Raw genomic sequence first — 144,179 nt, 5'->3', positions numbered from 1 at the left:
GGAAGGTAAACAGATGCAATTTAAACATATTTTATGAACCATGTTAAATAATAATTTGAATTAGAAGTGTGTTGTTTGTTCTCCACACTCGGCAGCAGGATGCTCAAAGAGAATTGCTGAGGTTTACCACATTTCTACTTTTAGTATGGTGAAATGGGAAATAAAGCATCAAATACTCTGACACCTTTCCTGCACTTCTTTTCATCTTTTGAAGATATGACGAGTTCTCAAAGAGTTGTGCTAAAAAAAACAACCCTGTAGATAATTGACAATGATGTCGTCTCCAGACAGGGACTCTCCACGGCAGCTGGAACAACGTCTACAATATTGAGGATAAAGTGGTACTTAAGCTCTCCAACAAAAACACTCAAAGCTGCCAAAATGGAAAAATCTTGTTCTATCTCCCAGAAGTTGACTAGTTGGTTGATAGCTGCAGCCAAGAAAAGCTGTGCCATGTCTCCCTGTCAAGATCATCTGGTCCACCAGTTCAGACAAACTCAGCATAAGAATGTGTAATTTTCAAAGAAGTGAATCCTGCTGCAATTACACCCAAGTTTTGTTTTTTACACACCATGGGAAAGAAAGTGAAAACGTACGACGTTCAGCCGCGGCTAAGCTTCTCTGTGAGGTATAAAGCGTATATTTGCAGCAGACTAATTACACTTGATCCGTAGGTCTTTATTACAAAAGGTGTGACAGCTGGTTATTGGTTTCAAAGCATCACGGGGGCCAGATGGTTAGAGTGTTTGTGTTTATTCAGTTTAGGGGAATCTAACACTCCTCGATGTATTGAATATGTGGGTCAGACACGTGATACAGGATGATTACTTTTTCAATCAGTGTCCTGGTAACTTCTGCTAATGTAATGGCAGTTAGCTGCACCCTCACCTGCACACGTACAGTATTTAAAGACTTGAAAGTTTCTCAGAGAGAATCGTATTATCACCTCGTACAAAACCGAGCCTCACATCTGTCGTTTTCTAGGTGTTACCACGCATTTCAATTTATCAATATGTGGCTGCTTTTGACAACAGGGACTAATTGACGGGGTTAGAAAGTGCATCCTTCCTGTGCCAAGTTGCTGCCGAGTGTGTTATTAGTAACGGAAGATGGGCGGGTAGTTCATGTTTACACATGATGACAGAACGAAATTGGAAGTGCAACGGTTATAAAATTGACAGTTTAATTTTCTTGTCGCACAGAGTTAAGTTTGTCCAGCGTGCGTGAGCCATTACTGCCAGCTGATGTTTATTAATTAAACTCTTATCTTGTCTCTTCATTGCCTCTGACAATCAATTAGCCTTGTGTCTATATACTGGACAGGTGTGCTGTCACATTAACCTGTTCTTCAACAGTTAGCTATTCACAGGTTGACATGTGTTGTAGTTTACATGTAAGTTTACTTTTCACTGCAGGTTTTTCCTCAGTTGAACCACAACTCATCATCTCTGCCTGAAATGACTTCAGAAAATACGGTCGACAGGGTTGAGGATATGTTTTTCTTCTGTATGTACAAAATAAATCTCGTTTAAGCAGCGATATGAACAGCTGACACAGCGTGAATGCCAGTAGTGCCACACCCAGGGAGCATGACAATGACGACAGCAATCGTGGTCACAAAGTCAGGACAACAAGAGGGGGAAGTCTGCCCCAAGGAGGAGGGGAAGACAGGGCCACTTACAAGGCCGGTTAGAGATGGGAGAAAGCAAAGAATGTGTGCTGACAAGATAAATAGCGAGCCAAAAGTACTGGTGTGCCAGGACAGCACAGAGCGAGGACAGATTGAATCTATCACTAGCCGAGGTGACCAGGAAGGGAAGAGGCTGAGGACACACTGACTGTGTGCATTATAAACCCTGAACACTGACAGTCTCAAGTTTTCTTCTTCACTCAGCGGTGCAGACCCCGAGTTGACGTGCATCAGCTGTCCAAAAGAATGAACAACACATCTGGGAAACATGGGAGTCGGGACACCAGACATTTAGTGTCCTCTCAACTGCACTGTCCTTGGGTTGGATATTCTGTACAAATATTAAGGTTCCTGGAGGATACCGACTCTACTGCTCCTCTGACACCATGACGTCCACATTTGAGTGAAATATTTCAGCAACTATTGGCTGGATTGCAATGATTTGGGTTTTAACAATCATGTCCCCATAAGGATGAGTTGTAATAACGTTGGCCTATAACCTAGCGCCATCATCCGATTTATTTTGTCCAGTACTTTGGTTTATGACCTCATACCTGTAAAACTAAACACATTCCACTCAGCTATACTTTGTGTGTTGTGCAAATGTTACCACGCTAACACAGTAAACTAACATGGTGACCAGGGAATACTTGCTAAACATTAGCATGTTAGCATGCTGTCTTTAGCATGTGAGCATGTTAGCATGGCTGTAGACTCGTTTAGGTATTTGAGTACTTCTAAAACAAATGAATTAACCATTTAATTAACCATTGCATCTTATTTCTTTTAGAGATGTTATTTTATTGTTTTTATTAATTTTCTGTTTTTGCAGTGACAACTGTTTATAATGAAGACAAGAGAACAATTAAGAATATTTTCAGGTTTGTTTTGATTACCTAATGTATAAATCCATCCTTGCTCGTTTTGAACAATCAGCCCATCTGTCACTTGTCTCTGAAACCAGACAGACAATGGGGAAGCTTACGTGAACAACAAAACAACCCAAATTGCTCTTATTGGTTTATTGATGTGAAGACGGGCAGTAAACATTGCTTGATGAGACAGAGAAAAAGGACAATGTACCTCAACAGAACAGGAGCACTGCGATCAAAATGCATCGAGTCGACTACAAAGGATCGTCGGGCGTGTTTACTGCACCCTTTCTTCACAATTGACCTCTGTGATTTAATTAGAGCAAAGACAATACATGTTGTCCGGGCTGCCTTGTAATTACAAGGGCTTATGATCCTGCAAGCTTTCCAGAGAGAGGATGTGTCAGCTTATACGGGTTAAGAATACAGCAGTCAATAACTCATCGGCAATGACAGAGCACAAATACAAACAGGCAGTCATCTGTGAACAGCTGCACAGCTGCACATCCTTTCACAGTGACACACACCTGACCTCCAATTGCACACCGTCTCACACACACTAACCTGGGTACACATGGCCACATATACAGCGTACAATCCTCAAACTGTAGCAAACGTAGAGACGGGAGTGAGATGTGAAATCCCAGAATTCAGCAAATGTTTGACAGCACATAACAGAAGCGCCAAAACAACCATCGGCCACATGATCCAAGAAAACCGACTGATCCTCGAAGGAGTTATTTCAAACACTGCCTGTAAAGTTTACCTGGAGTTCAGAACTGTCTTAGCAAGCATCCCACTATACATACTGAAAGAGTGACTACGGCAACAGAATGCATACAATGCTACTCATAAATGTACTAAATATATCCCCCGAATCTAAAAAACACGCATACTCCAAACCAAACAGTTGGAAACAAAGGCATCTTTAAAGATCATTAAAGAAGTCTGACTATAAATATAAGAGCGTCTCACTCCAGTGGTGGATTACAGGTTAAATGTGTTACATTTGTAGAAAGAAAGATGTGACATTTCCTAACTTTCGGTGATCTTCTCTCACACGTTCACGCCTCCTTTATCACCTTTACGGTTGTTTTTTTTATCAAGATCACATTTCACACAAACGCTGTCGCTTCCTGTTTCAAAGACAGCGCCTCACATCCTGTAGGTCCCTTCGAGTTTGTTTTGAAAAACGAAAGGAAGGATAATTTAAATCATTTCGCCGTGTATCTTTGAGGACTGTTAGTCAGACACAACTAATTATTTAAAGACGTCACCGCGGGCTCGGAGCAATTGTGCATTTTCCACTATTTTCTGACATTTGATAATTGATTCATGGTATTAATAATCATCAATCCTTAGTTGCAGCCCTGGTTAACACTTCTTGTCCTGTTTGACAAGAGAATTGGCAGGAAGGCACACAGTCGGCCCCGCGTAGCTTCTCTTGCGTGCAGAACACAGTGACAGTGTCCTACACTGCAGGGCTGATGTGGGTAAAAGCTTCTCTTATGGAGCAATAACAGAATGAAATCAAATTCTAATGGAGCAAAACCCACCAAACTGAAACAGGTTACAGAACAAAGTGTTACCGGTTCTCATAACTTGGGGCAGTATTTCTTTGAGCTCTTACGTTGCATTTTTCATACGCGAGTTACATATTTATGAGAGGAAGGAACAAAGCACAACCCGGATTATTATTTAAGGATCTTATGGAAATGTGTCCTCTTTAGTGTGGCTGCCTGTCAGCATCTGCTAATATGTCTTGTATTGATTTGTCTTTCGTCATCATTACAGTGTTCAGAGGTTTTCACAGCCTGTGCCAGTACATAATGATGCACATTTACATTTAACACAGCAAACAATCAATTGACAGGTCACATATAATGTCCTTTTCCTTTTATAGGTAAAATCCTTTCCAGCAGGGCGTCCCGGTAGCACAGGCGACCCATATACAAAGGCTGAGTCCTTGCCACAGTGGCTCGTGGTTGGCGTCCGTGGCCATTGGCTGTATGTCGTTCCCCTTCTCTCTCTCTCTCTCTCGCCCTTTCACGATCTACACTTCTCTCTCTGTCACTAAAGGCATAAAAAGCCCAAAAATATAACTTTCCAGCAGCTGGACACTGTAGTTTTTAGCAAACAGGAGTCAATACTGTATTTGTCGGGGATTAACACACATCTGGTGTCATAGAATTTATGGCAGCAGGATGATGCATGTGTGAAAAATAAATGACATTGTCCCTGATGTGTTAGGTGTGTTTCTAAATGTGGTCAACAATGGAGGAATAGATTCATGACCTTTAAACCAAGATCATCACTTTGCTATAAACCACTGTGTTTTTCTCAGCTACAAGGTAATACATCATCTCACAGCATGACAACAACTCACTCAATTTCTACTCATTTGGTATCTTCCAATCCAAACAGCCAGAAAATCATTCCATAAAACACATTCTCGCAACAAAGAATAAATACAGATGTCATCTGCCTCGTCTGGGGATTGAGTAATGATTGCAATTTTGTCCCCGTTATCCTATTTCCCTCCTCTGGTGGCTTCTTTGGGCCTTTAACAGGTTTTACTGAATGATGCATGTTGAGACTCCATCACAACAATGTTTGCCAAATTGCAATAACTAATAATGCAATTTAGTCATCAAAGGCAAAGATGAGGAGCAAGAAACACTTCACCACATGTCAGAGATGATGTAAATATTGTTAAACACACAAACAGAGACAGAGATGGATGTCACCGTGTCCATGCAAGTGTATTGTGTTCACACGTGCATATTGTTGGATATTGTTTACTAAAAAATGTTGTGTTCCTGTTCAAGGGGAGACATGCCGGCTTTTTCCAGCCGCAAAGCACAAAACGACACACATTAATAGTTTATCTAGTGATCATGTAGAGCCCATAAATTACTTGATACTTTAATTTCCATTTCCACTTGGTGACATGCGAAGTCTCTCTGGGGAGAAGGTGATTGGTTGCAAACTTGCACTGACTATTTTTGCACATTTCTGCTACTATTAATTAAGATATACTGTACATACTGTTTACTACATTCTGTACATTCTTTTCTCTATATTTATATTTCTTGTACACAAGTTTCAAATAGTGATTCTCAGTAACACATGTTGAAAAGATGTAAATAAACCGATCTCTCCAGAGATATATTTATTGTTTTAGTCTCACTTTAAAAAAAAATCACAATTTGTCAGAATGTGTCAAAAATGATTGTGGTTTAATTGCATGTTGACAAATCAATCAAAAGACTTAAAAACTACTGATAAGATATGGACTGTGTGAGAGCCTGAAGGTGTGTGATTTTCCTTGATAATGAAATCTAACAATAACAACAGCAACACATATGCACAAACATAATGATATGAATCACATACCCATAACACATCAATAACACATACGAGTTATAGATGCAACATGTCATCATGTACATAAATATAGATACATAGTCACATCGTAAAGCTGACTTCTGTTTCCTCTGTAGAGACCTTACTAATTACGTCATCCTAACAATAGCTAACAGCTAGATAATAAATGCCACATTTCTTGAATAATGCAAACAAGCCAAGAGTCAAGACAAAGTAAAAAGTGCATTTCAGTAAAAGTACACGACTGATTGATTGGGATGTCCCCCCCCCCCCCCCTCCCCTCCCATCACATCCTGTGTTTGGCCTTGAGGGCAGATCTTTTGGATTAACACATCGGGGGTTTAAGAAACTGTCTTCCTTATTGTTATCAATGGCATCCTCACAAGCTCGACCTTAATTGGCACGCTGCTGTAACAGACAGAACTTCCACTGAGTGTTTGGATTGGTATCTAAATTTATACGCAGGTCTCTTGAGGCGGGCGAGGCACAGAGCTACTTCCTCCGTGCATTTTAAGTAGGTGTTGTGAGCAAAACCCAAATCTGAGCACATTTTCTGGGTCGATTTATTTTCTAAATAAAGGCGTCTGTTGAAATCTGTCAGCAGCGGCATGATTGAGAGGTCTGCGAGGGACCGTCCGTGGTCTGTGTCCAAATCCCCTGCACTTCCCCAAAACTCAAAATCCCTCATTCCTCCAAATGAGCCAAGCAAGCTGACAGGTTTCCCTCTTCCTCTGTCACTGTATGTCTCTCCATCCTCCCCTCACTTTCACTATTTTCATTCAGTTTCTCTTTGTTTCGGACCTTTTGTCAGATTTTTCTATCAGTGTGCCACATGAGCCATCTTTCACGTGTTTTTGTCCTCATTCTCTTAAGGTGGCGTCGCTGTATGAGAGCAGAAATCTGGAGAGGGTGACGGGAAAGAAAGGAGGGGGATCGCAACTCACAGGCAGACAGCATGCCTCACTTGGTGCCAGGGTCTTACTGTGTTGCCAGGCTCTTTGTGTCTGGTGTGTGTGTGTGTGTGTGTACGCCAAGTCTGCCTCTATGCAGACCTCTGCATGGGTCTCTTTAGTGGTTGCCAACCTTTTTTTTTTGGCAGGTGAGTTCATGACTGATGACTAGAAATGACCACATTGCTTAAATACTAATAATAAGACTGTACTTTAATACTATGTGGGGAAATGTTATATTTCTGTTGAGTTATATTCTATTATAAAAGTGCACATATACATTCAGCACATATACAAAGTGGCTTACATCACACAAGAGTGACCACATTACAAATTAAAATAACTTATAAGACTAATAAGAAAAATAAGAAGTAAAAACTACAACAAAATGCTTTCATAGAAAAGTCTTATTGGAATAGTTGTGAGAAGCAGCGGGAACATTTCCTCAACAAGAAAATGAGAAACCTTATATATAATACGTTTGATAAGATGAGTTGCTTGACAACATACTGATGACTAATCACAATCCTAGAATCGAAGCCATATTTAGATCCAAACAGGCAGCGCAGGGTTGATGGAGTCAGCAACACTATTGCTGTTGCTTTGCTATCAAAAGTCAAAGTGATGGACGAGATAGACCTGTTACAGTGAAGAACATACACAGACTGTTTATCACATAAAGCCACCTGAAGTGTCAAACACCAGCCATTAGACTCGTCTGTGTAACAACACGAGCAGGAAACAATACTTTCTAATTGTTCCGTGTAGATCAGGGGTGTCAAACATAAGGCCCGCGGGCCAAAACCGGCCTGCCAGAGGTTCCAATCCGGCCCGTGGGGTAACTCTGGCAAAGTGTAAAAATGACAGATTAATGTCATTAACTGCAATTTTTCAAGCTATTTCAAATGTGTCCACTAAATGTTTTGTAAGTTGTAATGCACATGTGTAAACGACAGACAACACGGATACACAATGTTGACAATGAGGGAGGTCTACGGCTGGACGAACATCTTTATCACGATATATTTGTATATATTGATCGATGTTGATAATTATCACAATATATATTTATTATTAATAATAAAATGTAATAATGCTCAATTTACAGTCTTTTTGTCACCACATTTCTGGTTGTTTACCCTTTTTCCCCATTTTGCATTTATGTTGGTCGAGGCATTACATTTAAAAGACATTGCATAACACAACTACATCTTTTCACTTAGGTAATCATATATGCATTATAAATGCACATACATTTACAGTCACGCGATGAAATACAAAAATAAAAGGTGTGGTTTGGAGTTTTAGAAATGTTCTCTTTAGGACAGAACTCTAAAGAAACCAGAAGGTTAATTATGGTTTATAATAGACAACTATTTATTATCTGTGCGCTACTTTTAAGCATGCGCACCTAAGACTTCCCTTTTTCAGGTTCTGAATCTACTGAATCTCATTTGAAGCTTAAAGAGCAAGACTTGCAGAACACAGTACAACAAGCTGACTGGCAGAGAGTCAGTCAAACTACGGCGAGCGCAAATGAAACAGCAGAGCTGGAAGCACGGCCTGCCGGTTCAGCAACAACAGCAGCAGAGTTGTGTGTAAGACGAGGATGGTGTGTCGACATAGCTTCAAGTTGCCAGGGGAAAAGTGCTACCTCAGTACCCAACAAGAGGATTGTGTCTGTCTTTGACTCCTGCACTGTCTGTCTGTTCAAAACAAATGAAAAGAAACGTCTTCTTATGCATTTGGGTTTTTTCCGCTGTACAAAATGACTCCTAAACCGGAGCGTGAACCAAACCATGACTTCTGTGAAGATCCAGGCTTAGACTGCAGTTTAATAATATGTTCTTTTGTAGTTTTGTAGTTTTTCTTGGTTGATAGGGATGGGATGACTCTGAATAGTCGACTTCTCTACAGTAATTATCTGACAGTGCTATAATATAACAAATAACAATAACAACATACATATACTTCAAAATCAAAGAACACTTTTATAAATCAGAGAGAACAAAGCACCATCTCTCTCTATCTTTCACTGATGTTTCCCTTCCGTCTGTGGATTACTACAATGGGGGGAATGGAATTAGGGCTGAAAGTTGTATTTTCCACCACGAAAAGTAACAAACCATGTTCAGTCTGTCAATCAATAATCAAGCTCCATGTCAGTACTACGGAGAGCTGTTCACCTCCACAAAACTAAAACATGATTAGACGATAGGGAACACTTGAACAATCAGATTCTATGTACATTCTTCGTGGGGACAAGCCGAGGTAAGAGCTACATCTGTTCAAAAGTAGTCTATTGGATCAGCGAGCAGTTTGTTTCAAAGTGAGAGAAATCTCCAACAATGGAGAACCAAAGCAGTAACACTCAATAGATTTTTGGTTTATGAGTGAGGCTGTTTAGCTGCATATCTGCTATGTTACACTCTACTTCTCCACTCTTTTACAGTTGTAGTTACCCCCTCATTACTTCTCCACTCTGCTCTCTCTCTCTCGCTCACACACTCATCCACGAGTACAAACATACTCCACAGGAGCCAAGGTCAATACACACTCACAGATGTGTCTGTAGATGGTGGGTGATGTGAAAACCAAATGATTTCAGGTTACTGGAACAGAAATCAACAAAGCTGCAGTGGTTAATCTTTGCTTTGATCTTACACAGAGCTCCTTCTCCTTCTTTTTTTTGGGGGGGGGGGGGGGGGCTAGATGCTTATTATAGAAAAGATTGCAGTCTGTGAGATTAGAGCTAACGGAATTGAGAAAATTGAATGAAATCTCTGCGGGCTTCAAAAGTTGATATGCCTTCCCTACTGTGCGTGAAAACATTTCACAAGCAAATCAGTTGTTCCAGAGTGTCGCAGGTGATCGTCAAAATGCAATTACTTACTGATTACTGATGGATATTACTGCATATTGTTTGAAGACATTTCTTTCATCTGTAATAGAAATGTAATCTATGAGATCCTGCAATACAGCTAACAGAGCACGACTTTAATGTCTATCTATCTGAACCAAAATAATAAATATTATCATGTCTGATAATGTAAAAATGTTTTCTGAGCACTTGCATATTCACTCAATTTGACATGAGTTCGTATGAGCTAACACAATAAATGCAACAGATCTGTTTTCTTTCTTATAGTGGGATATTACAAGTAATATTGAGCACTGCCATATCAAAATGCTCCTAAACTATAACACAAACAGACCTGCAGCAAGGCTCATTACTCTTTGTATAGCAGAGTCTTCCTGCAGCCAGTCAACAAACACATGATCTATCTGTGGCCTTTTAAGAGGAAATGTCAAATCAGCATGTAGGATAAGGTCAGAGCGAGAGCAGTTGATGAGGCATCACTTGAAAAACTAAAAACAAGTGCACCTGCCAGTTCACTACACCGTACACAATTGTCCATCGTCAGTCACTTAGCTGGTATTGATTCTTGTAATAGTTTTTTGAGTCAAGATATGATATGCTGGAAACATTATAAATCACTCTGCTAGTATTAAGAAACTGTCTCAGAGGAAGTTGTGGAAAACGTAATGACTGCACGAGGAAAAAGTGAAATGATTTGATGTCACTGGGCCGGATGTTGTGCATATAAAAATAAGACGAATGATCAAACAATTATGACTTTTTAAATTGCGTACTAATGTTGACAAGTAAAATCAATTATGAAATGAGCAATATTAATAATTTTTCGCTGACAATACAAACTGTCTATTAACAGCTTTAGTAATTGGTTTTTAAAAACAAATCAGTAATTTGAATAATAGAATACATTGCATCTGAACTGTAAAACCTGATGTTACGGCCATCGGGTACGACCATCCTGGGCCTCATCACGGACAAAGAGGAGACGGCCTGGAGAGAGGAGGTGAAGACATTGAACAGCTGATGGCAGGACAACAACCTCTCTCTTAAAGTCAGCAAAACATCAGAGATGATTGTGGAGGCAGCAGAGCGGTGGACACCTCCCCATCCATAGTGGTGATGCTGAGCTTTAAAGGGTCAGCAGCTTCAGTTCCGCAGTGTGTACATCACCAAGGACCTCTTCTGGACACAGTGACCAGCACCAGACTTGAGGACAGTTTTTATCAGGCTTCTCAACTCAAACATTTATATCACCTACCTGCACTTTCAACATCCTAAAGGCAGTTATACAAAGCATTTGTTTCTTTCCAGCAAGCCCACATAGTGTTGTGTTCATTCCACATTAAAGTATAAGTGTCTTGCCAGTGTTAGCTTACTCTCTTTCAGAGCTCAAGTTGTGATAATTGGTAAATGGACTGCTTTTATATAGCGCTTTTCCAATCTTTACGATCACTCAAAGTGCTTTACAACACATGTCAGCATTCAACCATTCACACACATGCTACCAAACAAGGTGTACATCAGCCCGTCAGTAGTGATAACCATTCACACACACACACACACTCACACACCATTGGCCATCGGGAGCAATTTGGGGTTCATTACTTGCCCAAGGACACTTCGACATGCTGCCTGCAGGACTGGTGGACGACCACTCTACCTCCTGAGCCACAGCCGCCCTGATGATGGCAAAAGATCATGCTGTCATAATCCACAGCAACAGGTAGTCCTGTAACTCTTACATAGCCATTTGAATCATGACACCGAGTATGTATAGAGTTGTGAGGTAATGTAAGTGCTCAAAAAAACAGATGGGATTAAGCAACAGCTAACAATGAAGTGATGTAACGCACTTGTAAAAGCCATAAAACACCATAGACTGTATAAAATATGGATATAGTCTCTGTGACATCACTAAATTGAAGCTTAATATGGGTGGCCCCAGATGATGCCATCTTGGCAGTGCTGACCCCTCCTCCCGCCTGGGTGACGCAGCAGAACATGCGGCTAGCAAACTGCGACTTAAGCCTTAATATAATTTAAACGGATGAGTTATATTTACAGATTCACTCCCCGTACACTTGTCATGAACGAGAGAATTAAAGCAATCAAAACCATTTTTTCCCCCTATCTATAAAGATGTATATTTCTACTGTATATTTGGGCATTTTAACATGGGGGTCTGTGGGGATGGACTCAGTTTTGGAGCCAATTACAGTATTGACATTTTCAGAACCAAACATTAACAACACCCGTGAGGAAACTAATGCAGGCAAGGCTGTTACTACATCAATGCTGTTACTAAGTAAACATCAAGGATATCAAATACAAGTATAAACTTGCACATCACTTTCAGAAATGTTGTGCTAGATAGGATTACTATAGCACTATTATATCAAGACTTTTCAGGATGCTTTGCATGTCTACACCAAACCCCACAGCATTGTGTTTCCATTTATTCTTTTATGGTGACCTGAATAAAGCCTCACACTTCAGTCTGAAAGAGAGAAAAAGGAATAAGCAACAGCCCTTCTTCAACAGCCTTTCATTTATCATAAGAAGCCTTCAAGGGAAATATATATAACAGACAGAGAGGGAAAGGAAGCTGCCGTTGGTCCAACAGCCAAGCTAAACCTCATTCAATCATACAAATGCTTGTGTTTGTTTTTTCTTCTCTCATTCACTTACACCGCCTCTCTCTCTTTATCTTCCTGCCTGCATATCTTATTTCTTTCCCACTAACTCCATCCCAGTCCGTCTCTCCCTTTCTGTATGACTGCCCTTTCAGATATATCCAAATTACATAAAGAAAATAAAAAGAAGCTTGGTGAGGTCCAACAGCCTGGAGTTGTGGGGCTTTCTCCTGAATTATGCTATTTGTTTTTTTCCATCTTAAAGGCCTGGTGGGTTCGCTTTCAACATTTCCACACATGTCCTGCAAAGGGAAGAAGAGAGGCAGATAAAACAAGAAGGAGCGTGTGATGCAGTGAAGGGAAGAGAGTGCATCGTGTATGTTATTGTGTTTCTAGACTTATCAGGACCAAATGTGCTCACAAAATGGGAACAATGAGTTAAATACTTCAAAGAGGAAGACCAGCTCTCACTTTAAAAAGGACATCCGGATAAAATAACTGGGAGTCACGTGTACTTTAGGCTTATAACGGCCCTCAAGCATCGCTCAGCATTGAAGCACAATCCCAATGTTGCAGCAACACATTTCAAAGTTTGGAGGGAAACAACCACAGCATTGATTTCGCTAACTATCACTACTGAAGCTTCACTTGGGCCCAAATACAGAGACCAGGGATTATTTACAACATTACATTGAGTGTTTTATTATGAAAGAATTGGAAGATATCATTTAAGGTAGTGTGTTGTAGGGTTGGGTATCACCTTACTGCCCTCTTTTTACTCCACAAATTTGAGAACGAGGTGTTTTGTTTGACAGACTTGCAGCCAGGCAGTGAGCCAGGAAAGGGTAAAGGGTATGACAACAAATTACAAAAATACAAATACATAATTTACAAGAATTATTTATTCACCAACATCAGCAGACAAACCAGCTCCACAAGTGCATCCAAACCTCGCTACAAGTTCATGTCACAACTACTGCCAATGTGTGTCTGTCATCACTGTCCTTCTAACCTTGGTTTGACATTAATTGAACAAAGGTGCTTTGTTTTTAATAAATCTACTGAAACTAAAAGTTGCTGATAAATAGAGAAGAGATATAAACAGTAAATGCTTTTTTTAAATGCTGCATGTGTCGTCAAGTTAATGGAGGTGTTTCTTCATTTGCTTGTGTTGTGTTTATGCATGTGTTTTATTACTATACTGTATATAAGAAGTGGACGTAGTCACAGTGACATCACTCGTTGGTTTGTGGACTACGGTTTTAGATCCTCAAGTTTGGCCTTTTGGCTTTCGCCATCTTGGTTTTGGTTCATCTTGGTCTTTTGGAACCAGCAGTGACAGGAGAGAGCGGAGCAACCGAAGTAAAAACGAACACTGAACAAGACATTTTTAGGGCACCGAAATGTTAAAATTAACTTTTTAAGAACTGAAAAATCGTAAGAAACCACCAAAGTCTGTAGGATTCCCAGTCCGGGGACCAAACACATCTGTAAAATGTATCATCGAAATGTATCTAATACTTATTGAGACCATAATAAATCAATCAATAAAAAAACATTGCATCTGCTTTTATGAGATATGTGTTTTTGTGAATAGATAACCATGTCACAATACAGCAAAAAAGTAATACAAGATACAACGAGCATTATCGTATGTAAATGTACTTGTGTGTATGCCTGGGCGTTTTCTAGTGCGTTGAATGCTTGGTGTGTGTGTGTGTGTGTGTGTGTGTGTGTGTGTGTGTGTGTGTGTGTTATAGTCCCCACTCCTCATGCAGCGCTGCCACCCTGACTCACAGCCAGACACATATTTCATGGCTTGATGGTTTCTCTGTGTGATGCCGGCTCCTGATCGCTTATCTATGGAATCCTCCTCTCTTGCCTGGAGTTTAGTTCAATAAAATGCAGGAAAGAACAGCCATTGACAAAGAAACCCCAGCGAGGGGAGAAGATCAGATACAAGGGCCTGATACACTGCTCGGGATGGGTGGCTTGGGTCAAAGCAGGACAGAAAAAAGGCAAGTGAGCTATAACCATGGCAGCTGCCATCATGTACTTGGTATAGACATCATACATCTACTTTCTGCTTGCACAAAACAGGTAATATGTTACTGCTAGCATTGCAATATATTAAGGCTGAGGGTACCGAAAAAAGGATTATATTTAAGGAATATATTTGGTCACGTTTCAGTCTCCATCTCTAGCTACAGTTAGAGTACTCCATGTATTTACTTCTGACCAAGAAACCACCCAACATTGACATTCTCCAGCTGAACACCAGTTACACGATGTGCAATGTTAAAAAGCAAACAACAGAGCAGCAGGAAAGTAAACAGCAGCCAGCAGTTTCAGTGAAGTTCTTCGCAGAGTTTGTGTGAACAAACACAATCAGTCAATTTGTTGAGCTCACATTGAGCAGATGTCTCTGTTTAAGTGATATTTGACAGATGGACCCCGATTCCAAACAATGGCCATCAGGTTGGACGTGCACTTCTTGCATTTTCAATGGTAAAGTATGTTTTTATATACAGGTGTTGAACGTAAAAGAGTGGCCTAACCCTAAACTTGACAAACCATCTTGATCTGTACAAGCTATAGCGTCACAGAAACCTTTTTAGGCCAATCCCAGGAAAAGCAGAGAAGTGAGGGAGAAACAAGGTATGATTGCAGATGAGTGTGTGTGGGTGTGAGTGAGAGAGTGAGTGAGTGAGTGAGTGAGTGAGTGAGTGAGTGAGTGAGTGAGTGAGAGAGTGAGTGAGTGAGTGAGTGAGAGAGTGAGTGAGTGAGTGAGTGAGTGAGTGAGTGAGTGAGTGAGTGAGTGAGTGAGCGAGCGAGTGAGTGAGTGAGAGAGAGAGAGAGTGGTGAAGTGTTGGTAAATAAAGGTGGTAAATTTATCATAATGCTGCTCGTAGCGGTCGGGTCAGCAAACACACACACACACACACACACACAACACACACACACACACACACACACACACACAGTGTTCCCAGCTCTGATTAATTCCTTACAGGCCCTGTATACTGTACAGTACGTGTGTATATATTATCTGTAGGGATCAGAGGACAAAGACAGAAACAGAAGGAAGGGAGAGACACAGAGAGAGAGAGAGAGAGAGAGAGAGAGAGAGAGAGAGAGAGAGAGAGAGAGGAGAGAGAGAGAGAGAGAGAGACAAGACCAGAGACAAGAAAGAAAGTGAGTGAGGACAGGAGAGAGAGAGACAGAGAGAGAGAGAGAGAGAGACGAGGAGGAGAGAGAGAGAGAGACGAGAGAGAGAGAGAGAGAAAGAGACAGAAGAACAGAAGAAGGAAAGAAGAAAGTGAGTGTGAGAAAGAGAGAGAGAGACGAGAGCAGAGAGAGAGAGAGACGAGAGAAGAAGAGGAGAGGAGACGAGGAGAGTAGAGGACAGAGGAGAGAGAGAGAGAGGTAGAGAAAGAGAGAGAGAGAGGAGAGAGAGAGAGAGGAGAGAGAGAGAGAAGAGAGTGGAAAAGAGGAGAGAGACAGTAGAGTGAGAAAGAGAGAGAGAAGAGAGGAGAGAGAGAGAGAGAGGTAAGAGACAGACGTGAGAGAGAGAGAGAGTACGAGACAGAGAGAGAGAGAAGAGAGAGAGGAGAGAGAGAGAGAGAGAGAGAGACACACAGAGAGAGAGACAGAGAGTGAGACAGAGAGAGAGACAGAGAGGGCATGTTGAGTTGGGATTATCAGTGCTCCCTGGTGGTCAGCTGGTGGATTAATTCACATGATTTACTGCACTGTTCCTGCTCTGGGATGTTGTGTTTGTTCAGACTCACATTGCTCTCATATTGTATTTATCTTGTGTGACTTTGAAATTGCCGCTGCCATCGACTTTGAGCCTCTTAAGCAGGCTTGACATATACTTCTACTCCTCACCACACCCACAACCTCTAACCCCCCCCCCCCACACACACACACACACACACGCCCACCACCGGCTCTCCTCAAGCCAACCCACACATATAAACGACCTAACAATGAATTCTAAGAGGCAGACTAATAAAGGCAATTGTGTTGATGTATGTAGCTCTTAGGAAGGGTTACTGTGTGCCAATGGACAATGTTTTGCTGACTTCTGTCCCCATTGTTCCATCTGAAACAGAGTTAGGAAAATACCCCATTTATCGTCCGTCAAACAACAGCCTCATGTTTCCATATAAATGTTAATGCTCTCTTCCCGAGCACAGAGTTTAGTCCATGGGGGGTTCTCTGAATACGAGGAAGAAGGAGCCGCAGCCAATGGAATCAAAACTACAAGGCCGTTTAGAAACAAGAAAATAATCCAGCTTTTCACTAAAATCCTTTTTGTCAAAATGTCATATTGGAATAATAAAGGCCTAACATGGTCATTTTCTGGTTTTATTTTGTCCAGTCGAGGAAACAAGGGGGCGAATGAGAGGATTGCCAAAGTAGCTGTGCACAGTTTCTTAAAGAAAAAGTTTATATCTAAAATAAATAGTAAGTAGCTTTGGGATTTGGACTGTTGGTTGGATGAAAGATGACGTCATCTTCTGCTTTAGAGTTTTGTGATTTTCACTCTTTTCTGATGTTTATTTTGTTGGTCTCAACTCCGTGTTGGCTTAAAAGTTGAGATTTAAAGTTCAAAGTCCACTCAGTAGCTATTTTGATGCCTTCGATCAAATCACACACCTGGTGAGATTGTTTTTTCAACGATGGTTATTGAAGTCAAGAATGTCAACATGGATTATAAATCGAGTCTAAAGGGTTACACAGACTTGACTCAAAGCGCCCATGCTAATTGTTTTGTATGCGACCCTGTAAACCAGCAACGTCATCGTGAGTTGACGTGATGTTAACACAATCCATGTCCAGCATTGACGTTCCTGAACTCGCAGCAACGTTATCACAATGATCAGTTTGTTCTGGCTTCTGTACCTCACACTCCTTCTGTCTGTATGATGCGTTCAGTGCGATACGATAACTCACACAATGCAGCCAATGCGTGATTCATCTATAGTCCCTTTCACACATGCACTGTGTCCTTAACATTATGTAGACATCGGCCGGAGGAGCTGTGTGTGAGGACGCAAATCATCATGCGAATTATTGGGACAGGACATCAGACAGACTTTGCCCTGCCCGCTCCCTAGTGCTAAGTCTGTGTAATGTACGAATGAGCCCAAGTGTAAATATAGGTCCGGGGCATTCAAGGCAAACAAGTGGGTGTGTTGATGATGCGTCCATTCGGCTGGCACACAACTGGAAGACGGTCATTTATACAAAAAACGTCTGAATGGAGAGACAACGAGATTCGGGTCTACAACACATTAACTTTCTGATCATTTATTTAGTACGTGTTGCAGTTTGTGACAGTACGACTACTAATAACTTCCACCTAGCAAACAACTACCTACGTATACACTGATCTTATATTTAGCAATTAATAACAAACGCTGCAGTACATAAAAACAGTCCACCTGTCACGTGCAAATAAAAACTTCGAAATAACCTCAAAAATCGGGAGCTGCAAACAGACTTCGGCGAGAACACAACCAGGGAATGTTTCTGCCCCTAACGAGTACACTCAAGATCAAGACGAACTTGAAGTGAAAACAAGCAGCCGGTCCACTGGGAGACCTCTCCATCTGAATGTCTTTCTCTCTCCTCAGTTCCCTCACTCCTCTGCTCATCCTGTGATCTATTCCCTTCATCCCTCCCTCCATCCCTTTCCCCCCTCTTTGCTTCTGAAAAGGCATGCAGGTAAAACTTTTCTCCTCAGCACCTTGGAGACAGACAGGCTTGCTAGAATAAACATTTCATAATGGAACTATTGATTTGCCTTGGGTGTTTTTTTATTATTATTATTGCAGGTAGAAGTATTCTCAAGGTGATGGAGATGATTATATGAAGGGTTTATTTATTTGTTTATTTATTTCATTCAATCAATGAAAGCTGGGAGAGAGGTGAGAAAAGATGCAGCAGAGATTCATTGAGAAGAATACAAACAAAAAACACATTTCATATTAAAGGATTGGGGACTGTATGAAATTTCAAATACTGTATGAAATATTTGTATTATATTATAATATATATATTATACAGCTGAACCAGAGAGGACATAACATGGTTTTAAATCAGTGTTGTTGACCTGTGCTGTTCATTTTTGATGTATCCTAACTTTTTTTTCTTCTCATGCCAACAGATGAAAAAACTTAAGGAAAGTGATTTTATGAATTAACTGAACAGATGCAATGTGTTTATTTTTCTACGCTTTTACATTAGCGTAGAAAGGGGGTACACGAGGGCACTACAGCTCCTCCTGCTGGTCGTAGTGAGACAGAGGAAATAATAACAGCTTAGCCTTTAAATCATCTGATTAAAAACATTGTGGATGCTTGTGGATGCATTATGTTGGGGTTCAAGCATGTAAACAAAAAAAAAGTTAAATTTGATAGCTGAATGTGCATATGTGTGACATTCTTCCAAAAACAACAAAAATAGTGAAGTGGAAAAAAGGACATGGCATGAGAGTGCGACCGAATCTGTGAGCTGTACATCCCATGCAGAATCTACACTGGTGTGTGCACTGCACTAGGTTTACCAGTTCTCCTCATGTTGATGCAGAGCAACAACTAACTATCTGTCGACTTGTGCAGGGAGTTATTAGACAGACAGGATGGGCATTTGGCATTATAGAAACATTTCATCAATAATAACATGCTGAATAAAACACCTTAAAAGTAAGAAATAATCAGCCATTTTTGTGCAATTTAAGATTGTGAGCATTTGTTAGTCTTTTCTACGGTTAGGTTCACAATCAGCGCCATGTAATGTATGCACCTGATCAAAACCTGATTCAAATAGTCTGTAATAAATAAATAAATAACATTTTATGTCATTTTAATCCATTATAGCCTCAGCGACACACCGTAGTGACACATGTCAGGAAGGTACAGTCTGTGTTGACTCCATGACTGTCGACATGTCAGCCTGAATCACCATGTTTGCTGCCATTGCACTGAACAGTCAAGAGATCCAGAGATCACAAGTGGCTCGAGAGGCTACTTTAAAGTCTGGAGTGGAAGAAGAATTCTCGTCATTTCTGTCTCACTCTTACTCACCGAGTCCTGAGATTTTTCTCAGGACGATCCCATGTCTTTCACACATGCCTCTCACTGTTGCACTCTTTCTCCCTCTATCTCAAACTCCCATATTCTCTTTCTTACTTTCCTCATTTCTCCAACTTTGTACTTTGATTTTTCCCTCTGCCCTGCCTCCCTCTATTACTGTGTGTGTGTGTAGTTTCACAGGCTCTCAGGGTGCTTTGTATCCCCCAGACACAATGCCATCCATTCATATTACATCAAGAGACACTGACACCAATTATTTGAAGGGTACATAAGGCTGCACAACCCCATGATCCAGAGGATGAAGGGGGAATTGAGATAAATGGACAGAGATCTGGGAGAAAGATGGAAAGAGAGACAGATGATGGAGGTTTAAGCTTGGTTTTGGGTGAAAATGTATGTGGAAGGTCCTGCGAAGTTGGATAAACTTTACTGGATTGGGACCAGCAGTTGAGAGTGGCAGCCTGGTAAATCTAATTAGTGTCTTACTGCTTTTATGTTTGAGGCAAAAACCCAAGAAACTCTAAACAGCTTTACCTAACCTGAAGCTTTGCTTTACAAAATGACTCACTTCGCTGCGCTGTAGTTGTTCCCACCCATCTTTAGCTTTTGTAGCACACATTTGCATAGAAACAGTGAAAGCTGCTGATTGCTATCCATATTTGGTTTGGTACAACAACAAGGGGTGATTGGTGTTCTCTCAGGATTTGCAGAGTCATCTACTACCAGCATTCTTTTTTCTCCACCAGCCTATCGTACATGATAAACTCCTGAAGCGGATAAGACTTAAAAACTATAGTGGTACATGGCTCTCAGTTAGAGGAATTGGAGAAATCCTCTCATTTGCAACCGCTACCTTGTGACAAACAGTGTAGCCTCCACCTTATCTGACTCGACACACACGCTATAAAAAGGATGATAATGGATAACAAATAAAAACTCTACGATGACCACACCTTTCACTGAGTTTAAGTGCTGTTTCTGCTGTAGGTTTCTTTAATTTCAAGAGCTTCAGACATTACAAACTACCGAAACAGTAAGAAAAAAGATTTCACTCTTCTCACATTGCATCATCTCGAAGAGCACTCCCCCCCCCCACACACCTCGCCTCCATCCATTCATGGCACACTCATCTCTCAAAATTAGTTCTCCCTCTCTTGACTTGCTGCTCCATTTCTCTCGTTTTGTGTGGGCACTAAGTCCTGCTCTGAGGCAACTGTCATTGTTTTCCACTTGGGACAATGCGAGGCTCTTCAGGCATCTCCAGGCGGGAGAGTGACAGAGAACCAGGGCCGAGGCCGGGGGACCAATGATGTACCATGATGCTTCGCTCTGCAGTTCTGGGAGTGAGTTCAATCTCCCGCTTCATAATTTCGTTACACACATTCAAGCTCAGATGTGCACTCAGCCACTATAGAGGTCCTACTTTTTTATCGCATGTGCCCTTAAAGTACCGCCACACCTGCACTCCCTCAATCTCAACTGTTGAAAAATGATTATTGTGCCGCATTCTGTTTTGCAAAGACAGTCTTGTTTTGTGCAACAGATAATTGCATTTAACTTTAAAATGTAGGATAAAAATATATATTTCTGAATGCATGATGTTTCCAAAGTCAAAGAGTAATCGTGATAAATAATCGCATTCTCCAAAAATCCAGATTATGATTTTTGCCATAATCAAACAGCCCTAATGTGTTTGCATAGGGCTCATTATTCAGTTTATATTTGTTGGAAAGAAAAGAAAAGAAAAAGTGCTTATGTTTTTCTATTATAATAAATGGGTGAATATTGGTATTTCCATACCATGCACAACACAGTAGTTTGTAATTTCATGTTGTGTTAATTGGCAGAACTTTGGTGTACAGCGACTTGTTTGTGTTTTCTCCCGATTATATATTTTTATTATTATTATCTTTCTACTAAGAAGAGGTTTTGGGTGCATGAGGACATTAAATCCCGGTGGAAATGGTTTTTTAACTTACCTGCTTCCAGGTATAAAATGCCTAAATCTATCAATCTAAAAGATTCCCATCAATAGCTGCCAGAACCTAAGATGTACATCTTCAATTTGTTCTTTTTGTCAGAGAGTGCAACACAGAAAAAATATCCAATTTACAACGATATATAAAACAGAAAACAGCAAAGAGGGAGAATTCTGATTATCACACCACAGGTCATTTAGCGTACGCTCTTATTCAGAGCAACTTACAGTGAACTAACTACAGGGACAGTCCCCCTGGACCAACTCAGGGTTAATGGTGGCAGCCTTGGTAATGAACTCACGACCTGTCTGGAAGGCGTACCACCAGACCACTAGGCTATCCCCACCCTCCTTATCCAGTTAGTTGTCTAAACACTCAAAAAGATCCTTGCGTATAAACTTGCTCAGGCATGGACACGAATGACACGCGTACACAAATAGTATATGAAAGAACACATCCACGTCCATGCAAAAAACATGTTACTAGTTATTATAGGCTGCTAAAGCACCTCTGTTACTACTGTAGGTGACAGGTAGCGTATGGTGTGAATTGTTACATCACACACACATGACAGTGTGGGACTTTGTAGCACAGTACTGCTGCTGCTTACAGCACCGCCACACAGCATAATTATAGAGCAGACTGGCTGAGAGCTCTTCCATCTCGTTTCTCATTTACATCCATGAAAAGTTTAAAGGCTGCCGGAAACAGACGCATGACAGATTCTGGAGTTTTGTTTTACAAAGTGGTTTATTTTCTGCTTACCAGAAGTTCATTGACATCCAAAAAGTGTACAGTACGAGCAGTTCTAATACAGAGTCTCCAACTGTTTTGGGTCAAGTTTCTTTTAACCCAGCTAGTTTTGAATACACTCTCCCACTCAGCAGACACAACAGATCAAAATGATAGATCAAAAACAGATGGTATGCCCCCTGCAAACACACTCCTTAGAAAACCTAATAACAGCCTATTTAATGGGTCAACCCTATGATTGGGTTTATGATGTATTGGGCAATCTTCTGCTCACACCCCGCAGCGCTCCAGCCTTTGTCTTCCCTTCGCAACATTCATAAGGACCAGCTCGACCTGAGATACAACAGTATGGAGGGAGTCGATACAAAGATGGAGATATGAGAGGGAGAAAGAAGGGAGGGAAGGATGGAAAAAGTGAATGAAAGGGAGGGAGAAAGATCTGAAACAGCTTTAGTGAAACACCATATTACACAGGTGGTAGCATGTGTCTCTTCTCACTCTCTCAGTAATGATGTAACCAAAACTTCAATTCTTGGAGACCACTAATTCTGACCCCATCCTCAGTTGTTTTTTGTTAAGAAAGGAACATTATGTAATATGTAACGTTGATTGCCGTCCAAAAAAACCCCCACAGCTGTTCCATTCTTTGAAAAAGTATCTTCTCAGTGTTGTTTATCAAAAATACCATCAGCCCCTGCAGACGAAGGTTTGACAGGAGTGAGGTGGTTATTCGGTGCTATGAGAAAGCAGAAATCTGTATCTATTGCCCCTTAAGTGAAACTAAAATCCTTACAAAGTCTGATAAAAGCCCAACTCTGGTGTTTACTAGTAATATCCAAACTCAGGGTATCTGAGGATACAGAAACCAAGTCTGATACCAGCGCGATGTTTTTACAGCACTTTAACTGCATACTGTATAACGCTGGAACCTTGCTGTAACTGCGACTCACAACTGCTCGACTATGAGTGGAGACACTGACACATCTTCATTGTATGTGTGTATATATATTTATATATATTTAAACAATGATGATGTGTCAGATACAGACCTTGCAAACAGGGCTGAACTGGTTAATAATGCAAACAGTGCTCAGAGGCAACGCTGCACTGTCCTCTGCTTTTCCTCAATAACCATAACGGGCATTACACGGTTACTACAAGGTTTCTGAGCCGCTCAAGCTTTGTTACACATGCAAGTAACTCTATCGTCACATCCAAGGTTTCAAAATAGCTTCCAGTGAAAAAGGGCAAAAATAACAATCTAAATTGTTTGCATTGGTAGCATTAACTAAACGCAAACGGTATTCGTCAGCGCTTCCATTTTCACAGTTAACACCTACAACTTCACAATGTTCAGCACATGCAGTTAGTAATGAGTAACAGCTGAGCTCCCAGCAACAGATGAATTAAACACATTAAAAGTGTTCAAAGTGGATCCGTCACGTCCGGCCACTTTAAAGGTGGGTATCAGGGTTGATTCCCGATCTGAGAAATAGTGAATCCCTACCATTTACACAAACAGAGTTGCAGATTTTGAAATTAATCTATACTAGAGGCCATCTTCCGATGGGATCGCACCAGTTGCAATGGAAAGTGGGGCGGAAAGTGGGGCGGAAATGGCCCCTTCCCCACTTCCTACTTGTAGCGCCCTTCATTGGACAACACCCATCTTCCAACTCAGCCTTCATTTGTATCTCACCTACGCAAAGCATGTCCTGATTCACTGCTAGTGTTGAACCTCCCACACTGACCAAATGAGTGGAATGAGAATGTGTGTTGTTGGTGTGTACGGTCAGTTTAAGTGGGAGTAGAGGGACACACGCTGACACACACACAGAAAAGTCACACATGCACTCTGCAGCAGTTACCACATATTGCCTCATGGTCCCTTTGGAGTTCTTCATGTTTAAAACACACCATCTCCATCCTAAAGCACTAATAGATCATTAATTTAAAACCTTTTAATTTTTAAAAACAGTACTGGATTTTCAACAATTCTGTCTCGTCCAATTCAACTTCTATATACAGCTCAAACAGTCTCAGTGAAGATGACGCAAAGACAGAAATAATAGATAATATTTTACTTTTTTTTCGGGGGTATTTCTTTCTCTGCAAATAGGACATAATTACAAACGTTTTGTTTTTTTAAATCATACATTAAATCCAAATGAACTGACTTCAAAAATCAAATACTGTGTCACAACGACAGCAGTAGAAGAACACACACACACATAGTGACACACACCCTAAAGCACACAGACCGTATAGACACACAATTACAACCTGACGTACACTTTCCTGCTCACACAAGTAGAATCTCAGTGTCAGCAGTTCCTGTACAGTGATCATACAGATATCTACACACACTAACTTCCACTCAGACACACACCAACACAGCTTCCTGCCGGTGTTTGCTCAGATACTGAGCACTCGGTGAAGTATGTTAGGTCAGTGGACTAAACATGTTCTCACTGTGTGCTGCAGGCTTGCAGAGGTCTGCTTGGTCAGCACACAACTGCTCACCCTTATCAACAGATTGGGAATACCTGCAGCACTTCCTCCGTTCGAAAGTTGTGAAGAGTGTGTGTGTATGTACTTTGAGTTTGTCCTGGAGGCACAGGCACACACACTCTGAGAGTATGAGTGTGTGGGCTTGTGTGTATCGGAGGATTATACAAAACAAATTTTCTCATGACGGTCTGCAGATTGTTTTGTTACACGGTCAAAACAACTTCCCAGGGAAGCATATGTTTCGACGATGGTTATTTAAAAAGGTTTAATTAAATTCTCGTTACATTGTCAAAAAGCATATCATATAGAAAATCCCAGAATCAGTGGTTATTGAAGCATCGATATCAGACACCATCTGGATCAACACTAAACACCTTTGAAAGCTTTGATTAGACAGAAACGCAACATATTCATAGGTAGGAATATGGACATGCTCTGTCTTTGCGTCACTCACATGTCACATGACAAACATCTTCTTAGTACTCTGTAAAGCAAGAAGAAAATGAACATATGCACAATTAAAACACGAGGTAGCTTGCTGGGAAATTTCCAATAATTCCCTGTTCGGCTGCACAGCATGAACACATTGTTTATATTCAACAAGGGGGTAACATTAAGTCACTCTTGTTCAATTGTTAGAAGCCTCAAAGGAGCCCTGCGGTGGAGCACATTGCCTGTAAAGATTTCCAATATTTATATTCAAAAGGTGTCCATCTCCATTATTAAATCTTAAGACCCATTATATAAATGAGTCTTTAAAGATGACTACATTCAGAACTTTGCTTTTGTTTTTTAAATGTACTCTATAGATCAACTGACTGGACATTATATTGAACGCTTTAAAGCACAAGGGCACGGTCACACACGCGTGAAATTAACATTAGCCTCCCGTTCACTTCCATTCTATGCGAGCGAAGGAGCGACCACATAGTGGCAACCACATGTGCATCTTCACTTAACGCTGAATTCAACTTTGGTGAATTTTCAGGCCGATATCGCTTCGGGAGGTCAAATCCAAAGGTTCGTCTCTCAATCCTGTCTCTGTTCCTGCCATGTCTGTGCTCATCCTCAAGCCCATTGGTTCCCACTTAAGATGTAAATCTTTAAAAAATGGGCCACAAATACATAATGTATTTTATTTTTACAAAAGGCTAACTCATTTCCCAAAAGACATGGCCACTGCAATTGAATGTTTAGTAAACATTACTCAAGCATGTGTTGAGGAGATTTAAGCGGTGGATTAATACACAGTTGGGGCTGTATGTGGGATTGACTTAAAGAAATACTACAGTGACCACATGTTCATGGTAATAAAGGAACATGTCACCCATTTGTTATAGTTTTTGGAAAGTTAAGAAGCTCTTAAGCACAACAAAATAAGATATATTAGACTGACACAGGCAATACTTGTTAGTAGGATGAATTCAATTAGTTGTTCCACAGGATTCATTGACAGCAAGAAAACTAAAGAATAATTCTAATCCTTTAAAACGACGTAAAACAAAGCGGTAAATCCGCTCTGATGATGTGTCATAAGAGAACAGTGGAGGAGCCGAGCTGTAAGACGGATCATTTATCCGTCACAGCCCTGTAGAGAAACGCTCGTCAGCTTGACTTTGCAATGGTTGAGACACATTAACATGTAAAAAGGTCCGCATGGCCGTCATTATCAAAGGCCAACAAAAAAAGTCAACATTTGTCTTCAAAATGATATAGTTTGAAAGGGAACACGTGGGCGATGTACTGCACAACTTTGCTCTGCCTATTAGCTGTGCCCTTTTGTATGCTTGTATCCTACACCACAACATGTCTCCGTCCTCCCACTGAAGTTGCCATTTACTGGCTTGAAGATATAATTTACATGACAGAAAATAAGGTCTGTCAAGGTTACGGCTGTGTGAGCAATTACTTCCATGTGGTTTCACTGCGATTAGATGGCCTGGTCTGTCTCGTAATACTTTGTGAAACAATGAGAATGGTCTTAAAATGCAAATACTATGCATAAACTGAACTGTGGGAGAGAATTCATCCACCAGCACAAAAACATGTTTTGAATAGACATCTAGAAAAATGTTGAAGTTTGATAAAGTTTCCAATACCGCAGTGAAAGTAATGATGTAGAGGATGGGATGGTAGATGATGAGTGTTTTCAAGTCTAACCCCCTGGTAGAAAAAAGGTTGCACATTTGTGATTTATATTTAGTCATTTATTATAGCTCTCATGGGCAGTCAACTATATCATGTGGACATAAAATTATTCGCACCATCACCATCATATTAATCACCTAATTTAAAACATAGAGGCGAAAGGGGGGCCATGAGATGACAGGAGCTATGTGTGAAGGTTAAAATCATCTTGGGTGAAGTGGTGCAAAGATGGCAGGAAGGGGCGAGCGAGCAGGACTCATTATCCAGTCGCACCTCTGCTGGCTGTTTGTGTATATGTTGACAACAGTGCCGAGTGGGAGGTCGAGAGGAGAGCGAGAGAAAAAAGCTAATTATGAAAGAATGGTAGGGTGGGTGGGAGAGCAGCACAGAGACAAAAGAGAAATTATGAAGATACAAACTTGAAGAAGTGTACTTTTTGGTGAAGATTTGGAGACATATGCTACATTTTCTCCTATATTTCTTCAAATGTGAGGAGATATGCAGTCCCAAGACAACCCGTTCCCATTCCATTGTCATGGTGGGACATGAGAGGATGAGGAAGGAAGGGATAAGCTAGTAGCTCGTAGCTTTAATAAGGCATAATGTTAGTAGTCAGCGCTAAACTAGGTGACAAATACTTTTTTCCTGTTCACACTAAAAGTCAGTTTAATTATTTTAATGTGAAGCAGAAACTTGGAGGGAATATTGGGTTGGCATTAGCAACAACTTACTACAGGTGTGATGTACAGACAGTGAACACAAAGCATGAGGATCATTGAGATGAAATGACCGTAAACTGTAAAACTAGATGACATCATTTCCTGTGAAGTTAGTCTGACGCCAACATTCAGGCAAAATCTATATATATATCAGAGAGTTACATATGTTGTATACATTTCTATGTTTTGCATTTTTATTTGATCTCATTCTGCAGCTACAGCGTAGTCACTTCGAAGACTTGAAGCCCCCCCCCCCCAAACTGCAGTCAGTGCCAGACATCTAAATTGATTGTTTCCAGTCACCGAGTGAGAGGTTGTATAGCACAACACAAGAATAAATTGTCCTTTTCTAAAAGAAATAATGCATAACTTCATTTTAGTCCCACTTTTCAAACACTGAATGTCACCTTGGTTTTACTCAGCAAAATTCAGATTCGCCCATTATCAAGGCATATTATCATAGCCCTCATCTTTGTCCTCACTGTACAGAACACAATTTAAAAAGAAGTAATACCAGGAGGAAGGAGAGGACGGCAGCAGCATCTTCCTTGCAACAACAGGAGAACAGGATGTAGTGGAGGTACCTTTGAAGGCAAAAGGAGGGAGATGAAGCAGGGGAAAGAATGGAAGAGGTGAGGTGAGAAGGAAACAAGATATGTGGTGCAAAGAAAGAGAAGTCCAAGGCTTTTCTCCGTCCACTGCACATGATGGAGGAGTTTGATTATCCTCCATCAGACCACATCATACAGGCTCTACTTGAGTAGGACCCTTTACTGCTCTTCTTCTTAAAACGTAAAGATTATTACCTCAACAAGTCACAGGACACAAATCACTGTAAGGTCTTATTCATATCTGTTGTTTCAATAAAGTGTGTATATATTAAGCATCTTGATTAGGGGGAACATTTGGTACCGAACGAAACCTAGAAAGGGAAAATGAACCACTTTCTGTAGGCTGGATGAAAACAAAAAATAACAAGTTTGCTATTTAGAACAGCAACTGTGAAAAACCCTTGAAGAGCTGGCGATAGGTTCAAACACCACAGTGTTTTATCAATAGGTGACAGAGGGGAGCAAAACAGGAATTAATTTATGGGAAAATGTCACATATTGTTACTCTAAGTTACTCAAACCTCAAAACAATGCAGCCGTCAAAGTGTGCGTGTGCCGCCAAGTGACAGATTGTTGCACAAACCCAATTATATGCTGACACCAACAAAACACAGCTCCTGCAGCGCTGTGAAATCAGCCTCCAGTCCCCAGAGAAACCGCAGACTGTGTACAGAGCTGTAGTCAAGATCAGTTTGGTCAAGTTCACGTCAACTCCAAGATTGGAGCTGAAAGTCTGATAGGGTCAAAATGCGGTCGAAATAAGCCAAGATCAAAACCAAAGACTGCACAAGAAGTTAACCTGTGTTCAATTGATGGATCTTTTTTGAACTTCATATTTTTGCAACGCAGTTAATACAATTAAATGATTTAATGTGTGATACGACAGAGAAATCACCTTTTTATAATCTGAAGCAGTCAATACTGCACATGCTGGGTCGAGCTAACACATGAGAAATCACAGGAAGGTATACATAGGAATACAACAACAGGGAGAACAGGATGTAGTGGAGGTACCTTTGAAGGCAAAAGGAGGGAGATGAAGCAGGGGAAAGAATGCTTATATATATATATATATATATATATATATATATATATATATTAGGGCTGTCAAGCAATTAAAAAAAATCTAATTACAAACTTTGTGATTAATTAATCTAAATTAATCTATATATATATCAATATTTGCTGTGAGAAGCATTTCAAAATATTCAAATGGATTTTGGAAGATGAGTGAATCAATGAGTAGCATTATAAACGGGTCAACAGGTCTTTTATTTCAATACTCTTTCTCCAATATCTTGTGTTCCACAATTATCTTAGACAACACAGACCAACAGTTTGACATAAAGTGCAATTTAAAATCTGGCATAACATCTTTCATTGCATAACAAACAATATGTTTAAAAGTTGTGTCTTTGACGCCACGTGTGAAGCCTCCGTTAGCCCCCCTGTCCTCCACCACCTGCAGTCCATTGCAATACATTTGGTGATGGAGTTGTTAATGTGTCTCAGGTAGACCGACTCATGCTGCGCCTGATCGAGAGATGACGAGACGGGTCTCTCACTTTAGCATCAGCGGCGGCGCTAGCTAGCTCCGAGCTAGCTGCTAAGTGCTTTGCGTTGAGGTGATATTTCAGCTTGAAGTTCTCCGATGGTTGAAACATTCTTTGCTGCAGGAATCTCACAGAACGGAGCATCAACAGTCACATCTGGGAGTTTATTAATGTAAACTTTCCAATCACTGGACCAAGTAACGTTTCCTCATCCGCCTTCATCATGATGACGAGGCTGCTGCGGCCGCGCCGCGTCGGTGACGTAAAGAATTACTTCACTGGGTGACATAACTTTTAACAGCAAGGGGCATTAGAGAATAAATGTTAAAGTTGCTCATGTCACACTTTAATTTATGTATCAAAATGACCTCAGATGTCTAAAGTACTGTAGGCCCATAATCAGACCCAATATTCAGGGAAATAATTAAATTAGAGTGTATTTAAGGAAAGTACAAGGAAGAGTTGTGTAGACTAATCAACAGTACATTACATTACAGGTCATTTAGCAGACGCTCTTATCCAGAGTGACTTACAGTGAACTAACTACAGGGACAAGTGCCTTGCTCAGGAGCACAATGGTGGCAGGTCCTGGTATTGAACTCACAACCTTCTGGTATTAGAAACCATCACGTTAGAAAATATTGGAAAGAAACGCTGGTAAGGTGGTCACAAACTCTTGTCAACAAAGTGTCATTGACATGGAGTTAATAGTGAGAATTAACATTGTGCAAGTACTGGATTGAAATAGATTATGGCTGCAGTGATGACTATCGATTTCTTATTGATTAAATCTATTGATTTTTTTTAATTGATTTTTTGCAGAAGACTCAATCGATTGTTTAACCTATTAAATGTCAGACGAAGGTAAATTCCAATTACAAGTTCGGAAAGGTCAAAGGGTCATATTCATTACATTACAGTTCATTTAGCGGACGCTTCTGTCCAAAGTGACTTACAAAAACTTACAAGTACGGTTTTCTCTTCCTCTCCGTGGCTGACAAAGCTATCTGCCATCTCCAATAGCAGTTGACATACCTGGAAACTGGAAACTACTCAAGCTAAACATAAGGTGTTTACATTTCAGGCATTTAGCTGTCAGTCTTATCGAGGACGACTTGCAATGAGTGCAGCAGGGGAATAAATTATCTGGGATCAGCAGCCTTCCAAACAACCGATACTGGCTAGACAGATTATTTCTAAGTGAAAGGTAAAATAAGTGCAAAATTGAAAGGGGAGAAGGGTTTTTCTTTCAAGTTGAATATTAGAATGAGTCGAGTAGGAAGATATGGGAGGTTATGACTACTTTCTGACAGTGGCAGTTCAGAGATTTCCAAATGGAGCCGTTACTGCAGTTAAAACTGAATTTAAAAGTCAAAGAACAAAGAAATCTTCTGGTGAATTCAGAGTGTCGCTCATCCAGAAGTTGAAGGAATGTAGTTCTTTACTGTCTCTGTTGCTTGTGAAGTTTTCAGACACAAAGCATTCCTTCCTGAGGACTGTTCACTCATCAGGGTGCAGGCATGAAAGCTGCCGGTTCAACTCTGGAGCAGACGAGACAACCGGACCAAGAACTGCCTGAACATGTGGGTGTCGGAGTGCAGTCGGCTGGGAGATTTCTCTGTTAACACTGGATGGAAGGCTTATTTTCTTTTCTTCATTGCCGTCTGTGTGCTGTAAGTATAAAAGCAACATTTACAACTCTGGTTTCTGTTGCAAACCAATACAATGCAACAAAGAGCCTCTGGACTCTGGTGCGGTTTGTTGTATTGTGGAAGTAAAACGGATTAGCGCATGATTTAAATAGCAAATACAGATTGTGAACTAGAAATGTTTAGGTGATCCTAGAGTTGTGATACTCTGAGCTACAGGTGTGAAGGGTGAATGTTTGAGTGTAAAAAAAAAAGAAAAAAGCATCCAGGTCAGAAGGTCCATCACTGGAACTGAGAAAGACATCGTCCAGCAGCCATCACATCACACATGAGGAAGACACCTTAAAAATCCAACATTCAGTAGGTTCAAGGTTGGTCCTCCCAATCACAAGTCTGTGTTGATTTTAAACACTTTCTGGGGAATGCATCGGTCATCTCCGGCTCACACGTGTGTTGTGGGACACAGCTGCGGAGGAAGTTATTCCCAATTAAGGCCCAACCATGGCCATCATCATTATTAAGAGTGATGGGAGCTCATTTGCACAATCCATCTGTTTTCTGGCTGCAGCAGCATCCTGAGACCGGGAAATCTGGTGAACTAGGGAAACTATTTGGAGTGAGGTTTGTGTACCCTGTTAATGTTTGGAAACAGATAACAGCAAGTGTAATGCACATCAGCTTACATGCTGTGCATGATTATATATACGTGTGTGTGTGTATGAAGGCATTTTGCTTGTGCATTTGTCTGTTGCGGGGTTGGGATGAGGCCGTGGCTCAGTCAACAGTAGGCGGAGCCGAGCAGAGCAGGCGAAGCAGAGCGGGGCAGCAGTTTTGGGAGGACATGAACTCCTGAACTTTAGATCCAGAAACATCTCTGCCACTGGGAGGAGGAGAGTGTCCTTGAAATGGCTTTGGCACGCTGGCTGCACAGCACGACATCCACGCACTCAATGTCTCCTTCGATCTCCATGTGTCATCTTGCTCGCTATCACTTTATATTTATCCATCTCCCCTTTTTTATCTGTCTCTAATAGCCCATCTGTCTCTTTCTGCCCTTCCCTCTATCTATCGTCTTCCTGCTCTCTCTGTCTATTAGTCAAGTAACTCCACTAACTGACCTCCACACACCACTCACCAGCTCTCTCTGTGCTGCATGTGTGTTTATGTGTGTGTGAAGACATTAGTCACACACACACACACAAACATAATTATCAGACACTCACATATGCAAACACACACTTATATTAAGCCTTGAATACACATGGCGCATGCAATCATACACTCAATTGGACACTTACATGCATTAGCACACTATGGATGATATTATGCCCAGGCACGCACACAAGCACATACAAATATATAATGTTAACACACAGACACACATTAATTGACTCATACACAGACACTACCACGGCAGAGGAACTCAGTGCCTCTCTCAGCAGTCTATCATTTCATTGATATGAGCAGAAAGGAACAGAAGGTAAAACTACTTAACATGCTCCACAAAGAACTGTGTGTACCAGTAGGACACGTTGTATGTGGAGACGTGCTGTAGTAGCACACACACACACACACACACACACACAGTCAGTCATACTAACAAGCATATGTATCTGCCACCAACATGGAAAGTACTCCTTATTAACAAAGCTGATGTGACCATGGCATCTACCGATACACATTAGCTCATATCTTATACGTCGAGTGACAAACTTAAAAGGAGAATAGCCATTAATTAATAATAGTCACCATTAATTAATAGGTCCATTAATCAGCATTTATATCAATAGCCTATATTGTACACACACTAGGTCCGAAATTCTTTACCTATGAAAGGTTTTACTTAACTTTGCAAGCCACTGTATGTGCAACTGCGAGGGCTGTTGTGAAAAATATGTTGCAAGTAAATAAATAAATTACTTTGGAGAGATTATCAACTATCACTACAACATATACAGAGAGGAAAACAGATATTGTATGCTACTACTTTTTATCAGCCAAGATTTATTTCCACACAATATGTTCCCATCAGCTCCGCCAAGTGCTTTCTCTGCCTTAATACGGCACACTTTTTGCCCCATAGATCTGCATTCCTTTGACCTCAAAGACATTACTCTCCATCTCCTCCCCTTTATAACATTTAAGCGCCGCTGCACCCGTGGGAGCAGGCTTCGCATTCCTATGGGAACTCTGCGCTCTTCGTCTTGGCAAGAGGACTTCTTTTTTTCTTCTACACATGACAAGGCCATGAAATATGACATTGACACTCAGAAGCTGGTGCTTGTACAGATAGGCAGAATACAGAACAAAGTTTATAAGCAAAACCGTTCTGACGGGGAAGGATATATACTGCTGGCCGTCACAGCTGCTGGTGAGATGTGAGGTAAGGGTGTCATTTCTGTCACGCCACACTGTATGTAAATGACAGCCCACGTCAGTCAAGTACGGAGAGTTAAAGAGATAGAAAGTGAAAAGTGGGGGTATAGAGAGGGGGAGCACTGACACACTGGTCAGTGCATTTTAATGTCAATTAAAAAGCAGCACCATGACAGGAAACTCTCCATAAAGCCAGGGAGCTGTGACGGAGTGACTAATAACAAGGACAGAGCACCGCCTCCCCTTCTTTCCTCGTCGCTCCATCTTGTGTTTATGCCCTTCTCCCTCTCATTTTTCTTCCAACTCTCATTCATTCCCTCATTTTCCCTGCATCTCAATTTCGACTCCTTGATCTCTTTATGCTCTCTAATTTCTCTGCGCACCCTGAAGGCCAAAGATGTGAAGAATATGGATATGGATGTGGCCTTCATATGAGTCACGATAATGGCGGTTCCTCCTCTTGACCCCCCTCACGTCACCTTTCAGGTCCACTGAGAAGAACCAAATGCCAACTCTAATTTGCATTCAGCCTTTAGCTTTCCTCCACTAACTCAAAAAAAAAGGGTGAGAGAGGATCTGAATCACCTTATTAGGCACAGAGGAATTGGGAATTTGTTTCCACCACATTTTTAGATGGGCTTCACACTGTTTGTAGGAAGTGAAAGACCTCTCAGGCTCAGATTAACACTCAACTTTGCTATTTTTATAGTATGTAACACATGTAATGTGAGCTTAGATATTACTAAGTTAATTAACACCCACGTCATAGCATTTCAATTTACCATCCATGCTCCAATTGTTGTCATTTATTAAGGCTTTATCAGTTTCCTAAAAAGGTTGAATGAGTTTTCCTCTGACATTGCACCAGCCATGTCTGAAATGCAAAACAAGCCTGTAAAGTAGAGTTAGGCTAATGCGTTTTCCTCAAGGAAATGTCAGCCGGGGCGGACACACACAGGACCGTCACTCTCCATAGTCACCAGGTAATTGGTAGTTGTTGATCGATGTTGTCCTGGTGCTTTCAATGATGCTTTATGAGCCCTGAAACATAAATATTCTCCTCTCTCCTCTTTGTCAACGTTGCAGTTTGACAGCAAAATCTTAACTCTATGTAGCCCCGTTTGTTACATTAAACACGGCAAATCAATCTGGTTTTATGCTGAAAGCTTCGTATCTGCGACGATAAAAAGGACCGATTAACTCCAGAGCCGGTTGCTTTTGATTTATCCGTGAATGTTTCATGGATGTATGAAGACTTTCAATGTTGTGCAGTTTGTTTGATAAGATGTTGCGATGTGGTTGAGTTTCATAAGTGTGACAGTTAATTGCGTTATCGTCTCTTTTATGCCCCGAGCTTTGATACTCACAATAATTGTTCAGGGCAGGAAATTGTAACTTTTGCATCCTCAGCACCTACTGCTTCACTAAAATCACATTAAAATGTCAGTAACTTCTTTATCTTAAAATGCTTTATATTGAGGAATGTTTAAACGTATAACTTAACAACACTTTTATGAAGACATCCTAGTGTAGTAACATAAGCATACACACCTACAAGGGACACACAGAGGCTTTTAATTCAGCATAAAGGGAAAGTATCAGGTACACGATGTGACCGCCATTGTAACCATGCAGCACAGAACAACACACACCATTTGCATTTAAGACAACGTATGTATTGTACTGTGTACAATAACGACATGTATGAAACAAGTTGTGGAGCAGAGTTAGACATTCTCTGTGTGAGTACTGTGAAAAGCAAATATTGGGCTTCCAGTCGGCACCACAGAAGCAGATGATTGTGAGACTAAGCTTGTGCGGGGCAGCTCTGATAGATTCTTGGGAGGGCTTGTTGAGTCAGGTTGACAGCTCTGGGGAAGAAGCTGTTATGTGATGTTAAAGTGATGTCTCAGAAGAAACAGGAAAATCTGACAATGCACATCAAGAGCAAGAAACTGCGTATTTGCTTAGTAATCATGTCTTGTATTGTGCATCTGGCTCTTACTGGTCCCAAGAAGAAACAAACCAGGATGTACTGTGATACCTCTAATGATTATATTAATTACCAGCTGCTCTAAGAACTCCCAATATCCCTTCATTCAAAAAATGTTTTAATTAAAGATAAGGGGGGAAGCATGAAAACAGATTTCCTTTTTGAAAGATTTGACCCTTCTTCGTGTCCTTCCATTTCTCTTTGGTGTACTCCACCCACACCAGGCCTCTCAGCATGTCCATCAAAAATGACTCTCTGGCACTGTCTGGTATAGTGCTCATCCATGTGAGAGGAAATTGAATAAAATACAGGCTTTTAGAACTGTAAAAAAAAACACACAAAAAAACAGCAGGGACAACATTTTATCCATTAAATGTTTTTCAGTCAAGATGCACACTGTAGAGCAGATCAGCTCGGTGCGTCTCTATCATTTGCTCAATTGACAATTGACTGGAAAGAAAGGCACGCATATACAGTTTAGTACAGTTTATGTGGGTATATTCTTGTATTTAACTGGCAGACAAGTGTAATCTGGTTTCTCTTTAAGCTCGTTAGCGTAAATAAAGTGAGGTTGAATACCCAACATTAAAATGGAAAACCAAGATCACACTTAGCAGAAATCAATTAAATTATAATTACATTGGTGTGTGTAGTGCAAAGGTGGCATTGATGCTTTGGAGGTGAGAGAGTCCACATTGCAGTCAGACTTCCTCTTCCGACAGACTCAGTCTTAATACAACTGGAAGCTAAAGTTACACGCTAGTACAAGCATGAAGGACACAGGAAATCAAAGGACTGTGTTTAAAAATGCATATCTGTGTGTTTACAACACCACACACCAGCCAAAGACTCAGCCTTGACCAGATCAAACTAAATCATCATGTCATAGAGGAGTGGGGCCATTTTATACGGATGTGTCAGATAAGCGGAAGAATACAACAACAGCAAACAAAGAAGTCAGTGTTGCTGTTACACTAGGAAACTGTTTGGCCACTTCAGAAGGCATGACAGCAAAATAAAGAGACACAATCTTGTAGAGATAATCAGAATAAGAGCCCGAAGTGTTTCACATCCTCAAACAAATACAGGCACACAAGTGGTGATCAGAGCTGGGGATCTATCAGGCCGGGGCAGAACATATTTTATGTCTGTATCTCTCTGGAAGATATGACAACAGGTCAGCGTGTAGGGAGCGCAAACAAGATGGCACCCGCTGCCTTCCAGCTACTGAAAGCAGAGCGAATAAAAAGATGATTGGTTTCTCTGAACAGTCTGAAGATAGCTCTGTCTGGTGTTCAGGTGAATATTAGATTACTATTGAGCATTCTCAATAGACCTGTGTGAAATGTAGGCACATGTAGACAGTGCATTCGTAACAGAGTGAGATCATTTTCCTAAAGTCTTGCAGTTGGAAGGCACATAAAGGGACATGCAAGAGAAATCTATTCATTTTCAGACAAATTGTGAGCAAACATGTAACCCATAAACAGAAGTTTTCAACTGCCAGACAATCGCTGGGCACAGTTTTTACATTGGTTGCACTGATGTGTCTAACTTTCATTATTAGGTGCACTCAACATTTCCAATCAAAAGTTCTCTTCATGTTGAATTTCCTGCATGTTTCAGGTTGTGATGTCGCTCAAAGAGGAGTACAGGTCACTGTTTCACACATGCCTAATGTGTTTCTCCACCTGCATTCAGCAAAGAACAATATCAGGGTCACAGCCAATCAGAGGCAGTGTAGGGAGCGGGTCTTTGCAGAATGTCGGTGGGGGGAAAACGATACACACACATATACACACTGAGACAGACCTGCTTAAATGTAGGTGCATTGGTGCGACCAATAAAAACGTTTAGTTTGCACTTGACAGATTTTTGATTGCAAAAATGCGACGTCGGCATTATTTTCTTAATGCAAAGCCATTCATCTATCAATCACATTGAAACTGCTGCACTCATTTTAAAGAAAGGCCGGCTTTAAGTGTGCAATGTGCAGAAGTATTTTATAGGGGGGAAAGTAAACCTGGAATTACTCAATATTAAAAGGACTCATTTGGTTATTGGGGACAAAAATAAAACGAGCTTGGGACATCCATATGGTACTTGGTGGTCTTCAATGAAAAGGTAGGTAATTATTCTAAAAATTCCCAATCTGAAAGATTGACCAGAACATTTGGTTGGCATCAATGCTTATTGTTTTTTCAGTCAAAATGTCACATGGTGACTCTTTAATGACGGGTTACTATGTAAACACAAACAGTGTCTTTCGTACCAGATGGTTAGTCAGCATGGACAGCTGAAAGAGGGTCCTGTGGACCAATCTGTCACTTGGCAACCAATATTACTAGCGTTCAATCACTTCCACGTGCAGTGACAAGAAGAGTGTAGAGAAGGTCGCCGACGGCTCTAGGTAGCGATTTGTCTGAGATTGGGCTTCCCGTTCTGTTGCAGCACACATCAAAGCAAAGCTTTATTGTTTCAGTTCTGTTAACAACATAATTACTAGAGGATTTATGCTACTACTGCCCCCCCCCAGCTTTGCCTTGAGTGCAGAGCTTCCACATAGTTTGGTGTCCTTGCAGAAGTGCATGCTGCCCACACACCTGGCACAGCAGGGGAAACAGATTAGATGTCATAGGCAGCAGTTAGTGGACGGCCTCTGCAAAAGTTTGTCTTGAGATGGGCCGTGAAACAGAGAAGTAAAGCAGTCACACACTATTTTACAAACACTTTGCTCAAACGGCACACACCATGATATGGAGGTTGTTGACACAGAGTTATGATAATGTATTTAAAGTTCATACCAACACCTACTGTGCTGTTGAATACGATGATAACATGCAGAAGCCTGCGTCCAAGTTTGACTCCTAAATTTGAGAGAAGAAATTTCTGATTTTATTTTTCTTTCCCTTTTGGAGATATGCAGAGTTAAAAATGTAAAAAAATGTAAGGTGTACAATTATTATCACAGGGGCAAGAGCCAAGCCATGCTCAAGTATTTGCAATTATAGCATTAACCCAGCACTTCGTAGCCCAATATTTTAAGTAGAAAGGTGTGCAGGTGTGCAAGGCCAATAACAAAGACTGTAGATACTTGCTCACCAATTTAACTTCATCACAATAACCTGCCACCCAAAGCACTCTTTTTCTTCCCTCTGTCACGTAGTCGAAGCGTGCCAAGTGTTGCAGTTAGTTCAGTTGGTGTAACGACTACACATAATAGCTGCCAAGAGCATTCAAACCGGGAGCTCCATGTTAATAGAGAGAGCAGAGTACTTAGAGATACGGAGGTTTGCCAGAAGATGATGTCAAGATCGTAAGACTGTGAGACAAAGAAAAGAAAATGGCATGAAGATTGTAGTATTAAATATCATTATACTGATGGAAAAAGAAATTCATGTCATAAAACAGACTAACAAAATAGTTTTTCATTATGATTACATTTTTACCAGTGGGAAAACCACAAACTCTTGTCATGAATTACAAAGTCTACATGTCTACATATAGATAGTTCAGAGAAAGGTTATCTCTTTACCTCTTATTCCTATATTTCATCTACCGTTCCTAACAATTAACTTGTCTTTCAATGTCGATAATTGATCTGCGATAAACATCATCCTTGTTTCCGATGGACTGTTCAGATCTGAAACATTATCTAACCAAACAGCCACTGGCACAGTACAGTAGGTTGAGGTATGGACTTTGAATGTTACCCAAACATCACCCACTTCTAACCATGGCCCTCGGCTGTGTGTTCCTATCTGGGTAATTTACTTATATAAAAGACAAAGACATAGAATGTATGGTGACACATACATGGTGAAAATGTGGCCAAATTGCCTTCAGCCATGCCATATCACAGCCATCTGAACCACTTAACTGCCACATGTGGCCCATGAATACATGTTATATGTCCTCATCAAGAGTAATAGCCTCTTTCTTAAGCTGCCTTATGGGTCTGACCTTTTCCACTATACTGAATGTTTAAATTATTCCTGATTTTGTAACCCGTGAGATTTTTCGCTTTCCTTTTTTCCCTCCCACAGAAAAGAAAATGTGCTGCAACACACCAAAGCCCCAGTCAATTCCACGGCTGCAGAGTCATACATCATATTTTGAGTGTATGGATTTCTAATATCTCGCAACAGCAGTCAAGATGATGTAACAGATATGGACACTGAGCACATATCAAATAGATTCCTTGAGGATATTCAATATGGCTGCCAAGAGACATTTAATAAGATTATTAAAATAGATAACCTCATATACCTTGAATTATACTGTGAAATATCAAAAGTACTACTGGGGGTAATTAGGGGTGGGATGGCATCCATTAATGACCATTTCAAAGAAGGAAGAAACAGGAATAAGGTGTTCCTCCTGTTCAATGGAATGTTCCCACTGCTGCCATTTTGCATCCCCAGTTGAATTGAACACTGAGCCAACAGTCATAAACATAGTGAATGGCTTCCTCAGAACACAAATGTGGTATGCGTTATACCCTAAAGGAATATCCCAGTGTAAATATAAGCTCTGGCTGGAAGTACTTTGTTCAGGATGTTACCTGCATTATACTTTATTTTCCACAAGATGAAATGAGATGTTGTAACCACCAATGACACATAACACAATACTATTTCCCCCCCAAGAGACTCTGCTTAAGTGTGAAGCTAAGAAACCCTATACTATTACATTGTCTACACCTGGACCCTGTCTGGTCCTTACACACAAACAATTAGCTCTGTTTGACACCGCAACAGCCAATGACCAATGTCATAAACTGAGGGATTATGTTCCAGGTAAATGTTCTGGGCCCCCACACGTATCCTTGCAGGTGGTGGGTCCACACTGTAAAAGCCTGGCTGAGTCCATCCAGGCCCTGCCACCCACTAGCTCCCTTTCCCACGCATGGCTCCAGGGGGGGGGGGGGATTCAGTTTCCCCAGTTCTGGGAGAGATGGATCTTTCCCGTAATGGTCCCCCATAATCCCTCTAGGCCGTTACATGGGACCAATTTGCACCAGGAGCTATTTCCCCCGACAACACAGCTCCCAAAGTCCAAGGACATGCAGACCCCTCCTCCACATTAAGGTGGACATCCAAAGAGGGGATAATGCACCACAGACATGGAATTCATCAAAATGCTGAATCTTTTTAGAGAATACACCGGTGCATTGATCACCACTGTGTATTGTATAACCCACCAGACAACAATGCAATGCAGTAGCTGAATAATGTCATCGGTAGACAAAAGGGCCTAACCATGGTTTGCATTTTCTTATATTTAATACATTTGATCTGTTTAGTTTTGGTTTTACATGCAATTATATATGAGTGCACTAAAGAACTATGCATGACATAACTACGTCCTCCAACTACAGGAAACACACGTTGAATTCTGTTTATTCAAATCCTGAGTGCTGCTGAATGCTTCTCCAACCTGACCACATTTTCCTGCTTTTCCTGCCAGCTTAGTTCCTGCTCATCAACTCACCCAGGCCATCAAAAAAAAGGATATTGTATTGATTGTGTGCTATCGCAGCTACCGCTCCATCAGAAATGTTCAGGGTGGCAAAAGAAATGGGAAATGGAGGCATGATGGAGGATTTCAGGAAAGTGCAAATAATCCTAAGGGAAATCACGAGCACTAGTTTAAGGCCAGACTCTGTGTGGTGGTCGGACGTGCAGAAGCGCTCATGGCGCCATTGGAGGATGCGGCAATGAGGCATATGAAAGGGAAATGCCTTTGTATGCCGAGTCAGTAGCAGAGCACTGGGGCTTGCTTTGCCCTGTGGAAGTTAACAAGAGAGCGTTTGAGACCTTTTTGCAGGAAAGTCATCCGTGTGCTCACATCATTTTGCTTTTTATTAGCAAAGTTTCATTCATTTAACTAAGTCCAGTATACAGCAGAGAGCTCATTTTGTACTAAAAACAGATTATGGTGAAAAAGTCCCCGTCTGTGTTTCTGTTTAATAAAATAAAAGCATGAGAAAGAGGAATGTGATGGGGGATTGTCCTTGGTTGTTTCAAACTCAAAGTGTTCAGCTCACCTGTCATCCCTTGATTCATTTACTTTCACTCTAAATAGCCACTTCAGCAGCTAATACGTTGCCCTGAGGGCGAGTCTGGCTGCTGCTGAGTGCAATATTGTGTTTGTGTTAGCTTTTTAAAAAAGGCGAGCGCGCTGGCAATATGTAAAAAAAAAAAGCCGCTCCTTTTCCAGTACACAATTGCTGACCGAGGAGGGGAAAGGTAAAGAAAAAAAGAGAAGCAAAAAATGAAGGACATGAGGCTGGATATCACAAAGTGATAGCCCTGATATTGAGAGAATAGGAGGAAGGAGTAGGCCGGACTCGCTCTGCAAACTCCCACAGGGTGCTTATGTTAGTGGGAACTCCATTAGCAACGATTAAAAAGCCATCGCACTAACAGCTTGTGAACCTAAATAATCACATGGTCCCGTTTCATTGATGCCTCCCTCCTATTTTCTGATGAGCCAGGAGTGTTGTGCTTTCACCTTGTGGTTCCTAAAGGACCCTGTAATCGCCATAATGTGTGTGGAGGGCTTAAGAGTAGTCAGGGAGTAAAGTCGTGCAGTGGCACTCACTGAACCCCTTGAGGGATACCTAAAGCCCCCACACTTTGCACCAATTTTGCCATACTCTTCCTCAGTGGCATCGTCAACATCGTGTTACCCCTACATGTGTGCTTGTGAAGCTTGCAGGTATGGTAAGTGATTTAAAACAACCTTGCAATCTACCAGCCATGCCTTCTGTATCCATCCCTTGAGCCAACACACAAGAGGAAGCCTGAAGCTGAAAACATCTGCACGTGATTTCTTTCTTTTCTTCTGCCTCAATAAAAAAAAAAATCATAATAAAATGGAAAGAAGACATCTCCGGTGCTGTTTGAGCACAGACTATTTCTTTGCCTGAATCCACCCCAAGGCCAATCTTCTTTACAAGGTTGTTTATGACCTTGTATGACCTCACACTGAACTTTCTCAAACTCTCACAGCTGTTCATTAGTTTTGCGACAGAAAAAGGATCAAAGTAACACCACAACTAAAACAAAATGTGATTCCAGGAGGTGAGAGCTCAGACGTCATAGCTCCAATTGTCTGTAACAAGATCACATTTTTTGCCCATGATTATTTAAGGTGACTGATATATACTTGTATTTGTTTTTAATGCTCTGTATTTTTATAAAGCTGCTGGAAATCAAACAGCAGCAAACATTTCATTTGTTGGGGACTATTTTAGGCTGTGGTGACATTAAGATTCCCCTGACAGGAGTCGACTACTGTGAGTTAAGAATTAAGTTAAGAGTTAAGAAGCGCTTCTATCTTGCTTTCATAGTCCGTCACATGAAGTACATATTAGCAATTAAACCTCGTTTGGACCCCGACAAACGAGGCCAACATGTTGCCGCAAAGAAGGATCTCTTCCCCGACGTTATTCTGTTCTACTCCGACGATTCTCAATAATGTAGCCACCCCTCAGCTGATCTGATGATGTAGACATCAAGGTAGCGTGAGTTTAATGCGGCGAGGGCTGACAAAAGCTAATGGACGGGCAGGAATTTAGGAGACCAGAGTTATACATCTTTCACGCTCCCCTAAGCACGGACCAACTTGAATATTTCTGATATGCTATTTCTGCTCACTGCAGCAGCAGATACAGAGAGAGACACAGCGATAGATGCCATTGTAGCAAACTAAAATGAAGATGAAGCTAACGCTGTATCCAGATATTCTTCATACACAAGTACACTGTAAGTGCTCTCATCTCAATTTGAATAACTTCCCCAGTGAAAATACATTAATATTCAATGACGCTGTACTTATTTCATCACGTTTTGAAGAGACAGTAATCATTGAATTGGTAAATGAAAGCATCTCTCAGTCTGTTGTTTCTATAATTAAATGACCTAACTGTTAATAACCTACGCTGTATAAATAAAGGTTAAATAAATAAATTAAGTGATGTAATGATGATAACAGTGTGTGTATCGGTGGGGCGTGGCTTTTAGCTTGATAATTATGCATCTCGGTAAAAGGCAATTAAATGTTACTGAAGCCACCCATGTGTTGTTGTATTTAATGGGAAGTGCACCCATACAGTATTATGGAAAATACCAAATACAGAGGGGTGATGCAGGAACTGAAGTATCACCATCAGCATTTCAGGCCAAACAGTCACGCAGTAAATCACTGCCACTGTCTGGGTTTGGTTAATAAGTGAAAATATCACATCCCGATCACGGCTGAGTCACGTTGAGCAGGTCAAAGGAAAGAAACAAATCCTTGAACACAAACATGGCAAATTAAGCAAACGTAGCAATCAACTTAAAATGGATCCAAAATGTAAAATATTACAAAACTAAAAATAGAGGTCAAATAAATAAATTATTAAAAGAGCTTATTTACCCAATTGGTGTGGGAGTGAATGAGGCTCTCGGTACTCGACACACTGATAATAACGTGTTTATATTTGCAGATATTTCACATTGCATGATCAAACACAGAGGCAACTTCACATATTCTTAAGTCACACAAAGCCCAGTCTTGCTAGAAGTAAATCCTTTAAAAAATCTGTGAGGAAAACTGAACCAAGTGGTCATGCGTGCGACCGAGTCATTATGTAGGATGGGAAACAAGGCTGCATGTTCTGGTTTGTTCATTTTACTCATCTTCACTCCCTCCCCTGTGTCAGCTGCAAGCACATTACACTGTTAGACGGCCCCTTTTTCAGTTCAATATTAATCTGGAATGCAGAGGCTCGCAGTAATTGAGTCTTATCTTGATGGTGGTACGTTTAATGAGGTTGGCACCGGCCGTAGATGGCCGTGGGCTGACAAAAGGGACGGATGAAAGGGATGCAAACAGAGAGGGAGGGAAGAATTCGAGAGATGGAACACAAGGAGAGGGGTCCTTGTCCTAACCGATGTCTGTGAGTGACTCACACGTTGTAAAGATGTTGGAAAATCATCCGCTAGTATTATAACAACTCAGCCAACGTGTCAGATCTCAGCTGTCATCTGTATTGGGTTGTTGTCAAACAAGTGAGAGCACACAAAAGCACCAGACAGCATTTCTTTATGGACAGGAAATGCTTCCCTGGGCCTCCAACACAGAGAAACGTAAATATGAAATGTATTAGAATTGCGAGAGGCAACAATATTGAAGGACATTGTGTATGTGAACCTCCGTTTGCATTATGAAAGATAGCACACATCTCAGAGCAGCATCTGATACAAGATTGGAAATTCTATTTCAGACTTTGGATGTGAAATGATTCAATATGTCATTTCATCGGATGTCTGGCCTTCATTTTTACCATAAATATTCCTTGTAAGATTGTTTTGTCTTGGCTTAGTGCTTGCCATAAAAGCATGTGCCGTATGCACCATTGTTACTGAATATACCTACACGGTGACATTATATTCCAAGTGCTATATGCTACCTATTGTTCATCCTGCATAATGCTCCAAGCTCTGCATGGGATAGGACGGTTGCAATATACTCATGCAAAAAAACACTAATATGCGCGTTATTGATATCTCTGCACCAGCAGGGAAACATTAGTGTGTGTTTATTATACTTGGCAAATGAAGACATTCACATTTTTATGTAGTAAACACACTCCATCTACACATTTTCTAAGAAGCAGACTAAACACCAAGCGGTTCATTGGTTCACTTTGAACAACAAGGCAGGCAAGAAGGTCAATTTCTGTTCCCATTTAGATTATTCGTGAAATCAATTGCTCATGAGGAGAGTGGATTTAATGAGTTGTGATAACGAGCGCGATCCATTTTTTCCTTGATCCTTCCCAAAAATCGACCAGAGAAATGGCAAATGCTCAATGAAACTGAAAACGCTTTTATCGCCGTGTGCATTTCTGTATCTATATTATGTAAATGCAGCAGCTAAGTGTGTATTAAACATAGACGTGTCATTACGGATCCCCTGCTCATTACCAGCCATCAAATGCTTGCTGGAAGAAGATAATTGAACATAAACCATCCCTGCCAAACTGACTGACTGCGGGTCAACCTGTCCTTTGACTCTTCCACCTCAATCTCCAATGACCCCCTCCCCTCCCCTCCTCCAGCTGGAATGAACATCCACACAGTAAACATAACGTGGAGAAATGAGACAGCGATGCATAAAAATGCTCAAGAAGTCTAATAGTCAGCCATCTCCTTTGTGCTTCCTGTGGACAGCCACCAAGGGGCTCAGTGTCATTTAGAGGTGAGAGCAGCATGAGCCAAACACAGAAAATATTACTTTTATTCAATGGCTGCGATATGATTGACAGCCTCAATTTGCTTTGCTCGCGACCTTGGAGGACTGGTGCTCAGAGTAAAGTTAGCATTTTGTGTGGTTGTGAAAGTCAAGTCTCATTCTGATGCAGTCACATGCACGAAGTGCAAAGAATAAAGAATATTGGGAGCACCAGCATTTAAGAGCAAATCACTACTCTTTATAGTCCCCCTGTAGTATGTGTTATAACTAATGAGTTTAATTCTGGTTTGTTTCCAACCTTCTTGAGGATAAAACAAGGAGGTGCTTTGCATTCCCCTTTAACTGCAGTTAATATAAATAACTTATGTGCAATTAAATCATCAATTTTGGAGTGAAGTGTCGGGGCGGAGGCGATGCTACGTATTATGTTGTATGTTGATGATGCTGTCCTAACTAGGGTCTCAACTAACGACTATATCTATTATTGAATAAGTTTCTTTTTCAACGAACTGAAGAATGATTTGTCCATTAAACTTCAGAAAATTAATACTCATCAAAAGAGTTCATTTTCTTAAATCTTACATCTACAAGAGAGTAATTATGGTTTTTACATTTGTTTCTTTTACTGCTATCTTTTAAGGAAACAATGATTTGATCGGATGTATTATGCATATTGGTTTTAAACTGTAATGTGGGATCAGCACATCTAGAGGCAGTAGTGACAGACAGACGCTCTAGATGTCAACAGACAGTTTTCTGGGTTTATGGAGTTCCCTCTATTTGTCTGAGTCACTGCCTTCTCTCCCCTCACCCTCGGTGTCGTTTCTTTCTCTTCCTTCGTCTCTCCTTTTCTGCACACACACGCGCACACACACACACAGGAACGTAATGCCTGTGGTGCAATGAAAACATCTATCCTCAGGAGACTATGTCCCTATGGCCCCAGCCAAGTGTGTGTGAGCTGATGAGGTGAAAGTAATCTAAATGGTGTTCTGAGCAGCAGAGCTGACACACCAACCACACGTACACACTCATGATAAATCGTATCATCACACCCCCATTGTGTCACATGGGCCTTTACAGAGGACGCCATTGCTCCAAAGGGGGTGAAAATATCTAGTTGAACCTCCACTGAGATGGGGGGGGGGGGGGAATCCCTTTCACTCAGGGGTCAGTAATTGAGAGTCGGAAATTGGAGAAATTTCCACGAAGTTGAAACAAAGTCACAAAACAGCTTTATGTTCTCGGTTATATATGAACAGGGAAAAAGCCAACTGGGAACAGATGAGGGGGCCAGAAGGTGGTTTTATGTCTTTCCATGTTTGCACAAAAGACAAAACAAGTGTGTGTGTGTGTGTGTGTGTATGTTGTGTGCAGGCTGGCAGTCGTTCAGTGGCAGTAATTTCCCTTGTCATATAGGGTTGTGTTAGTAAAGATGCTCTCGCTAGTCCCTGAGCTGGTTTCCAAATGTAGAGCAAAGCATCTCCTGACACACTACTGGCTAAGTGCAACTTGTTTTCATCTTCAAGGACAAGGTGACCTCGTGCCATTCACACAAAAATTGAGAGCATCTGATCTTCTGGGGATATTAAACAAGACAAATAGGCATCCTCCCATCAGCGGAGCAACACAAAAAAAGAGTTTGATGCAGAGAGAGAACATGGGGAAACTTGCAGTTGTTGGCAATGACACTGAAGGACATTTTGGTGAAGGCTGCATGGTGGCTGCAACTTCCACAGAGCCTTGAGAGGAGCAGCCAGATAACGTGCAGTGTGATCATTTTTGAAATGAGTTAGTATGAGTGATGAATTGTGCAGTAATCAGAGTTTTTAAGGAGCTTTATAGAAAATGATAAAAAGCAGGAGTATAGGTTATTAGAAACTGGAGTAAACATTTAGTTATAGGTCATCTCCAGAATAAATCACTTGTCTTCATTATGCTCTCATCCTCCTCACTCCCAGCGGAAGCAGTAATTACAAAATGCTGTACTACCCCAGCAGAGAAAGAACACACTGATAACAGTATCAAACAATTTATCATCCCAGAATCGAAAAATCTAAGTTTGAAAGTATATTTATAATGTACTTTGAATCTTCGCAAAAAAAAAAAAGATGCATTTTGAGATTCACCATTTTCACTTATCCCTTTTTAGACGAACAATTTAATTTTGCTTTATCCATCCATGGGCTTGCTGATATATTCATAGAAAACAATAAGTGTTCTTCCACATGCATACAATCTGAATCTTGGCAATTTCTTTCCTTTGGCTTTGCGGTATCTACAGAAATGTAATCTGTGTCTGTATTAAAATTCATGAGGCCGGATAAGAAGGGACTTTCATTAATGTGGGATTCTGAAGCTAGTAGTTTTGGGGAAAGTGAAAGCCAAATACTTCCAGCAGCACTTTCTAGGATCCCATGTGAGGTCAGCAAAGTGAGGTCAGGGCTCTTCACACACCTTTCACTGGATTATATGAGCCATGAAGGGTGTGAAAAGTGAACATCTCAACAGTAGTTACCACATCTGACCTGCAGTAACGCGGTGCACTATAAGGAACAGTAGTTGGGCCAGTAGAGGGCACTTAAAGCACACAGAGCTTAACAAATAACAGCAGATGGGAGATTAACTGAGTCACTTTTAAAGGCCAGTTGAGGTGGTTCATCTAGTAAGGATGCCACCTGGGCGCCTCCCTAGGGAGGTGTTCCAGGCACGTCAAGCTTGGAGGAGACCCCGGGGAAGACCCAGGACTCGATGGAGAGATTATATCTCCTCACTGGCCTGGGAACGCCTCAGGATCCCCCAGTCGGAGCTGGAGGATGTGACCCGGAGAAGGCAAGATTGGGGTTCCTTACTGGAGCTGCTGCCCCCGCGACCCGACTCCAGATAAGCGGTAGACGATGGATGGATGGACTTTTAAAAGGAGCAGTGTGTAGGATTTTGTGGCATCTAGCGTTGAGGTTGCAGATTGCAACCAGTGTAATAGCCCTCTGTTCACCCTTCCCTTCACAAGCGTACCTTCAAGGTAACGTAAAATCTTGAATGACCCCCTCTAGAGCCGGTGTTTGCTTCTTTTTTTATTAAAGCAATTCATTTCATTCTAAACCAAACAACAACACTCTGATTATTAGTTCCAGGTAATTATACACTAATGAAAACATAATAATACATATTATATTCCAGTTCAGCCAATAGATCCTCCTAAATCCTACACGCTGCTCCTCTAACAACATCAGTGGAGATTCTCTTTTCCCTACTTAGAGGACACACATTATAATCTAGAACGTAATTGTGTTCAAGCAGAATGGAAACAATGCCCAAAACTGTGCCAGCTCCGTTTTGAAATGTAGATTTTGTAAAAGAACATTTCCCTCACAGCTGGCTGAGCACACGCTATGATGGAGAGAACTTGTCACGGACATTTTTTCCCACCCAAAAAATTGCACCAAGAGTGAAAAAGATGGCCATTAGAGAGGGTCTGTTTGTTAAACAGCTCGTTCTGAAGAGAGCCGTTTCCTACTGTAGCATTTTCACACACTTGTGTTTGAAATCGCCTCGATTAGCATATCACTTAAACATTCATGCTAGAAAGTTAAGCGCCATTGCTCATTACCAAGCAGCTGCACCGATACTTATGCTTTGATAACAAATGTAAATAGCTATATCAATAACCGTTTAACTAAGTGATATTGAAGCCAGTTCAAGTGCATTTTCTTTTCACTGAATACAGAATTGAGGTTCTGCCGTTCACGCTGACTTATATCACTTTGTCCAACAGCAGAAATGTAAGAAGGGATGCTGAAGTTTGAAACTTCTCCTTACTTTGAAATGAAAAACTACTAAGTTGCAGGTGCCCACACTCTTTGTCAACACTCACTGACACTGACACACCTTACTGCTAATTAATAGCAAGGACAGAAGTGCAGCGCAGTCCTCTCTGTTTTAAGCATATGTCACGCTGTCAACAGAAATTTGTTTTGTGGCGAGAACTCGGCTGTGACCGCAGGCTTCCTGACAAAGCTTCAGGCACTCAGTTTCTAAGCACCAGCTGGTCACTTATTAGCTCTGGCATGCATTCGGAAGAGCTATTGATGCACAGTTAATGGAGAGAAACAGTCTCAACTCCTGAGCCTGTGTTCTCAGTCCATAGCCGGCAGGGAGCTACGACTACAGGTACATTGTTGAACCTTGAGATTTACGCAGAATGCCAGAGTGTCTAATTAAAGTAATAAATGTAATCATCTGATTAACAAACTTTTAAAGAGCATCTCATTATACCGTCCTCATCAAATTCATGCAGATGTATGCCTGAAGCAGGCAGTGGAGGCGAAACAGCGATATCCTTGGAAAATGGAAACTTCACACACACAGAATAGCGAGTGAAGGTTCCCGTGTGGGTAAGACTCAATATACACATAACAATCATACAGTTATCTGCTGGTTAGGAGCCTTGGCTGCAATATATCCGTCTATCATTGCTGAAACCATTCACGTGTGGTCACTTCTGGCAGTGACTGAAAGAATGATTTCACAGATAAGAGGGCAATGTGATATTTCACTGTAGGGTGGCTGGTCTCACTCCACTTGAGTGAGCTCAGCGAGGATTGTTGCTTGGGGAAAAAAAATATGAATAATTTAGTCTGCTCTGCTCGCATTTGTACGTCCATGATCACAATAAGCAACTCAAAGAAGTCTGTGCACATGTAAAACTAATTGTAAAAGCACTGTGTTGAGTTAGAAAGAAGTGAGCTTACCAAGACCTGTTGCATCATGGGCAATGTAGGCACAACATGTTGACAAGAAGGATGCGCGTACAGTAACGTACGTAGGACTCTATCAATTTTAATCTTTTCTCAAACTGTCCATCGTCCAACATCAAATCCTGTCTATTGCTAAGTATCTAAATAGCATCTTTCTGCTAATGGCAATTACAGTTTTCTGGACCCATGATATACATGATTTGAATGATCAGCCTGTATTGATGTCGTTTTTATCTGTAATATTTCAAGTTAAATCAGTGCACAGGAGTTGATAGTTTATGTTATATTTCCTTTATTTTCATTGTTTAAGTGATTTCTTTCTCTCACCATCATCAGCGTTTAATCAACACGTGGTCTGTTGTCTGTACACGATGATTTCCTAAACGTTGACCTCACATGTTGAGTGTTTTTGAGACGACGTGAAGCCTGTAAAGCTTTCTATAGTTCACATTTTATTCCTGCATGATTGTTGTGGAACGTTCAAAGGTTGTGTAATAAATCTGAAAGTAACACATTCTGCTGAAACATTGTCTTTAAATGTTTTTCTTTGCAAACGAGCCAAGAGGATAATCTGATCTCTGCATTAATCTCCCCGTGTGTTTGTTAGAAAATATCTTTAAATAACTGATTGATTGGAAAGAAATTAAAGAAGAAAACAACAGATTTTTGTGATTCTCACAATCAATTTATTTATTTATTTGTAGAGTTTTGAACATTGACTTTTCATAAATGTTTCCTAAAGATTGTTAACATGTAAAGAGTTAAATTCACTCTTAAAAGGATGATGAGCAAACTCTTCTTCACAAGGTTACATTTACATTTTTACCAGTTTTATGGTGTTAGCACTTTTTGAGTACAATAAAGAAAAGTGATGTGATTTTGTAATATTGGTACAACAGCATCACAGTGTGCAGTACAAACAGCATTATGTAGAGTAATACAAAGTAAACATTAAATATACATATTATGAAGATATGTCATAATAAAAATACATTTTAAAAACATGACATTATGACATTAATTTGACAGAAGCTCAAAGATCCAAATCCATTGATACATTTTTACATACATGATTTTGTTTTATTGATTTCTTTTGTTTATCTTACATAATCACGTCTGTATATATAAAACTGATTAGACATTTTGCATATGCAATGTTTTTCCATGCACAGTATATAATGACAATGTTTAGTAAATATAACTAAATATATAATAGAATCAAATTTCAATAAACAAGGTTGTTTAATCCAAATAAAAGAGAAATTATTTGTTTTCCATTTCACCATTTTACTGAATTGACACATTAAAAACAGAAAATATAAGAAAGAACATCACAGGCCCACCTATTACGTTTGATCTCTGCAGCAGACACACCTCAACATTTACTGTATAGAGACGAGTCACTCTTTAAACTCCTGTGAGCTCACACAACTCAGCAGTGTCTCCAATAGTGATGGAAGCCAGAATCCAGGAAAGAGAGGCTGAGTGAACGTGGTCTGGACTCTGTGGGGAGAGTCATGGTTTCAGAGACTTGTAGAAAGAGAGAGTCCCTGCCCTGTGATCCAGGTAAATTCCTACTCTGGAGGACTGAAGCCTGAGATGAAAGTAGAAATATTGTTATGGCTGAAGTAATAACTGCCACTGTGACATTGTAATGACCAAGATTGTCATTAAATCCAAATACACATTCTTCTCTGGTCCTTTTCTTCTAATATCCTTATTTGCAACTGCTATACAAACCCCCCGCTCCACTTCACCTCCCAGTAACAACGTCCAGTCAGACCTCTCTACTCAGAACCTGCCACCATTGATCAAATCTGTCTGGGTGATCTGATATAACTTGTTCTACTGCCATTGATGTTAGCTTTTCTGTTCCTGTCACTCAATGACAAACTCCTGTGTGCTGTATTTGGATCCAGTGTGATTTGACGAGAATATTTCATAAATTCTGCTCTGGGTCTGGGCTCTGCTTGAGGCATTAAAACATTCCACTTCAGTCACTGCCAGTGAGATGTGTCTCCACTCCTCACTCAGAACAGCCTGCAGTTTATCTCTGGCCTCTGACACCGCCGCGGTCACATCCTCAAAAGAGCGCAGAGGACAGATATCAATGCTGGGTAAGTCTTTAGACTCACTCACACGTGACAGCGAGGGGTAGTTGTTTAGGAAATGCAGGTGATCCTCTGTGTGTGAAAGTTGTTGAAGCTCAGTGTCTTTACTCCGCAGCTCAGTGATCTCCTGCTGCAGCTTCTCCTCAAACTCTTCAGCTTGACTCACTTGAGTTTCCTGCTGGGATCTGATCTCCTGCTTCACTTCAGAGCTTCTTTTCTTAATGAGATGGATCAACTCAGTGAAGATCTTCTCACTGTCCCTCACTGCTTCATCAGCAGAATGATTGATAGCCTCCACCCTCTGTTGAAGCACCTTGACGTACTTTTCTCTGTCCAGCACTCTCTGTTGGAACTTTTCCCGGCTCACCCCGAGCTCCTTCTGCCTCTCAGCCCTCTCTGCTGCAGCGGAGACTGTGTCATGGCCTTTATGATCATCCATGGAGCAAAGATAACAAATGCACTGCTGATCAGTGCGGCAGAAAATCTTCATCACCTCGTCATGACGGGAGCAGATGTTCTCTTGAAGCTTTGAGGTGGCTTCAACCAGCTTGTGTTTCTTTAATGCCAGCTACTTCATAGTGAGGCTTCAGGTGTTGCTCACAGTAAGAGATCATACACACCAGACAGGACTTGAAAGCTTTCAGTTTCATCCCAGAGCAGAAATCACAGGCCACGTCTCCAGGTCCTGCATATGTAAGATCAGGTGAAGCGGCTTGAAGTCCTACTTTCTTCAGTTCCTCCACTAACTCTGCCATCATTGTATTTTTCCCCAGGACAGGCCTCGGTGTGAAGCTCTGCCTGCACTGAGGGCAGCTGTGGGTTTTCTTCTCATTCTCTTCATCCCAGCAGTCTGTAATACAGCTCATGCAGTAGCTGTGCCCACAGGGAATAGTCACCGGATCCTTTAGAAGATCCAGACAGATTGAACAGCCTCAGTTTTTCTCGATCCAGAATCACTTGCTGCGCCATTTCTTCTCTCGACAACAGTGAATATAGGTTAGTTTCACTCTCGGCTTTCAGATAAATGCTGTGCTCATTTCCTCATTGTGTGTTCACTGATCTGCAGTGTGTGCGTTACAGCTCTTACATGCAAACACATGGTGCTTACACCCATCTTTAACTTTCAGATCTGTTAAAGGGGAGGGAACAACACATGTCTGAGCAGGAGGAAGCCTCGCTGAGCCAGTAGATCAACTCTGGGTGGGGTTTTACGAAGTTGTCCTTCATTCCAGGAAGAGGAGTGGTTTGAGAGTTGCAGTTTGTTTTTAGCCCTCAGTTAGTCTGCCTTTCAGATAACTACAGAATAAATTAACTGTCAACATTGGAAAGTTTTCTGGCGGACTCTGTCCATACCTTAACACAGGGGTCGGGAACCTATGGGTCGCGAGCCATATATGGCTCTTTTGATGACGCGATTATGGCTCGCAGACAATTTTGAGCTGACATTTTTTAACATGATTAACAAGTAATAAACAATTATACGGTGTCATTTTAAAGTAAAACATTTAGCAGCGGATTTGTTTTTTAGTTCTCCCCTCTCCTTTCCTCCGCTCTGTCTCTGACTGCACAGTGCACACACTTACACACACGTGTGTGTGTGTGTGTGTGTGTGTGTGTGTGTGTAGCCCTGCCCTTCGCAAAACAGCTGAGGAGAAACTGCACAAAGCAAGCAGTAGACCGGGGGGTCAAACTCATTCACAGAGAGGGCCAACATTAAAAACTGGGACTACGTCGAGGGCCAAACACGGTCCACATGTATTGAAACAGGGTACACATAAAGTGCAAAAAGATATGGAACATATTTAAATCAACTGCAAACGGATTGCTGAGCAGCAAAGTCGGCACATGCTCTCAGTTGATCAGCAGAATGCTGTCGGGAACACAGAGGTGGAGATGTTTGTCAGTGTTTGGAAACACGCAGTGACCAAGTTTCCTTCTGCATCAGAGTCTCCCACAGGGCAGCTCGGCATCACACATGTCCGTGATCACACTGAAGCTGCAGGTTTAACAGTGAGATGCTTCGTTATGTCGCACAAACAGTCCAGCTCACATCGTCCCAGAGATCTGTGGTGTGTTTCCCTTTGCTTTCCAAAAACTTTCATTTCATTCACACATTTAGATTCTTCCTCAAATGTCTTTTCCCGTGGTTGTGCCATGCATTGATGTAATTACCAGAACAGGCGGGCCAGTTATGACAGACATATGATATTTTCTCGCGGGCCGGATATAATAATAATAATAATAATAATAATAATAATAATAATAATAATAATAATAATAATAATAATAATAATAATAATTAATAATAATAATAAATTGTATTTGTAAAGTGCCTTTCAAAGCTAAAAGCAATCTCAAGGCGCTAAAATGCAGGACAACAACAAAAACAACACCAACAACAACAGACATAAGAGGTTAAATAGGTCATAATTGCCTTGAGTTTGACACCCGTGCAGTAAACACTGAAATATGAGATAAATAACGTAAGCGTTTAGTTTATTTAATAAAGAGCACGTGTTCAATGCAACACTGATACTGCTATTAGTACTCGGAGACGTGTTATTCTTAAAAAAATGCATGCATAAAGTTTCGTTCAAATTGATTAAATATATGGCTCTCAAGGAAATACATAAACAAATATTTGGCTTTTATGGCTCTCCCAGCCAAAAAGGTTCCCGACCCCTGCCTTAACAGCTCTCAGCCCCCAGCCCCCATATCATGTACATGTAAACACATAAAGGACGGGTTTATACATTCAGGAAATACATGTCTATTTAAAGTATATAATACTTGTACATACATGGTATAAGATGTATGTATTTTATTTATTAGTTATTATCATCAATGTATTTGATGGTTGATGAGTTGTGTGGCTTTTGTTTCCCCGACGAGTAGCCTACTTCAGAGTCGGGAAACATGTCCGCTACACTGCGACTGAAATCATCGCAGAAGCTGAAGGCTACATTATCTCTGGCACAAAGCATTGACTTCTTTCCCTCAGCTTTGGTCACTTGGTCTGCCTCCGACACAGTTCTCGTCACACATGAAGTCATTGACAGTGTATGTTTGTGCCTCTTGGGCGTGCTTGTGCTTGGACGCTTTCTCCGCCGTGTGCGATGCTAACATCTGAATGGCACACTTTACAAAAAGCACGAGTTTACCCGACTCTGCTTTTTATTAAATGAGGGAAGGTCTCCTCCCATTTGTCTAGGTACTTGCATCAAGTTTTAACTTGTTTGGCAGGTTAAACCGCGTCTCCATCTCTCTCCCGTTCACTGTGACTCAGCCATATGTTTTCTTCTTCTCTGTGTTATTGTTCCTGTTTTCTTCTTCTCTGTGTTTAATGCCGGATAACGTTTTTCAGCTAAAGTTGAACATAATACTGCCACCTGCTGTACCGGAGGCCACTTTACCACACTTTTTTAAATTAGGCTTATTTTTATTTTTGAAAGGTTAGAAATACGGGATAATTACTGGAACATATTTAAACAGGAGGACAGCGGGATAGAAGGAAAAATACGGGATAATCCCGGGAAAAACTGGAGGGTTGACAGGTATGCCTTACACATCTCTCTGTGGTTTTGTATTTGTTTTGTGTAACTTTGTTGTTGTTTCAGTCTTTTTGTGTCTGTTTGTAGTTCCTTTATGTCTCCTTGTGGTCATTTGGGTCTCTTCCTGGTTGGTACGTGTCTCGAGTAACATTTTGTAGGGGAAGGCCGGGAAAGACCCTGAGACTTTGTACCTCTGTGCCTTGTAGGCCCGATCAGTAATCCAGCCATCGTCAGAGTGCTTTACAGATGTTTGTTGTTTGACAGAGGGTGTCCGATGCTGTACAGTCTGTAAAGTGCACTGAGACAAATGTGTAATGTGGGATTTTGGGATTTATAAATACATTTGATTTGATTTATAACTATTAGGTCTCGGCCTGTTCGTTAGATGTTTCGTGTTGTGTTTGTACTTCCTGTTTTATTTAGTTAATTACCTGTTCTCTGTTGATTCTACTTCCTACCCCCAGGTGTTCCCAATCTGTTCGTTAGTGTCCTCACCTGTGTCTCGTTCCCTCTCACTTCTTGGTGTGTGTATATAGAGTCTGTTTTGTTTGTCTCTCGTTGCCAGTTCGTCTTTGTACTTCGATGTCAACAGCATTTGTCCCGGCTTCCTGTTTCCTGTTTGATTCCCCGGCTTCCTCGACCTTGTTTCCGTGATTTGATTCTGCCCTGGCCTGATCCTTGTCTGCTGTGCTGTTACGCTGAGTATCTGCCCGTTTACCAAACCTGTTTCCATGACCCGACTCTGCTCCTGGATTACCCCTTGATACATTGTATGATCAACTGTCTATGCGTGTACCATAGCAACTGCAAAGTTTTCATTAAAGACTATTTCCATTCAACATTTATCTGCCTCTGTGTCGTGCAATTGAATCCCACCTCCCTTCTTTCTTGATCGTACTGTTACAATAACACTTATTCAGGGTAGATGTTGTATTTCACTTGTTAAATCTAGATTTCCCTTCTCCCATATTCTAGATAAATGGATATTCCCACGAATATTAAAATGATTTGGGCATATGGAGTAAACCAAATCCTGTTGAGCAAGGATGTGAGCTCACACAACTCAGCAGTGTCTCCATATGATGATTGAAGCCAGAATCCAGCTAAGAGAGGCTGAGTGAACGTGGTCTGGACTCTGTGGAGGAGAGTCATGGTTTCAGAGACGTTGTAGAAAGAGAGAGTCCCTGCCCTGTGATCCAGGTAAATTCCTACTCTGAAGGACTGAAGCCCTGAGATGGAAGTAGAAATATTGTTATGTCTGAAGTTATAACTGCCACTGTTACATTTTAATGACCAAACTTTTTCATTAAACTGAAATCCAATAATTCCAACTTTCTACACGTGGCTCCAGAATGAACACTTAACAACATGACTCCTGCTAATGATGTCTTACTGTTCACTCTAATGTCACCTTGCACAATGTCTACATATTTGCATGCAAATATCAAAGCAACTTAGATTGTTAAAAATAACACTGTTACCAAAGTGCAAACGTTTTACAAGTATAAAACTAAAATACATAAACGTTGACAGCAACTCAGTTCATCTCCTGCTTTTCTTATAACCTGCTTATAATTGACCAACGTGGACCGCGGCTGATCTCGGTCTGTGGATAAACGTTTGGATAAATGGTGTTTGTACTTTCTGCTTGGTACTGGTTCGCTCTTTATTTGAGGTGGTTCATGTCGACAGTTCAAAACCTCTGCAGAAACTGGATATTTGTGATCCTACTTCTAGTAGATTTTTCCTCAGCTTGCCTGGGGCTGGGTGTCATTTAAAAGTGGTGTTACTGATTTGATTTCGCGTCAAATGCCAAAATTATAAATCACTTTGTTTTGCTACATTTATTTTGCAAAATACCCCAAATTTCTCAAAAGCATTCGTGTTTAATTTAGACTCAACACAAAGCAGCTGAAGAACTTTGCCTGAATAAAATACAGTCTACAATTAACTAAGTATTGATGTTGTCACAACCTGGCTCGAGGGGAGGTGACGAGGAGAGAGACCACACAATCAAATAACTTTTCTATGGTTTAATTTAAGTAAAATGATCCACCAAGCACAATATAAATAGCAGGCAGCAGGTCCGATGGAAGAGACAGAGAAGATCTTGCAGGTCTCTTTATAGCCTGATCCAGCCTGCTCAGGTGTGCTGAATCAGTGATGAGGAGATGACGAGGTCTCAGCTCCACCAATCAACCTCCTGAAACACAGGTTAAGCACACAACATGGGAAGGACAGGACAGGGCCACCTCTGAGGCCGTCACAATGTGAATCAGTAAATATCTGATTAAAGATTAAGTTAACTAAATTCTGAGAAAGCATTCACTTCCAGCTTTTTAATATGCAACAGTTTTGGTACTTGGAGCACATTTGGACACCCAGCTCTGTCTCTTTGCATTATTTATAAATAGTTAATTTTGTGGTTAGAAATCATCAAATCTGATTCAAATGTGTGATTGTGTTTTAATGCGCAACTCCTACAACACAATTGGGCCTAATCAGTCTGTTGTTCCTTTGTGACTTTTTTAAAATGCATACATATAGTACGTATACTATATATTTAAAGAGAGTTTTTAACATTGTCTTTTCACATTGTAGGGAAAGTCTGTCACCCAAAGAATTACTTCTTATCTTTAATCCATTAAAACCACTGGTTGCATTATTTGAAACTTGTCTAACAAGCAAAATTTAAGTACAAATAAAGATATATTTTTGCTTTAAGGTTACATTTGTCCTCAAGAAAATGAGCAGCGGGATATTCAAAATGTCGTATCTGTGTCATGACTGTGTTGCTGGATGCACTGACTGATGTGGCAGTTATATTGTAGTTAACTTAACTATCTTTTAAAACAAAAAGCATTTATTTGATGTGATATTTGTGTGACAGACATTTACTCCCAACTAAAGCCTCAAATATCTAATTGGTATTCTTGCTCACAGATTTAAAAAAAACTTAAGCTACATGTTTTGATTTGCATTTTAATGCTGAATCATGAACAAGTGAGACCATCACTGATGCTTCACTGCCGGCCTCTCTTCTGCCTTCTTACACTGTGGGGACTCTGCAGACAGGTGGCGCTGTTCCTTCAGAGCAAACAGCCAAAGCTGTAGGAGTTACATCAGAATCAGAGGGAACCTTTGAACAGATCACTTCCATTACATCCATTGCTTTTAATAAATACGCAGAGAAAAGAACAACAAATAGTCCCTTTTGCTGAACCTTATGGATCACGTAGAAACTGCTTCCACAGCTGTGAGACGGACTACACATCTTCTCAGTCATGGTCTCATTTGTTTACATTTGAATGATTATGTATTGATGTTATCATTCATACATCGTAAATCAAAGTTTCAAGTGTTGAGTTTAACAATGACAAGGTCAAATCGTGTCTGTTTTTTGTTTTTTTATGTTATTTATTATGTTGTTTCAGGAACATTACCATCGCCCTTAGATTGAGTGTGACTGTTGGGGAAGCTGGTGTTTTTGTGAAATGTGAAATAATTTAGTGCAAACAGGCCCCAAGACAGAAATGAAAGCTGCAGTAGCTTTTATTAGTTTAATATATGTCATTTCTCAACATGCTTAATGTTCCGTAAATACAGTAAATCAGTCAAATATGATTTAGATCCGATATGACTGATACGTGTCGCTGTATTGTATTTTCTTTTGTTTTTTGAAATGTAAAACTTTGTATTCTTCATATTCAGGCGTTTTAAATCCTAAGAGTGAAGAAATAGTATCGTAGCTTCACTGAGTTGCTCTCATGGTGAAATATAAAATGGTTAAATTTGGTGCAATAATCTGTTGTATGTTTGTATTGTACTGTGGAAACTTTGATACTATCACTTTTTATTATGGTTGTATTTTTATACTTGTGTACAGGGCCTTCTATCACTTCTTTTGTTGATGTGTGTCGTGTAAACAGGTTACCCAAATGTCACATACAAACATCCTTCTCACCCTCCTTTACCAAAGACTATGACGTGATCTAACTGTAGGCACTTCGCTATTTGATTTAAAAATAATAATCCGACACCTCACAAAAGAACCTAAGCATGAAAGTTAAGATGTAAAATGTAAATGTAAAAGCACTTGGAGACCACTATCCCATCAAAGATAGTATGATTGTTTGAATTAGTAAAAGAAACCTTTAAATTGTTGCATCTGCAGCCATTAAAATGCCACTTTCTTGAATGCATTGTAAATTGATATACATTGACAATGTAAACTTAGTTCCTTGCATCTTATAGTATTTATATCATCTGTTATTCAACCTTTAAAGTAGTTCTCTTTTTATATATAATTCACATGTATGGAGTTTATGGCTGACACGATGCCTGGCTGTTTTACATTCTTACGTTTTATTTACAGTGTTTGTGTTTGAATGGTTGTTAAGTTTTTGTTATTACTCATTTAGTTGTTCAGTCTTTTTGATGCCTATGATGAGGTGGAGGCTGATGAGATATACATGCTGGCTGAATGCACTGTCAGCTGGAAAAATCCTTTTTCACAGAAGACGTTTTGACACGTCACAGTACAGAAATCACAGTCACGGCTTACTGAGACATTTGAATATACCCTTAATGTTACTAGTCAAGATGTCCGCTGTGAAAAAGGCCTTTTGTTGTCCCGCTCCATCTTTTAGGTAGCCTCTGCTCCACTAGCTTCTGCAACTTAATGTTTGTTATTTTAGCTGAAACATGTTTTGGGGTTTGTATATCCATATTCTAGGCCAACTGGGTATTTACTCTTGTACTGAATAGCACCTTGTCTTTAAACTAACGTGGAAAAAAATATTATTTTGTCAACGTTCAACAGCTCCCTGAAAGAACAGTCTGTAGCGTCTCTACCACCAACTTCTGTAAACCCATGCAATCTGTCATTGAAGGCGTGTTTCACTAGCGGTCCTTGGTCCATATTCTAGATACATGGATATTCCCACGAAGGTGTTTGGCTTGTGGGAAGTGATGTTTGGTGAAGGCAGCTAAAAACAGACAACACAAAAAGATAATATTAAAATGATGGTTGTTATCTGGGCATATGGAGTAAACCAAATCCTGTTGAGCAAGGCTGTGTTGGATTTTAAATCATTTGTGTTACAAGTGTGATATTAATTGAGGCTTTTATTACCTCTAGTAGTAGATATTCATTTATCTCAGAATTTAGAAAGAAACCCAAATGAATGTTTCATCTTTTTAGAAAGACTAGTGATGACACCTGCTCTCCTGAGATGGATCAACTTTGGTTTGAAGCACAACATGGTTGCGACCAGGATTAGAGATGGAAGTGTTTGACTTTGTTAAGATTGGGGTAAGAATTTAAGCAGGACTTCCTTTCCCATAAGAATGTCTGAACATCACGACAGTTTTGTGTCATATCATCTGAGATATTTGTCTTTCCTCACTGTTAGCAGACTTGTTTTAAACAGTAAAGACCTTCACATGATAACAGTGTAATGACTGATGTGTTTGCCAGCATGTGAAGTGTAACCTCAGAGCACCCCGTGTACATCTGTTTCACATGCTTTGTTAAATGTAGGACAAGGTGTAAGAACTTATATGTTGCAAAATGCTGTTTCTTTCTTGAGTTTTGTTTACTTGATGGACAGCACTGACATGTTGTAATCATGACCCTCCAAGGACGACACTGCAGAAGGAACAAGAGATTAATGGATGATTATGGAAGGTGGATCACCTAAAATAGACTCAATGATGTGGTTAATTTATTGACACTACTATCGTTTTTAGCTGTAATATTTCAAGTTAAATCAGTGCACAGGAGTTGATAGTTTATGTTATATTTCCTTTATTTTCATTGTTTAAGTGATTTCTTTCTCTCACCATCATCAGCGTTTAATCAACACGTGGTCTGTTGTCTGTACACGATGATTTCCTAAACGTTGACCTCACATGTTGAGTGTTTTTGAGACGACGTGAAGCCTGTAAAGCTTTCTATAGTTCACATTTTATTCCTGCATGATTGTTGTGGAACGTTCAAAGGTTGTGTAATAAATCTGAAAGTAACACATTCTGCTGAAACATTGTCTTTAAATGTTTTTCTTTGCAAACGAGCCAAGAGGATAATCTGATCTCTGCATTAATCTCCCCGTGTGTTTGTTAGAAAATATCTTTAAATAACTGATTGATTGGAAAGAAATTAAAGAAGAAAACAACAGATTTTTGTGATTCTCACAATCAATTTATTTATTTATTTGTAGAGTTTTGAACATTGACTTTTCATAAATGTTTCCTAAAGATTGTTAACATGTAAAGAGTTAAATTCACTCTTAAAAGGATGATGAGCAAACTCTTCTTCACAAGGTTACATTTACATTTTTACCAGTTTTATGGTGTTAGCACTTTTTGAGTACAATAAAGAAAAGTGATGTGATTTTGTAATATTGGTACAACAGCATCACAGTGTGCAGTACAAACAGCATTATGTAGAGTAATACAAAGTAAACATTAAATATACATATTATGAAGATATGTCATAATAAAAATACATTTTAAAAACATGACATTATGACATTAATTTGACAGAAGCTCAAAGATCCAAATCCATTGATACATTTTTACATACATGATTTTGTTTTATTGATTTCTTTCGTTTATCTTACATAATCACGTCTGTATATATAAAACTGATTAGATATTTTGCATATGCAATGTTTTTCCATGCACAGTATATAATGACAATGTTTAGTAAATATAATTAAATATATATAATAGAATCAAATTTCAATAAACAACGTTGTTTAATCCAAATAAAAAGAGAAATTATTTGTTTTCCATTTCACCATTTTACTGAATTGACACATTAAAAACAGAAAATATAAGAAAGAACATCACAGGCCCACCTATTACGTTTGATCTCTGCAGCAGACACACCTCAACATTTACTGTATAGAGACGAGTCACTCTTTAAACTCCTGTGAGCTCACACAACTCAGCAGTGTCTCCATATGATGATGGAAGCCAGAATCCAGGAAAGAGAGGCTGAGTGAACGTGGTCTGGACTCTGTGGAGGAGAGTCATGGTTTCAGAGACGTTGTAGAAAGAGAGAGTCCCTGCCCTGTGATCCAGGTAAATTCCTACTCTGAAGGACCGAAGCCCTGAGATGGAAGTAGAAATATTGTTATGTCTGAAGTTATAACTGCCACTGTCACATTCTAATGACCAAGATTTGTCATTCAATCCAAATCCACATTCTTCTCTGGTCCCTTTTCTTCTAATATCCTTATTTGCAACTGCTATACAAACAAACCCGCTCCACTTCACCTCCCAGTAACAACGTCCAGTCAGACCCTCTCTACTCAGAACCTGATACCGTTTACGAAATCTGTCTGGGTGATCTGAATATAACTGTTTTACTGCCATTAATGTTGCTTTTCTGTTCCTGTCACTCAATGACAAACGCCTGTGTGCTGTATTTGGATCCAGTGTGATTTGACGAGAATATTCCATAAATTCTGCTCTGGTTCTGGGCTCTGCTTGAGGCATTAAAACATCCACTTCAGTCACTGCCAGTGAGTTGTGTCTCCACTCCTCACTCAGAACAGCCTGCAGTTTATCTCTGGCCTCTGACACCGCCGCGGTCACATCCTCAAAAGAGCGCAGAGGACAGATATCAATGCTGGGTAAGTCTTTAGACTCACTCACACGTGACAACGAGGGGTAGTTGTTTAGGAAATGCAGGTGATCCTCTGTGTGTGAAAGTTGTTGAAGCTCAGTGTCTTTCCTCCGCAGCTCAGTGATCTCCTGCTGCAGCTTCTCCTCAAACTCTTCAGCTTGACTCACTTGAGTTTTCTGCTGGGATCTGATCTGCTGCTTCACTTCAGAGCTTCTTTTCTTAATGAGATGGATCAACTCAGTGAAGATCTTCTCACTGTCCCTCACTGCTTCATCAGCAGAATGATTGATAGCCTCCACCCTCTGTTGAAGCACCTTGACGTCCTTTTCTCTGTCCTGGACTCTCTGTTGGACTTTTCCCCGGCTCACCCCGAGCTCCTTCTGCCTCTCAGCCCTCTCTGCTGCAGCGGAGACTGTGTAATGGCCTTTATGATCATCCATGGAGCAAAGATAACAAATGCACTGCTGATCAGTGCGGCAGAAAATCTTCATCACCTCGTCATGACGAGAGCAGATGTTCTCCTGAAGCTTTGAGGTGGCTTCAACCAGCTTGTGTTTCTTTAATGGAGCTACTTCATAGTGAGGCTGCAGGTGTTGCTGACAGTAAGAGATCATACACACCAGACAGGACTTGAAAGCTTTCAGTTTCATCCCAGAGCAGAAATCACAGGCCACGTCTCCAGGTCCTGCATATGTAAGATCAGGTGAAGCGGCTTGAAGTCCTACTTTCTTCAGGTCCTCCACTAACTCTGCCATCATTGTATTTTTCCCCAGGACAGGCCTCGGTGTGAAGCTCTGCCTGCACTGAGGGCAGCTGTGGGTTTTCTTCTCATTCTCTTCATCCCAGCAGTCTGTAATACAACTCATGCAGTAGCTGTGCCCACAGGGAATAGTCACCGGATCCTTTAGAAGATCCAGACAGATTGAACAGCTCAGTTTTTCTCGATCCAGAATCACTTGCTGCGCCATTTCTTCTCTCGACAACAGTGAGTATGAGTCAGGTTCACTCTCGGCTTTCAGATAAATGCTGTGCTCATTTCCTCATTGTGTGTTCACTGATCTGCAGTGTGTGCGTTACAGCTCTTACATGTAATCACATGGTGCTTACACCCATCTTTAAACTTTCAGATCTGTTAAAGGGGAGGGAACAACACATGTTTGAGCAGGAGGAACCTCGCTGAGCCAGTAGATCAACTCTGGGTGGAGTTTTATAAAGTTGTCCTTCATTCCAGGAAGAGGAGTGGTTTGAGAGTTGCAGTCTGTTTTTAGCCCTCAGTTAGTCTGCCTTTCAGATAACTACAGAATAAATTAAAGAATACCTAATAATACTACTACGACTACTACTACAGTACTACAAAAGCTAATGATAATAATAAACATAGCACCTTACACCATACCTGTCAACATTGGAAAGTTTTCTGGCGGACTCTGTCCATACCTTAACACAGGGGTCGGGAACCTATGGGTCGCGAGCCATATATGGCTCTTTTGATGACGCGATATGGCTCGCAGACAATTTTGAGCTGACATTTTTTAACATGATTAACAAGTAATAAACAATTATACGGTGTCATTTTAAAGTAAAACATTTAGCAGTGGATTTGTTTTTAGTTCTCCCCTCTCCTTTCCTCCGCTCTGTCTCTGACTGCACAGCGCACACACTTACACACACGTGTGTGTGTGTGTGTGTGTGTGTGTGTGTGTGTGTGGCCCTGCCCTTCGCAAAACAGCTGAGGAGAAACTGCGCAAAGCAAGCAGTAGACCGGGGGGTCAAACTCATTCACAGAGAGGGCCAACATTAAAAACTGGGACTACGTCGAGGGCCAAACACGGTCCACATGTATTGAACAGGGTACACATAAAGTGCAAAAAGATATGGAACATATTTAAATCAACTGCAAACGGATTGCTGAGCAGCAAAGTCGGCACATGCTCTCAGTTGATCAGCAGAATGCTGTCGGGAACACAGAGGTGGAGATGTTTGTCAGTGTTTGGAAACACGTAGTGACCAAAGTTTCCTTCTGCATCAGAGTCTCCCACAGGCAGCTCGGCATCACACATGTCCGTGATCACACTGAAGCTGCAGGTTTAACAGTGAGATGCTTCGTTATGTCGCACAAACAGTCCAGCTCACATCGTCCCAGAGATCTGTGGTGTGTTTCCCTTTGCTTTCCAAAAACTTTCATTTCATTCACACATTTAGATTCTTCCTCAAATGTCTTTTCCCGTGGTTGTGCCATGCATTGATTTAATTACCAGAACAGGCGGGCCAGTTATGACAGACATATGATATTTTCTCGCGGGCCGGATATAATAATAATAATAATAATAATAATAATAATAATAATAATAATAATAATAATAATAATAATTAATAATAATAATAAATTGTATTTGTAAAGTGCCTTTCAAAGCTAAAAGCAATCTCAAGGCGCTAAAATGCAGGACAACAACAAAAACAACACCAACAACAACAGACATAAGAGGTTAAATAGGTCATAATTGCCTTGAGTTTGACACCCGTGCAGTAAACACTGAAATATGAGATAAATAACGTAAGCGTTTAGTTTATTTAATAAAAGAGCACGTGTTCAATGCAACACTGATACTGCTATTAGTACTCGGAGACGTGTTATTCTTAAAAAAATGCATGCATAACGTTGCGTTCAAATTGATTAAATATATGGCTCTCAAGGAAATACATAAACAAATATTTGGCTTTTATGGCTCTCCCAGCCAAAAAGGTTCCCGACCCCTGCCTTAACAGCTCTCAGCCCCCAGCCCCCATATCATGTACATGTAAACACATAAAGGACGGGTTTATACATTCAGGAAATACATGTCTATTTAAAGTATATAATACTTGTACATACATGGTATAAGATGTATGTATTTTATTTATTAGTTATTATCATCAATGTATTTGATGGTTGATCGAGTTGTGTGGCTTTTGTGTCCCCCGACGAGTAGCCTACTTCAGAGTCGGGAAACATGTCCGCTACACTGCGACTGAAATCATCGCAGAAGCTGAAGGCTACATTATCTCTGGCACAAAGCATTGACTTCTTTCCCTCAGCTTTGGTCACTTGGTCTGCCTCCGACACAGTTCTTGTCACACATGAAGTCATTGACAGTGTATGTTTGTGTCTCTTGGGCGTGCTTGTGCTTGGACGCTTTCTCCGCCGTGTGCGACGCTAACATCTGAATGGCACACTTTACAAAAAGCACGAGTTTACCCGACTCTTTTTATTAAATGAGGGAAGGTCTCCTCCCATTTGTCTAGGTACTTGCATCAAGTTTTAACTTGTTTGGCAGGTTAAACCGCGTCTCCATCTCTCTCCCGTTCACTGTGACTCAGCCATATGTTTTCTTCTTCTCTGTGTTATTGTTCCTGTTTTCTTCTTCTCTGTGTTTAATGCCGGATAACGTTTTTCAGCTAAAGTTGAACATAATACTGCCACCTGCTGTACCGGAGGCCACTTTACCACACTTTTTTAAATTAGGCTTATTTTTATTTTTGAAAGGTTAGAAATACGGGATAATTACTGGAACATATTTAAACAGGAGGACAGCGGGATAGAAGGAAAAATACGGGATAATCCCGGGAAAAACTGGAGGGTTGACAGGTATGCCTTACACATCTCTCTGTGGTTTTGTATTTGTTTTGTGTAACTTTGTTATTGTTTCAGTCTTTTTGTGTCTGTTTGTAGTTCCTTTATGTCTCCTTGTGGTCATTTGGGTCTCTTCCTGGTTGGTACGTGTCTCGAGTAACATTTTGTAGGGGAAGGCCGGGAAAGACCCTGAGACTTTGTACCTCTGTGCCTTGTAGGCCCGATCAGTAATCCAGCCATCGTCAGAGTGCTTTACAGATGTTTGTTGTTTGACAGAGGGTGTCCGATGCTGTACAGTCTGTAAAGTGCACTGAGACAAATGTGTAATGTGGGATTTTGGGATTTATAAATACATTTGATTTGATTTATAACTATTAGGTCTCGGCCTGTTCGTTAGATGTTTTGTGTTGTGTTTGTACCTGTTTTATTTAGTTAATTACCTGTTCTCTGTTGATTCTACTTCCTACCCCCAGGTGTTCCCAATCTGTTCGTTAGTGTCCTCACCTGTGTCTCGTTCCCTCTCACTTCTTGGTGTGTATATAGAGTCTGTTTTGTTTGTCTCTCGTTGCCAGTTCGTCTTTGTACTTCGATGTCAAGAGTTCCAGCATTAGTCCCGGCTTCCTGTTTCCTGTTTGATTCCCCGGCTTCCTCGACCTTGTTTCCGTGATTCGATTCTGCCCTGGCCTGATCCTTGTCTGCTGTGCTGTTACGCTGAGTATCTGCCGGTTTACCAAACCTGTTTCCGTGACCCGACTCTGCTCCTGGATTACCCCTTGATACATTGTATGATCAACTGTCTATGCGTGCACCATAGCAACTGCAAAGTTTTCAGTAAAGACTATTTCCATTCAACATTTATCTGCCTCTGTGTCGTACAGTTGAATCCCACCTCCCTTCTTTCTTGATCGTACTGTTACAATAACACTTATTCGGGTAGATGTTGTATTTCACTTGTTAAATCTAGATTTCCCTTCTCCCATATTCTAGATAAATGGATATTCCCAAGAATATTAAAATGATTTGGGCATATGGAGTAAACCAAATCCTGTTGAGCAAGGATGTGAGCTCACACAACTCAGCAGTGTCTCCATATGATGATTGAAGCCAGAATCCAGCTAAGAGAGGCTGAGTGAACGTGGTCTGGACTCTGTGGAGGAGAGTCATGGTTTCAGAGACGTTGTAGAAAGAGAGAGTCCCTGCCCTGTGATCCAGGTAAATTCCTACTCTGGAGGACTGAAGCCCTGAGATGGAAGTATAAATATTGTTATGTCTGAAGTTATAACTGCCACTGTTAAATTTTAATGACCAAGATTTGTCATTTAACTGAAATCCAATAATTCCAACTTTCTCCACGTGGCTCCAGAATGAACACTTAACAACATGACTCCTGCTAATGATGTCTTACTGTTCACTCTAATGTCACCTTGCACAATGTCTACATATTCTTTTCATGCAAATGTCATCAAAGCAACTTAAAGAATGTTATAAAAAATAACACTGTTACCCAAGTCCAAACGTTTTACAAGTATAAAACTATAATGCATAAATGTTGACAGCAACTCAGTTCATCTCCTGCTTTTCTTATAACCTGCTTATAATTGACCAACGTGGACCGCGGCTGATCTCGGTCTGTGGATAAACGTTTGGATAAATGGTGTTTGTACTTTCTGCTTGGTACTGGTTCGCTCTTTATTTGAGGTGGTTCATGTCGACAGTTCAAAACCTCTACAGAAACTGGATATTTGTGATCCTACTTCTAGTAGATTTTTCCTCAGCTTGCCTGGGGCTGGGTGTCATTTAAAAAGTGGTGTTACTGATTTGATTTCGCGTCAAATGCCAAAATTATAAATCACTTTGTTTTGCTACATTTATTTTGCAAAATACCCCAAATTTCTCAAAAGCATTCGTGTTTAATTTAGACTCAACACAAAGCAGCTGAAGAAGAACTTTGCCTGAATAAAATACAGTCTACAATTAGCTAAGTATTGATGTTGTCACAACCTGGCTCGAGAGGAGGTGATAAGGAGGGAGACCACACAATCAAATAACTTTTCTATATGGTTTAATTTAAGTAAAATGATGCATAAAGCACAAGCACAATATAAATAGCAGGCAGCAGGCCCGATGGAAGAGACAGAAGATCTTGCAGGTCTCTTTATAGCCTGATCCAGCCTGCTCAGGTGTGCTGAATCAGTGATGAGGAGATGACGAGGTCTCAGCTCCACCAATCAACCTCCTGAAACACAGGTTAAGCACACAACATGGGAAGGACAGGACAGGGCCACCTCTGAGGCCGTCACAATGTGAATCAGTAAATATCTGATTAAAGATGAAGTTAACTAAATTCTGAGAAAGCATTCACTTCCAGCTTTTTAATATGCAACAGTTTTGGTACTTGGAGCACATTTGGACACCCAGCTCTGTCTCTTTGCATTATTTATAAATAGTTAATTTTGTGGTTAGAAATCATCAAATCTGATTCAAATGTGTGATTGTGTTTTAATGCGCAACTCCTACAACACAATGGGGCCTAATCAGTCTGTGTTGTTCCTTTGTGACTTTTTTAAAATGCATACATATAGTACGTATACTATATATTTAAAGAGAGTTTTTAACATTGTCTTTTCACATTGTAGGGAAAGTCTGTCACCCAAAGAATTACTTCTTATCTTTAATCCATTAAAACCACTGGTTGCATTATTTGAAACTTGTCTAACAAGCAAAATTTAAGTACAAATAAAGATATATTTTTGCTTTAAGGTCCTCAAGAAAATGAGCAGCGGGATATTCAAAATGTCGTATCTGTGTCATGACTGTGTTGCTGGATGCACTGACTGATGTGCCAGTTATATTGTAGTCAACTTATTAACTATCTTTTAAAACAAAAAGCATTTATTTGATGTGATATTTGTGTGACAGACATTTACTCCCAACTAAAGCCTCAAATATCGAATTGGTATTCTTGCTCACAGATTTAAAAAAAACTTAAGCTACATGTTTTGATTTGCATTTTAATGCTGAATCGTGAACAAGTGAGACCATCACTGACGCTTCACTGCCGGCCTCTCTTCTGCCTTCTTACACTGTGGGGACTCTGCAGACAGGTGGCGCTGTTCCTTCAGAGCAAACAGCCAAAGCTGTAGGAGTTACATCAGAATCAGAGGGAACCTTTGGAACAGATCACTTCCATTACATCCATTGCTTTTAATAAAGACGCAGAGAAAAGAACAACAAATAGTCCCTTTTGCTGAACCTTATGGATCACGTAGAAACTGCTTCCACAGCTGTGAGACGGACTGCAAATCTTCTCAGTCATGGTCTCATTTGTTTACATTTGAATGATTATGTATTGATGTTATCATTCATACATCGTAAATCAAACTTTCAAGTGTTGAGTTTAACAATGACAAGGTCAAATCGTGTCTGTTTTTTGTTTTTTTATGTTATTTATTATGTTGTTTCAGGAACATTACCATCGCCCTTAGATTGAGTCTGACTGTTGGGGAAGCTGGTGTTTTTGTGAAATGTGAAATAATTTAGTGCAAACAGGCCCCAAGACAGAAATGAAAGCTGCAGTAGCTTTTATTAGTTTAATATATGTCATTTCTCAACATGCTTAATGTTCCGTAAATACAGTAAATCAGTCAAATATGATTTAGATCCGATATGACTGATACGTGTCGCTGTATTGTATTTTCTTTTGTTTTTTGAAATGTAAAACTTTGTATTATTCATATTCAGGCGTTTTAAATCCTGAGAGTGAAGAAATAGTATCGTAGCTTCACTGAGTTGCTCTCATGGTGAAATATAAAATGGTTAAATTTGGTGCAATAATCTGTTGTATGTATGTATTGTACTGTGGAAACTTTGATACTATCACTTTTTATTATGGTTGTATTTTTATACTTGTGTACAAGGCCTTCTATCACTTCTTTTGTTGATGTGTGTCGTGTAAACAGGTTACCCAAATGTCACATACAAACATCCTTCTCACCCTCCTTTACCAAAGACTATGACGTGATCTAACTGTAGGCACTTCGCTATTTGATTTAAGAATAATAATCCGACACCTCACAAAAGAACCTAAGCATGAAAGTTAAGATGTAAAATGTAAAAGAAAAAACACTTGGAGACCACTATCCCATCAAAGATAGTATGATTGTTTGAATTAGTAAAAGAAACCTTTAAATTGTTGCATCTGCAGCCATTAAAATGCCACTTTCTTGAATGCATTGTAAATTGATATACATTGACAATGTAAACTTAGTTCCTTGCATCTTATAGTATTTATATCATCTGTTATTCAACCTTTAAAGTATTTCTCTTTTTATATATAATTCACATGTATGGAGTTTATGGCTGTTTTACATTCTTACGTTTTATTTACAGTGTTTGTGTTTGAATGGTTGTTAAGTTTTTGTTATTACTCATTTAGTTGTTCAGTCTTTTTGATGCCTATGATGAGGTGGAGTCTGATGAGATATACATGCTGGCTGAATGCACTGTCAGCTGGAAAAATCCTTTTTCACAGAAGACGTTTTGACACGTCACAGTACAGAAATCACAGTCACGGCTTACTGAGACATTTGAATATACCCTTAATGTTACTAGTCAAGATGTCTGCTGTGAAAAAGGCCTTTTGTTGTCCCGCTCCATCTTTTAGGTAGCCTCTGCTCCACTAGCTTCTGCAACTTAATGTTTGTTATTTTAGCTGAAACATGTTTTGGGGTTTGTATATCCATATTCTAGGCCAACTGGGTATTTACTCTTGTACTGAATAGCACCTTGTCTTTAAACTAACGTGGAAAAAAAGATTATTTTGTCAACGTTCAACAGCTCCCTGAAAGAACAGTCTGTAGCGTCTCTACCACCAACTTCTGTAAACCCATGCAATCTGTCATTGAAGGCGTGTTTCACTAGCGGTCCTTGGTCCATATTCTAGATACATGGATATTCCCACGAAGGTGTTTGGCTTGTGGGAAGTGATGTTTGGTGAAGGCAGCTAAAAACAGACAAAACAAAAAGATGATATTAAAATGATGGTTGTTATCTGGGCATATGGAGTAAACCAAATCCTCCGTCGGACTCCATCCGGGCCTCCTGAGCGGCTTCGCCAGCTTCCAGCCCGGCCTCCCCGCTGACCTCCTGAGCGGCTCCGCCCGCACCCTGCCCGGCCTCCGTGATTTCTTTCTCTCACCATCATCAGCGTTTAATCAAATCATCTGTACACGATGATTTCCTAAACGTTGACCTCACATGTTGAGTGTTTTTGAGACGACGTGAAGCCTGTAAAGCTTTCTATAGTTCACATTTTATTCCTGCATGATTGTTGTGGAACGTTCAAAGGTTGTGTAATAAATCTGAAAGTAACACATTCTGCTGAAACATTGTCTTTAAATGTTTTTCTTTGCAAACGAGCCAAGAGGATAATCTGATCTCTGCATTAATCTCCCCGTGTGTTTGTTAGAAAATATCTTTAAATAACTGATTGATTGGAAAGAAATTAAAGAAGAAAACAACAGATTTTTGTGATTCTCACAATCAATTTATTTATTTATTTGTAGAGTTTTGAACATTGACTTTTCATAAATGTTTCCTAAAGATTGTTAACATGTAAAGAGTTAAATTCACTCTTAAAAGGATGATGAGCAAACTCTTCTTCACAAGGTTACATTTACATTTTTACCAGTTTTATGGTGTTAGCACTTTTTGAGTACAATAAAGAAAAGTGATGTGATTTTGTAATATTGGTACAACAGCATCACAGTGTGCAGTACAAACAGCTTTATGTAGAGTAATACAAAGTAAACATTAAATATACATATTATGAAGATGTCACAGCAAAAATACATTTTAAAAACATGACATTATGACATTAATTTGACAGATGCTCAAGGATCCAAATCCATTGATACATTTTTACATACATGATTTTGTTTTATTGATTTCTTTTGTTTATCTTACATAATCACGTCTGTATATATAAAACTGATTAGACATTTTGCATATGCAATGTTTTTCCATGCACAGTATATAATGACAATGTTTAGTAAATATAACTAAATATATATAATAGAATCAAATTTCAACAAACAAGGTTGTTTAATCCAAATAAAAAGAGAAATTATTTGTTTTCCATTTCACCATTTTACTGAATTGACACATTAAAAACAGAAAATATAAGAAAGAACATCACAGGCCCACCTATTACGTTTGATCTCTGCAGCAGACACACCTCAACATTTACTGTATAGAGACGAGTCACTCTTTAAACTCCTGTGAGCTCACACAACTCAGCAGTGCCTCCAAATAGTGATGGAAGCCTGAATCCAGCTAAGAGAGGCTGAGTGAACGTGGTCTGGACTCTGTGGAGGAGAGTCATGGTGTCAGAGACGTTGTAGAAAGAGAGAGTCCCTGCCCTGTGATCCAGGTAAATTCCTACTCTGAAGGACTGAAGCCCTGAGATGGAAGTAGAAATATTGTTATGTTTGAAGTAATAACTGCCACTCTTACATTGTAATGACCAAGATTTGTTATTAAATCCAAATCCACATTCTTCTGTGTTCCCTTTTCTTCTAATATCCTTATTTGCAACTGCTATACAAACAAACCCGCTCCACTTCACCTCCCAGTAACAACGTCCAGTCAGACCCTCTCTACTCAGAACCTGCCACCATTGATCAAATCTGTCTGGGTGATCTGAATATAACTGTTCTACTGCCATTGTTGTTACTTTTCTGTTCCTGTCACTCAATGACAAACGCCTGTGTGCTGTATTTGGATCCAGTGTGATTTGACGAGAATATTTCATAAATTCTGCTCTGGTTCTGGGCTCTGCTTGAGGCATTAAAACATCCACTTGAGTCACTGCCAGGGAGATGTGTCTCCACTCCTCACTCAGAACAGCCTGCAGTTTATCTCTGGCCTCTGACACCGCCGCGGTCACATCCTCAAAAGAGCGCAGAGGACAGATATCAATGCTGGGTAAGTCTTTAGACTCACTCACACGTGACAGCGAGGGGTAGTTGTTTAGGAAATGCAGGTGATCCTCTGTGTGTGAAAGTTGTTGAAGCTCAGTGTCTTTCCTCCGCAGCTCAGTGATCTCCTGCTGCAGCTTCTCCTCAAACTCTTCAGCTTGACTCACTTGAGTTTCCTGCTGGGATCTGATCTGCTGCTTCACTTCAGAGCTTCTTTTCTTAATGAGATGGATCAACTCAGTGAAGATCTTCTCACTGTCCCTCACTGCTTCATCAGCAGAATGATTGATAGCCTCCACCCTCTGTTGAAGCACCTTGACGTCCTTTTCTCTGTCCTGGACTCTCTGTTGGACTTTTCCCCGGCTCACCCCAAGCTCCTTCTGCCTCTCAGCCCTCTCTGCTGCAGCGGAGACTTTGTCATGGCCTTTATGATCATCCATGGAGCAAAGATAACAAATGCACTGCTGATCAGTGCGGCAGAAAATCTTCATCACCTCGTCATGACGGGAGCAGATGTTCTCCTGAAGCTTTGAGGTGGCTTCAACCAGCTTGTGTTTCTTTAATGGAGCTACATCATAGTGAGGCTGCAGGTGTTGCTCACAGTAAGAGATCATACACATCAGACAGGACTTGAAAGCTTTCAGTTTCATCCCAGAGCAGAAATCACAGGCCACGTCTCCAGGTCCTGCATATGTAAGATCAGGTGAAGCGGCTTGAAGTCCTACTTTCTTCAGGTCCTCCACTAACTCTGCCATCATTGTATTTTTCCCCAGGACAGGCCTCGGTGTGAAGCTCTGCCTGCACTGAGGGCAGCTGTGGGTTTTCTTCTCATTCTCTTCATCCCAGCAGTCTGTAATACAGCTCATGCAGTAGCTGTGCCCACAGGGAATAGTCACCGGATCCTTTAGAAGATCCAGACAGATTGAACAGCTCAGTTTTTCTCGATCCAGAATCACTTGCTGCGCCATTTCTTCTCTCGACAACAGTGAATATCAGTTAGTTTCACTCTCGGCTTTCAGATAAATGCTGTGCTCATTTCCTCATTGTGTGTTCACTGATCTGCAGTGTATGTGTGTCACAGCTCTTACATGTCATCACATGGTGCTTACACCTATCTTTAAACTATCAGATCTGTTAAAGGGGAGGGAACAACACATGTTTGAGCAGGAGGAACCTCGCTGAGCCAGTAGATCAACTCTGGGTGGGGTTTTATAAAGTTGTCCTTCATTCCAGGAAGAGGAGTGGTTTGAGAGTTGCAGTCTGTTTTTAGCCCTCAGTTAGTCTGCCTTTCAGATAACTACAGAATAAATTAAAGAATACCTAATAATACTACTACGACTACTACTACAGTACTACTAATGCTAATGATAATAATAAACATAGCACCTTACACCATACCTGTCAACATTGGAAAGTTTTCTGGCGGACTCTGTCCATACCTTAACACAGGGGTCGGGAACCTATGGGTCGCGAGCCATATATGGCTCTTTTGATGACGCGTTATGGCTCGCAGACAATTTTGAGCTGACATTTTTTAACATGATTAACAAGTAATAAACAATTATACGGTGTCATTTTAAAGTAAAACATTTAGCAGCGGATTTGTTTTTAGTTTGCCCCTCTCCTTTCCTCTGCTCTGTCTCTGACTGCACAGCGCACACACGTACACACACGTGTGTGTGTGTGTGTGTGTGTGTGTGTGTGTGGCCCTGCCCTTCGCAAAACAGCTGAGGAGAAACTGCGCAAAGCAAGCAGTAGACCGGGGGGTCAAACTCATTCACAGAGAGGGCCAACATTAAAAACTGGGACTACGTCGAGGGCCAAACACGGTCCACATGTATTGAACAGGGTACACATAAAGTGCAAAAAGATATGGAACATATTTAAATCAACTGCAAACGGATTGCTGAGCAGTTCAATTAAAATATCTGAGCAGCAAAGTCGGCACATGCTCTCAGTTGATCAGCAGAATGCTGTCGGGAACACAGAGGTGGAGATGTTTGTCAGTGTTTGGAAACACGCAGTGACCAAAGTTTCCTTCTGCATCAGAGTCTCCCACAGCCAGCTCGGCATCACACATGTCCGTGATCACACTGAAGCTGCAGGTTTAACAGTGAGATGCTTCGTTATGTCGCACAAACAGTCCAGCTCACATCGTCCCAGAGATCTGTGGTGTGTTTCCCTTTGCTTTCCAAAAACTTTCATTTCATTCACACATTTAGATTCTTCCTCAAATGTCTTTTCCCGTGGTTGTGCCATGCATTGATTTAATTACCAGAACAGGCGGGCCAGTTATGACAGACATATGATATTTTCTCGCGGGCCGGATATAATAATAATAATAATAATAATAATAATAATAATAATAATAATAATAATAATAATTAATAATAATAATAAATTGTATTTGTAAAGTGCCTTTCAAAGCTAAAAGCAATCTCAAGGCGCTAAAATGCAGGACAACAACAAAAACAACACCAACAACAACAGACATAAGAGGTTAAATAGGTCATAATTGCCTTGAGTTTGACACCCGTGCAGTAAACACTGAAATATGAGATAAATAACGTAAGCGTTTAGTTTATTTAATAAAAGAGCACGTGTTCAATGCAACACTGATACTGCTATTAGTACTCGGAGACGTGTTATTCTTAAAAAAATGCATGCATAAAGTTGCGTTCAAATTGATTAAATATATGGCTCTCAAGGAAATACATAAACAAATATTTGGCTTTTATGGCTCTCCCAGCCAAAAAGGTTCCCGACCCCTGCCTTAACAGCTCTCAGCCCCCAGCCCCCATATCATGTACATGTAAACACATAAAGGACGGGTTTATACATTCAGGAAATACATGTCTATTTAAAGTATATAATACTTGTACATACATGTTATAAGATGTATGTATTTTATTTATTAGTTATTATCATCAATGTATTTGATGATTGATGAGTTGTGTGGCTTTTGTTTCCCCGACGAGTAGCCTACTTCAGAGTCGGGAAACATGTCCGCTACACTGCGACTGAAATCATCGCAGAAGCTGAAGGCTACATTATCTCTGGCACAAAGCATTGACTTCTTTCCCTCAGCTTTGGTCACTTGGTCTGCCTCCGACACAGTTCTTGTCACACATGAAGTCATTGACAGTGTATGTTTGTGCCTCTTGGGCGTGCTTGTGCTTGGACGCTTTCTCCGCCGTGTGCGATGCTAACATCTGAATGGCACACTTTACAAAAAGCACGAGTTTACCCGACTCTTTTTATTAAATGAGGGAAGGTCTCCTCCCATTTGTCTAGGTACTTGCATCAAGTTTTAACTTGTTTGGCAGGTTAAACCGCGTCTCCATCTCTCTCCCGTTCACTGTGACTCAGCCATATGTTTTCTTCTTCTCTGTGTTATTGTTCCTGTTTTCTTCTTCTCTGTGTTTAATGCCGGATAACGTTTTTCAGCTAAAGTTGAACATAATACTGCCACCTGCTGTACCGGAGGCCACTTTACCACACTTTTTTAAATTAGGCTTATTTTTATTTTTGAAAGGTTAGAAATACGGGATAATTACTGGAACATATTTAAACAGGAGGACAGCGGGATAGAAGGAAAAATACGGGATAATCCCGGGAAAAACTGGAGGGTTGACAGGTATGCCTTACACATCTCTCTGTGGTTTTGTATTTGTTTTGTGTAACTTTGTTGTTGTTTCAGTCTTTTTGTGTCTGTTTGTAGTTCCTTTATGTCTCCTTGTGGTCATTTGGGTCTCTTCCTGGTTGGTACGTGTCTCGAGTAACATTTTGTAGGGGAAGGCCGGGAAAGACCCTGAGACTTTGTACCTCTGTGCCTTGTAGGCCCGATCAGTAATCCAGCCATCGTCAGAGTGCTTTACAGATGTTTGTTGTTTGACAGAGGGTGTCCGATGCTGTACAGTCTGTAAAGTGCACTGAGACAAATGTGTAATGTGGGATTTTGGGATTTATAAATACATTTGATTTGATTTATAACTATTAGGTCTCGGCCTGTTCGTTAGATGTTTCGTGTTGTGTTTGTACTTCCTGTTTTATTTAGTTAATTACCTGTTCTCTGTTGATTCTACTTCCTACCCCCAGGTGTTCCCAATCTGTTCGTTAGTGTCCTCACCTGTGTCTCGTTCCCTCTCACTTCTTGGTGTGTGTATATAGAGTCTGTTTTGTTTGTCTCTCGTTGCCAGTTCGTCTTTGTACTTCGATGTCAACAGCATTTGTCCCGGCTTCCTGTTTCCTGTTTGATTCCCCGGCTTCCTCGACCTTGTTTCCGTGATTTGATTCTGCCCTGGCCTGATCCTTGTCTGCTGTGCTGTTACGCTGAGTATCTGCCCGTTTACCAAACCTGTTTCCATGACCCGACTCTGCTCCTGGATTACCCCTTGATACATTGTATGATCAACTGTCTATGCGTGTACCATAGCAACTGCAAAGTTTTCATTAAAGACTATTTCCATTCAACATTTATCTGCCTCTGTGTCGTGCAATTGAATCCCACCTCCCTTCTTTCTTGATCGTACTGTTACAATAACACTTATTCAGGGTAGATGTTGTATTTCACTTGTTAAATCTAGATTTCCCTTCTCCCATATTCTAGATAAATGGATATTCCCACGAATATTAAAATGATTTGGGCATATGGAGTAAACCAAATCCTGTTGAGCAAGGATGTGAGCTCACACAACTCGGTGTCTCCATATGATGATTGAAGCCAGAATCCAGCTAAGAGAGGCTGAGTGAACGTGGTCTGGACTCTGTGGAGGAGAGTCATGGTTTCAGAGACGTTGTAGAAAGAGAGAGTCCCTGCCCTGTGATCCAGGTAAATTCCTACTCTGAAGGACTGAAGCCCTGAGATGGAAGTAGAAATATTGTTATGTCTGAAGTTATAACTGCCACTGTTACATTTTAATGACCAAACTTTTTCATTAAACTGAAATCCAATAATTCCAACTTTCTACACGTGGCTCCAGAATGAACACTTAACAACATGACTCCTGCTAATGATGTCTTACTGTTCACTCTAATGTCACCTTGCACAATGTCTACATATTTGCATGCAAATATCAAAGCAACTTAGATTGTTAAAAATAACACTGTTACCAAAGTGCAAACGTTTTACAAGTATAAAACTAAAATACATAAACGTTGACAGCAACTCAGTTCATCTCCTGCTTTTCTTATAACCTGCTTATAATTGACCAACGTGGACCGCGGCTGATCTCGGTCTGTGGATAAACGTTTGGATAAATGGTTGTACTTTCTGCTTGGTACTGGTTCGCTCTTTATTTGAGGTGGTTCATGTCGACAGTTCAAAACCTCTGCAGAAACTGGATATTTGTGATCCTACTTCTAGTAGATTTTTCCTCAGCTTGCCTGGGGCTGGGTGTCATTTAAAAAGTGGTGTTACTGATTTGATTTCGCGTCAAATGCCAAAATTATAAATCACTTTGTTTTGCTACATTTATTTTGCAAAATACCCCAAATTTCTCAAAAGCATTCGTGTTTAATTTAGACTCAACACAAAGCAGCTGAAGAACTTTGCCTGAATAAAATACAGTCTACAATTAACTAAGTATTGATGTTGTCACAACCTGGCTCGAGGGGAGGTGACGAGGAGAGAGACCACACAATCAAATAACTTTTCTATGGTTTAATTTAAGTAAAATGATCCACCAAGCACAATATAAATAGCAGGCAGCAGGTCCGATGGAAGAGACAGAAGATCTTGCAGGTCTCTTTATAGCCTGATCCAGCCTGCTCAGGTGTGCTGAATCAGTGATGAGGAGATGACGAGGTCTCAGCTCCACCAATCAACCTCCTGAAACACAGGTTAAGCACACAACATGGGAAGGACAGGACAGGGCCACCTCTGAGGCCGTCACAATGTGAATCAGTAAATATCTGATTAAAGATTAAGTTAACTAAATTCTGAGAAAGCATTCACTTCCAGCTTTTTAATATGCAACAGTTTTGGTACTTGGAGCACATTTGGACACCCAGCTCTGTCTCTTTGCATTATTTATAAATAGTTAATTTTGTGGTTAGAAATCATCAAATCTGATTCAAATGTGTGATTGTGTTTTAATGCGCAACTCCTACAACACAATTGGGCCTAATCAGTCTGTTGTTCCTTTGTGACTTTTTTAAAATGCATACATATAGTACGTATACTATATATTTAAAGAGAGTTTTTAACATTGTCTTTTCAAATTGTAGGGAAAGTCTGTCACCCAAAGAATTACTTCTTATCTTTAATCCATTAAAACCACTGGTTGCATTATTTGAAACTTGTCTAACAAGCAAAATTTAAGTACAAATAAAGATATATTTTTGCTTTAAGGTTACATTTGTCCTCAAGAAAATGAGCAGCGGGATATTCAAAATGTCGTATCTGTGTCATGACTGTGTTGCTGGATGCACTGACTGATGTGGCAGTTATATTGTAGTTAACTTATTAACTATCTTTTAAAACAAAAAGCATTTATTTGATGTGATATTTGTGTGACAGACATTTACTCCCAACTAAAGCCTCAAATATCTAATTGGTATTCTTGCTCACAGATTTAAAAAAAACTTAAGCTACAAGTTTTGATTTGCATTTTAATGCTGAATCATGAACAAGTGAGACCATCACTGATGCTTCACTGCCGGCCTCTCTTCTGCCTTCTTACACTGTGGGGACTCTGCAGACAGGTGGCGCTGTTCCTTCAGAGCAAACAGCCAAAGCTGTAGGAGTTACATCAGAATCAGAGGGAACCTTTGGAACAGATCACTTCCATTACATCCATTGCTTTTAATAAATACGCAGAGAAAAGAACAACAAATAGTCCCTTTTGCTGAACCTTATGGATCACGTAGAAACTGCTTCCACAGCTGTGAGACGGACTACACATCTTCTCAGTCATGGTCTCATTTGTTTACATTTGAATGATTATGTATTGATGTTATCATTCATACATCGTAAATCAAAGTTTCAAGTGTTGAGTTTAACAATGACAAGGTCAAATCGTGTCTGTTTTTTGTTTTTTTATGTTATTTATTATGTTGTTTCAGGAACATTACCATCGCCCTTAGATTGAGTGTGACTGTTGGGGAAGCTGGTGTTTTTGTGAAATGTGAAATAATTTAGTGCAAACAGGCCCCAAGACAGAAATGAAAGCTGCAGTAGCTTTTATTAGTTTAATATATGTCATTTCTCAACATGCTTAATGTTCCGTAAATACAGTAAATCAGTCAAATATGATTTAGATCCGATATGACTGATACGTGTCGCTGTATTGTATTTTCTTTTGTTTTTTGAAATGTAAAACTTTGTATTCTTCATATTCAGGCGTTTTAAATCCTGAGTGAAGAAATAGTATCGTAGCTTCACTGAGTTGCTCTCATGGTGAAATATAAAATGGTTAAATTTGGTGCAATAATCTGTTGTATGTATGTATTGTACTGTGGAAACTTTGATACTATCACTTTTTATTATGGTTGTATTTTTATACTTGTGTACAAGGCCTTCTATCACTTCTTTTGTTGATGTGTGTCGTGTAAACAGGTTACCCAAATGTCACATACAAACATCCTTCTCACCCTCCTTTACCAAAGACTATGACGTGATCTAACTGTAGGCACTTCGCTATTTGATTTAAGAATAATAATCCGACACCTCACAAAAGAACCTAAGCATGAAAGTTAAGATGTAAAATGTAAATGAAAAAGCACTTGGAGACCACTATCCCATCAAAGATAGTATGATTGTTTGAATTAGTAAAAGAAACCTTTAAATTGTTGCATCTGCAGCCATTAAAATGCCACTTTCTTGAATGCATTGTAAATTGATATACATTGACAATGTAAACTTAGTTCCTTGCATCTTATAGTATTTATATCATCTGTTATTCAACCTTTAAAGTAGTTCTCTTTTTATATATAATTCACATGTATGGAGTTTATGGCTGTTTTACATTCTTACGTTTTATTTACAGTGTTTGTGTTTGAATGGTTGTTAAGTTTTTGTTATTACTCATTTAGTTGTTCAGTCTTTTTGATGCCTATGATGAGGTGGAGTCTGATGAGATATACATGCTGGCTGAATGCACTGTCAGCTGGAAAAAAACTTTTTCACAGAAGACGTTTTGACACGTCACAGTACAGAAATCACAGTCACGGCTTACTGAGACATTTGAATATACCCTTAATGTTACTAGTCAAGATGTCCGCTGTGAAAAAGGCCTTTTGTTGTCCCGCTCCATCTTTTAGGTAGCCTCTGCTCCACTAGCTTCTGCAACTTAATGTTTGTTATTTTAGCTGAAACATGTTTTGGGGTTTGTATATCCATATTCTAGGCCAACTGGGTATTTACTCTTGTACTGAATAGCACCTTGTCTTTAAACTAACGTGGAAAAAAGATTATTTTGTCAACGTTCAACAGCTCCCTGAAAGAACAGTTTGTAGCGTCTCTACCACCAACTTCTGTAAACCCATGCAATCTGTCATTGAAGGCGTGTTTCACTAGCGGTCCCTGGTCCATATTCTAGACACATGGATATTCCCACGAAGGTGTTTGGCTTGTGGGAAGTGATGTTTGGTGAAGGCAGCTAAAAACAGACAACACAAAAAGATGATATTAAAATGATGGTTGTTATCTGGGCATATGGAGTAAACCAAATCCTGTTGAGCAAGGCTGTGTTGGATTTTAAATCATTTGTGTTACAAGTGTGATATTAATTGAGGCTTTTATTACCTCTAGTAGTAGATATTCATTTATCTCAGAATTTAGAAAGAAACCCAAATGAATGTTTCATCTTTTTAGAAAGACTAGTGATGACACCTGCTCTCCTGAGATGGATCAACTTTGGTTTGAAGCACAACATGGTTGCGACCAGGATTAGAGATGGAAGTGTTTGACTTTGTTAAGATTGGGGTAAGAATTTAAGCAGGACTTCCTTTTCCGTAAGAATGTCTGAACATCACAACAGTTTTGTGTCATATCATCTGAGATATTTGTCTTTCCGCACTGTTAGCAGACTTGTTTTAAACAGTAAAGACCTTCACATGATAACAGTGTAATGACTGATGTGTTTGCCAGCATGTGAAGTGTAACCTCAGAGCACCCCGTGTACATCTGTTTCACATGCTTTGTTAAATGTAGGACAAGGTGTAAGAACTTATATGTTGCAAAATGCTGTTTCTTTCTTGAGTTTTGTTTACTTGATGGACAGCACTGACATGTTGTAATCATGACCCTCCAAGGAGGACACTGCAGAAGGAACAAGAGATTAATGGATGATTATGGAAGGTGGATCACCTAAAATAGACTCAATAATGTGGTTAATTTATTGACACTACTGTCGTTTTTATCTGTAATATTTCAAGTTAAATCAGTGCACAGGAGTTGATAGTTTATGTTATATTTCCTTTATTTTCATTGTTTAAGTGATTTCTTTCTCTCACCATCATCAGCGTTTAATCAACACGTGGTCTGTTGTCTGTACACGATGATTTCCTAAACGTTGACCTCACATGTTGAGTGTTTTTGAGACGACGTGAAGCCTGTAAAGCTTTCTATAGTTCACATTTTATTCCTGCATGATTGTTGTGGAACGTTCAAAGGTTGTGTAATAAATCTGAAAGTAACACATTCTGCTGAAACATTGTCTTTAAATGTTTTTCTTTGCAAACGAGCCAAGAGGATAATCTGATCTCTGCATTAATCTCCCCGTGTGTTTGTTAGAAAATATCTTTAAATAACTGATTGATTGGAAAGAAATTAAAGAAGAAAACAACAGATTTTTGTGATTCTCACAATCAATTTATTTATTTATTTGTAGAGTTTTGAACATTGACTTTTCATAAATGTTTCCTAAAGATTGTTAACATGTAAAGAGTTAAATTACAAAGTACAACAGCATCACAGTGTGCAGTACAAACAGCATTATGTAGAGTAATACAAAGTAAACATTAAATATACATATTATGAAGATATGTCATAATAAAAATACATTTTAAAAACATGACATTATGACATTAATTTGACAGAAGCTCAAAGATCCAAATCCATTGATACATTTTTACATACATGATTTTGTTTTATTGATTTCTTTCGTTTATCTTACATAATCACGCCTGTATATATAAAACGATTAGACATTTTGCATATGCAATGTTTTTCCATGCACAGTATATAATGAAAATGTTTAGTAAATATAACTAAATATATATAATAGAATCAAATTTAAATAAACAACATTGTTTAATCCAAATAAAGAGATAAATTATTTGTTTTCCATTTCACCATTTTACTGAATTGACACATTAAAAACAGAAAATATAAGAAAGAACATCACAGGCCCACCTATTACGTTTGATCTCTGCAGCAGACACACCTCAACATTTACTGTATAGAGACGAGTCACTCTTTAAACTCCTGTGAGCTCACACAACTCAGCAGTGTCTCCAGATAGTGTTGATGGAATCCAGAATCCAGGAAAGAGAGGCTGAGTGAACGTGGTCTGGACTCTGTGGAGGAGAGTCATGGTTTCAGAGACGTCGTAGAAAGAGAGAGTCCCTGCCCTGTGATCCAGGTAAATTCCTACTCTGAAGGACTGAAGCCCTGAGATGGAAGTAGAAATATTGTTATGTTTGAAGTTATAACTGCCACTCTTACATTGTAATGACCAAGATTTGTTATTATATCCAAATACACATTCTTCTCTGGTCCCTGTTCTTCTAATATCCTTATTTGCAACTGCTATACAAACAAACCCGTTCCACTTCACCTCCCAGTAACAACGTCCAGTCAGACCCTCTCTACTCAGAACCTGCCACCATTGATCAAATCTGTCTGGATGATCTGAATATAACTGTTCTACTGCCATTAATGTTACTTTTCTGTTCCTGTCACTCAATGACAAACACCTGTGTGCTGTATTTGGATCCAGTGTGATTTGACGAGAATATTTCATAAATTCTGCTCTGGTTCTGGGCTCTGCTTGAGGCATTAAAACATCCACTTCAGTCACTGCCAGTGAGATGTGTCTCCACTCCTCACTCAGAACAGCCTGCAGTTTATCTCTGGCCTCTGACACCGCCGCGGTCACATCCTCAAAAGAGCGCAGAGGACAGATATCAATGCTGGGTAAGTCTTTAGACTCACTCACACGTGACAGCGAGGGGTAGTTGTTTAGGAAATGCAGGTGATCCTCTGTGTGTGAAAGTTGTTGAAGCTCAGTGTCTTTCCTCCGCAGCTCAGTGATCTCCTGCTGCAGCTTCTCCTCAAACTCTTCAGCTTGACTCACTTGAGTTTTCTGCTGGGATCTGATCTCCTGCTTCACTTCAGAGCTTCTTTTCTTAATGAGATGGATCAACTCAGTGAAGATCTTCTCACTGTCCCTCACTGCTTCATCAGCAGAATGATTGATAGCCTCCACCCTCTGTTGAAGCAGCTTGACGTCCTTTTCTCTGTCCTGGACTCTCTGTTGGACTTTTCCCCGGCTCACCCCGAGCTCCTTCTGCCTCTCAGCCCTCTCTGCTGCAGCGGAGACTGTGTCATGGCCTTTATGATCATCCATGGAGCAAAGATAACAAATGCACTGCTGATCAGAGCGGCAGAAAATCTTCATCACCTCGTCATGACGGGAGCAGATGTTTTCCTGAAGCTTTGAGGTGGCTTCAACCAGCTTGTGTTTCTTTAATGGAGCTACATCATAGTGAGGCTGCAGGTGTTGTTCACAGCAAGAGGCCATACACACCAGACAGGACTTGAAAGCTTTCAGTTTCATCCCAGAGCAGAAATCACAGGCCACGTCTCCAGGTCCTGCATATGTAAGATCAGGTGAAGCGGCTTGAAGTCCTACTTTCTTCAGTTCCTCCACTAACTCTGCTATCATTGTATTTTTCCCCAGGACAGGCCTCGGTGTGAAGCTCTGCCTGCACTGAGGGCAGCTGTGGGTTTTCTTCTCATTCTCTTCATCCCAGCAGTCTGTAATACAGCTCATGCAGTAGCTGTGCCCACAGGGAATAGTCACCGGATCCTTTAGAAGACCCAGACAGATTGAACAGCTCAGTTTTTCTCGATCCAGAATCACTTGCTGCGCCATTTCTTCTCTAGACAACAGTGAATATAGGTTAGTTTCACTCTCGGCTTTCAGATAAATGCTGAATACTCATTTCCTCATTGTGTGTTCACTGATCTGCAGTGTGTGTATGTCACAGCTCTTACATGCAATCACATGGTGTTTACACCCATCTTTAAACTTTCAGATCTGTTAACGGGGAGGGAACAACACATGTCTGAGCAGGAGGAGCCTCGCTGAGTCAGTAGATCAACTCTGGGTGGGGTTTTATAAAGTGATGCTTCATTCCAGGAAGAGCAGCTGTTTGAGAGTCTGTTTTTAGCCCTCAGTTAGTCTGCCTTTCAGATAACTACAGAATAAATTAAAGAATACCTAATACTACGACGACTACTACAGTACTACTAATGATAATCATAATAATAAACATAGCACCTTACACCATACCTGTCAACATTGGAATTTCAAAATAAGGGAGGTTTTCTGGCGGACTCTGTCCATACATTAACAGCTCTCAGCCCCCAGCCCCCATATAATGTACATGTAAACACATAAAGGACGGGTTTATACATTTAGGAAATACATGTTTATTTAAAGTATATAAAACGTGGTCTGGACTCTGTGGAGGAGAGTCATGGTTTCAGAGACGTTGTAGAAAGAGGGAGTCCCTGCCCTGTGATCTAGGTAAATTCCTACTCTGAAGGACTGAAGCCCTGAGATGGAAGTAGAAATATTGTTATGTCTGAAGTTATAACTGCCACTGTTACATTTTAATGACCAAGATTTTTCATTTAACTGAAATCCAATAATTCCAACTTTCTCCACGTGGCTCCAGAATGAACACTTAAAAACATGACTCCTGCTAATGATGTCTTACTGTTCACTCTAATGTCACATTGCACAATGTCTACATATTCTTTGCATGCAAATGTCATCAAATGTTTTTCTTTACTAAAAGTATAAAACTAAAATGCATAAACATTGACAGCAACTCAGTTCATCTCCTGCAATTTCTTATAACCTGCTTATAATTGACCAACGTGGACCGCGGCTGATCTCGGTCTGTGGATAAACGTTTGGATAAATGGTGTTTGTACTTTCTGCTTGGTACTGGTTCGCTCTTTATTTGAGGTGGTTCATGTCGACAGTTCAAAACCTCTACAGAAACTGGATATTTGTGATCCTACTTCTAGTAGATTTTTCCTCAGCTTGCCTGGGGCTGGGTGCCAAAATGATAAATCACTTTGTTTTGCTACATTTATTTAGCAAAATACACCAAATTTCTCAAAAGCATTAGTGTTTAATTTAGACTCAACACAAAGCAGCTGAAGAAGAACTTTGCTTGAATAAAATACAGTGTACAATTAGCAAAATGTTGATGTGAATCAGTAAATATCTGATTAAAGATTAAGTTAACAAAATTCTGAGAAAGCATTCACTTCAAGCTTTTTAATATAACAGTTTTGGTACTTGGAGCACATTTGGTTAAATTGGCACAAGTTAAATCAGTGCACAGGAGTTGATAGTTTATGTTATATTTGTCACAGTCTGGATATTTGTATATCCTGTTTTATTTTGAAGTGTTCACTCCCCCTAATTTCATGTCTAGTTGTAATTCCTGTCTGTGTGTTTTGACTCTGTGATTGTTGATTGGTTTCTCCTGTGTCCATTTACTCTGCTCTTGTGTTTCTGCCTTTCTCCCCAGCTGTGTCTTGTTCCCTCGTTTGGTGTCTGTGTATTTAGCCCTGTCTGCCCCAGTATGTTTTGTGGGATTGTAATTTCATGTTACGTGTTTGTTACCTGCCCATGTTTGCCTGTTCTGCTCAGTCTGTTCGTGTCCTGCTCGTCCCCTGATTTGTTTGTGTTGTTTGGTTACTTTGTATTTCTGTATGTTTATTAGTTTTTGTAAATAAAGATCTATTTTGGTTAAAATCATCATCTGCATCCTACAATTGGGGCCTCACCTTCACCGAACCGTGACAGTACAATCCCACCAAAGATGGACCCAGCAGTGCTTGACGACGAGGATTATCTAAATCTTTATGTCGAGCTAAGACTTATTATGCGGGAATGGAAAGAGGTTGCATGTAGAAGGGACCAGCAGCCCCTTCTTCAAGAGACCCTTAGCGAGGCAGCTAGAAGCCTTGGTTGAGGAGTCTTCTGCCTGAGGTAGTAAGGAACTTTCCCAATCATTCTGCCTTTGTGACAGCTCGGCAGACCTCCGTTCCTGCAACCGGACTTCTGCAGACCCCGGCCGTCCCACTGCCACCTCTGCAGACCCCGGCCGTCCGCCTGCCGCCTCTGCAGACCCCAGCCGTCCGCCTGCCGCCTCTGCAGACCCTGGCCGTCTCCTTGCCGCCTCTGCAGACCCCGGTCGGCTACCTGCCGCCTCTGCAGACCCCAGCCATCTCCCTGCCGCCTCTGCAGACCTCGGCCGTCTACTTGACCCCTCTGCAGACCTCGGCCGTCTACTTGACCCCTCTGCAGACCCCGGCCGTCTACTTGACGCCTCTGTAGACCCCGGCCGTCTACTTGCCGCCTCTGCAGACCCCGGCCGTCTACTTGCCGCCTCTGCAGACCCCGGCCGTCTACTTGCCGCCTCTGCAGACCCCGGCCGTCTCCCTGCCGCCTCTGCAGACCCCGGCCATCTACTTGGCGCCTCTGCAGACCCCGGCCATCTACGTGGCGCCTCTGCAGACCCCGGCCGTCTACTTGCCGCCTCTGCAGACCCCAGCTGTTCCCCAGCTGCCCCTCAAGGTCCAAGCTCTTCCCCAGCTGCCCCTTGGGGCCCCAGCTGTTCTCCAGCTGCCCCTCAAGGTCCTAGTCCCTGTTCCTGCTGTTGGGCCACGACAACCCTCCGTTCCTGCTGCGCGAGTCGCGACAATCACCTGTTTCTGCTGCTGGACCGCAACAGTCCCCTGTTTCTGCTGTTGGGCCGCGACAGCCTCCAGCTTTTGCTGCCGTGCCGCAACAGCCTCCTGTTTCAGCTGTTGGGCCATGACAGCCACCTGTTCCCACTGCCGGACCTCCGCAGACTTCAGTCCCCGCTGCTGGACCTCCGCAGAACCCCCCCTGCTGAACCTCTACAGGCTCCAGTTCCTGCTGCCGGATCTCTGCTGACATCCGTCCCAGCTGTATCCCAGCTACCCCTTGAGACCCCAGCCCCTGTGCTCCCTCTGTCCCTCGATACCCCAACCTCTGTGATCCCACCTCTTCCCGAGATCCCTGTGCTCCCACCTCTTCCCGAGACCCCTTTGCTCCCATCTCTTCCCGAGAACCCTGTGCTCCCCTTTACTCCTGAGACCCCCGTGTCCCTGTTGACGCTCGAGATCCCCCTTGTTCCCCCCCGACTGTCGAGACCCCAGTGACTCCGACCCGGTCTCCTGAGCGGCTCCTCCGGCCCCTAGTCCCGGCCTCCAGCCCGGCTTCCCGAGCGACTACTCCAGCCCGGCTTCCCGAGCGACTACTCCAGCCCGGCTTCCCGAGCGACTACTCCAGCCCGGCTTCCCGAGCGACTACTCCATCCCGGCCTCCCGAGCGACTACTCCGTCGGACTCCATTCCGGCCTCCCGAGCGACTACTCCGTCGGACTCCATCCCGGCCTCCTGAGCGACTACTCCGTCGGACTCCATCCCGAGCGACTACTCCGTCGGACTCCATCCCGAGCGACTACTCCGTCGGACTCCATCCCGGCCTCCCGAGCGACTACTCCGTCGGACTCCATCCGGGCCTCCTGAGCGGCTTCGCCAGCTTCCAGCCTGGCCTCCCCGCCGACCTCCTGAGCGGCTCCGCCCGCACCCTGCCCGGCCTCCGTGATTTCTTTCTCTCACCATCATCAGCGTTTAATCAAATCATCTGTACACGATGATTTCCTAAACGTTGACCTCACATGTTGAGTGTTTTTGAGATGACGTGAAGCCTGTAAAGCTTTCTATAGTTCACATTTTATTCCTGCATGATTGTTGTGGAATGTTCATAGGTTGTGTAATAAATCTGAAAGTAACACATTCTGCTGAAACATTGTCTTTAAATGTTTTTCTTTGCAAACGAGCCAAGAGGATTATCTGATCTCTGCATTAATCTCCCCGTGTGTTTGTTGGAAAATATCTTTAAAAAACTGATTGATTGGAAAGAAATTAAAGAAGAAAACAAAAAAATGTTGTGATTCTCACAATCAATTTATTTATTTGTAGAGTTTTGAACATTGACTTTTCATAAATGTTTCCTAAAGATTGTTAACATGTAAAGAGTTAAATTCACTCTTAAAAGGATGATTAGCAAACTCTTCTTCACAAGGTTACATTTACATTTTTACCAGTTTTATGATGTTAGCACTTTTTGAGTACAATAAAAAAGTGATTTTGTAATATTGATACAACAGCATCACAGTGTGCAGTACGAACAGCATTATGTAGAGTAATACAAAGTAAACATTAAATATACATATTATTAAGATATGTCATAATAAAAATACATTTTAAAAACATGACATTAATTTGACAGCTCAAAGATCCAAATCCATTGATACATTTTTACATACATGATTTTGTTTTATTGATTTCTTTTGTTTATCTTACATAATCACGCCTGTATATATAAAAACTGATTAGACATTTTGTATATGCAATGTTTTTCCATGCACAGTATATAATGAAAATGTTTAGTAAATATAACTAAATATATATAATAGAATCAAATTTCAACAAACAAGGTTGTTTAATCCAAATAAAGAGAGAAATGATTTGTTTTCCATTTCACCATTTTACTGAATTGACACATTAAAAACAGAAAATATAAGAAAGAACATCACAGGCCCATCTATTACGTTTGATCTCTGCAGCAGACACACCTCAACATTTACTGTATAGAGACGAGTCACTCTTTAAACTCCTGTGAGCTCACACAACTCAGCAGTGCCTCCAGATGATAATGGAAGCCAGAATCCAGGAAAGAGAGGCTGAGTGAACGTGGTCTGGACTCTGTGGAGGAGAGTCATGGTTTCAGAGACGTTGTAGAAAGAGAGAGTCCCTGCCCTGTGATCCAGGTAAATTCCTACTCTGAAGGACCGAAGCCCTGAGATGGAAGTAGAAATAATGTTATGTTTGAAGTTATAACTGCCACTGTCACATTCTAATGACCAAGATTTGTCATTATATCCAAATAAACATTCTTCTGTGTTCCCTTTTCTTCTAATATCCTTATTTGCAACTGCTATACAAACCTCCCCGCTCCACTTCACCTCCCAGTAACAACGTCCAGTCAGACCCTCTCTACTCAGAATCTGCCGCCATTGATCAAATCTGTCTGGGTGATCTGAATATAACTGTTTTACTGCCATTAATGTTACTTTTCTGTTCCTGTCACTCAATGACAAACACCTGTGTGCTGTATTTGGATCCAGTGTGATTTGACGAGAATATTTCATAAATTCTGCTCTGGTTCTGGGCTCTGCTTGAGGCATTAAAACATCCACTTCAGTCACTGCCAGTGAGATGTGTCTCCACTCCTCACTCAGAACAGCCTGCAGTTTATCTCTGGCCTCTGACACCGCCGCGGTCACATCCTCAAAAGAGCGCAGAGGACAGATATCAATGCTGGGTAAGTCTTTAGACTCACTCACACGTGACAGCGAGGGGTAGTTGTTTAGGAAATGCAGGTGATCCTCTGTGTGTGAAAGTTGTTGAAGCTCAGTGTCTTTCCTCCGCAGCTCAGTGATCTCCTGCTGCAGCTTCTCCTCAAACTCTTCAGCTTGACTCACTTGAGTTTTCTGCTGGGATCTGATCTGCTGCTTCACTTCAGAGCTTCTTTTCTTAATGAGATGGATCAACTCAGTGAAGATCTTCTCACTGTCCCTCACTGCTTCATCAGCAGAATGATTGATAGCCTCCACCCTCTGTTGAAGCACCTTGACGTCCTTTTCTCTGTCCTGGACTCTCTGTTGGACTTTTCCCCGGCTCACCCCGAGCTCCTTCTGCCTCTCAGCCCTCTCTGCTGCAGCGGAGACTTTGTCATGGCCTTTATGATCATCCATGGAGCAAAGATAACAAATGCACTGCTGATCAGTGCGGCAGAAAATCTTCATCACCTCGTCATGACGAGAGCAGACGTTCTCCTGAAGCTTTGAGGTGGCTTCAACCAGCTTGTGTTTCTTGAATGCAGCTTCATCATAGTGAGGCTGCAGGTGTTGCTCACAGTAAGAGGCCATACACACCAGACAGGACTTGAAAGCTTTCAGTTTCATCCCAGAGCAGAAATCACAGGCCACGTCTCCAGGTCCTGCATATGTAAGATCAGGTGAAGCGGCTTGAAGTCCTACTTTCTTCAGGTCCTCCACTAACTCTGCTATCATTGTACTTTTCACCAGGACAGGCCTCGGTGTGAAGCTCTGCCTGCACTGAGGGCAGCTGTGGGTTTTCTTCTCATTCTCTTCATCCCAGCAGTCTGTAATACAGCTCATGCAGTAGCTGTGCCCACAGGGAATAGTCACCGGATCCTTTAGAAGATCCAGACAGATTGAACAGCTCAGTTGTTCTCGATCCAGAATCACTTGCTGCGCCATTTCTTCTCTCGACAACAGTGAGTATGAGTCAGGTTCACTCTCGGCTTTCAGATAAATGCTGTGCTCATTTCCTCATTGTGTGTTCACTGATCTGCAGTGTATGTGTGTTACAGCTCTTACATGTAATCACATGGTGCTTACACCCATCTTTAAACTATCAGATCTGTTAAAGGGGAGGGAACAACACATGTCTGAGCTGAATAGACTTTGAGCAGTAGGATCATTGTCTAACCAGTAGATCAACTCTGAGTGGGGTTTTATAAAGTTGTCCTTCATTCCAAGAAGAGGAGCGGTGTCAGTTAAACATATTAATAGATAAACTGTCAGGAAAGCATAACCTGAATTAGAGTCCTGTTTGGAAGCCGTCTTGTGCCAGTGCCTAAAGAGGAAGCGCCCTCAGCTGAAGGCATTTTATGTGGTGTGTGAGTGGGCGGGCTCTATGAGGTAATTAGTTGATTGATGTGTTGGCAGCTAATTAGGTTAAAATACTGAAAGATGTATTGGTAGTTTTGTTGTTTTGAGGGTGCAGTATTTGTGTTAACATGTTGAAGGATGTACTGAGGCCTTGTGATGTTTAAGATGAAGTTTAAACAATGTATATTTTTGTAAACTTGTAAACTCTCTGTTCTGTAGTGCTGATCTGATTGGCCGGTTTGAACTGAGAGGGCGGGCTCTATGCCTATATATATGTGTGTAGTTTTTCCTTTGTTAGGGGGGTGGGAGAAAGACCAGTACCAGTACCAGTACCAGTACCAGACAGGAGAACAAAAAAGGAAATAATGTTTTTTTGTTTTTTTCACTTGGATGGCTGGAAAATAATAGTCCTTATTTTCCAAGTGAACCTCTCTGCCGAAGTAACGTTTGACGCTACCTTGCACTTCACCTTGCAACCACGATTACTATATATTTAAAGAGAGTTTTTAACATTGTCTTTTCACATTGTAGGGAAAGTCTGTCACCCAAAGAATTACTTCTTATCTTTAATCCATTAAAACCACTGGTTGCATTATTTGAAACTTGTCTAAAAAGCAAAATTTAAGTACAAATAAAGATATATATATTTTGCTTTAAGGTTACATTTGTCCTCAAGAAAATGAGCAGCGGGATATTCAAAATGTCGTATCTGTGTCATGGTGAAATATAAAATGGTTAAATTTGGTGCAATAATCTGTTGTATGTTTGTATTGTACTGTGGAAACTTTGATACTATCACTTTTTATTATGGTTGTATTTTTATACTTGTGTACAAGGCCTTCTATCACTTCTTTTGTTGATGTGTGTCGTGTAAACAGGTTACCCAAATGTCACATACAAACATCCTTCTCACCCTCCTTTACCAAAGACTATGACGTGATCTAACTGTAGGCACTTCGCTATTTGATTTAAGAATAATAATCCGACACCTCACAAAAGAACCTAAGCATGAAAGTTAAGATGTAAAATGTAAATGAAAAAGCACTTGGAGACCACTATCCCATCAAAGATAGTATGATTGTTTGAATTAGTAAAAGAAACCTTTAAATTGTTGCATCTGCAGCCATTAAAATGCCACTTTCTTGAATGCATTGTAAATTGATATACATTGACAATGTAAACTTAGTTCCTTGCATCTTATAGTATTTATATCATCTGTTATTCAACCTTTAAAGTAGTTCTCTTTGTATATATAATTCACATGTATGGAGTTTATGGCTGTTTTACATTCTTACGTTTTATTTACCGGTACAGTGTTTGTGTTTGAATGGTTGTTAAGTTTTTGTTATTACTCATTTAGTTGTTCAGTCTTTTTGATGCCTATGATGAGGTGGAGGCTGATGAGATATACATGCTGGCTGAATGCACTGTCAGCTGGCAAAACCTTTTTCACAGAAGACGTTTTGACACGTCACAGTACAGAAATCACAGTCACGGCTTACTGAGACATTTGAATATACCCTTAATGTTACTAGTCAAGATGTCCGCTGTGAAAAAGGCCTTCTGTTGTCCCGCTCCATCTTTTAGGTAGCCTCTGCTCCACTAGCTTCTGCAACTTAATGTTTGTTATTTTAGCTGAAACATGTTTTGGGGTTTGTATCTCCATATTCTAGGCCAACTGGGTATTTACTCTTGTACTGAATAGCACCTTGTCTTTAAACTAACGTGGAAAAAAAGATTATTTTGTCAACGTTCAACAGCTCCCTGAAAGAACAGTTTGTAGCGTCTCTACCACCAACTTCTGTAAACCCGTGCAATCTGTCATTGAAGGCGTGTTTCACTAGCGGTCCTTGGTCCATATTCTAGATACATGGATATTCCCACGAAGGTGTTTGGCTTGTGGGAAGTGATGTTTGGTGAAGGCAGCTAAAAACAGACAACACAAAAAGATGATATTAAAATGATGGTTGTTATCTGGGCATATGGAGTAAACCAAATCCTGTTGAGCAAGGCTGTGTTGGATTTTAAATAATTTGTGTTACAAGTGTGATATTAATTGAGGCTTTTATTACCTCTAGTAGTAGATATTCATTTATCTCAGAATTTAGAAAGAAACCCAAATGAATGTTTCATGTTTTTAGAAAGACTAGTGATGACACCTGCTCTCCTGAGATGGATCAACTCTGGTTTGAAGCACAACATGGTTGCGACCAGGATTAGAGATGGAAGTGTTTGACTTTGTTAAGATTGGGGTAAGAATTTAAGCAGGACTTCCTTTTCCATAAGAATGTCTGAACATCACGACAGTTTTGTGTGATATCATCTGAGATATTTGTCTTTCCGCACTGTTAGCAGACTTGTTTTAAACAGTAAAGACCTTCACATGATAACAGTGTAATGACTGATGTGTTTGCCAGCATGTGAAGTGTAACCTCAGAGCACCCCGTGTACATCTGTTTCACATGCTGTGTTAAATGTAGGACAAGGTGTAAGAACTTATATGTTGCAAAATGCTGTTTCTTTCTTGAGTTTTGTTTACTTGATGGACAGCACTGACATGTTGTAATCATGACCCTCCAAGGAGGACACTGCAGAAGGAACAAGAGATTAATGGATGATTATGGAAGGTGGATCACCTAAAATAGACTCAATAATGTGGTTAATTTATTGACACTACTGTCGTTTTTAGCTGTAATATTTCAAGTTAAATCAGTGCACAGGAGTTGATAGTTTATGTTATATTTCCTTTATTTTCATTGTTTAAGTGATTTCTTTCTCTCACCATCATCAGTGTTTAATCAACACGTGGTCTGTTGTCTGTACACGATGATTTCCTAAACTTTGACCTCACATGTTGAGTGTTTTTGAGACGACGTGAAGCCTGTAAAGCTTTCTATAGTTCACATTTTATTCCTGCATGATTGTTGTGGAACGTTCAAAGGTTGTGTAATAAATCTGAAAGTAACACATTCTGCTGAAACATTGTCTTTAAATGTTTTTCTTTGCAAACGAGCCAAGAGGATAATCTGATCTCTGCATTAATCTCCCCGTGTGTTTGTTAGAAAATATCTTTAAATAACTGATTGATTGGAAAGAAATTAAAGAAGAAAACAACAGATTTTTGTGATTCTCACAATCAATTTATTTATTTATTTGTAGAGTTTTGAACATTGACTTTTCATAAATGTTTCCTAAAGATTGTTAACATGTAAAGAGTTAAATTACAAAGTACAACAGCATCACAGTGTGCAGTACAAACAGCATTATGTAGAGTAATACAAAGTAAACATTAAATATACATATTATGAAGATATGTCATAATAAAAATACATTTTAAAAACATGACATTATGACATTAATTTGACAGAAGCTCAAAGATCCAAATCCATTGATACATTTTTACATACATGATTTTGTTTTATTGATTTCTTTCGTTTATCTTACATAATCACGTCTGTATATATAAAACTGATTAGATATTTTGCATATGCAATGTTTTTCCATGCACAGTATATAATGACAATGTTTAGTAAATATAACTAAATATATATAATAGAATCAAATTTAAATAAACAACGTTGTTTAATCCAAATAAAAAGAGAAATTATTTGTTTTCCATTTTACCATTTTACTGAATTGACACATTAAAAACAGAAAATATAAGAAAGAACATCACAGGCCCACCTATTACGTTTGATCTCTGCAGCAGACACACCTCAACATTTACTGTATAGAGACGAGTCACTCTTTAAACTCCTGTGAGCTCACACAACTCAGCAGTGTCTCCAAATAGTGGTGATGGAAGCCAGAATCCAGCTAAGAGAGGCTGAGTGAACGTGGTCTGGACTCTGTGGAGGAGAGTCATGGTTTCAGAGACGTTGTAGAAAGAGAGAGTCCCTGCCCTGTGATCCAGGTAAATTCCTACTCTGGAGGACTGAAGCCCTGAGATGGAAGTAGAAATATTGTTATGTCTGAAGTTGTAACTGCCACTGTGACATTGTAATGACCAAGATTTGTCATTTAATCCAAATACACATTCTTCTATGGTCCCTTTTCTTCTAATATCCTTATTTGCAACTGCTATATAAACATTACCGCTCCACTTCACCTCCCAGTAACAACGTCCAGTCAGACCCTCTCTACTCAGAACCTGCCACCATTGATCAAATCTGTCTGGGTGATCTGAATATAACTGTTCTACTGCCATTAATGTTGCTTTTCTGTTCCTGTCACTCAATGACAAACACCTGTGTGCTGTATTTGGATCCAGTGTGATTTGACGAGAATATTTCATAAATTCTGCTCTGGTTCTGGGCTCTGCTTGAGGCATTAAAACATCCACTTGAGTCACTGCCAGTGAGTTGTGTCTCCACTCCTCACTCAGAACAGCCTGCAGTATATCTCTGGCCTCTGACACCGCCGCGGTCACATCCTCAAAAGAGCGCAGAGGACAGATATCAATGCTGGGTAAGTCTTTAGACTCACTCACACGTGACAGCGAGGGGTAGTTGTTTAGGAAATGCAGGTGATCCTCTGTGTGTGAAAGTTGTTGAAGCTCAGTGTCTTTCCTCCGCAGCTCAGTGATCTCCTGCTGCAGCTTCTCCTCAAACTCTTCAGCTTGACTCACTTGAGTTTTCTGCTGGGATCTGATCTCCTGCTTCACTTCAGAGCTTCTTTTCTTAATGAGATGGATCAACTCAGTGAAGATCTTCTCACTGTCCCTCACTGCTTCATCAGCAGAATGATTGATAGCCTCCACCCTCTGTTGAAGCAGCTTGACGTCCTTTTCTCTGTCCTGGACTCTCTGTTGGACTTTTCCCCGGCTCACCCCGAGCTCCTTCTGCCTCTCAGCCCTCTCTGCTGCAGCGGAGACTGTGTCATGGCCTTTATGATCATCCATGGAGCAAAGATAACAAATGCACTGCTGATCAGTGCGGCAGAAAATCTTCATCACCTCGTCATGACGAGAGCAGATGTTCTCCTGAAGCTTTGAGGTGGCTTCAACCAGCTTGTGTTTCTTGAATGCAGCTTCATCATAGTGAGGCTGCAGGTGTTGCTCACAGTAAGAGGCCATACACACCAGACAGGACTTGAAAGCTTTCAGTTTCATCCCAGAGCAGAAATCACAGGCCACGTCTCCAGATCCTGCATATGTAAGATCAGGTGAAGCGGCTTGAAGTCCTACTTTCTTCAGTTCCTCCACTAACTCTGCCATCATTGTATTTTTCCCCAGGACAGGCCTCGGTGTGAAGCTCTGCCTGCACTGAGGGCAGCTGTGGGTTTTCTTCTCATTCTCTTTATCCCAGCAGTCTGTAATACAGCTCATGCAGTAGCTGTGCCCACAGGGAATAGTCACCGGATCCTTTAGAAGATCCAGACAGATTGAACAGCTCAGTTGTTCTCGATCCAGAATCACTTGCTGCGCCATTTCTTCTCTCGACAACAGTGAGTGTGAGTCAGGTTCACTCTCGGCTTTCAGATAAATGCTGTGCTCATTTCCTCATTGTGTGTTCACTGATCTGCAGTGTATGTGTGTTACAGCTCTTACATGTAATCACATGGTGCTTACACCCATCTTTAAACTTTCAGATCTGTTAACGGGGAGGGAACAACACATGTCTGAGCTGAATAGACTTTGAGCAGTAGGATCATTGTCTAACCAGTAGATCAACCCTGAGTGGGGTTGTATAAAGTTGTCCTTCATTCCAAGAAGAGGAGCGGTGTCAGTTAAACCTATTAATAGATAAACTGTCAGGAAAGCATAACCTGAATTAGAGTCCTGTTTGGAAGCCATCTTGTGCCAGTGACTAAAGAGGAAGCGCCCTCAGCTGAAGGCATTGTATGTGGTGTGTGAGTGGGCGGGCTCTATGAGGTAATTAGTTGATTGATGTGTTGGCAGCTAATTAGGTTAAAATACTGTATTGGTAGTTTTGTTGTTTTGAGGGTGCAGTATTTGTGTTAACATGTTGAAGGATGTACTGAGGCCTTGTGATGTTTAAGATGAAGTTTAAACAATGTATATTTTTGTAAACTTGTAAACTCTCTGTTCTGTAGTGCTGATCTGATTGGCCGGTTTGAACTGAGAGGGCGGGCTCTATGCCTATATATATGTGTGTAGTTTTTCCTTTGTTAGGGGGGTGGGAGAAAGACCAGTACCAGTACCAGTACCAGTACCAGTACCAGTACCAGACGGGAGAACAAAAAAGGAAATAATGTTTTTTTGTTTTTTTCACTTGGATGGCTGGAAAATAATAGTCCTTATTTTCCAAGTGAACCTCTCTGCCGAAGTAACGTTTGACGCTACCTTGCACTTCACCTTGCAACCACGATTACTATATATTTAAAGAGAGTTTTTAACATTGTCTTTTCACATTGTAGGGAAAGTCTGTCACCCAAAGAATTACTTCTTATCTTTAATCCATTAAAACCACTGGTTGCATTATTTGAAACTTGTCTAAAAAGCAAAATTTAAGTACAAATAAAGATATATTTTTGCTTTAAGGTTACATTTGTCCTCAAGAAAATGAGCAGCGGGATATTCAAAATGTCGTATCTGTGTCATGGTGAAATATAAAATGGTTAAATTTGGTGCAATAATCTGTTGTATGTATGTATTGTACTGTGGAAACTTTGATACTATCACTTTTTATTATGGTTGTATTTTTATACTTGTGTACAAGGCCTTCTATCACTTCTTTTGTTGATGTGTGTCGTGTAAACAGGTTACCCAAATGTCACATACAAACATCCTTCTCACCCTCCTTTACCAAAGACTATGACGTGATCTAACTGTAGGCACTTCGCTATTTGATTTAAGAATAATAATCCGACACCTCACAAAAGAACCTAAGCATGAAAGTTAAGATGTAAAATGTAAATGTTAAAACACTTGGAGACCACTATCCCATCAAAGATAGTATGATTGTTTGAATTAGTAAAAGAAACCTTTAAATTGTTGCATCTGCAGCCATTAAAATGCCACTTTCTTGAATGCATTGTAAATTGATATACATTGACAATGTAAACTTAGTTCCTTGCATCTTATAGTATTTATATCATCTGTTATTCAACCTTTAAAGTATTTCTCTTTGTATATATAATTCACATGTATGGAGTTTATGGCTGACACGATGCCTGGCTGTTTTACATTCTTACGTTTTATTTACAGTGTTTGTGTTTGAATGGTTGTTAAGTTTTTGTTATTACTCATTTAGTTGTTCAGTCTTTTTGATGCCTATGATGAGGTGGAGTCTGATGAGATATACATGCTGGCTGAATGCACTGTCAGCTGGCAAAACCTTTTTCACAGAAGACGTTTTGACACGTCACAGTACAGAAATCACAGTCACGGCTTACTGAGACATTTGAATATACCCTTAATGTTACTAGTCAAGATGTCCGCTGTGAAAAAGGCCTTTTGTTGTCCCGCTCCATCTTTTAGGTAGCCTCTGCTCCACTAGCTTCTGCAACTTAATGTTTGTTATTTTAGCTGAAACATGTTTTGGGGTTTGTATATCCATATTCTAGGCCAACTGGGTATTTACTCTTGTACTGAATAGCACCTTGTCTTTAAACTAACGTGGAAAAAAAGATTATTTTGTCAACGTTCAACAGCTCCCTGAAAGAACAGTCTGTAGCGTCTCTACCACCAACTTCTGTAAACCCATGCAATCTGTCATTGAAGGCGTGTTTCACTAGCGGTCCTTGGTCCATATTCTAGACACATGGATATTCCCACGAAGGTGTTTGGCTTGTGGGAAGTGATGTTTGGTGAAGGCAGCTAAAAACAGACAACACAAAAAGATGATATTAAAATGATGGTTGTTATCTGGGCATATGGAGTAAACCAAATCCTGTTGAGCAAGGCTGTGTTGGATTATAAATCATTTGTGTTACAAGTGTGATATTAATTGAGGCTTTTATTACCTCTAGTAGTAGATATTCATTTATCTCAGAATTTAGAAAGAAACCCAAATGAATGTTTCATCTTTTTAGAAAGACTAGTGATGACACCTGCTCTCCTGAGATGGATCAACTTTGGTTTGAAGCACAACATGGTTGCGACCAGGATTAGAGATGGAAGTGTTTGACTTTGTTAAGATTGGGGTAAGAATTTAAGCAGGACTTCCTTTTCCATAAGAATGTCTGAACATCACGACAGTTTTGTGTGATATCATCTGAGATATTTGTCTTTCCTCACTGTTAGCAGACTTGTTTTAAACAGTAAAGACCTTCACATGATAACAGTGTAATGACTGATGTGTTTGCCAGCATGTGAAGTGTAACCTCAGAGCACCCCGTGTACATCTGTTTCACATGCTTTGTTAAATGTAGGACAAGGTGTAAGAACTTATATGTTGAAAAATGCTGTTTCTTTCTTGAGTTTTGTTTACTTGATGGACAGCACTGACATGTTGTAATCATGACCCTCCAAGGAGGACACTGCAGAAGGAACAAGAGATTAATGGATGATTATGGAAGGTGGATCACCTAAAATAGACTCAATAATGTGGTTAATTTATTGACACTACTGTCGTTTTTAGCTGTAATATTTCAAGTTAAATCAGTGCACAGGAGTTGATAGTTTGTTATATTTCCTTTATTTTCATTGTTTAAGTGATTTCTTTCTCTCACCATCATCAGCGTTTAATCAACACATGGTCTGTTGTCTGTACACGATGATTTCCTAAACTTTGACCTCACATGTTGAGTGTTTTTGAGACGACGTGAAGCCTGTAAAGCTTTCTATAGTTCACATTTTATTCCTGCATGATTGTTGTGGAACGTTCAAAGGTTGTGTAATAAATCTGAAAGTAACACATTCTGCTGAAACATTGTCTTTAAATGTTTTTCTTTGCAAACGAGCCAAGAGGATAATCTGATCTCTGCATTAATCTCCCCGTGTGTTTGTTAGAAAATATCTTTAAATAACTGATTGATTGGAAAGAAATTAAAGAAGAAAACAACAGATTTTTGTGATTCTCACAATCAATTTATTAATTTATTTGTAGAGTTTTAAACATTGACTTTTCATAAATGTTTCCTAAAGATTGTTAACATGTAAAGAGTTAAATTCACTCTTAAAAAGATGATGAGCAAACTCTTCTTCACAAGGTTACATTTACATTTTTACCAGTTTTATGGTGTTAGCACTTTTTGAGTAGAATAAAGAAAAGTGATGTGATTTTGTAATATTGGTACAACAGCATCAGTGTGCAGTACAAACAGCGTTATGTAGAGTAATACAAAGTAAACATTCAATATACATATTATGAAGATATGTCATAATAAAAATACATTTTAAAAACATGACATTTTGACATTAATTTGACAGAAGCTCAAATCCATTGATACATTTTTACATACATGATTTTGTTATATTGATTTCTTTCGTTTATCTTACATAATCACGTCTGTATATATAAAACTGATTAGACATTTTGTATATGCAATGTTTTTCCATGCACAGTATATAATGAAAATGTTTAGTAAATATAACTAAATATATATAATAGAATCAAATTTCAACAAACAAGGTTGTTTAATCCAAATAAAAAGAGAAATTATTTGTTTTCCATTTCACCATTTTACTGAATTGACACATTAAAAACAGAAAATATAAGAAAGAACATCACAGGCCCACCTATTACGTTTGATCTCTGCAGCAGACACACCTCAACATTTACTGTATAGAGACGAGTCACTCTTTAAACTCCTGTGAGCTCACACAACTCAGCAGTGCCTCCAAATAGTGATGATTGAAGCCTGAATCCAGCTAAGAGAGGCTGAGTGAACGTGGTCTGGACTCTGTGGAGGAGAGTCATGGTTTCAGAGACGTTGTAGAAAGAGAGAGTCCCTGCCCTGTGATCCAGGTAAATTCCTACTCTGAAGGACCGAAGCCCTGAGATGGAAGTAGAAATATTGTTATGTTTGAAGTTATAACCGCCACTGTGACATTCTAATGACCAAGATTTGTCATTAAATCCAAATCCACATTCTTCTCTGGTCCCTTTTCTTCTGATATCCTTATTTGCAACTGCTATACGAACAAACCCGCTCCACTTCACCTCCCAGTAACGACGTCCAGTCAGACCCTCTCTACTCAGAACCTGCCGCCATTGATCAAATCTGTCTGGATGATCTGAATATAACTGTTCTACTGCCATTAATGTTACTTTTCTGTTCCTGTCACTCAATGACAAACGCCTGTGTGCTGTATTTGGATCCAGTGTGATTTGACGAGAATATTTCATAAATTCTGCTCTGGTTCTGGGCTCTGCTTGAGGCATTAAAACATCCACTTCAGTCACTGCCAGTGAGATGTGTCTCCACTCCTCACTCAGAACAGCCTGCAGTATATCTCTGGCCTCTGACACCGCCGCGGTCACATCCTCAAAAGAGCGCAGAGGACAGATATCAATGCTGGGTAAGTCTTTAGACTCACTCACACGTGACAGCGAGGGGTAGTTGTTTAGGAAATGCAGGTGATCCTCTGTGTGTGAAAGTTGTTGAAGCTCAGTGTCTTTCCTCCGCAGCTCAGTGATCTCCTGCTGCAGCTTCTCCTCAAACTCTTCAGCTTGACTCACTTGAGTTTTCTGCTGGGATCTGATCTGCTGCTTCACTTCAGAGCTTCTTTTCTTAATGAGATGGATCAACTCAGTGAAGATCTTCTCACTGTCCCTCACTGCTTCATCAGCAGAATGATTGATAGCCTCCACCCTCTGTTGAAGCACCTTGACGTCCTTTTCTCTGTCCTGGACTCTCTGTTGGACTTTTCCCCGGCTCACCCCGAGCTCCTTCTGCCTCTCAGCCCTCTCTGCTGCAGCGGAGACTTTGTCATGGCCTTTATGATCATCCATGGAGCAAAGATAACAAATGCACTGCTGATCAGTGCGGCAGAAAATCTTCATCACCTCGTCATGACGGGAGCAGATGTTCTCCTGAAGCTTTGAGGTGGCTTCAACCAGCTTGTGTTTCTTTAATCCAGCTACTTCATAGTGAGGCTGCAGGTGTTGCTCACAGTAAGAGGCCATACACACCAGACAGGACTTGAAAGCTTTCAGTTTCATCCCAGAGCAGAAATCACAGGCCACGTCTCCAGGTCCTGCATATGTAAGATCAGGTGAAGCGGCTTGAAGTCCTACTTTCTTCAGTTCCTCCACTAACTCTGCCATCATTGTATTTTTCCCCAGGACAGGCCTCGGTGTGAAGCTCTGCCTGCACTGAGGGCAGCTGTGGGTTTTCTTCTCATTCTCTTCATCCCAGCAGTCTGTAATACAGCTCATGCAGTAGCTGTGCCCACAGGGAATAGTCACCGGATCCTTTAGAAGATCCAGACAGATTGAACAGCTCAGTTGTTCTCGATCCAGAATCACTTGCTGCGCCATTTCTTCTCTCGACAACAGTGAGTGTGAGTCAGGTTCACTCTCGGCTTTCAGATAAATGCTGTGCTCATTTCCTCATTGTGTGTTCACTGATCTGCAGTGTATGTGTGTTACAGCTCTTACATGTAATCACATGGTGCTTACACCCATCTTTAAACTTTCAGATCTGTTAACGGGGAGGGAACAACACATGTCTGAGCTGAATAGACTTTGAGCAGTAGGATCATTGTCTAACCAGTAGATCAACCCTGAGTGGGGTTGTATAAAGTTGTCCTTCATTCCAAGAAGAGGAGCGGTGTCAGTTAAACCTATTAATAGATAAACTGTCAGGAAAGCATAACCTGAATTAGAGTCCTGTTTGGAAGCCATCTTGTGCCAGTGACTAAAGAGGAAGCGCCCTCAGCTGAAGGCATTGTATGTGGTGTGTGAGTGGGCGGGCTCTATGAGGTAATTAGTTGATTGATGTGTTGGCAGCTAATTAGGTTAAAATACTGTATTGGTAGTTTTGTTGTTTTGAGGGTGCAGTATTTGTGTTAACATGTTGAAGGATGTACTGAGGCCTTGTGATGTTTAAGATGAAGTTTAAACAATGTATATTTTTGTAAACTTGTAAACTCTCTGTTCTGTAGTGCTGATCTGATTGGCCGGTTTGAACTGAGAGGGCGGGCTCTATGGCTATATATATGTGTGTAGTTTCTCCTTTGTTAGGGGGGTGGGAGAAAGACCAGTACCCAGTACCCAGTACCCAGTACCCAGTACCCAGTACCCAGTACCCAGTACCCAGTACCCAGTACCCAGTACCCAGTACCCAGTACCCCAGGGGTCGGGAACCTTTTTGGCTGGGAGAGCCATAAAAGCCAAATATTTGTTTATGTATTTCCTTGAGAGCCATATATTTAATCAATTTGAACGGAACTTTATGCATGCATTTTTTTAAGAATAACACGTCTCCGAGTACTAATAGCGGTATCAGTGTTGCATTGAACACGTGCTCTTTATTAAATAAACTAAACGCTTACGTTATTTATCTCATATTTCAGTGTTTACTGCACGGGTGTCAAACTCAAGGCAATTATGACCTATTTAACCTCTTATGTCTGTTGTTGTTGGTGTTGTTTTTGTTGTTGTCCTGCATTTTAGCGCCTTGAGATTGCTTTTAGCTTTGAAAGGCACTTTACAAATACAATTTATTATTATTATTATTATTATTATTATTATTATTATTATTATTATTATTATTATTATTATTATTATTATTATTATTATTATATCCGGCCCGCGAGAAAATATCATATGTCTGTCATAACTGGCCCGCCTGTTCTGGTAATTAAATCAATGCATGGCACAACCACGGGAAAAGACATTTGAGGAAGAATCTAAATGTGTGAATGAAATGAAAGTTTTTGGAAAGCAAAGGGAAACACACCACAGATCTCTGGGACGATGTGAGCTGGACTGTTTGTGCGACATAACGAAGCATCTCACTGTTAAACCTGCAGCTTCAGTGTGATCACGGACATGTGTGATGCCGAGCTGCCTGTGGGAGACTCTGATGCAGAAGGAAACTTTGGTCACTACGTGTTTCCAAACACTGACAAACATCTCCACCTCTGTGTTCCCGACAGCATTCTGCTGATCAACTGAGAGCATGTGCCGACTTTGCTGCTCAGATATTTTAATTGAACTGCTCAGCAATCCGTTTGCAGTTGATTTAAATATGTTCCATATCTTTTTGCACTTTATGTGTACCCTGTTCAATACATGTGGACCGTGTTTGGCCCTCGACGTAGTCCCAGTTTTTAATGTTGGCCCTCTCTGTGAATGAGTTTGACCCCCCGGTCTACTGCTTGCTTTGCGCAGTTTCTCCTCAGCTGTTTTGCGAAGGGCAGGGCTACACACACACACACACACACACACACACACACACACACACACACACACACACACGTGTGTGTAAGTGTGTGCGCTGTGCAGTCAGAGACAGAGCGGAGGAAAGGAGAGGGGCGAACTAAAAACAAATCCGCTGCTAAATGTTTTACTTTAAAATGACACCGTATAATTGTTTATTACTTGTTAATCATGTTAAAAAATGTCAGCTCAAAATTGTCTGTGAGCCATAACGCGTCATCAAAAGAGCCATATATGGCTCGCGACCCATAGGTTCCCGACCCCTGCAGTACCCAGAACCCAGTACCCAGTACCCGACAGGAGAACAAAGAACGAAATAATGTTTTTTTGTTTTTTTCACTTGGATGGCTGGAAAATAATAGTCCTTATTTTCCAAGTGAACCTCTCTGCCGAAGTAACGTTTGACGCTACTTTGCACTTCACCTTGCATCCACGATTACTATATATTTAAAGAGAGTTTTTAACATTGTCTTTTCACATTGTAGGGAAAGTCTGTCACCCAAAGAATTACTTCTTATCTTTAATCCATTAAAACCACTGGTTGCATTATTTGAAACTTGTCTAAAAAGCAAAATTTAAGTACAAATAAAGATATATTTTTGCTTTAAGGTTACATTTGTCCTCAAGAAAATGAGCAGCGGGATATTCAAAATGTCGTATCTGTGTCATGGTGAAATATAAAATGGTTAAATTTGGTGCAATAATCTGTTGTATGTATGTATTGTACTGTGGAAACTTTGATACTATCACTTTTTATTATGGTTGTATTTTTATACTTGTGTACAAGGCCTTCTATCACTTCTTTTGTTGATGTGTGTCGTGTAAACAGGTTACCCAAATGTCACATACAAACATCCTTCTCACCCTCCTTTACCAAAGACTATGACGTGATCTAACTGTAGGCACTTCGCTATTTTATTTAAAAATAATAATCCGACACCTCACAAAAGAACCTAAGCATGAAAGTTAAGATGTAAAATGTAAATGAAAAAGCACTTGGAGACCACTATCCCATCAAAGATAGTATGATTGTTTGAATTAGTAAAAGAAACCTTTAAATTGTTGCATCTGCAGCCATTAAAATGCCACTTTCTTGAATGCATTGTAAATTGATATACATTGACAATGTAAACTTAGTTCCTTGCATCTTATAGTATTTATATCATCTGTTATTCAACCTTTAAAGTAGTTCTCTTTGTATATATAATTCACATGTATGGAGTTTATGGCTGTTTTACATTCTTACGTTTTATTTACAGTGTTTGTGTTTGAATGGTTGTTAAGTTTTTGTTATTACTCATTTAGTTGTTCAGTCTTTTTGATGCCTATGATGAGGTGGAGTCTGATGAGATATACATGCTGGCTGAATGCACTGTTAGCTGGAAAAATCCTTTTTCACAGAAGACGTTTTGACACGTCACAGTACAGAAATCACAGTCACGGCTTACTGAGACATTTGAATATACCCTTAATGTTACTAGTCAAGATGTCCGCTGTGAAAAAGGCCTTCTGTTGTCCCGCTCCATCTTTTAGGTAGCCTCTGCTCCACTAGCTTCTGCAACTTAATGTTTGTTATTTTAGCTGAAACATGTTTTGGGGTTTGTATCTCCATATTCTAGGCCAACTGGGTATTTACTCTTGTACTGAATAGCACCTTGTCTTTAAACTAACGTGGAAAAAAAGATTATTTTGTCAACGTTCAACAGCTCCCTGAAAGAACAGTTTGTAGCGTCTCTACCACCAACTTCTGTAAACCCATGCAATCTGTCATTGAAGGCGTGTTTCACTAGCGGTCCTTGGTCCATATTCTAGATACATGGATATTCCCACGAAGGTGTTTGGCTTGTGGGAAGTGATGTTTGGTGAAGGCAGCTAAAAACAGACAACACAAAAAGATGATATTAAAATGATGGTTGTTATCTGGGCATATGGAGTAAACCAAATCCTGTTGAGCAAGGCTGTGTTGGATTATAAATCATTTGTGTTACAAGTGTGATATTAATTGAGGCTTTTATTACCTCTAGTAGTAGATATTCATTTATCTCAGAATTTAGAAAGAAACCCAAATGAATGTTTCATCTTTTTAGAAAGACTAGTGATGACACCTGCTCTCCTGAGATGGATCAACTCTGGTTTGAAGCACAACATGGTTGCGACCAGGATTAGAGATGGAAGTGTTTGACTTTGTTAAGATTGGGGTAAGAATTTAAGCAGGACTTCCTTTTCCATAAGAATGTCTGAACATCACGACAGTTTTGTGTGATATCATCTGAGATATTTGTCTTTCCGCACTGTTAGCAGACTTGTTTTAAACAGTAAAGACCTTCACATGATAACAGTGTAATGACTGATGTGTTTGCCAGCATGTGAAGTGTAACCTCAGAGCACCCCGTGTACATCTGTTTCACATGCTTTGTTAAATGTAGGACAAGGTGTAAGAACTTATATGTTGCAAAATGCTGTTTCTTTCTTGAGTTTTGTTTACTTGATGGACAGCACTGACATGTTGTAATCATGACCCTCCAAGGAGGACACTGCAGAAGGAACAAGAGATTAATGGATGATTATGGAAGGTGGATCACCTAAAATAGACTCAATAATGTGGTTAATTTATTGACACTACTGTCGTTTTTATCTGTAATATTTCAAGTTAAATCAGTGCACAGGAGTTGATAGTTTATGTTATATTTCCTTTATTTTCATTGTTTAAGTGATTTCTTTCTCTCACCATCATCAGCGTTTAATCAACACGTGGTCTGTTGTCTGTACACGATGATTTCCTAAACGTTGACCTCACATGTTGAGTGTTTTTGAGACGACGTGAAGCCTGTAAAGCTTTCTATAGTTCACATTTTATTCCTGCATGATTGTTGTGGAACGTTCAAAGGTTGTGTAATAAATCTGAAAGTAACACATTCTGCTGAAACATTGTCTTTAAATGTTTTTCTTTGCAAACGAGCCAAGAGGATTATCTGATCTCTGCATTAATCTCCCCGTGTGTTTGTTAGAAAATATCTTTAAATAACTGATTGATTGGAAAGAAATTAAAGAAGAAAACAACAGATTTTTGTGATTCTCACAATCAATTTATTTATTTATTTGTAGAGTTTTGAACATTGACTTTTCATAAATGTTTCCTAAAGATTGTTAACATGTAAAGAGTTAAATTCACTCTTAAAAGGATGATGAGCAAACTCTTCTTCACAAGGTTACATTTACATTTTTACCAGTTTTATGGTGTTAGCACTTTTTGAGTAGAATAAAAAAAGTGATGTGATTTTGTAATATTGGTACAACAGCATCACAGTGTGCAGTACGAACAGCATTATGTAGAGTAATACAAAGTAAACATTAAATATACATATTATGAAGATATGTCATAATAAAAATACATTTTAAAAACATGACATTATGACATTAATTTGACAGAAGCTCAAGGATCCAAATCCATTGATACATTTTTACATACATGTTTGTTTTATTGATTTCTTTCGTTTATCTTACATAATCACGTCTGTATATATAAAACTGATTAGACATTTTGCATATGCAATGTTTTTCCATGCACAGTATATAATGACAATGTTTAGTAAATATAACTAAATATATATAATAGAATCAAATTTAAATAAACAAGGTTGTTTAATCCAAATAAAGAGAGAAATTATTTGTTTTCCATTTCACCATTTTACTGAATTGACACATTAAAAACAGAAAATATAAGAAAGAACATCACAGGCCCACCTATTACGTTTGATCTCTGCAGCAGACACACCTCAACATTTACTGTATAGAGACGAGTCACTCTTTAAACTCCTGTGAGCTCACACAACTCAGCAGTGTCTCCAAATAGTGATGGAATCCAGAATCCAGCTAAGAGAGGCTGAGTGAACGTTGTCTGGACTCTGTGGAGGAGAGTCATGGTTTCAGAGACGTTGTAGAAAGAGAGAGTCCCTGCCCTGTGATCCAGGTAAATTCCTACTCTGGAGGACTGAAGCCCTGAGATGGAAGTAGAAATATTGTTATGGCTGAAGTTATAACTGCCCCTCTTACATTCTAATGACCAAGATTTGTCATTAAATCCAAATACACATTCTTCTGTGTTCCCTTTTCTTCTAATATCCTTATTTGCAACTGCTATACGAACAAACCAGCTCCACTTCACCTCCCAGTAACAACGTCCAGTCAGACCCTCTCTACTCAGAACCTGCCGCCGTTGATCAAATCTGTCTGGGTGATCTGAATATAACTGTTCTACTGCCATTAATGTTGCTTTTCTGTTCCTGTCACTCAATGACAAACACCTGTGTGCTGTATTTGGATCCAGTGTGATTTGACGAGAATATTTCATAAATTCTGCTCTGGTTCTGGGCTCTGCTTGAGGCATTAAAACATCCACTTCAGTCACTGCCAGTGAGATGTGTCTCCACTCCTCACTCAGAACAGCCTGCAGTTTATCTCTGGCCTCTGACACCGCCGCGGTCACATCCTCAAAAGAGCGCAGAGGACAGATATCAATGCTGGGTAAGTCTTTAGACTCACTCACACGTGACAGCGAGGGGTAGTTGTTTAGGAAATGCAGGTGATCCTCTGTGTGTGAAAGTTGTTGAAGCTCAGTGTCTTTCCTCCGCAGCTCAGTGATCTCCTGCTGCAGCTTCTCCTCAAACTCTTCAGCTTGACTCACTTGAGTTTTCTGCTGGGATCTGATCTGCTGCTTCACTTCAGAGCTTCTTTTCTTAATGAGATGGATCAACTCAGTGAAGATCTTCTCACTGTCCCTCACTGCTTCATCAGCAGAATGATTGATAGCCTCCACCCTCTGTTGAAGCACCTTGACGTCCTTTTCTCTGTCCTGGACTCTCTGTTGGACTTTTCCCCGGCTCACCCCGAGCTCCTTCTGCCTCTCAGCCCTCTCTGCTGCAGCGGAGACTGTGTCATGGCCTTTATGATCATCCATGGAGCAAAGATAACAAATGCACTGCTGATCAGTGCGGCAGAAAATCTTCATCACCTCGTCATGACGGGAGCAGATGTTCTCTTGAAGCTTTGAGGTGGCTTCAACCAGCTTGTGTTTCTTGAATGCAGCTCCATCATAGTGAGGCTGCAGGTGTTGCTCACAGTAAGAGGCCATACACACCAGACAGGACTTGAAAGCTTTCAGTTTCATCCCAGAGCAGAAATCACAGGCCACGTCTCCAGGTCCTGCATATGTAAGATCAGGTGAAGCGGCTTGAAGTCCTACTTTCTTCAGGTCCTCCACTAACTCTGCTATCATTGTACTTTTCACCAGGACAGGCCTCGGTGTGAAGCTCTGCCTGCACTGAGGGCAGCTGTGGGTTTTCTTCTCATTCTCTTCATCCCAGCAGTCTGTAATACAGCTCATGCAGTAGCTGTGCCCACAGGGAATAGTCACCGGATCCTTTAGAAGATCCAGACAGATTGAACAGCTCAGTTTTTCTCGATCCAGAATCACTTGCTGCGCCATTTCTTCTCTCGACAACAGTGAGTATGAGTCAGGTTCACTCTCGGCTTTCAGATAAATGCTGTGCTCATTTCCTCATTGTGTGTTCACTGATCTGCAGTGTGTGTGCGTTACAGCTCTTACATGTAATCACATGGTGCTTACACCCATCTTTAAACTTTCAGATCTGTTAAAGGGGAGGGAACAACACATGTTTGAGCAGGAGGAGCCTCGCTGAGCCAGTAGATCAACTCTGGGTGGAGTTTTATAAAGTTGTCCTTCATTCCAGGAAGAGGAGTGGTTTGAGAGTTGCAGTCTGTTTTTAGCCCTCAGTTAGTCTGCCTTTCAGATAACTACAGAATAAATTAAAGAATACCTAATACTACTACGACTACTACTACAGTACTACAAAAGCTAATGATAATAATAAACATAGCACCTTACACCATACCTGTCAACATTGGAAAGTTTCTCTGTCCATACCTTAACACAGGGGTCGGGAACCTATGGGTCGCGAGCCATATATGGCTCTTTTGATGACGCGATATGGCTCGCAGACAATTTTGAGCTGACATTTTTTAACATGATTAACAAGTAATAAACAATTATACGGTGTCATTTTAAAGTAAAACATTTAGCAGTGGATTTGTTTTTAGTTCTCCCCTCTCCTTTCCTCCGCTCTGTCTCTGACTGCACAGCGCACACACTTACACACACGTGTGTGTGGGTGTGTGTGTGTGTGTGTGTGTGTGTGTGTGTGTGTGGCCCTGCCCTTCGCAAAACAGCTGAGGAGAAACTGCGCAAAGCAAGCAGTAGACCGGGGGGTCAAACTCATTCACAGAGAGGGCCAACATTAAAAACTGGGACTACGTCGAGGGCCAAACACGGTCCACATGTATTGAACAGGATACACATAAAGTGCAAAAAGATATGGAACATATTTAAATCAACTGCAAACGGATTGCTGAGCAGCAAAGTCGGCACATGCTCTCAGTTGATCAGCAGAATGCTGTCGGGAACACAGAGGTGGAGATGTTTGTCAGTGTTTGGAAACACGCAGTGACCAAAGTTTCCTTCTGCATCAGAGTCTCCCACAGGTGCAGCTCGGCATCACACATGTCCGTGATCACACTGAAGCTGCAGGTTTAACAGTGAGATGCTTCGTTATGTCGCACAAACAGTCCAGCTCACATCGTCCCAGAGATCTGTGGTGTGTTTCCCTTTGCTTTCCAAAAACTTTCATTTCATTCACACATTTAGATTCTTCCTCAAATGTCTTTTCCCGTGGTTGTGCCATGCATTGATGTAATTACCAGAACAGGCGGGCCAGTTATGACAGACATATGATATTTTCTCGCGGGCCGGATATAATAATAATAATAATAATGATAATAATAATAATAATAATAATAATTAATAATAATAATAAATTGTATTTGTAAAGTGCCTTTCAAAGCTAAAAGCAATCTCAAGGCGCTAAAATGCAGGACAACAACAAAAACAACACCAACAACAACAGACATAAGAGGTTAAATAGGTCATAATTGCCTTGAGTTTGACACCCGTGCAGTAAACACTGAAATATGAGATAAATAACGTAAGCGTTTAGTTTATTTAATAAAAGAGCACGTGTTCAATGCAACACTGATACTGCTATTAGTACTCGGAGACGTGTTATTCTTAAAAAAATGCATGCATAAAGTTGCGTTCAAATTGATTAAATATATGGCTCTCAAGGAAATACATAAACAAATATTTGGCTTTTATGGCTCTCCCAGCCAAAAAGGTTCCCGACCCCTGCCTTAACAGCTCTCAGCCCCCAGCCCCCATATCATGTACATGTAAACACATAAAGGACGGGTTTATACATTCAGGAAATACATGTCTATTTAAAGTATATAATACTTGTACATACATGGTATAAGATGTATGTATTTTATTTATTAGTTATTATCATCAATGTATTTGATGGTTGATGAGTTGTGTGGCTTTTGTTTCCCCGACGAGTAGCCTACTTCAGAGTCGGGAAACATGTCCGCTACACTGCGACTGAAATCATCGCAGAAGCTGAAGGCTACATTATCTCTGGCACAAAGCATTGACTTCTTTCCCTCAGCTTTGGTCACTTGGTCTGCCTCCGACACAGTTCTTGTCACACATGAAGTCATTGACAGTGTATGTTTGTGCCTCTTGGGCGTGCTTGTGCTTGGACGCTTTCTCCGCCGTGTGCGACGCTAACATCTGAATGGCACACTTTACAAAAAGCACGAGTTTACCCGACTCTTTTTATTAAATGAGGGAAGGTCTCCTCCCATTTGTCTAGGTACTTGCATCAAGTTTTAACTTGTTTGGCAGGTTAAACCGCGTCTCCATCTCTCTCCTGTTCACTGTGACTCAGCCATATGTTTTCTTCTTCTCTGTGTTATTGTTCCTGTTTTCTTCTTCTCTGTGTTTAATGCCGGATAACGTTTTTCAGCTAAAGTTGAACATAATACTGCCACCTGCTGTACCGGAGGCCACTTTACCACACTTTTTTAAATTAGGCTTATTTTTATTTTTGAAAGGTTAGAAATACGGGATAATTACTGGAACATATTTAAACAGGAGGACAGCGGGATAGAAGGAAAAATACGGGATAATCCCGGGAAAAACTGGAGGGTTGACAGGTATGCCTTACACATCTCTCTGTGGTTTTGTATTTGTTTTGTGTAACTTTGTTGTTGTTTCAGTCTTTTTGTGTCTGTTTGTAGTTCCTTTATGTCTCCTTGTGGTCATTTGGGTCTCTTCCTGGTTGGTACGTGTCTCGAGTAACATTTTGTAGGGGAAGGCCGGGAAAGTCCCTGAGACTTTGTACCTCTGTGCCTTGTAGGCCCGATCAGTAATCCAGCCATCGTCAGAGTGCTTTACAGGTGTTTGTTGTTTGACAGAGGGTGTCCGATGCTGTACAGTCTGTAACGTCAACTGAGACAAATGTGTAATGTGGGATTTTGGGATTTATAAATACATTTGATTTGATTTATAACTATTAGGTCTCGGCCTGTTCGTTAGATGTTTTGTGTTGTGTTTGTACCTGTTTTATTTAGTTAATTACCTGTTCTCTGTTGATTCTACTTCCTACCCCCAGGTGTTCCCAATCTGTTCGTTAGTGTCCTCACCTGTGTCTCGTTCCCTCTCACTTCTTGGTGTGTGTATATAGAGTCTGTTTTGTTTGTCTCTCGTTGCCAGTTCGTCTTTGTACTTTGATGTCAACAGCATTTGTCCCGGCTTCCTGTTTCCTGTTTGATTCCCCGGCTTCCTCGACCTTGTTTCCGTGATTCGATTCTGCCCTGGCCTGATCCTTGTCTGCTGTGCTGTTACGCTGAGTATCTGCCCGTTTACCAAACCTGTTTCCGTGACCCGACTCTGCTCCTGGATTACCCCTTGATACATTGTATGATCAACTGTCTATGCGTGTACCATAGCAACTGCAAAGTTTTCATTAAAGACTATTTCCATTCAACATTTATCTGCCTCTGTGTCGTGCAATTGAATCCCACCTCTCTTCTTTCTTGATCGTACTGTTACAATAACACTTATTCGGGTAGATGTTGTATTTCACTTGTTAAATCTAGATTTCCCTTCTCCCATATTCTAGATAAATGGATATTCCCACGAATATTAAAATGATTTGGGCATATGGAGTAAACCAAATCCTGTTGAGCAAGGATGTGAGCTCACACAACTCAGCAGTGTCTCCATATGATGATTGAAGCCAGAATCCAGCTAAGAGAGGCTGAGTGAACGTGGTCTGGACTCTGTGGAGGAGAGTCATGGTTTCAGAGACGTTGTAGAAAGAGGGAGTCCCTGCCCTGTGATCTAGGTAAATTCCTACTCTGAAGGACTTAAGCCCTGAGATGGAAGTAGAAATATTGTTATGTCTGAAGTTATAACTGCCACTGTTACATTTTAATGACCAAACTTTTTCATTAAACTGAAATCCAATAATTCCAACTTTCTACACGTGGCTCCAGAATGAACACTTAACAACATGACTCCTGCTAATGATGTCTTACTGTTCACTCTAATGTCACCTTGCACAATGTCTACATATTTGCATGCAAATATCAAAGCAACTTAGATTGTTAAAAATAACACTGTTACCAAAGTGCAAACGTTTTACAAGTATAAAACTAAAATACATAAACGTTGACAGCAACTCAGTTCATCTCCTGCTTTTCTTATAACCTGCTTATAATTGACCAACGTGGACCGCGGCTGATCTCGGTCTGTGGATAAACGTTTGGATAAATGGTGTTTGTACTTTCTGCTTGGTACTGGTTCGCTCTTTATTTGAGGTGGTTCATGTCGACAGTTCAAAACCTCTACAGAAACTGGATATTTGTGATCCTACTTCTAGTAGATTTTTCCTCAGCTTGCCTGGGGCTGGGTGTCATTTAAAAAGTGGTGTTACTGATTTGATTATGCGTCAAATGCCAAAATGATAAATCACTTTGTTTTGCTACATTTATTTAGCAAAATACCCCAAATTTCTCAAAATCATTCGTGTTTAATTTAGACTCAACACAAAGCAGCTGAAGAAAAACTTTGCGTGAATAAAATACAGTCTACAATTAGCAAAATGTTGATGTGAATCAGTAAATATCTGATCAAAGATGAAGTTAACTAAATTCTGAGAAAGCATTCACTTCCAGCTTTTTAATATGCAACAGTTTTGGTACTTGGAGCACATTTGGACACCCAGCTCTGTCTCTTTGCATTATTTATAAAGAGTTAATTTTGTGGTTAGAAATCATCAAATCTGATTCAAATGTGTGATTTTGTTTTAATGCGCAACTCCTACAACACAATTGGGCCTAATCAGTCTCTTGTTCCTTTGTGACTTTTTTAAAATGCATACATATAGTACGTATACTATATATTTAAAGAGAGTTTTTAACATTGTCTTTTCACATTGTAGGGAAAGTCTGTCACCCAAAGAATTACTTCTTATCTTTAATCCATTAAAACCACTGGTTGCATTATTTGAAACTTGTCTAACAAGCAAAATTTAAGTACAAATAAAGATATATTTTTGCTTTAAGGTCCTCAAGAAAATGAGCAGCGGGATATTCAAAATGTCGTATCTGTGTCATGACTGTGTTGCTGGATGCACTGACTGATGTGCCAGTTATATTGTAGTTAACTTAACTATCTTTTAAAACAAAAAGCATTTATTTGATGTGATATTTGTGTGACAGACATTTACTCCCAACTAAAGCCTCAAATATCTAATTGGTATTCTTGCTCACAGATTTAAAAAAAACTTAAGCTACATGTTTTGATTTGCATTTTAATGCTGAATCATGAACAAGTGAGACCATCACTGACGCTTCACTGCCGGCCTCTCTTCTGCCTTCTTACACTGTGGGGACTCTGCAGACAGGTGGCGCTGTTCCTTCAGAGCAAACAGCCAAAGCTGTAGGAGTTACATCAGAATCAGAGAGAACCTTTGGAACAGATCACTTCCATTACATCCATTGCTTTTAATAAATACGCAGAGAAAAGAACAACAAATAGTCCCTTTTGCTGAACCTTATGGATCACGTAGAAACTGCTTCCACAGCTGTGAGACGGACTACACATCTTCTCAGTCATGGTCTCATTTGTTTACATTTGAATGATTATGTATTGATGTTATCATTCATACATCGTAAATGAAACTTTCAAGTGTTGAGTTTAACAATGACAAGGTCAAATCGTGTCTGTTTTTTGTTTTTTTATGTTATTTATTATGTTGTTTCAGGAACATTACCATCGCCCTTAGATTGAGTCTGACTGTTGGGGAAGCTGGTGTTTTTGTGAAATAATTTAGTGCAAACAGGCCCCAAGACAGAAATGAAAGCTGCAGTAGCTTTTATTAGTTTAATATATGTCATTTCTCAACATGCTTAATGTTCCGTAAATACAGTAAATCAGTCAAATATGATTTAGATCCGATATGACTGATACGTGTCGCTGTATTGTATTTTCTTTTGTTTTTTGAAATGTAAAACTTTGTATTCTTCATATTCAGGCGTTTTAAATCCTAAGAGTGAAGAAATAGTATCGTAGCTTCACTGAGTTGCTCTCATGGTGAAATATAAAATGGTTAAATTTGGTGCAATAATCTGTTGTATGTATGTATTGTACTGTGGAAACTTTGATACTATCACTTTTTATTATGGTTGTATTTTTATACTTGTGTACAAGGCCTTCTATCACTTCTTTTGTTGATGTGTGTCGTGTAAACAGGTTACCCAAATGTCACATACAAACATCCTTCTCACCCTCCTTTACCAAAGACTATGACGTGATCTAACTGTAGGCACTTCGCTATTTTATTTAAAAATAATAATCCGACACCTCACAAAAGAACCTAAGCATGAAAGTTAAGATGTAAAATGTAAATGAAAAAGCACTTGGAGACCACTATCCCATCAAAGATAGTATGATTGTTTGAATTAGTAAAAGAAACCTTTAAATTGTTGCATCTGCAGCCATTAAAATGCCACTTTCTTGAATGCATTGTAAATTGATATACATTGACAATGTAAACTTAGTTCCTTGCATCTTATAGTATTTATATCATCTGTTATTCAACCTTTAAAGTAGTTCTCTTTGTATATATAATTCACATGTATGGAGTTTATGGCTGACACGATGCCTGGCTGTTTTACATTCTTACGTTTTATTTACAGTGTTTGTGTTTGAATGGTTGTTAAGTTTTTGTTATTACTCATTTAGTTGTTCAGTCTTTTTGATGCCTATGATGAGGTGGAGTCTGATGAGATATACATGCTGGCTGAATGCACTGTTAGCTGGAAAAATCCTTTTTCACAGAAGACGTTTTGACACGTCACAGTACAGAAATCACAGTCACTGTGTACTGAGACATTTGAATATACCCTTAATGTTACTAGTCAAGATGTCCGCTGTGAAAAAGGCCTTTTGTTGTCCCGCTCCATCTTTTAGGTAGCCTCTGCTCCACTAGCTTCTGCAACTTAATGTTTGTTATTTTAGCTGAAACATGTTTTGGGGTTTGTATATCCATATTCTAGGCCAACTGGGTATTTACTCTTGTACTGAATAGCACCTTGTCTTTAAACTAACGTGGAAAAAAAGATTATTTTGTCAACGTTCAACAGCTCCCTGAAAGAACAGTTTGTAGCGTCTCTACCACCAACTTCTGTAAACCCATGCAATCTGTCATTGAAGGCGTGTTTCACTAGCGGTCCCTGGTCCATATTCTAGATACATGGATATTCCCACGAAGGTGTTTGGCTTGTGGGAAGTGATGTTTGGTGAAGGCAGCTAAAAACAGACAACACAAAAAGATGATATTAAAATGATGGTTGTTATCTGGGCATATGGAGTAAACCAAATCCTGTTGAGCAAGGCTGTGTTGGATTTTAAATCATTTGTGTTACAAGTGTGATATTAATTGAGGCTTTTATTACCTCTAGTAGTAGATATTCATTTATCTCAGAATTTAGAAAGACTAGTGATGACACCTGCTCTCCTGAGATGGATCAACTTTGGTTTGAAGCACAACATGGTTGCGACCAGGATTAGAGATGGAAGTGTTTGACTTTGTTAAGATTGGGGTAAGAATTTAAGCAGGACTTCCTTTCCCATAAGAATGTCTGAACATCACGACAGTTTTGTGTCATATCATCTGAGATATTTGTCTTTCCTCACTGTTAGCAGACTTGTTTTAAACAGTAAAGACCTTCACATGATAACAGTGTAATGACTGATGTGTTTGCCAGCATGTGAAGTGTAACCTCAGAGCACCCCGTGTACATCTGTTTCACATGCTTTGTTAAATGTAGGACAAGGTGTAAGAACTTATATGTTGCAAAATGCTGTTTCTTTCTTGAGTTTTGTTTACTTGATGGACAGCACTGACATGTTGTAATCATGACCCTCCAAGGAGGACACTGCAGAAGGAACAAGAGATTAATGGATGATTATGGAAGGTGGATCACCTAAAATAGACTCAATAATGTGGTTAATTTATTGACACTACTGTCGTTTTTATCTGTAATATTTCAAGTTAAATCAGTGCACAGGAGTTGATAGTTTATGTTATATTTCCTTTATTTTCATTGTTTAAGTGATTTCTTTCTCTCACCATCATCAGCGTTTAATCAACACATGGTCTGTTGTCTGTACACGATGATTTCCTAAACGTTGACCTCACATGTTGAGTGTTTTTGAGACGACGTGAAGCCTGTAAAGCTTTCTATAGTTCACATTTTATTCCTGCATGATTGTTGTGGAACGTTCAAAGGTTGTGTAATAAATCTGAAAGTAACACATTCTGCTGAAACATTGTCTTTAAATGTTTTTCTTTGCAAACGAGCCAAGAGGATAATCTGATCTCTGCATTAATCTCCCCGTGTGTTTGTTAGAAAATATCTTTAAATAACTGATTGATTGGAAAGAAATTAAAGAAGAAAACAACAGATTTTTGTGATTCTCACAATCAATTTATTTATTTATTTGTAGAGTTTTGAACATTGACTTTTCATAAATGTTTCATAAAGATTGTTAACATGTAAAGAGTTAAATTCACTCTTAAAAGGATGATGAGCAAACTCTTCTTCACAAGGTTACATTTACATTTTTAACAGTTTTATGATGTTAGCACTTTTTGAGTACAATAAAGAAAAGTGATGTGATTTTGTAATATTGGTACAACAGCATCACAGTGTGCAGTACAAACAGCATTATGTAGAGTAATACAAAGTAAACATTAAATATACATATTATGAAGATATGTCATAATAAAAATACATTTTAAAAACATGACATTATGACATTAATTTGACAGAAGCTCAAAGATCCAAATCCATTGATACATTTTTACATACATGATTTTGTTTTGATTTCTTTCGTTTATCTTACATAATCACGCCTGTATATATAAAACTGATTAGACATTTTGTATATGCAATGTTTTTCCATGCACAGTATATAATGAAAATGTTTAGTAAATATAACTAAATATATATAATAGAATCAAATTTAAATAAACAACATTGTTTAATCCAAATAAAGAGAGAAATTATTTGTTTTCCATTTCACCATTTTACTGAATTGACACATTAAAAACAGAAAATATAAGAAAGAACATCACAGGCCCACCTATTACGTTTGATCTCTGCAGCAGACACACCTCAACATTTACTGTATAGAGACGAGTCACTCTTTAAACTCCTGTGAGCTCACACAACTCAGCAGTGCCTCCAAATAGTGATGGAAGCCTGAATCCAGCTAAGAGAGGCTGAGTGAACGTTGTCTGGACTCTGTGGAGGAGAGTCATGGTTTCAGAGACGTTGTAGAAAGAGAGAGTCCCTGCCCTGTGATCCAGGTAAATTCCTACTCTGAAGGACTGAAGCTCTGAGATGGAAGTACAAATATTGTTATGTCTGAAGTAATAACCGCCACTGTGACATTCTAATGACCAAGATTTGTCATTAAATCCAAATACACATTCTTCTCTGGTCCCTTTTCTTCTAATATCCTTATTTGCAACTGCTATACAAACAAACCCGCTCCACTTCACCTCCCAGTAACAACGTCCAGTCAGACCCTCTCTACTCAGAACCTGCCACCATTGATCAAATCTGTCTGGATGATCTGAATATAACTGTTCTACTGCCATTAATGTTGCTTTTCTGTTCCTGTCACTCAATGACAAACACCTGTGTGCTGTATTTGGATCCAGTGTGATTTGACGAGAATATTTCATAAATTCTGCTCTGGTTCTGGGCTCTGCTTGAGGCATTAAAACATCCACTTCAGTCACTGCCAGTGAGATGTGTCTCCACTCCTCACTCAGAACAGCCTGCAGTTTATCTCTGGCCTCTGACACCGCCGCGGTCACATCCTCAAAAGAGCGCAGAGGACAGATATCAATGCTGGGTAAGTCTTTAGACTCACTCACACGTGACAGCGAGGGGTAGTTGTTTAGGAAATGCAGGTGATCCTCTGTGTGGGAAAGTTGTTGAAGCTCAGTGTCTTTCCTCCGCAGCTCAGTGATCTCCTGCTGCAGCTTCTCCTCAAACTCTTCAGCTTGACTCACTTGAGTTTTCTGCTGGGATCTGATCTGCTGCTTCACTTCAGAGCTTCTTTTCTTAATGAGATGGATCAACTCAGTGAAGATCTTCTCACTGTCCCTCACTGCTTCATCAGCAGAATGATTGATAGCCTCCACCCTCTGTTGAAGCACCTTGACGTCCTTTTCTCTGTCCTGGACTCTCTGTTGGACTTTTCCCCGGCTCACCCCGAGCTCCTTCTGCCTCTCAGCCCTCTCTGCTGCAGCGGAGACTTTGTCATGGCCTTTATGATCATCCATGGAGCAAAGATAACAAATGCACTGCTGATCAGTGCGGCAGAAAATCTTCATCACCTCGTCATGACGAGAGCAGATGTTCTCCTGAAGCTTTGAGGTGGCTTCAACCAGCTTGTGTTTCTTTAATCCAGCTACTTCATAGTGAGGCTGCAGGTGTTGCTCACAGTAAGAGGCCATACACACCAGACAGGACTTGAAAGCTTTCAGTTTCATCCCAGAGCAGAAATCACAGGCCACGTCTCCAGGTCCTGCATATGTAAGATCAGGTGAAGCGGCTTGAAGTCCTACTTTCTTCAGTTCCTCCACAAACTCTGCTATCATTGTACTTTTCACCAGGACAGGCCTCGGTGTGAAGCTCTGCCTGCACTGAGGGCAGCTGTGGGTTTTCTTCTCATTCTCTTCATCCCAGCAGTCTGTAATACAGCTCATGCAGTAGCTGTGCCCACAGGGAATAGTCACCGGATCCTTTAGAAGATCCAGACAGATTGAACAGCTCAGTTGTTCTCGATCCAGAATCACTTGCTGCGCCATTTCTTCTCTCGACAACAGTGAGTATGAGTCAGGTTCACTCTCGGCTTTCAGATAAATGCTGTGCTCATTTCCTCATTGTGTGTTCACTGATCTGCAGTGTGTGTGCGTTACAGCTCTTACATGTAATCACATGGTGCTTACACCCATCTTTAAACTATCAGATCTGTTAAAGGGGAGGGAACAACACATGTCTGAGCTGAATAGACTTTGAGCAGTAGGATCATTGTCTAACCAGTAGATCAACTCTGAGTGGGGTTTTATAAAGTTGTCCTTCATTCCAAGAAGAGGAGCGGTGTCAGTTAAACCTATTAATAGATAAACTGTCAGGAAAGCATAACCTGAATTAGAGTCCTGTTTGGAAGCCATCTTGTGCCAGTGACTAAAGAGGAAGCGCCCTCAGCTGAAGGCATTTTATGTGGTGTGTGAGTGGGCGGGCTCTATGAGGTAATTAGTTGATTGATGTGTTGGCAGCTAATTAGGTTAAAATACTGAAAGATGTATTGGTAGTTTTGTTGTTTTGAGGGTGCAGTATTTGTGTTAACATGTTGAAGGATGTACTGAGGCCTTGTGATGTTTAAGATGAAGTTTAAACAATGTATATTTTTGTAAACTTGTAAACTCTCTGTTCTGTAGTGCTGATCTGATTGGCCGGTTTGAACTGAGAGGGCGGGCTCTATGCCTATATATATGTGTGTAGTTTTTCCTTTGTTAGGGGGGTGGGAGAAAGACCAGTACCAGTACCAGTACCAGTACCAGTACCAGTACCAGACAGGAGAACAAAAAAGGAAATAATGTTTTTTTGTTTTTTTCACTTGGATGGCTGGAAAATAATAGTCCTTATTTTCCAAGTGAACCTCTCTGCCGAAGTAACGTTTGACGCTACCTTGCACTTCACCTTGCAACAACGATTACTATATATTTAAAGAGAGTTTTTAACATTGTCTTTTCACATTGTAGGGAAAGTCTGTCACCCAAAGAATTACTTCTTATCTTTAATCCATTAAAACCACTGGTTGCATTATTTGAAACTTGTCTAAAAAGCAAAATTTAAGTACAAATAAAGATATATTTTTGCTTTAAGGTTACATTTGTCCTCAAGAAAATGAGCAGCGGGATATTCAAAATGTCGTATCTGTGTCATGGTGAAATATAAAATGGTTAAATTTGGTGCAATAATCTGTTGTATGTATGTATTGTACTGTGGAAACTTTGATACTATCACTTTTTATTATGGTTGTATTTTTATACTTGTGTACAAGGCCTTCTATCACTTCTTTTGTTGATGTGTGTCGTGTAAACAGGTTACCCAAATGTCACATACAAACATCCTTCTCACCCTCCTTTACCAAAGACTATGACGTGATCTAACTGTAGGCACTTCGCTATTTGATTTAAAAATAATAATCCGACACCTCACAAAAGAACCTAAGCATGAAAGTTAAGATGTAAAATGTAAATGAAAAAGCACTTGGAGACCACTATCCCATCAAAGATAGTATGATTGTTTGAATTAGTAAAAGAAACCTTTAAATTGTTGCATCTGCAGCCATTAAAATGCCACTTTCTTGAATGCATTGTAAATTGATATACATTGACAATGTAAACTTAGTTCCTTGCATCTTATAGTATTTATATCATCTGTTATTCAACCTTTAAAGTAGTTCTCTTTTTATATATAATTCACATGTATGGAGTTTATGGCTGTTTTACATTCTTACGTTTTATTTACAGTGTTTGTGTTTGAATGGTTGTTAAGTTTTTGTTATTACTCATTTAGTTGTTCAGTCTTTTTGATGCCTATGATGAGGTGGAGTCTGATGAGATATACATGCTGGCTGAATGCACTGTCAGCTGGAAAAATCCTTTTTCACAGAAGACGTTTTGACACGTCACAGTACAGAAATCACAGTCACGGCTTACTGAGACATTTGAATATACCCTTAATGTTACTAGTCAAGATGTCCGCTGTGAAAAAGGCCTTTTGTTGTCCCGCTCCATCTTTTAGGTAGCCTCTGCTCCACTAGCTTCTGCAACTTAATGTTTGTTATTTTAGCTGCAACATGTTTTGGGGTTTGTATATCCATATTCTAGGCCAACTGGGTATTTACTCTTGTACTGAATAGCACCTTGTCTTTAAACTAACGTGGAAAAAAAGATTATTTTGTCAACGTTCAACAGCTCCCTGAAAGAACAGTCTGTAGCGTCTCTACCACCAACTTCTGTAAACCCGTGCAATCTGTCATTGAAGGCGTGTTTCACTAGCGGTCCTTGGTCCATATTCTAGATACATGGATATTCCCACGAAGGTGTTTGGCTTGTGGGAAGTGATGTTTGGTGAAGGCAGCTAAAAACAGACAACACAAAAAGATGATATTAAAATGATGGTTGTTATCTGGGCATATGGAGTAAACCAAATCCTGTTGAGCAAGGCTGTGTTGGATTTTAAATCATTTGTGTTACAAGTGTGATATTAATTGAGGCTTTTATTACCTCTAGTAGTAGATATTCATTTATCTCAGAATTTAGAAAGAAACCCAAATGAATGTTTCATCTTTTTAGAAAGACTAGTGATGACACCTGCTCTCCTGAGATGGATCAACTTTGGTTTGAAGCACAACATGGTTGCGACCAGGATTAGAGATGGAAGTGTTTGACTTTGTTAAGATTGGGGTAAGAATTTAAGCAGGACTTCCTTTTCCATAAGAATGTCTGAACATCACGACAGTTTTGTGTCATATCATCTGAGATATTTGTCTTTCCTCACTGTTAGCAGACTTGTTTTAAACAGTAAAGACCTTCACATGATAACAGTGTAATGACTGATGTGTTTGCCAGCATGTGAAGTGTAACCTCAGAGCACCCCGTGTACATCTGTTTCACATGCTTTGTTAAATGTAGGACAAGGTGTAAGAACTTATATGTTGCAAAATGCTGTTTCTTTCTTGAGTTTTGTTTACTTGATGGACAGCACTGACATGTTGTAATCATGACCCTCCAAGGAGGACACTGCAGAAGGAACAAGAGATTAATGGATGATTATGGAAGGTGGATCACCTAAAATAGACTCAATAATGTGGTTAATTTATTGACACTACTGTCGTTTTTATCTGTAATATTTCAAGTTAAATCAGTGCACAGGAGTTGATAGTTTATGTTATATTTCCTTTATTTTCATTGTTTAAGTGATTTCTTTCTCTCACCATCATCAGCGTTTAATCAACACGTGGTCTGTTGTCTGTACACGATGATTTCCTAAACTTTGACCTCACATGTTGAGTGTTTTTGAGACGACGTGAAGCCTGTAAAGCTTTCTATAGTTCACATTTTATTCCTGCATGATTGTTGTGGAACGTTCAAAGGTTGTGTAATAAATCTGAAAGTAACACATTCTGCTGAAACATTGTCTTTAAATGTTTTTCTTTGCAAACGAGCCAAGAGGATAATCTGATCTCTGCATTAATCTCCCCGTGTGTTTGTTAGAAAATATCTTTAAATAACTGATTGATTGGAAAGAAATTAAAGAAGAAAACAACAGATTTTTGTGATTCTCACAATCAATTTATTTATTTATTTGTAGAGTTTTGAACATTGACTTTTCATAAATGTTTCCTAAAGATTGTTAACATGTAAAGAGTTAAATTACAAAGTACAACAGCATCACAGTGTGCAGTACAAACAGCATTATGTAGAGTAATACAAAGTAAACATTAAATATACATATTATGAAGATATGTCATAATAAAAATACATTTTAAAAACATGACATTATGACATTAATTTGACAGAAGCTCAAAGATCCAAATCCATTGATACATTTTTACATACATGATTTTGTTTTATTGATTTCTTTCGTTTATCTTACATAATCACGTCTGTATATATAAAACTGATTAGATATTTTGTATATGCAATGTTTTTCCATGCACAGTATATAATGACAATGTTTAGTAAATATAACTAAATATATATAATAGAATCAAATTTCAATAAACAAGGTTGTTTAATCCAAATAAAGAGAGAAATTATTTGTTTTCCATTTCACAATTTTACTGAATTGACACATTAAAAACAGAAAATATAAGAAAGAACATCACAGGCCCACCTATTACGTTTGATCTCTGCAGCAGACACACCTCAACATTTACTGTATAGAGACGAGTCACTCTTTAAACTCCTGTGAGCTCACACAACTCAGCAGTGCCTCCAGATGATAATGGAAACCAGAATCCAGGAAAGAGAGGCTGAGTGAACGTTGTCTGGACTCTGTGGAGGAGAGTCATGGTGTCAGAGACGTTGTAGAAAGAGAGAGTCCCTGCCCTGTGATCCAGGTAAATTCCTACTCTGGAGGACTGAAGCCCTGAGATGGAAGTAGAAATATTGTTATGTTTGAAGTTATAACTGCCCCTGTTACATTCTAATGACCAAGATTTGTCATTATATCCAAATACACATTCTTCTCTGGTCCCTTTTCTTCTAATATCCTTATTTGCAACTGCTATACAAACAAACCCGCTCCACTTCACCTCCCAGTAACAACGTCCAGTCAGACCCTCTCTACTCAGAACCTGCCGCCGTTGATCAAATCTGTCTGGATGATCTGAATATAACTGTTTTACTGCCATTAATGTTGCTTTTCTGTTCCTGTCACTCAATGACAAACTCCTGTGTGCTGTATTTGGATCCAGTGTGATTTGACGAGAATATTTCATAAATTCTGCTCTGGTTCTGGGCTCTGCTTGAGGCATTAAAACATCCACTTCAGTCACTGCCAGTGAGATGTGTCTCCACTCCTCACTCAGAACAGCCTGCAGTATATCTCTGGCCTCTGACACCGCCGCGGTCACATCCTCAAAAGAGCGCAGAGGACAGATATCAATGCTGGGTAAGTCTTTAGACTCACTCACACATGACAGCGAGGGGTAGTTGTTTAGGAAATGCAGGTGATCCTCTGTGTGTGAAAGTTGTTGAAGCTCAGTGTCTTTCCTCCGCAGCTCAGTGATCTCCTGCTGCAGCTTCTCCTCAAACTCTTCAGCTTGACTCACTTGAGTTTTCTGCTGGGATCTGATCTGCTGCTTCACTTCAGAGCTTCTTTTCTTAATGAGATGGATCAACTCAGTGAAGATCTTCTCACTGTCCCTCACTGCTTCATCAGCAGAATGATTGATAGCCTCCACCCTCTGTTGAAGCAGCTTGACGTCCTTTTCTCTGTCCTGGACTCTCTGTTGGACTTTTTCCCGGCTCACCCCGAGCTCCTTCTGCCTCTCAGCCCTCTCTGCTGCAGCGGAGACTGTGTCATGGCCTTTATGATCATCCATGGAGCAAAGATAACAAATGCACTGCTGATCAGTGCGGCAGAAAATCTTCATCACCTCGTCATGACGGGAGCAGATGTTCTCCTGAAGCTTTGAGGTGGCTTCAACCAGCTTGTGTTTCTTTAATGCAGCTTCATCATAGTGAGGCTGCAGGTGTTGCTCACAGTAAGAGATCATACACATCAGACAGGACTTGAAAGCTTTCAGTTTCATCCCAGAGCAGAAATCACAGGCCACGTCTCCAGGTCCTGCATATGTAAGATCAGGTGAAGCGGCTTGAAGTCCTACTTTCTTCAGGTCCTCCACTAACTCTGCCATCATTGTATTTTTCCCCAGGACAGGCCTCGGTGTGAAGCTCTGCCTGCACTGAGGGCAGCTGTGGGTTTTCTTCTCATTCTCTTCATCCCAGCAGTCTGTAATACAGCTCATGCAGTAGCTGTGCCCACAGGGAATAGTCACCGGATCCTTTAGAAGATCCAGACAGATTGAACAGCTCAGTTTTTCTCGATCCAGAATCACTTGCTGCGCCATTTCTTCTCTCGACAACAGTGAGTATGAGTCAGGTTCACTCTCGGCTTTCAGATAAATGCTGTGCTCATTTCCTCATTGTGTGTTCACTGATCTGCAGTGTGTGCGTGTCACAGCTCTTACATGTCATCACATGGTGCTTACACCCATCTTTAAACTTTCAGATCTGTTAAAGGGGAGGGAACAACACATGTCTGAGCAGGAGGAACCTCGCTGAGCCAGTAGATCAACTCTGGGTGGGGTTTTATAAAGTTGTCCTTCATTCCAGGAAGAGGAGTGGTTTGAGAGTTGCAGTCTGTTTTTAGCCCTCAGTTAGTCTGCCTTTCAGATAACTACAGAATAAATTAAAGAATACCTAATACTACTACGACTACTACAGTACTACTAATGCTAATGATAATAATAAACATAGCACCTTACACCATACCTGTCAACATTGGAAAGTTTTCTGGCGGACTCTGTCCATACCTTAACACAGGGGTCGGGAACCTATGGGTCGCGAGCCATATATGGCTCTTTTGATGACGCGATATGGCTCGCAGACAATTTTGAGCTGACATTTTTTAACATGATTAACAAGTAATAAACAATTATACGGTGTCATTTTAAAGTAAAACATTTAGCAGCGGATTTGTTTTTAGTTCTCCCCTCTCCTTTCCTCCGCTCTGTCTCTGACTGCACAGCGCACACACTTACACACACGTGTGTGTGTGTGTGTGTGTGTGTGTGTGTGTGTGTGTGTGTGTGTGTGTAGCCCTGCCCTTCGCAAAACAGCTGAGGAGAAACTGCGCAAAGCAAGCAGTAGACCGTGGGGTCAAACTCATTCACAGAGAGGGCCAACATTAAAAACTGGGACTACGTCGAGGGCCAAACACGGTCCACATGTATTGAACAGGGTACACATAAAGTGCAAAAAGATATGGAACATATTTAAATCAACTGCAAACGGATTGCTGAGCAGTTCAATTAAAATATCTGAGCAGCAAAGTCGGCACATGCTCTCAGTTGATCAGCAGAATGCTGTCGGGAACACAGAGGTGGAGATGTTTGTCAGTGTTTGGAAACACGCAGTGACCAAAGTTTCCTTCTGCATCAGAGTCTCCCACAGGCAGCTCGGCATCACACATGTCCGTGATCACACTGAAGCTGCAGGTTTAACAGTGAGATGCTTCGTTATGTCGCACAAACAGTCCAGCTCACATCGTCCCAGAGATCTGTGGTGTGTTTCCCTTTGCTTTCCAAAAACTTTCATTTCATTCACACATTTAGATTCTTCCTCAAATGTCTTTTCCCGTGGTTGTGCCATGCATTGATTTAATTACCAGAACAGGCGGGCCAGTTATGACAGACATATGATATTTTCTCGCGGGCCGGATATAATAATAATAATAATAATAATAATAATAATAATAATAATAATAATAATAATTAATAATAATAATAAATTGTATTTGTAAAGTGCCTTTCAAAGCTAAAAGCAATCTCAAGGCGCTAAAATGCAGGACAACAACAAAAACAACACCAACAACAACAGACATAAGAGGTTAAATAGGTCATAATTGCCTTGAGTTTGACACCCGTGCAGTAAACACTGAAATATGAGATAAATAACGTAAGCGTTTAGTTTATTTAATAAAAGAGCACGTGTTCAATGCAACACTGATACTGCTATTAGTACTCGGAGACGTGTTATTCTTAAAAAAATGCATGCATAAAGTTGCGTTCAAATTGATTAAATATATGGCTCTCAAGGAAATACATAAACAAATATTTGGCTTTTATGGCTCTCCCAGCCAAAAAGGTTCCCGACCCCTGCCTTAACAGCTCTCAGCCCCCAGCCCCCATATCATGTACATGTAAACACATAAAGGACGGGTTTATACATTCAGGAAATACATGTCTATTTAAAGTATATAATACTTGTACATACATGGTATAAGATGTATGTATTTTATTTATTAGTTATTATCATCAATGTATTTGATGATTGATGAGTTGTGTGGCTTTTGTTTCCCCGACGAGTAGCCTACTTCAGAGTCGGGAAACATGTCCGCTACACTGCGACTGAAATCATCGCAGAAGCTGAAGGCTACATTATCTCTGGCACAAAGCATTGACTTCTTTCCCTCAGCTTTGGTCACTTGGTCTGCCTCCGACACAGTTCTTGTCACACATGAAGTCATTGACAGTGTATGTTTGTGCCTCTTGGGCGTGCTTGTGCTTGGACGCTTTCTCCGCCGTGTGCGACGCTAACATCTGAATGGCACACTTTACAAAAAGCACGAGTTTACCCGACTCTTTTTATTAAATGAGGGAAGGTCTCCTCCCATTTGTCTAGGTACTTGCATCAAGTTTTAACTTGTTTGGCAGGTTAAACCACGTCTCCATCTATCTCCCGTTCACTGTGACTCAGCCATATGTTTTCTTCTTCTCTGTGTTATTGTTCCTGTTTTCTTCTTCTGTGTGTTTAATGCCGGATAACGTTTTTCAGCTAAAGTTGAACATAATACTGCCACCTGCTGTACCGGAGGCCACTTTACCACACTTTTTTAAATTAGGCTTATTTTTATTTTTGAAAGGTTAGAAATACGGGATAATTACTGGAACATATTTAAACAGGAGGACAGCGGGATAGAAGGAAAAATATGGGATAATCCCGGGAAAAACTGGAGGGTTGACAGGTATGCCTTACACATCTCTCTGTGGTTTTGTATTTGTTTTGTGTAACTTTGTTATTGTTTCAGTCTTTTTGTGTCTGTTTGTAGTTCCTTTATGTCTCCTTGTGGTCATTTGGGTCTCTTCCTGGTTGGTACGTGTCTCGAGTAACATTTTGTAGGGGAAGGCCGGGAAAGTCCCTGAGACTTTGTACCTCTGTGCCTTGTAGGCCCGATCAGTAATCCAGCCATCGTCAGAATGCTTTACAGGTGTTTGTTGTTTGACAGAGGGTGTCCGATGCTGTACAGTCTGTAAAGTGCACTGAGACAAATGTGTATTTTGGGATTTTGGGATTTATAAATACATTTGATTTGATTTATAACTATTAGGTCTCGGCCTGTTCGTTAGATGTTTCGTGTTGTGTTTGTACTTCCTGTTTTATTTAGTTAATTACCTGTTCTCTGTTGATTCTACTTCCTACCCCCAGGTGTTCCCAATCTGTTCGTTAGTGTCCTCACCTGTGTCTCGTTCCCTCTCACTTCTTGGTGTGTGTATATAGAGTCTGTTTTGTTTGTCTCTCGTTGCCAGTTCGTCTTTGTACTTCGATGTCAACAGCATTTGTCCCGGCTTCCTGTTTCCTGTTTGATTCCCCGGCTTCCTCGACCTTGTTTCCATGATTCGATTCTGCCCTGGCCTGATCCTTGTCTGCTGTGCTGTTACGCTGAGTATCTGCCCGTTTACCAAACCTGTTTCCATGGACCGACTCTGCTCCTGGATTACCCCTTGATACATTGTATGATCAACTGTCTATGCGTGTACCATAGCAACTGCAAAGTTTTCATTAAAGACTATTTCCATTCAACATTTATCTGCCTCTGTGTCGTGCAATTGAATCCCACCTCCCTTCTTTCTTGATCGTACTGTTACAATAACACTTATTCAGGGTAGATGTTGTATTTCACTTGTTAAATCTAGATTTCCCTTCTCCCATATTCTAGATGAATGGATATTCCCACGAACATTAAAATGATTTGGGCATATGGAGTAAACCAAATCTTGTTGAGCAAGGATGTGAGCTCACACAACTCAGCAGTGTCTCCATATGATGATTGAAGCCAGAATCCAGCTAAGAGAGGCTGAGTGAACGTGGTCTGGACTCTGTGGAGGAGAGTCATGGTTTCAGAGACGTTGTAGAAAGAGAGAGTCCCTGCCCTGTGATCCAGGTAAATTCCTACTCTGAAGGACCGAAGCCCTGAGATGGAAGTAGAAATATTGTTATGTCTGAAGTTATAACTGCCACTGTTACATTTTAATGACCAAACTTTTTCATTAAACTGAAATCCAATAATTCCAACTTTCTACACGTGGCTCCAGAATGAACACTTAACATGACTCCTGCTAATGATGTCTTACTGTTCACTCTAATGTCACCTTGCACAATGTCTACATATTTGCATGCAAATATCAAAGCAACTTAGATTGTTAAAAATAACACTGTTACCAAAGTGCAAACGTTTTACAAGTATAAAACTAAAATACATAAACGTTGACAGCAACTCAGTTCATCTCCTGCTTTTCTTATAACCTGCTTATAATTGACCAACGTGGACCGCGGCTGATCTCGGTCTGTGGATAAACGTTTGGATAAATGGTGTTTGTACTTTCTGCTTGGTACTGGTTCGCTCTTTATTTGAGGTGGTTCATGTCGACAGTTCAAAACCTCTACAGAAACTGGATATTTGTGATCCTACTTCTAGTAGATTTTTCCTCAGCTTGCCTGGGGCTGGGTGTCATTTAAAAAGTGGTGTTACTGATTTGATTTCCCGTCAAATGCCAAAATTATAAATCACTTTGTTTTGCTACATTTATTTAGCAAAATACACCAAATTTCTCAAAAGCATTCGTGTTTAATTTAGACTCAACACAAAGCAGCTGAAGAAGAATACAGTCTACAATTAGCTAAGTATTGATGTCACAACCTGGCTCGAGAGGAGGTGATAAGGAGGGAGACCACACAATCAAATAACTTTTCTATATGGTTTAATTTAAGTAAAATGATCCACAAAGCACAAGCACAATATAAATAGCAGGCAGCAGGTCCGATGGAAGAGACAGAAGATATTGCAGGTCTCTTTATAGCCTGATCCAGCCTGCTCAGGTGTGCTGAATCAGTGATGAGGAGATGACGAGGTCTCAGCTCCACCAATCAACCTCCTGAAACACAGGTTAAGCACACAACATGGGAAGGACAGGACAGGGCCACCTCTGAGGCCGTCACAATGTGAATCAGTAAATATCTGATCAAAGATGAAGTTAACTAAATTCTGAGAAAGCATTCACTTCCAGCTTTTTAATATGCAACAGTTTTGGTACTTGGAGCACATTTGGACACCCAGCTCTGTCTCTCTGCATTATTTATAAAGAGTTAATTTTGTGGTTAGAAATCATCAAATCTGATTCAAATGTGTGATTTTGTTTTAATGCGCAACTCCTACAACACAATTGGGCCTAATCAGTCTGTGTTGTACCTTTGTGACTTTTTTAAAATGCATACATATAGTACGTATACTATATATTTAAAGAGAGTTTTTAACATTGTCTTTTCACATTGTAGGGAAAGTCTGTCACCCAAAAAATTACTTCTTATCTTTAACCCATTAAAACCACTGGTTGCATTATTTGAAACTTGTCTAACAAGCAAAATTTAAGTACAAATATAGATATATTTTTGCTTTAAGGTTACATTTGTCCTCAAGAAAATGAGCAGCTGGATATTCAAAATGTCGTATCTGTGTCATGACTGTGTTGCTGGATGCACTGACTGATGTGCCAGTTATATTGTAGTTAACTTAACTATCTTTTAAAACAAAAAGCATTTATTTGATGTGATATTTGTGTGACAGACATTTACTCCCAACTAAAGCCTCAAATATCGAATTGGTATTCTTGCTCACAGATTTAAAAAAAACTTAAACTACATGTTTTGATTTGCATTTTAATGCTGAATCATGAACAAGTGAGACCATCACTGATGCTTCACTGCCGGCCTCTCTTCTGCCTTCTTACACTGTGGGGACTCTGCAGACAGGTGGCGCTGTTCCTTCAGAGCAAACAGCCAAAGCTGTAGGAGTTACATCAGAATCAGAGGGAACCTTTGGAACAGATCACTTCCATTACATCCATTGCTTTTAATAAAGACGCAGAGAAAAGAACAACAAATAGTCCCTTTTGCTGAACCTTATGGATCACGTAGAAACTGCTTCCACAGCTGTGAGACGGACTACACATCTTCTCAGTCATGGTCTCATTTGTTTACATTTGAATGATTATGTATTGATGTTATCATTCATACATCGTAAATGAAACTTTCAAGTGTTGAGTTTAACAATGACAAGGTCAAATCGTGTCTGTTTTTTGTTTTTTTATGTTATTTATTATGTTGTTTCAGGAACATTACCATCGCCCTTAGATTGAGTCTGACTGTTGGGGAAGCTGGTGTTTTTGTGAAATGTGAAATAATTTAGTGCAAACAGGCCCCAAGACAGAAATGAAAGCTGCAGTAGCTTTTATTAGTTTAATATATGTCATTTCTCAACATGCTTAATGTTCCGTAAATACAGTAAATCAGTCAAATATGATTTAGATCCGATATGACTGATACGTGTCGCTGTATTGTATTTTCTTTTGTTTTTTGAAATGTAAAACTTTGTATTATTCATATTCAGGCGTTTTAAATCCTAAGGGTGAAGAAATAGTATCGTAGCTTCACTGAGTTGCTCTCATGGTGAAATATAAAATGGTTAAATTTGGTGCAATAATCTGTTGTATGTATGTATTGTACTGTGGAAACTTTGATACTATCACTTTTTATTATGGTTGTATTTTTATACTTGTGTACAAGGCCTTCTATCACTTCTTTTGTTGATGTGTGTCGTGTAAACAGGTTACCCAAATGTCACATACAAACATCCTTCTCACCCTCCTTTACCAAAGACTATGACGTGATCTAACTGTAGGCACTTCGCTATTTGATTTAAAAATAATAATCCGACACCTCACAAAAGAACCTAAGCATGAAAGTTAAGATGTAAAATGTAAATGAAAAAACACTTGGAGACCACTATCCCATCAAAGATAGTATGATTGTTTGAATTAGTAAAAGAAACCTTTAAATTGTTGCATCTGCAGCCATTAAAATGCCACTTTCTTGAATGCATTGTAAATTGATATACATTGACAATGTAAACTTAGTTCCTTGCATCTTATAGTATTTATATCATCTGTTATTCAACCTTTAAAGTAGTTCTCTTTGTATATATAATTCACATGTATGGAGTTTATGGCTGACACGATGCCTGGCTGTTTTACATTCTTACGTTTTATTTACAGTGTTTGTGTTTGAATGGTTGTTAAGTTTTTGTTATTACTCATTTAGTTGTTCAGTCTTTTTGATGCCTATGATGAGGTGGAGTCTGATGAGATATACATGCTGGCTGAATGCACTGTCAGCTGGAAAAATCCTTTTTCACAGAAGACGTTTTGACACGTCACAGTACAGAAATCACAGTCACGGCTTACTGAGACATTTGAATATACCCTTAATGTTACTAGTCAAGATGTCCGCTGTGAAAAAGGCCTTTTGTTGTCCCGCTCCATCTTTTAGGTAGCCTCTGCTCCACTAGCTTCTGCAACTTAATGTTTGTTATTTTAGCTGAAACATGTTTTGGGGTTTGTATATCCATATTCTAGGCCAACTGGGTATTTATTCTTGTACTGAATAGCACCTTGTCTTTAAACTAACGTGGAAAAAAAGATTATTTTGTCAACGTTCAACAGCTCCCTGAAAGAACAGTTTGTAGCGTCTCTACCACCAACTTCTGTAAACCCATGCAATCTGTCATTGAAGGCGTGTTTCACTAGCGGTCCTTGGTCCATATTCTAGATACATGGATATTCCCACGAAGGTGTTTGGCTTGTGGGAAGTGATGTTTGGTGAAGGCAGCTAAAAACAGACAACACAAAAAGATGATATTAAAATGATGGTTGTTATCTGGGCATATGGAGTAAACCAAATCCTGTTGAGCAAGGCTGTGTTGGATTATAAATCATTTGTGTTACAAGTGTGATATTAATTGAGGCTTTTATTACCTCTAGTAGTAGATATTCATTTATCTCAGAATTTAGAAAGAAACCCAAATGAATGTTTCATCTTTTTAGAAAGACTAGTGATGACACCTGCTCTCCTGAGATGGTTCAACTCTGGTTTGAAGCACAACATGGTTGCGACCAGGATTAGAGATGGAAGTGTTTGACTTTGTTAAGATTGGGGTAAGAATTTAAGCAGGACTTCCTTTTCCATAAGAATGTCTGAACATCACGACAGTTTTGTGTCATATCATCTGAGATATTTGTCTTTCCTCACTTTTAGCAGACTTGTTTTAAACAGTAAAGACCTTCACATGATAACAGTGTAATGACTGATGTGTTTGCCAGCATGTGAAGTGTAACCTCAGAGCACCCCGTGTACATCTGTTTCACATGCTTTGTTAAATGTAGGACAAGGTGTAAGAACTTATATGTTGCAAAATGCTGTTTCTTTCTTGAGTTTTGTTTACTTGATGGACAGCACTGACATGTTGTAATCATGACCCTCCAAGGAGGACACTGCAGAAGGAACAAGAGATTAATGGATGATTATGGAAGGTGGATCACCTAAAATAGACTCAATGATGTGGTTAATTTATTGACACTACTGTCGTTTTTATCTGTAATATTTCAAGTTAAATCAGTGCACAGGAGTTGATAGTTTATGTTATATTTCCTTTATTTTCATTGTTTAAGTGATTTCTTTCTCTCACCATCATCAGCGTTTAATCAACACGTGGTCTGTTGTCTGTACACGATGATTTCCTAAACTTTGACCTCACATGTTGAGTGTTTTTGAGACGACGTGAAGCCTGTAAAGCTTTCTATAGTTCACATTTTATTCCTGCATGATTGTTGTGGAACGTTCAAAGGTTGTGTAATAAATCTGAAAGTAACACATTCTGCTGAAACATTGTCTTTAAATGTTTTTCTTTGCAAACGAGCCAAGAGGATAATCTGATCTCTGCATTAATCTCCCCGTGTGTTTGTTAGAAAATATCTTTAAATAACTGATTGATTGGAAAGAAATTAAAGAAGAAAACAACAGATTTTTGTGATTCTCACAATCAATTTATTTATTTGTAGAGTTTTGAACATTGACTTTTCATAAATGTTTCCTAAAGATTGTTAACATGTAAAGAGTTAAATTACAAAGTACAACAGCATCACAGTGTGCAGTACAAACAGCATTATGTAGAGTAATACAAAGTAAACATTAAATATACATATTATGAAGATATGTCATAATAAAAATACATTTTAAAAACATGACATTATGACATTAATTTGACAGAAGCTCAAAGATCCAAATCCATTGATACATTTTTACATACATGATTTTGTTTTATTGATTTCTTTCGTTTATCTTACATAATCACGTCTGTATATATAAAACGATTAGACATTTTGCATATGCAATGTTTTTCCATGCACAGTATATAATGAAAATGTTTAGTAAATATAACTAAATATATATAATAGAATCAAATTTAAATAAACAACATTGTTTAATCCAAATAAAGAGATAAATTATTTGTTTTCCATTTCACCATTTTCCTGAATTGACACATTAAAAACAGAAAATATAAGAAAGAACATCACAGGCCCACCTATTACGTTTGATCTCTGCAGCAGACACACCTCAACATTTACTGTATAGAGACGAGTCACTCTTTAAACTCCTGTGAGCTCACACAACTCAGCAGTGTCTCCAGATAGTGTTGATGGAATCCAGAATCCAGGAAAGAGAGGCTGAGTGAACGTGGTCTGGACTCTGTGGAGGAGAGTCATGGTTTCAGAGACGTTGTAGAAAGAGAGAGTCCCTGCCCTGTGATCCAGGTAAATTCCTACTCTGAAGGACTGAAGCCCTGAGATGGAAGTAGAAATATTGTTATGTTTGAAGTTATAACTGCCACTCTTACATTGTAATGACCAAGATTTGTTATTATATCCAAATACACATTCTTCTCTGGTCCCTTTTCTTCTAATATCCTTATTTGCAACTGCTATACAAACAAACCCGTTCCACTTCACCTCCCAGTAACAACGTCCAGTCAGACCCTCTCTACTCAGAACCTGCCACCATTGATCAAATCTGTCTGGGTGATCTGAATATAACTGTTCTACTGCCATTAATGTTGCTTTTCTGTTCCTGTCACTCAATGACAAACACCTGTGTGCTGTATTTGGATCCAGTGTGATTTGACGAGAATATTTCATAAATTCTGCTCTGGTTCTGGGCTCTGCTTGAGGCATTAAAACATCCACTTCAGTCACTGCCAGTGAGATGTGTCTCCACTCCTCACTCAGAACAGCCTGCAGTTTATCTCTGGCCTCTGACACCGCCGCGGTCACATCCTCAAAAGAGCGCAGAGGACAGATATCAATGCTGGGTAAGTCTTTAGACTCACTCACACGTGACAGCGAGGGGTAGTTGTTTAGGAAATGCAGGTGATCCTCTGTGTGTGAAAGTTGTTGAAGCTCAGTGTCTTTCCTCCGCAGCTCAGTGATCTCCTGCTGCAGCTTCTCCTCAAACTCTTCAGCTTGACTCACTTGAGTTTTCTGCTGGGATCTGATCTCCTGCTTCACTTCAGAGCTTCTTTTCTTAATGAGATGGATCAACTCAGTGAAGATCTTCTCACTGTCCCTCACTGCTTCATCAGCAGAATGATTGATAGCCTCCACCCTCTGTTGAAGCAGCTTGACGTCCTTTTCTCTGTCCTGGACTCTCTGTTGGACTTTTCCCCGGCTCACCCCGAGCTCCTTCTGCCTCTCAGCCCTCTCTGCTGCAGCGGAGACTGTGTCATGGCCTTTATGATCATCCATGGAGCAAAGATAACAAATGCACTGCTGATCAGTGCGGCAGAAAATCTTCATCACCTCGTCATGACGGGAGCAGATGTTTTCCTGAAGCTTTGAGGTGGCTTCAACCAGCTTGTGTTTCTTTAATGGAGCTACATCATAGTGAGGCTGCAGGTGTTGTTCACAGCAAGAGGCCATACACACCAGACAGGACTTGAAAGCTTTCAGTTTCATCCCAGAGCAGAAATCACAGGCCACGTCTCCAGGTCCTGCATATGTAAGATCAGGTGAAGCGGCTTGAAGTCCTACTTTCTTCAGTTCCTCCACTAACTCTGCTATCATTGTATTTTTCCCCAGGACAGGCCTCGGTGTGAAGCTCTGCCTGCACTGAGGGCAGCTGTGGGTTTTCTTCTCATTCTCTTCATCCCAGCAGTCTGTAATACAGCTCATGCAGTAGCTGTGCCCACAGGGAATAGTCACCGGATCCTTTAGAAGACCCAGACAGATTGAACAGCTCAGTTTTTCTCGATCCAGAATCACTTGCTGCGCCATTTCTTCTCTAGACAACAGTGAATATAGGTTAGTTTCACTCTCGGCTTTCAGATAAATGCTGAATACTCATTTCCTCATTGTGTGTTCACTGATCTGCAGTGTGTGTATGTCACAGCTCTTACATGCAATCACATGGTGTTTACACCCATCTTTAAACTTTCAGATCTATTAACGGGGAGGGAACAACACATGTCTGAGCAGGAGGAGCCTCGCTGAGTCAGTAGATCAACTCTGGGTGGGGTTTTATAAAGTGATGCTTCATTCCAGGAAGAGCAGCTGTTTGAGAGTCTGTTTTTAGCCCTCAGTTAGTCTGCCTTTCAGATAACTACAGAATAAATTAAAGAATACCTAATACTACGACGACTACTACAGTACTACTAATGATAATCATAATAATAAACATAGCACCTTACACCATACCTGTCAACATTGGAATTTCAAAATAAGGGAGGTTTTCTGGCGGACTCTGTCCATACATTAACAGCTCTCAGCCCCCAGCCCCCATATAATGTACATGTAAACACATAAAGGACGGGTTTATACATTTAGGAAATACATGTTTATTTAAAGTATATAAAACGTGGTCTGGACTCTGTGGAGGAGAGTCATGGTTTCAGAGACGTTGTAGAAAGAGGGAGTCCCTGCCCTGTGATCTAGGTAAATTCCTACTCTGAAGGACTGAAGCCCTGAGATGGAAGTAGAAATATTGTTATGTCTGAAGTTATAACTGCCACTGTTACATTTTAATGACCAAGATTTTTCATTTAACTGAAATCCAATAATTCCAACTTTCTCCACGTGGCTCCAGAATGAACACTTAAAAACATGACTCCTGCTAATGATGTCTTACTGTTCACTCTAATGTCACATTGCACAATGTCTACATATTCTTTGCATGCAAATGTCATCAAATGTTTTTCTTTACTAAAAGTATAAAACTAAAATGCATAAACATTGACAGCAACTCAGTTCATCTCCTGCAATTTCTTATAACCTGCTTATAATTGACCAACGTGGACCGCGGCTGATCTCGGTCTGTGGATAAACGTTTGGATAAATGGTGTTTGTACTTTCTGCTTGGTACTGGTTCACTCTTTATTTGAGGTGGTTCATGTCGACAGTTCAAAACCTCTACAGAAACTGGATATTTGTGATCCTACTTCTAGTAGATTTTTCCTCAGCTTGCCTGGGGCTGGGTGCCAAAATGATAAATCACTTTGTTTTGCTACATTTATTTAGCAAAATACACCAAATTTCTCAAAAGCATTAGTGTTTAATTTAGACTCAACACAAAGCAGCTGAAGAAGAACTTTGCTTGAATAAAATACAGTGTACAATTAGCAAAATGTTGATGTGAATCAGTAAATATCTGATTAAAGATTAAGTTAACAAAATTCTGAGAAAGCATTCACTTCCAGCTTTTTAATATGCAACAGTTTTGGTACTTGGAGCACATTTGGTTAAATTGGCACAAGTTAAATCAGTGCACAGGAGTTGATAGTTTATGTTATATTTGCCACAGTCTGGATATTTGTATATCCTGTTTTATTTTGAAGTGTTCACTCCCCCTAATTTCATGTCTAGTTGTAATTCCTGTCTGTGTGTTTTGACTCTGTGATTGTTGATTGGTTTCTCCTGTGTCCATTTACTCTGCTCTTGTGTTTCTGCCTTTCTCCCCAGCTGTGTCTTGTTCCCTCGTTTGGTGTCTGTGTATTTAGCCCTGTCTGCCCCAGTATGTTTTGTGGGATTGTAATTTCATGTTACGTGTTTGTTACCTGCCCATGTTTGCCTGTTCTGCTCAGTCTGTTCGTGTCCTGCTCGTCCCCTGATTTGTTTGTGTTGTTTGGTTACTTTGTATTTCTGTATGTTTATTAGTTTTTGTAAATAAAGATCTATTTTGGTTAAAATCATCATCTGCATCCTACAATTGGGGCCTCACCTTCACCGAACCGTGACAGTACAATCCCACCAAAGATGGACCCAGCAGTGCTTGACGACGAGGATTATCTAAATCTTTATGTCGAGCTAAGACTTATTATGCGGGAATGGAAAGAGGTTGCATGTAGAAGGGACCAGCAGCCCCTTCTTCAAGAGACCCTTAGCGAGGCAGCTAGAAGCCTTGGTTGAGGAGTCTTCTGCCTGAGGTAGTAAGGAACTTTCCCAATCATTCTGCCTTTGTGACAGCTCGGCAGACCTCCGTTCCTGCAACCGGACCTCTGCAGACCCCGGCCGTCCCACTGCCGCCTCTGCAGACCCCGGCCGTCCGCCTGCCGCCTCTGCAGACCCCAGCCGTCCGCCTGCCGCCTCTGCAGACCCTGGCCGTCTCCTTGCCGCCTCTGCAGACCCCGGTCGGCTACCTGCCGCCTCTGCAGACCCCAGCCATCTCCCTGCCGCCTCTGCAGACCTCGGCCGTCTACTTGACCCCTCTGCAGACCTCGGCCGTCTACTTGACCCCTCTGCAGACCCCGGCCGTCTACTTGACGCCTCTGTAGACCCCGGCCGTCTACTTGCCGCCTCTGCAGACCCCGGCCGTCTACTTGCCGCCTCTGCAGACCCCGGCCGTCTCCCTGCCGCCTCTGCAGACCCCGGCCATCTACTTGGCGCCTCTGCAGACCCCGGCCATCTACGTGGCGCCTCTGCAGACCCCGGCCGTCTACTTGCCGCCTCTGCAGACCCCAGCTGTTCCCCAGCTGCCCCTCAAGGTCCAAGCTCTTCCCCAGCTGCCCCTTGGGGCCCCAGCTGTTCTCCAGCTGCCCCTCAAGGTCCTAGTCCCTGTTCCTGCTGTTGGGCCACGACAACCCTCCGTTCCTGCTGCGCGAGTCGCGACAATCACCTGTTTCTGCTGCTGGACCGCAACAGTCCCCTGTTTCTGCTGTTGGGCCGCGACAGCCTCCAGCTTTTGCTGCCGTGCCGCAACAGCCTCCTGTTTCAGCTGTTGGGCCATGACAGCCACCTGTTCCCACTGCCGGACCTCCGCAGACTTCAGTCCCCGCTGCTGGACCTCCGCAGAACCCCCCCTGCTGAACCTCTACAGGCTCCAGTTCCTGCTGCCGGATCTCTGCTGACATCCGTCCCAGCTGTATCCCAGCTACCCCTTGAGACCCCAGCCCCTGTGCTCCCTCTGTCCCTCGATACCCCAACCTCTGTGATCCCACCTCTTCCCGAGATCCCTGTGCTCCCACCTCTTCCCGAGACCCCTTTGCTCCCATCTCTTCCCGAGAACCTTGTGCTCCCCTTTACTCCTGAGACCCCCGTGTCCCTGTTGACGCTCGAGATCCCCCTTGTTCCCCCCCGACTGTCGAGACCCCAGTGACTCCGACCCGGTCTCCTGAGCGGCTCCTCCGGCCCCTAGTCCCGGCCTCCAGCCCGGCTTCCCGAGCGACTACTCCAGCCCGGCTTCCCGAGCGACTACTCCAGCCCGGCTTCCCGAGCGACTACTCCAGCCCGGCTTCCCGAGCGACTACTCCATCCCGGCCTCCCGAGCGACTACTCCGTCGGACTCCATTCCGGCCTCCCGAGCGACTACTCCGTCGGACTCCATCCCGGCCTCCTGAGCGACTACTCCGTCGGACTCCATCCCGAGCGACTACTCCGTCGGACTCCATCCCGAGCGACTACTCCGTCGGACTCCATCCCGGCCTACCCAGCGACTACTCCGTCGGACTCCATCCGGGCCTCCTGAGCGGCTTCGCCAGCTTCCAGCCCGGCCTCCCCGCCGACCTCCTGAGCGGCTCCGCCCGCACCCTGCCCGGCCTCCGTGATTTCTTTCTCTCACCAT

At 40.4% G+C, this 144,179-nt stretch overlaps 10 protein-coding genes and 1 pseudogene across 10 annotated transcripts; all 11 read right to left on the bottom strand.

Annotated features, from left to right (window-relative positions):
• Positions 1-52,543: 52,543 nt before the first annotated feature.
• LOC115018794 (tripartite motif-containing protein 16-like) lies at positions 52,544-53,439 on the bottom strand (annotated as a pseudogene).
• A 9,216-nt stretch (positions 53,440-62,655) lies between these two features.
• LOC115018993 (tripartite motif-containing protein 16-like protein) lies at positions 62,656-65,145 on the bottom strand. Its single transcript, XM_029448295.1, has 2 exons — positions 64,837-65,145; positions 62,656-64,572 (listed from the first exon to the last, which is right to left on the bottom strand). Exons 1-2 carry the CDS (start codon positions 65,077-65,079, stop codon positions 63,403-63,405), a joined length of 1,413 nt encoding a protein of 470 aa, XP_029304155.1. The 5' UTR covers positions 65,080-65,145; the 3' UTR covers positions 62,656-63,402.
• An 8,099-nt stretch (positions 65,146-73,244) lies between these two features.
• Positions 73,245-75,746, bottom strand: LOC115018992 (tripartite motif-containing protein 16-like protein). Its single transcript, XM_029448294.1, has 2 exons — positions 75,424-75,746; positions 73,245-75,159 (listed from the first exon to the last, which is right to left on the bottom strand). The coding sequence occupies exons 1-2, from the start codon at positions 75,664-75,666 to the stop codon at positions 73,990-73,992; spliced, it is 1,413 nt and encodes a 470-aa protein (XP_029304154.1). The 5' UTR covers positions 75,667-75,746; the 3' UTR covers positions 73,245-73,989.
• An 8,762-nt stretch (positions 75,747-84,508) lies between these two features.
• Positions 84,509-86,882, bottom strand: LOC115018637 (tripartite motif-containing protein 16-like). The gene has a single exon (XM_029447740.1). The coding sequence runs from the start codon at positions 86,797-86,799 to the stop codon at positions 85,120-85,122; it is 1,680 nt and encodes a 559-aa protein (XP_029303600.1). The 5' UTR covers positions 86,800-86,882; the 3' UTR covers positions 84,509-85,119.
• Positions 86,883-91,164: 4,282 nt separating this feature from the next.
• LOC115018808 (tripartite motif-containing protein 16-like) lies at positions 91,165-93,701 on the bottom strand. Its single transcript, XM_029448030.1, has one exon. It carries the CDS (start codon positions 93,329-93,331, stop codon positions 91,655-91,657), a length of 1,677 nt encoding a protein of 558 aa, XP_029303890.1. The 5' UTR covers positions 93,332-93,701; the 3' UTR covers positions 91,165-91,654.
• A 3,171-nt stretch (positions 93,702-96,872) lies between these two features.
• On the bottom strand, positions 96,873-99,619 carry LOC115019426 (tripartite motif-containing protein 16-like). The gene has a single exon (XM_029448990.1). It carries the CDS (start codon positions 99,171-99,173, stop codon positions 97,494-97,496), a length of 1,680 nt encoding a protein of 559 aa, XP_029304850.1. The 5' UTR covers positions 99,174-99,619; the 3' UTR covers positions 96,873-97,493.
• Positions 99,620-102,715: 3,096 nt separating this feature from the next.
• Positions 102,716-105,390, bottom strand: LOC115019425 (tripartite motif-containing protein 16-like). The gene has a single exon (XM_029448989.1). It carries the CDS (start codon positions 105,130-105,132, stop codon positions 103,453-103,455), a length of 1,680 nt encoding a protein of 559 aa, XP_029304849.1. The 5' UTR covers positions 105,133-105,390; the 3' UTR covers positions 102,716-103,452.
• Positions 105,391-110,101: 4,711 nt separating this feature from the next.
• On the bottom strand, positions 110,102-112,588 carry LOC115019428 (tripartite motif-containing protein 16-like). The gene has a single exon (XM_029448992.1). It carries the CDS (start codon positions 112,520-112,522, stop codon positions 110,846-110,848), a length of 1,677 nt encoding a protein of 558 aa, XP_029304852.1. The 5' UTR covers positions 112,523-112,588; the 3' UTR covers positions 110,102-110,845.
• An 8,599-nt stretch (positions 112,589-121,187) lies between these two features.
• Positions 121,188-123,706, bottom strand: LOC115019427 (tripartite motif-containing protein 16-like). The gene has a single exon (XM_029448991.1). The coding sequence runs from the start codon at positions 123,405-123,407 to the stop codon at positions 121,731-121,733; it is 1,677 nt and encodes a 558-aa protein (XP_029304851.1). The 5' UTR covers positions 123,408-123,706; the 3' UTR covers positions 121,188-121,730.
• A 3,243-nt stretch (positions 123,707-126,949) lies between these two features.
• On the bottom strand, positions 126,950-129,316 carry LOC115019429 (tripartite motif-containing protein 16-like). The gene has a single exon (XM_029448993.1). It carries the CDS (start codon positions 129,248-129,250, stop codon positions 127,574-127,576), a length of 1,677 nt encoding a protein of 558 aa, XP_029304853.1. The 5' UTR covers positions 129,251-129,316; the 3' UTR covers positions 126,950-127,573.
• A 9,265-nt stretch (positions 129,317-138,581) lies between these two features.
• LOC115018625 (tripartite motif-containing protein 16-like) lies at positions 138,582-140,484 on the bottom strand. The gene has a single exon (XM_029447721.1). It carries the CDS (start codon positions 140,399-140,401, stop codon positions 138,722-138,724), a length of 1,680 nt encoding a protein of 559 aa, XP_029303581.1. The 5' UTR covers positions 140,402-140,484; the 3' UTR covers positions 138,582-138,721.
• Positions 140,485-144,179: the final 3,695 nt, after the last annotated feature.

Source organism: Cottoperca gobio, chromosome 14, assembly GCF_900634415.1.
Source record: "Cottoperca gobio chromosome 14, fCotGob3.1, whole genome shotgun sequence".
NCBI classification, from domain to species: Eukaryota; Metazoa; Chordata; class Actinopteri; order Perciformes; family Bovichtidae; genus Cottoperca; species Cottoperca gobio.
This window is presented reverse-complemented; position numbering and strand designations above follow the sequence as displayed.

Excerpts from the sequence above, each read along its gene's own strand:
- LOC115018625 (XM_029447721.1), bottom strand. The coding sequence starts at position 140,401 with ATGGCGCAGCAAGTGATTCTGGATCGAGAAAAACTGAGCTGTTCAATC.
- LOC115019426 (XM_029448990.1), bottom strand. The coding sequence starts at position 99,173 with ATGGCGCAGCAAGTGATTCTGGATCGAGAACAACTGAGCTGTTCAATC.
- LOC115019427 (XM_029448991.1), bottom strand. The coding sequence starts at position 123,407 with ATGGCGCAGCAAGTGATTCTGGATCGAGAACAACTGAGCTGTTCAATC.
- LOC115019428 (XM_029448992.1), bottom strand. The coding sequence starts at position 112,522 with ATGGCGCAGCAAGTGATTCTGGATCGAGAAAAACTGAGCTGTTCAATC.
- LOC115018993 (XM_029448295.1), bottom strand. The coding sequence starts at position 65,079 with ATGGCGCAGCAAGTGATTCTGGATCGAGAAAAACTGAGCTGTTCAATC. Across the intron at positions 64,573-64,836 it reads TAGTGGAGGACCTGAAGAAA|TGCATTTGTTATCTTTGCTC; the intron begins GTAGGACTTCAA and ends ACTGATCAGCAG.
- LOC115018637 (XM_029447740.1), bottom strand. The coding sequence starts at position 86,799 with ATGGCGCAGCAAGTGATTCTGGATCGAGAAAAACTGAGCTGTTCAATC.
- LOC115018992 (XM_029448294.1), bottom strand. The coding sequence starts at position 75,666 with ATGGCGCAGCAAGTGATTCTGGATCGAGAAAAACTGAGCTGTTCAATC. Across the intron at positions 75,160-75,423 it reads TAGTGGAGGACCTGAAGAAA|TGCATTTGTTATCTTTGCTC; the intron begins GTAGGACTTCAA and ends ACTGATCAGCAG.
- LOC115019425 (XM_029448989.1), bottom strand. The coding sequence starts at position 105,132 with ATGGCGCAGCAAGTGATTCTGGATCGAGAACAACTGAGCTGTTCAATC.
- LOC115018808 (XM_029448030.1), bottom strand. The coding sequence starts at position 93,331 with ATGGCGCAGCAAGTGATTCTGGATCGAGAACAACTGAGCTGTTCAATC.
- LOC115019429 (XM_029448993.1), bottom strand. The coding sequence starts at position 129,250 with ATGGCGCAGCAAGTGATTCTGGATCGAGAAAAACTGAGCTGTTCAATC.